Below are 144,179 nucleotides of genomic sequence, written 5' to 3' on the forward strand. Positions count from 1 at the left end.
GGCCAGTGTTTTCTTTCCAGTAAGTCTATTTGCTGGTTTGGTAACAGATGAGAGACAATTTGTGTAGCACAGGTGGAAGGAAGAGTTCTCAAACTCAGTGTACTCTTTTCCTGCAATTTATTTTTGAGGAGAGAGTAAAGGTAAAAGTAAATCATTATGTGTTTGAAAGAGCTTTCTTCAACTCAATATTGATTTCTTGTCAGCCACTGGGACACTATCCAACACGTTCCCATCATTCATATAAAACTTGTCCTCAGAAAATCAAAGCAGAAGAAATATATTTGTGTCTGTTAATTAGTTCCTGAATATCAGAATATCCTTATGGCTGCCATGGAAGAAGATCTGTTTTTGAAGCTTTTATGTACTTGCCTTAGGAATCTAACTTGAAAAATCAGTCTACAATATTTTAGAAATGCTTTAGTGATGAGTTTTAAGATTTCCAGTGGTCTTTTTTTACTGTTTAATTGAAAGTGTTCAGTGGACTTGACATGAACTTGCATTTTAAGATAATTTTCCTATTTAAAAATAAATATTGAAAATTACCAAATCGTAAATGCTGAAAAAAAATTCCATACTCTGCTGTGCTATCCATCACCAATATGTATCATCCTGCTCGCATTACTAAACAGATTAGTGGGAAAAATCCCCTTTGCTAGGTCAATCAATGAGTGAGTGATAATTAGCATGAGAGAGACAACTAAAAAGCTTGTCTAGTAGTGAAGTTATGCTGATGGTGGGCGAGAAAGCCAAGTGCACTAAAGTGAAAACAGAAGTAAAAAATAGGTTTTGTAACTCATCTTTTCTTTTTCAATTTTAAAAATGGGGCAAAAGATAAATCACAACTTTTTTTTCCCCAGTTGAATGGTCTACTCTGTGCAGCACATTTCCTCCTCACCATTCTTGAAGTGAAATGAGTCGACAAAAATCAGTTGCTGTGCAAGGGAGAGCCTTTAATTTCTCTACACTTGTGACACCAGTACAGGTACTTGCTGTGCTTCAGTTCAAATACTGGCTGGAAATAGTTGTTTCTTTGAAAACTGAGTGAAGAACAGTAAGAAATGTATGGACTTCATGCCAGCCAGAACCTTTCGTTTTAAAAAGAAATTATGGGATATTTTGCTGCCTCCATACTGTGAATACATACTTTAGAATGTATTCTTTAACAGTTATAAGTTAATGTATTTTCTTAAATCAAAACATGGAGGTTACACTGATTTATGACTTTTCATGTCAGCATGTAATTACATTATTATGTTATTAATATAATATTAATATATATTATTATATATAATATAATTATAATTATATAATATATTAATATAATAACATAATTATGTTATTAATGTAATTACATTAATAACATAAAAGACCCTTTGTTTTCTGCAAAGAATAACCAAGGGTTATGCTTTAATACATAGTTCTTATTTTGATGTAAACTATTACTACAAACAAATTTAAGTAAATATTAAATTCAGTTTAAACTAATTTTTAAAATTTAAAAAAATTAAATTAATTTAAATAATATTAAATTAAATTAAATTGCCAAAAATCAAGGCACTTCATCATCATAATACTTCTGAAGACACCTCATATCCATAAGCCAGATATTTGATGGATTGAATGAGCTATTATCTTATTTTTGAAAATCTCATAGTGTGTGTTTAGTTAGTTCTTCTTACTTAATTTCATGCATTAAAGATTTTATTTAAACTTCTTTCAAGTCTTAAGGTATTAAGAGTGAACATATAACTGAAAAAAACTGAATGTGATATAAAGGAATGAAATCAAGATGATTCAGAAGATTTTGTAGTTTTGTCACAGCTGAGGTTTTTCTGAGTCCTGGAGCATAGGATGTTATACTTCAAAATTCTAAAAATCGACTAAAATATTACAGTGAAACATCATTATTGAGCTTCGAGTTGTTTGTGTCTTATTTAAGGGTATTTGATGCAACACAGTCAATTCTCTGCCTTTACTGATCTACAGAAACCATTTCCAACTGTTGATTCACTTGGAAAAGGTTGTCAGACTGTCTGCAGAAGAGAGATTGCAGTGTATACTTTACCTTGAGGGCAAGAACAGTGAACTTATTTGTTAAACAAGGAGATGCACTAATTTGTGGGAATGAGATAAGTAGTGAATTCAAATATTTGCTGAGTATTTTGTAATTAGTTGAGAGGACAGAGCCTCAATAAACTAAACAAAGCCTACTTCAACAATCGAATATTGAGTCTGATATTATTGGTTTGGCCAGGAACTTACTGACAATAACATTAAAGGAAATGCAGCAAAAAATGTAATGTATTTCTCAATAAACACCTGATGTGTGAAATACTTTGCTTGCACTTTTTTAAGAAATCAGAGGAAGCCTGACTGTCAGAAAAATCCTAGAAATATAATGTAAAGTGTATTTGTTTTGGAAAACTGTACTCTGTGTTGTCCTCCCTGACTTTCAGGATTAGGCCTGAATGCTATTAATTCAGGACAATTGAAGTAGAAGAATTAATTCCACAGTTCTTTTACACACTATCTGTGCTCCATGCTGGTGCATGAATCTGTTTAAATGAATAGAATCACAGGCTTGATTTTGAAATATTAATAGCACTAGCCAATTAAATGTAAATATAAGTGTTTAGGGTCACCAAAGGAAAGCAAAACTCAGATTTATCTACATGTAAACCATGAGCAGAAAAAAACAAGTCTTTTTTTCTTTTTTATTTTTTTTTTATTTTTTTAATCTGTAATATTTTTCTTTCTCTGGCATAAAAAATAAAGCCAGAAGATTTTTATACCCCCCGCTTTCTTCTCACAATATATGACACCAATTCTGGCTCATTCTTAAAAATTTTACATTAAGCAATGGGTTCCTATCACGTGAGCGAGTTGTGACAGCTTTTATTGCTGACCCATATCCCCTATACAGGTCACAAATATAGTCAAGTCTTTACTAGCACCTCCTGTCTGTGAATTCCACACAGGTTTGGTACTGATTGTAGCTTCTTTTGAGCTTCACTGACAACCACACAGTGCCATCTGATGTCCTCAAAGAGCAATAAACTGTTCCTAAAATCTCTTAAATAATTTCAAAAAATCTCAAAATTAAGACTTGACCATCGCAGAGCATTGCTTCCCAAGCCTACATGGAAAAGAACCACTGTATCATTTGCTTGTGTTTTCATTACAACAATCCTAAACTCATGTATGAAATAATGGGCTCTGAGCTAATCATTACTGCTCAGGATGGAATGATTATAGAAATGAAAATTCAGTCTATTGTAAGAAAATAATTTGTGGAATGGAGGGGATAGAGGTAGTGAATAAATTCTGCTCTCAGAAAAATGGATAATTTTTCTGGAATCTCAATAAGCTTATTAAATAGTCTTATTTTTGGACAAGTATCAATTGAGCAAGAAACAAATTCGCTGTGGGAACCAACCGAATACAGACTTTGATTCCTTTATCACTTCACTGCACCATTGCAATTAATGGAATCAATCCTAAATCCTTTCCTTGTGTTTTTTGGGAGATCAACTAATGGGTGTGTCTTAGCATTATGTTGGATATTAATTGTCTCCCACAGTTGTCAACATCCATATGCAAATTTGCTAAAATTTTATTTAAGATTCCATAAGGACTTTGAAATGCTTTCTGACAAAGCAAGATCCAGTCCTTCCCCTGACCCATGAGCAGTGGCTGTCAAAATCCATGCTATGAAAATACTTGAGAGAAATTAAAAGAATAAAGCACCTTCTAGATTCCAAGACTGTTTCATCAACGTAAACATGTGCATGTGAATATTCATTTCTTGATAAAGGTAAAATGCCCGGTTCATCCGGAGAGAAAGAAATGCACAAATGGTAGGAGCAGGTGGCTGTTTTTGGGGCCAGGGATTGTTCTGCAGGCGATGAGGGTGCGGACAGCGGTGAAATACAGCCACCTACCGGCCTTTGGGTCCCTCGGCCTCCGCAAGCCAGCTCCTCTCGCACAGAAGTTCAGTTTTGCAGCATGAAAACGTGCCCCAATCCAGTGGAACTTTTACTTACGTCCCTGGGTTATCAGTTGTCAGTGATTGGCATTTATTCTGGATGTGTTCAAGCACAGAAGAGAGGACTGCGGCACGCTGGTAACAGTGTCCCAGCAGAGGCGAGCTACGCCTGAATTTCACCCCAGGATTTGAGAGGATTGCATGACTTGCAGAGGATTAGCCATGTTTCCTGCCATGCTGCAATATGTTGGCATCTGACTGGTAATGTATTCCGCATCAAAACACACGTGGAAGACACTTTAAAATACATTCACAGAGAGCATCTGTCTGTATGTCTATACAGATAGCCACATAGACAGTACTCTTTCTGATTCTTGTTTCAAAGTCGACTTTAAGGAGCTACAATAAATATATATTTAGGACAAAGCTCTCTGGAGTCAACTATGCATACATTACCTGGTGGTTTTTCTTCCCTACTGTGATTATTTGGATGTTTACTAGTTTATAGGGACCCAAAACATGCAAATTTTCAACATAATAATGACATACTTTCATAGAGTAGTAATGAAAATCTGTGTAGGGAACCAAATTTTCTTTCTTTATGACCCCCTTGGTTCTGCCAGTTTAATAGATTAGGACAGGAATGGTTCATCACTCAGGCACTGAGAACATAAATTGGTGCTTTATAGCCCTTCTCTGCAATAGGAAAACATTGTACCTTGCTAAATAAAGAAACAAATTCTGAGTTGACTATTCCTATCTTCTCTCAACTGCATTATTTCTAATCACAATTTGAAAATAGTCTAACTGGAAGCCTTATCAACAATTTCCAGAAGTACGTACTTATTTTCAACATGGCTACTTTTTACATCAATAAAACAATAAAACCCCCTCTCATCATCACATACTTAGCATTGTCAGTGTTACACCAAACGTTTTACTTTTCATCCTTCCTGCAGAGATCCCAATTTTATTAATCAAATCCTAATTTTATTATGATATCATGTACAAGATGTAATCCAAACCCACTTGGAATAGCAGTGTCCCTGTTAAGGAAGGCCAAGCTGTTATTGTGTCAAGAGTAGAATGTAAGAGTCTGGCTCAGGCACGGTCCTGGCTCATGTCAGCCACGGAGGATTGGCTCTGGAGTGCCTGTACACGATTAGCTCTCTGTGCAGGTGTCCGGAGACAGCCCTCCAGCTCAGACATCAGGACTAGGAAATCGTTCCTCCTTATATAGGAGGGAATTTCCCGGCTTGCTGACATCTTCCTCACGTCCACAGACGACAAATTCAGTCCAGGACCTGAGAAATGCTTTCTCTCAGAACACAGACGTGTACTCCCACACACACAGTCTTATGTTTTTAATAAACACGTTTTGTAGTTAGGAGAGGAGGACAAGGTTTCATGAGGATTCCATAATCGGACTGACACGCTTCTGAAGTTATTCCGAGCCTTGTGCCGGGGTTTCCCCAGCCGAGGTTTTGCCCCGACACACCGCCGCTCGCTCCGGTGGTGACACGGCCGCGCCCGCCAAGCCCGCAGCTCCTCGGGGATGCGGCAGCCCGCAGCCCGCAGCCCGCCACCGAGCCGTGTCCAGCGGGTCCGAGCACACGGACCATCACCGCCCTACAGCTCCCCGGCGCTCTCCCCCGCGCACTCCGGCTTTATAAACTTCTCCCGCCCCTTTTCCCGATCGCCTCCGCAGTCCCCAGCTCCTCCCCAGCCCTGTGTTCGGCGGCCGCGGCCGAGGCGGTGCCCGCGCTCCGCCATGAGCTGCGCCGCGCTGCTGGCGCTCCGGGGGCCGCGGCTCCTGAGGGCCGCCGCCCGCCCGCCCCGCTGCAGCCGCCGGCGCAGCGCGGCCTGCGAGCCCCCGGCGGGCGCCGCGGTGCGCATCGGCTGCGCCTCGGGCTTCTGGGGGGACACGGCGGCCGCAGGTGGGCGGTGGGGCGGCAGCGGCTGCCCGGGGGGCGGCGGGGAGAGCCGGCGGGGCGGCGGGGGTCGGGGCACGGGCACGGGGGCCGGGCGAGCCCGGCGGGCGGCGGCCCCAGCGCCACAGGCAGCCTCGTTGCGCAAGCGGCCGGGCCGGGGCTGCCGCCGCACGGGCGGGCGGGGCTGGCCGGCACCGGGGGTAGGGCCGGCACCGGGGGTGGCCCGTGCTGATGGTGCCTTATTGCCTGCCCCGCCAGTGCCGCAGCTGCTGTACGGAGGGAAGCTGGATTTCCTCGTCTTCGATTACCTGTCCGAAATCACCATGTCGCTGCTGACGGCCGCCAAGGCCCGGTCTCCCGTAAGTAAAGCCGATGTCCGGCCCCAGCGTGCCGGGCTTGGCCGCGGAGGGTGCGCTCCGGTACTTCGCGACCTGCCAAACTCTCCTTCAGCCCGGATCGTGCCCGAAACCTGTTCAAGACATACCTGCTTAGGGGGACAGGGTTTCTTAAGTAAACTTTTTATTCGCATGTATTTATTTGCATCTGTACAGTTTAATCTAGTGAAAGTGTTCGTGTCGTTTCCCATCGTATTCCCCAAACGTTTTGAGAGGTAGTTTTTCTTCCCTGTTTTCTGTGTTAACCAAGGAGGCGGATTTGGTTGACATTCTTTAAGAAATGGTTACAGCTCTTAATTATTTCAGGTTTTAGGTTACACTCCGGATTTTGTCTCCACTGCCATGGGTCCCTATATAAAAGATATTCACAGGAAAGGTATGCTACTCCTTGCATGAGTTTGTATGTTAATTCAGTACACTTGCTTATGAAGAGTTGGGGCTGTTCACTCAGAGGAAGAGAAGGCTCTGGGAAGACATTACAGCACTTGCAGTAGCTAAAAGGGGCTTGCAAGAGAGGTTGACTTTTTACAAAGATGTGTAGTGATAGAAGAAGGGGGAATGGCCATAAGCTGAAGGGAGGGTAGATTTAGATTGGAGACTAGGAGAACATTTTTTACTGTAAGGGTGGTGAGGCACTGGAACAGGTTGTTGAGAGAAGTTGTGAATGCCCCATCCCTGGAAATGGTCAGGCCAGGATGGATGGAGCCCTGAATAGTCTTGCCCATAGCAGGAGACTTGTAACTAGGTGATCTCTAAGGTCTTTTTAACCCAAACCATTCTAGGATTCTAGGAAAAATCCCATTGTAATTGATGTGGGATACAGGTCTGATGGTGAAATTGGGTTGATTGAGGATATTTGATATAATTGTAAATATATATGTATATTTCCATGCATTTCTTAATGTAGCTTTAATTTGTGAATGGCAGATTACTTTACAGATGTTTTTTAAAATATGTGATCTAGATGTTTTCAAGGTAATTTAAGTTTTTCAAAATTCCTACATAGTTATACAATATGACTTTTCACTCGTTCTTTTTTTGTTTACATTAGTAAAGTTTCATAGTGTCTACTACTGTTGCTGTTGGAGATGTTTGATGCTGTCTGCCTCTTTACGTGTGTCTTTCTGGTCACTTTCTCCTTCCATTCATAAGGGATAGATGAGAAGTAGCTATAGCAGTTATTTTTCTCTAAACAATTTTCTATTGGCTTATTCTGATCCTTTCACAGGTTAAATGTGGCTCATATTTTAATGTGGTTTTCATATTTTGCTTGATTGAATGTCTGTTACCTTGTGAAGGTGGTACCTTACTTGGGTTTCAGCAGACTTTGAAAAGTACAGGTGATTGATTATTGATGCTGCTGAGCTTTATTTGCCTTTTTTTTTTCTATTAGGTGTTCGTGTCATCAGTAATGCGGGTGGAATTAATCCACTTGCTTGTGCAGCTGCCCTTCAGGAGGTGGCAAAGAAAGCAGATGTTGATTTGAAAATAGCTGTTGTTGCTGGAGATGATCTGATGAGTGAGGTATTTCACTTTAAGCACTAGTAGCATGAGTCTGTATAGCTTGAAGGTGGCATTTACTGTTCCATAAGAATTTTCTGTGTTTTTATGCAGTAGACTTCTTCTGTCAGAAGCATTGTTCTTTATTATCTTTCAGGTTTTCTTAATGCATAAATACAATTCTTGGCACATCTGTTTTTTGGTATCTAGTGGGGGTGAATTTTATAAGCTTGTGGGTCTTCTGTTTTGCTTTTTAAAGCAAAATGTGAATTTGCTGTAACGTCTGCCTGCTCTTTAGGGGAAGCTATTACAGGCTGTTACTGCTTCTGTCTAAACTAGATAATCATGCATGCTGATTCTTCTGAATGTGGTGTAGCTACCACACATTCAAATGTTTATCCCTTCTAGGTTTTTTAGTGGTTTATAGGCATTTCCTGATGTTATTTTGTTTATAGACAGCTGGTTTTCTGGTTTGAAGTAATTAGTTTATAACAGTAAGGTAATGTTATGTGAGAAGATTGATGTTTAAATATTAAAAAAAAAAAATTGAAAGATTAAGTGATGTGATTTCTTTTTAACTTAAAGAATTACACTTTATCTATGAAATCTGGAAAAAAAAAAAAAAAAAGTTGGCCATACCTGAAAAGCTACTGGGAAAAGAGTTTATACATAATAGTAATTAAGAGAGGAGAGGTTTGCACTGTGGTTAAATCTCTGCCTGTAACTTGGAAAATTATTTATCTGCATAGGATCTGTTACTCCTTGCATGCTCTTGAATGTGGAAGATCATCAAGTAAGATTCTTTATCTGCAAGTTATGTGTGATGCTTGGACTTCCTTTTAAGAAACTTCTGCCCTACTGAAATTACTGTCTGTGGGCCAGAATTTCATTACTGGTACAAATTTGAGCTTGTTATGGACATGTCTGATCTGAAATGCACTGTTTTTCTATGCTGTTGTCAGTACATAACTTACAGGAACAAAAAAGACACAGCTTTTATGGCCTACAGACATTTATACTGTTGATACATGAAACGTGGTAAACGTTACTTGTGGTTTGGAGGATTTCAATCATTAACATAGAATACCAAATTAATTCAGAGTGGAAGTTTTGGGTTTTTTTCCCACACCACAGATCCCACTTGTAAATTAGTGTTTACATGGACATTGTGTCTATGCAGTCACAGTCCCCTCAATCCAGTGGATTGCCAAACTGCCTAATTCATGGTCAAAAACATGCACTCCCCCCAGCCACTTTTCTGGAAACAGAATTTATTCTAAGTACCATATGAAGCTACAGGATTAGCCTTGTTCTCTGGCCACGACACCATTGCAGATGTGGCAGATACATTTCTGTTTGCAGGGCTTGATTTATTTATTTGTACGGCAATTAAACACAGTTTAAAGCCTAGGAAATACACCAGGTTGTTGTATATAAATGAACCAGGTTGGTTATATATAAATGAATATATATATATATATATATATAAATGAACATTCTTTGAAGACTGACTTAATTTTCTGCATGCTGGAAAAGTTGTGGTTAAAAGTGTATCTAAGGCTTTTAGCCATTCCACTGATTGGTATTGTTAATACTGTTAATAATTATATTCAGCTTCATATGGCTGAGAGGTGCTATGAAGTGGATTTATTGTTTGATACTAATAAGAAGCTTACAGTAGAAAATTCAAAATACTCATAGCTTGGATGTTTTTCTTGTTTTCTAACAGAAAGAGAAATTAAAAGGAGCTGGTATCACCGATTTAGAGAGTGGCAAACAATTTCCAGAGAATATTCACAGCATGAATGTGTATCTTGGGTGAGTTATTTTAGCAAGTTGTATTTATTATGAACAACTGAATTTAACACATTGAGTACAGGAATTTTTTTTGCTTTGCAGTTAGAACGACTTAGTATTTGAGGTTCACTTTTAAATTATTCAGGCAACCAGAAAAAAAATTTGTTTGTAACTTGTAAATAAGTTTTAGTTATAACCTTGCAAGTTATGACTCCTTAACAATACGTCATCTGTGAATCATCAGGTTTTAGTTCAAGCCAAAACAGTGTTAGTTAAATTACAGCAATTGCAAAAATGCTTTTTCATATGCTGAGTATTCTGTTGCAGAATGGAGTAGTTTACTGTGTTGTCACTAGAGAAGTGCCAGCAAGGAATTCAAGTACTGGGATGTGGTCTGAGTGCCGTAGGAGGTTCCGTTGTGTTGCGCTGAACTCAGTGTCAGGCTTTGTACTCTTGAAATTTTGGAAACTGGTTTTTCAGGATGGTCACTTGTTTTGAAAGATCTCGCTTCCCTCCTTTATGATACTTATGATACTTAGGATTTCCATAAATCTCTGAATTCAGGTGTTCTAGCTACCTCTTTGTGAAGGCAAGTTTTCATTGTCACCATCCACTTCAGATGAATCAATGTTAATCTGGTCTAGTAAAGGAGAAGGATTGAGGAATTAGACAGTGGTCACATGCATCTCTTCCAGTTGATGATCCTGGTGATTCTGTTCTTGCACAGTGCTCTTGAATTTGGACAATATTGTGAGTTTTTAAATCACTTAGGTAATTGACCTGAAAGGTTTAAAATTGGAGGACTAAGTCACCAGGCTTTATCCATGAAGAATGTTCATCTTTATATGCTCATCTGTAAGTTAAATGGTTAATGAATCTGTGAAAAACACTCTTTTCTGCAATTGATGATTGAAGTGTCAGTCTCTGCACTTTGCTCAGGAAAGTTTCTATGGACATTAAGAGAAGTGTTTCAGTTATGTTATTTAGGTATCTGAATTTGATAGTGCCCTCATGACTGCTTTTTAAAATACTCTTGATGTACATACCTCACAACAAGTTGGTTGTTAAAGTAGATTTTATTGATTTCCTAGGCAATTTTTAAGTGATTTTTAACCTGTATGTGTCAGGGAACTGTTTTTTAAACAATACATTAAAAGATTAAAGTACTTACTACTGTGTTTTGTCATTTTTAGTGCAAGACCGATAAGCAGAGCTCTAGACCTTGGAGCTGATATTGTTGTGACGGGCAGATGCGTTGACAGTGGGATTGTATTAGGACCACTCATTCATTCTGTAAGTACAAGTTAATTTCTGAATGATAATGAATATATGTGAGCGAATATTCAGCAGTCACTGTCAGGCAGCTTGTGTTCCTTATGAAAATGTAGATACTAAATTAAAGATAATGAACATTGTATTTTTTTCTTACATCCATGAAACGTTGTCAGCTTCCACTTCTCCTAAATTGGCAGCAGGGATTTCTGTTAACTTGTATGCCATTAAGCTGGAAAGCACAAGTGTAGTTTAGGAAGTTTTGGCCTCTTTCACCAGTATTTCACTCCTACCATTTGTTTTGGGTTTTTTCCTGTTGCCTTTCTTCAAAATTTAATGTGCAAGTATATTTTTCTTTACCACCAGGTGTCGATAGTAGAGCTGACTCTGGTTGGGAGATAGCATATGAGGTGGTTTAAAACACTGGGTTTTGTTGTTCAGTGGGTAAGCAGTTTTGTTTAAAGTAGTCAAGTTTCAATGCAGCATTTCTGAAATTCCTTGGAATTCAAAAAATCTGACAAGCATGGTATGTCGTTTTCTGAAGTACTTTTAATAGGTTTTCATTAATTCTTATTTTTGTGAAGGATCACATAGTGAAAAATAGAAGCATTCTTATGGTGCATATTTCAAAAAAAATAGGAGAGTATGTGTCTAGTTAAAAACATGCTTTCTAAGACATCATATTCTTTTTACTTCATGCATGTCAAACACTGCTCAATCAATTTTCCATTTATAATTTCCATTATGACTACTTATTTTATTCCTGGTTGTTTACTTTCTCAAAATAACAACTATCAGTGTGTATTACCTACTCCAGAGAGACTTTATCTAATTTATTTAGGAAAGGTTTTAGGAAGATTTCTGCAAAGTGCTGAATTAGAAACAATTGCTGGATTGCTTGCAGGTTGAACTCAGGAAAAAGATTCTAGTTAAAATTTCCAGTCAAACAGAAAGCATATTTAGAATTTTTGACGGTGACTGGTAGTACTTCAGTAACTGATAATTTTCAAAAGTTGAAGACGCATAGTGGTTTGTTTGTCCAGATTACACAAGATAGGTACGATACTTTTAAACCTGTAGGTTGTGCAGGCTTTGAGTAATATGGATGTTGCACTTACAGGTTTTTTTAGGAGGGTATGACTTTCAGAGTTTAATTTTTTTGGGGTGTATCAATAGGAGGAAAACTGAAATGTGTCAGATGTTTCTTTGCTAATTTGCTGTATAGGAACTCAAATCCATGCCTGCCAATTATTATTTTTTAGATTTAAAATATATCCAATGCATTACTATTCAAAGCAAAGAACATACTGTGTGCAGTTTTTTGTACTGTATGAAACTTCTGTGTATTTAAAATATTTGTGTTTTTCTTCTAGTTTGGCTGGAATAGGGATGACTATGACTTGCTAGCTGCGGGAAGGTAAATGATATAAGAAGAAATGGGGTAAATCTATATTTCATATCATAATGTCAAGATACCAACTTTTTCAGCATGTACTAATTTTTATTATAATCATTGCATTTATTTATTTGTATGTTTTTGTTAGGTTTTGAGTTCTTTTTCAAGGCTCACTTACTACTCTCACGTGGAATTGAAATTATAGAAACTTCATTCTGGAACCAGCTTAAGAAAAGGAAGAAAGGGTTGAAAGATTTTATTTAATTGCTTGACTTTCTCTTGCTCTTTTTTCGTTTTGTGTCAAGAGATTAAATCTTACAGTAGAGGCCACTGATTGCCAGTATTTTCTGTTTGGCTGCCACTGTTGATAGTTGGGGTGGTTGCAGGGCTTACTCTGAAAGACACACAAAAGCAGGTTCAGTCAGAAGGCACCATCCTGGTACGGTTTTGTTGAAGCTCAGTGTCAGTGCTCCCATTTACAAATCCTTGTTGTAGTCCTAAGGTTAGGAATCTGATTCATAAAGGGGTAGAATTATGCCACCTAATTTAATGTTGTACATCATGTATCTCAATTGAAGTCCTCATAAAAGAGTGATTACTTAGCCTGAGAACACTAGTTTTCTTGAACCTTTGCTTGAGAAAAAATGTGGAGAGAAGTTAATTCAGGCTCCAATGAATTGGAGATGATAGAGGTGAAATTTTCCACATAATTCTGTTCAATATTTATGGACTATCACAATCAAAATTTGAAAATAGTAATACATAATCATAATACATTGTGTCCTTCACATTGGAGGTGAGATTTTCTCTCTTCATTTTAAAATGGTCTTTATCTGTTTAGTTACACACAGCACAGACTACAAAGATGCTGAATTTAGATCAAGATTTGAAATTACTAAGGAAACATTGTTTTAGGTGTGAGACAATCTAGGTATTCATTTTCTGTAGAAAAATTCTTCTTGTTAATGTCCTTTAAACACTCCATTAATCTTTCAGGATCCCAAGTTATGCTTAATGTATAATTCATAATTGTGTTAGATATTTGTGGAGGAAAATAGCCTATTTTGTTATTTATCTCTGTTTCCATTGTATTTTAAAACTGGATTTGTGAAAAATTATTTTGCATTATCCTTAGTTACTTTAATGCCATTTTCCCAGTCTTGCAGGTCATCTCATTGAATGTGGTGCTCAGTGTACAGGTGGAATATTCACTGATTGGCACACAGTACCAGACTGGTAGGTAAACTTGATACCAGCATGCATGTTTGTAGCAGAACTAAAGATGAGGATTTCTGCTTATATCTGTGTTGTGAAAACTGTATCCCCAAAAAGAGAAAGGTAGAAGCAAAGTGGGTCTCTTGCTATTTTGCCACCTCAACATTACTTTTCTACAAGTTCTGTTTTCTGTTTTGAAGGTTTCCTTTTTGGTCAGACAGGGTCTTTGTTTTGTTAACTTCACCAGATTCTGAAAAACGAACTAGACCTTTGATAATTTTTTTCCCCTTTTAAACTATTCTTTTCCTGTTTCCTTCAGTATCCTATGCTTCTTGAAAAGATTTATTATTCATTTTCATGTATGATTGTATTGGAAAAGACAATACTGGTAGTTCAGATGCTGTTAAAATAGTCTTCAGTTAGATCAGAGATGCTTGCTGGTCAGTCAGAAATATTTACATAATTTGCTTTGGTAGGGATGAATATATGCCATAATTCTGTCCTGCTGAATAACCTGATGAACACAAATGTGTTGGATGGTGAGTCCTTCCAAAAAGTTGTGTGTATCTTGTGTTCAGAACTATTAGAGTTACATGTAGGTGTGTCGTTCTGCCTGCTGAGGGAGCTGGCTTTTTACCAACCTTTTTTTAAGAGCAATTTAAAAGTAGTTGGGGAACACATTTTTTGTGTAGCTCTGGTGGCAGTTACTTCTGTATTTCTTGGGATGAGAAGGAGGAATCTTGTCCTATGCTCTATCATGAGAAAGGCAGCTCTTCTTTTATGTGATGGAGGAAAGGGCTGAAGAGCAGCAGGGGGTGCAGGAGAGAAAATTGCTTTAATACAGCATGTTCCTACTCCCAAGCTGACTCTGGTCCAGGTGGATGAACCAGCAGGACTGCCTTGCTGTCAGAAGAGCCATAGGGCTGCCTGGAATTTTTCTTCTTGTAGGGACTGCTTCTGATTCAGAGTGTCATCCTAAAAGATGTGTGCTGCTTTACTGAGCTCCTGAGCACTGATTGAAGGTGAATGCATGTATGGCATTGAAACAAACAGGATCAGACACTTCTCATCTACTGGAAGGTTACTGAACAAACTGCACTCACTCTTCACTGTTGTATTCTATGAGAAGTCAAAGGAGAGAGTTTATAGTAACAAGTCACTCTATCTTGTTTGTATAAACTATAAAATTTATAATTCCTGTTCTGATGTCTCTCCCCATAATTTAATTTGCTGTATCATGAAACTTTTTAAAATCTTCTATAACTGTGACTCCAGAAGACTTTGCGCTATAAAAGAATCAAAGTGAAAAAACAGAATACTCATTTTCTTATTAAAATGTTTGATAGGCCTTTATTTTTAAGGATTTTTCTATGAGGAGAGTCAACCTGGCTTTAAAAAAGAAAGGAAGCTTTAATATATTAAGTTGTAAGCTATTGGAGGGGGAATAGTTCATTTTATAGGTGAGTTTATGTACATGAATATGCATAGCTAATAGTTTTGTGTCTGTAAAATCACAGAATTCTGTCTAAAATCATAGTAGACTTGTGGCTTACAGCTGACTGGTGCTGAATTGAATTTGTGTTAAAGAACATAGAAGTTTAACACCTGATACTGCTCTATTACCTTTTCCCCATCGATATGTGTACATACCCTGAAACCATACATGACTATTTGTGCTAATGTAACAGTTACTTATTTACCTTCTGCTTAAGTCTGCTAAAGAAGTGATCATGGTGCCTTAAAACTAATCAATTTGTTTGCAAATTTTGAGTCTTAGGCATGTAATTGAAGGAGTTCTTGAAATAAAATCATATAACACATCAGCCTGTGTGATAAGCTGCTAAAACCAGTCAAATCTGGAATAATGGGTGAGCTTTTATTTTAAGTTTTGAGATGTAAAGATCTGCTTCGCTAACTGAAGTGGAATTGTGATCCAGCACATTGATTTAGGATATGGGGAGAAGGAAGTCAGGGAGAAGATAAATTGGATGAATTTTGATTTCCTGATAAATAGTAGTTTGCTATATTTAGGCCCAAAAGCATCGAGGCCAAATATTATGAAAGGTCTTGGGATGCAGAAAAATGTGTTTTCCATTTAATAGTTCAGTAGTAACCTGTTCTCTCCTTAGTTTAAAGAAACTTGGTGGCATGGGGGTTTTGTTTAGACATTCTGAATGTCTTTTCAGTGCATGCTTTCATAATAATGTGTAACATAGTACCTCAGTCTCAGTAGTGACCAAAACTCGCCAAACGTGCAGCCGCTAACACTGCTGTATTGCAAACAGATCAACAGAACTCTGACAGTGTTTGCAGAAGTTACTTGACTATGTCTATCAATGATTTTTCCCTCTTTTAGGAAAAACTACATTATAGTAGCCTTCTGAAAATAAGTGCTTAATTTAGATCACATATCCATAAACCATAAATCATTGTGTCTGTGGTACCTAATGTTAAATCCAAACCAGCTCAACTGAATCAGTAAATAGGAGGGGGAAGAAGCCAAGTCAAATCTGAGTTTATCATTAATGTGCCTTTCACATGCAAAAGTGCATTTGTGCAGCCAAGAGCAGAAAACCTATCCCTTGCACTTACTGATGTCTGCACTGGAGGGCAGCCTCTCTCCTCCTCACACCTTACTGCAGAGAGTGAGTTTGGTTAGCCCTGGGGTCGTTTTTTTGGCTGTCTTTGGGGTTTTTTTCTCCACAAGAACAGTAATCCACGTGGCTCTTCTGTCTTAGAAGGACTGATAGGTATTATTTTTTCTAAGTTGTAAACAAAACCCAAAGAATTTGCTACCTTTCAGGTTTATAAGTCTTACCTGTCTATTGTTTATGCATGAGGAAAATTAATTAACTCTGTAAACAAGAGTACTTTAATAAATCTAAGTGAAGCCAAGCAAGTTAAAGCTTACATTCTGGGCATATACTATCATGTCTCAGTGATTATTGAGGCACTCAATTGAATCTGCTTAATTCATCCAAAATAGTTTAGTTGGTGGGGTTTTGGTGGGTTTTTTTTCTTTGTGGGGGGAAGGTTGTTTGTTTGTTTGTTTTTAATTTTCTTGAAATGTTTGATGTAGATTCTTCTGAGAACTCAAGTCCACTGCAAAAGGGTGCTTTAAATCTCAGGAATATTTGTGCGGGTATATTGCGGGCATTTAATGGTTAGTTATTGAAACCTAAGCTATTTTTTCATTTTCTTTGTTGTCTCCTTGAAGTAAGTTTTTAATGTAAAACTCGTGAAGTGCATGTTCCAGCTTGTGACTCTCCAAGTTACTTTAGCTGCTAGAGGCCAAACTTACCTGCTTTCTGTGTATTGACCTAAAGCACAGGGATTTGTGCTGTGGGTATCTCCTTAATGCATTTGACTTAAAGGTGAGAATCTTGAAGCTGTAAAGTTTTGTCCAGTTTTCATGAAGACAGACAGCTGGGTAGGGGGGATAGGTGCTGTTTATTTTTCCAGTGAGAAGGTGGCTGCTCGACTCTTCTCTTGTGTGGATTCTCTGATGTTTGGCAGAGAAAGTGCAAGAAACCGTTAGTTGATAGTGTATAGAAGAGTAATGTGCATTCTTAAGTTCTGATTTTAAGTTAGTGTTACCAAAAAAGGCACTTATGCCTATTCTGTTATTTGTGTAGCAATACACATCAGCAGATGGTCAGCAGAAGTGATAATACATCACTGCGCCCTATTTAATGTTTATTGCACAGTTTCTGATGGGGAATTCATGCCATGTGTGAAAGTGAACTGTATCACCAGAACTACATTGATAATTCACAGCTCTCTGTTTTAATTTCATTTGTCCCCAGACGTTGCTCTCTTGCTATTACTTAGTGCCAGTGGGTGATTAGTACATTGTTTTGTTTTGTTTTGAAATGCAGGAGAGAATAAACTAAGGCTGATCAGTAGAGTAATCATTTTGAGGAGATGATAAACACTGACATTTTGCCCTAAGCCAAGAGTGTACAATGGTTGAGACTGCATAATCCTCTGGCCTGGGATGACCAAAAGGGTAAGTCAATAGCTGTAGTCTCTTAAGGGCTGGATCCAGATTTCTTAATTTGGGACTAGAACAAAATCCAGCATGCAAGTCCCGTTCAGCAGTGTGGAATGTTTTTTTCTCTGTAGCACCATCTATTCCAGGCAGCTGGTCTGTTTAGCCTGAAAATTGTTTGACCATTAAAAGTTGAGGTACAAGTCTGAAATGCCCTAGTCAGAGGGGATAAGTGATTCAGTCAGTAAGTCTTGCCTAAAGCAGAATTGCATGTTAGGAAAAATATTGGTACCTACATGTAAAAAGATATGCTTATACCTTTACTTTGAGTTTGTGCTGACCTTGCCTGATGTATTACCAGTTTTGAACCTGTTGTCAGAACACTGCTAGAAGTGGTAGGAGCATCTGCTTTTTGTTTAATAGCATTCTGGTTAAAATACATGTCTAAGGAATTGAGAAGCTTGGCTTAGAGCTCTCCTTGTGTGACATTCATGGAGTCACATCCCAGGAAAGTGCATTAGCTGTAAAGCTAAAAGTTCATACCACAGCTTACTTGGATCCTGGTTCACTTCCATGTCACATGCATTGCTGTGGGGTTTTATTTTCATTCTTGCAGCAACTTCCCTGCAAGTAAATGTATTACACTCACCGTCCCATCTTCTGTAGCCAGTAATCTTAATCAAGCAGTAGTGGCTAGAATGAAGTCCTTGAGAGATTTGACGCTTTTGAGGAGAGAAATACGTGTTCTGTCTCAAGTAATGCCTTTCTCCCTGAGCCAAAGTACTGGACATGGATTTTACTTTTCTTGTAATGGAAATGATGTAAGAAGTATGGCAGAACAAGAAAGAAGTTTGTCTTGATGGCTCCTCAGAGGCTTCTGAATAGTGTCCCAGAGTAGACAGGGAGGAGATCCCTGCTTAGACAGCTCTATTTATCACCTGTGACATACCCATAAACTGTAACATTTCTGAGAGCCAAAGCTGAAGAAAAAACCAACATTTTACATGGAAAAAATTAATCCGAGAGTAAGTTGTTGGCGGGCAGAGAACTTGACAGGAGGCTTAGATTCTTGATTGCTATAAGAGTAGGTTGATGAGATGGTGGCTTCAGTAGCAAAACCAGTTTTCTAACTTGTTTATTCCTGTGCTGTAAGTCTTCTTTCTGTATTAACTGTTAAGTCTCGTCTAGGCTCAGTTGGAGAGGTTTTCTGAGGTGTAGTCTTAGCTTGGTCCCATTCAGTGCTCTGGTTTATTAATATATGTATTATATATACAGTTATATGTAATGTAATATATTTTCTTGCTAAGTAGGAAAAGTGCAACCTGAAATGGACCTTCTGTTTTAAAGAATGGTAATTGTCATCTCTCCTCACAAACTGATGTGTATTACTTGATTATAATGACCCTGTGCTAGAAGAGCTGCTTAAATATTTAAAAAAATAGTACTTGATATTTATCTCTAGTACTGTATTTCATTAATTTATATAATTTAATTAGTATTAATTATATTAGTTCCCTTTTGGAATTGTTTCCATTGCTTGCTACTGCCTCATCCTGCATAGGGGTTTTGTCGCTAAACTGATGCAATTATTTTATTGTCGAAGGATGCTTAACCAAGGTACCTTTGGATACTATGACCGTGGTTGCTGCTAAATTTTATAGTTCTGTGGTTACTCCCCTGCTACACTATACAAAAGTAGACCTTGGCTATGGGTTATTGTCAGCCTAAAGTGGGCTTGTTCCCCACTGAGCAGATGTCATATGGTGTGTAGTCACTCAGCAAAACCTACAAATGAGTCAGGTGAAGAGTCACTATTTTAAAAGTGGAAGTGCTGTTCACGGTGATGGTGTGACTATACTACCTGTGGTATACCTGAGCCAGACAGCTACTGCTGCTAAAAAGCTTTTTATGCAAGCTTTAAGTAGCTGTCATTTGACTGTATCATAAGAGTGGCAGACCAGTTTATTTCCAAGGTGAAAATTAATTTTAAGTAATGTCTTCTAGCAATTGACAAAATACATTTTTGTCTTAAGTGTGTGTGTGTTAGTGTGGGTTGTTACTGCCATTTGCTACAAGGTAGTACTGGGTATTTGTATTTTCCCAGTTATCCAGTTACAATGCAGGTAGAATCTAGGGGCTTCTTACCCAGATCATTGCATATCTATGTTGTGAATTGTTAAAATGAGGGAAGCTTTCAGGGCTGGCATAACCTGGAGGAACACGCATCTTCTGCAGCTAACTGGCCATACAGAAAAGTTGGTTGGATGGTGGTGTGCTCTGCAGGGGGAACAATATTTGCTGTATTTTCACCATATCGAGGGGTGAAATTTCTCACTTTGTCTCACTGTTGTATTTGGATTTTGTTTTTTTAATGGTTTGGGGTTTTGAGAGTGGAAGTTGAGCAAAATGAAGTTGAATCAATGTTAGTAGACTCAGTGGTTCAGAGCAGGAAGTTGAGTGTCTACAGTTTACTTCTTTCAAATCAAAGATGGCTGGGGAGTACTCTTAAGAGTTGCATGTGCAACTGAGATCAGAGTGGCCCGCAGCAGGGACACTGGCTGTCAGTGCAGGGAGATGGGCTGCTCGAGGTGATCTGTCTTCATGGGAGTGGTATCTCTTCAGGGTATGTGATCTGAAAAGCTGCCTAGAGCCTGCGGTCAGGGCACTTGCTGCCGTTGCCTTAAGACAGGACAGGTAGGTGGTAGGGTCAAGCACACAAACACAGCACTGAGAGGGCAAAAACTTCTTAATTCTAGCCTTGTTTGTCACTGATCCTGCTTTGTTACACTGGCCAAATCATGGTGCTTCCTTTGTGTGTCTCCTTGCATCTGAAAACTGGGATAATTACGTGTTAGTCGGTTACCATACATTAATCTTCAAGACTAAAAATTGAGGGTGTTTTTGGGTGTTCTTTTTTTGCTAAGTCACACTTCAAAATTTTGGATATTGCATACTTTCTACTACCATCTTTTCGCTCTCCTCTTCCCCTCAGCCCCCTCCCCCCTCCCCCAACTAGAATAGCCTGTATATAAAATTGTTGATTCTATTCAATTCTTTGCATTCACTGGGGTGGGCTTTTTTGTTTCCTAGATTTTAGTGGTGTAAATAGTTTCAGAGACCAGTCAAATGAAGTATTATCTTTACTGATTTGATGTGGGTTTTTCTAGGTGTCCATCAGCTACCATATTTTCCAAGTTTGTCTGCTATAAGTGTTAAAAGTTGCTGATCTCTGGTAACAGATCTTGTGTCTTAATCCTTTTTTAAAATAATGGAGTTATGTTTGAATATTCTTGATGATAAGGAATCTGCTCAAACTCCCATGAACTTTTACAAATGTCCCCTAAGAGTTCACTGGTATTTTTGCTTACTTTCTTCCAGACTTTGTGGATTTATGTTATACAAACTTTAGCTTATATAGTGATAGTAACCATGATAGTAACCTTTGCTGATAACCAATTCAGTTGTATGTTCAGCACATTGTTACCACTACCACCCAAAAATAATTAAATTTAGGGATAGACTGGTTTTAAGTTTGTATGAAAGACCTGAAGGTCATTGGCTTTAATGAGTGTGGTGAAGTTCACCACCTTTCATTATTGGGACCTTTTTCAAACAGTTTAGCTTTTGCAAGGGACTGTATCTCCTTAACTCCTCTTTTTGTGTTCATTTCATGCCTGTGGGACACTTGTACAAATTTCAGACTTCCTGTGGGAGGGAGGGGAGCCAGGTAGCCTTTTTAGAACTTTTGCACTCTTATTTTAATTCTTAGGTACTTCCAAACAGTTTTAAGTTCTTAATTTTGCTCAAATTCTCTGTAAATTAATGAAATCTAGAAAAGCAGATGTCTGCATCTTGTCCACATAATCCTGAAAATTTTGCCCTGCTACTGTAATGACCAGTATATACCTCTTATTATGAGTTATTTTATCACTTTTTGTATATTTTGCATGTAAGAATGTGAGGAAGAAGAAGAATATTTCAATTTATGTACATGTCCATAATTTCACTTCTTTTCTTTTTGCTGTGCCTCATAATTTCCTATTAGTTCTTTCTTGTGTGCTGAAGATATTACCTTTCATATGTCTTTGTTTTCAGATTATGACTTCCCTGTGTATAATTTATTATTAACATGTGAAATTATCCTTTGTAGGTGTGATTATTCCTGTTTCCTACTTCCCTTCATCTCGGAGGTTCCCAGCACTGCCTTTTTACAAATCCAGAGTGCAAGATGTATTTAGATATCTTCACTGTCATGCTGTGTGTTCTGCTATAGCCAAATTATAGAATTAACCATTGTTTATTTTACTTTAAATTTACATCTTTAACCATAGTCTTCTAATTCTTTAATTTCTTTTTACTTGAACTGTTCCTGTTAGTGTTCTTCTCCACCCCCTTCCCTACATCCATGTTTGCAGGTGGTACCTCTTGTTATTTCTGTTTCTTTGACAGACAATAGATTACATTGTATTATTTCAGTTGAGCAGTTTGTTCAGGGCTTTTTGTTTTAGTGTATGTTTCTGTAGAAAGAACCAGATAAATCATAACTCTTGACTGTTTTTTTCTTAATTGGTCATCATTATAAAATTCTGCTGTGTTGTTAATATTTCTTTTCACTTTTCCTTTGTATTTATAGGGTTTTTTCTTAATGTTTTTCACATTCTAGGCACAACATAGGCTTTCCCATTGTAGAATGTTCCTCTGAAGGAGACTTTATTCTTTCCAAACCACCAGACACAGGGGGACTAATCTCTTTTGGCACTGTAGCTGAACAGCTGGTGTATGAATTGGGCAATCCTCAGCGCTATCTTTTACCAGATGTTACATGTGACTTTTCCCAGGTTTCCATCACTGAGGTTCCAGGTTAGTCCTCTTTCATGTAAAGATATCTGTGTCAATGAAGTGTGTTATCAAACAAAAGAAGTTACTTTAATTTCCATGTAGTCTCTGCATATTTTTATTAAATCGGTTCCTTAGAGTCATGCTGTAGTAAACTGATACTTTCAAGGACTTCTGCTAGAAATTCCTTTAGAAATGTTAAACATAGTCTTGCTGGCTGACTAATTTGTATTTTTGATCTCTATTCCTTTTATTCACTTTTTAATGCATGCCTTGCACGTCTCAAGTCCTTAAACTATGTGTTCAGTGTGAACAACATCAAGACTGCTTCACTATGATTTCATTATGTTTTTAAACTACAGCTAAATTTATTTTCTCAAAAGAATGTTTTGTACATGTGTTTACTTAGGGCATTTGAAGTACTGGTAGCAGTGAAATGCTGTGTCTTTCAAAGCACTACTTGATAATGGTGTTTTTCTTAGACATTTAGGTGCATCATAGTAAGTGGTAGAAGCATGATTAGGTAGAGGATTTCCACCAAAGAATCATTTTTTAAGAAGTCCATTTGCAGTAGTCAAAACACTTAACAGCCAGTAGACTAAAGATGGATATAATGTATGTTCAGGATTTAGCTTCAAAAGGAAAATAAAAAAAAACCCCAGGCTTAACAGATTTGAAGAGCTGTAATTTGAGTAAGACAGCCTGAAAAAAAAATTTATCTACAGTCATCTGAAGTTTGCTTTTTACTGCATCTAGATTATATTTTTTTCCTTCTAATGGAACTTACTTGTGACAGAATGCCAAGTGTCTTTCTAAAGCTTAGAACAGTCAAAATTTCAAATTCAGAACTTAATGGGATAGAACTGAAAATGTGGTAACATAAAAAATATTTTACTTGAGTAATAAAGTACCATAACATGGTATGGTGAATCTTCTGCTCATGCAACATAACCAAATGGCAGTCTGATAAGGCCAGCTTGCTGCTCTTAGCCCCTCGTCTTTTTCTTTTTAAAAAAAGAAACCCTAACCTTCCTATGAACTTTTAGCTTGCAAATGACCTGATATGACATGTTTGAACTTAAAATGAACTTTCACATGAACTTTCAGTTAGTCCTCTTAGAAATATAACAGATGGAAAATGGGCAGATTGCTTAAATATTTTAGTTAGAAGTGCTTTGACACGTACACCAGTAAAAACAGGCAAGCTATCTAATTTTTCTGTTTATGTTGCCTGTTTTATTGTCCTGCTGGATTACTTGCAGTGTTTGAGCAGAGAGGTGCTTATTTTCTTTTTGTCAGTGGATGCTATGCATTTGGTTTTGTGGTATTTTTTTTCTTTGTATTATGCTTTCACCTGGAACATAAAACTCTGCCAGATCTTCACCCTGAATGGAGGGTTGAGAGAGTTAAATTAACCTCATTAGTCAGTCTTGAGAAGGAGTGATGTTATTTGAGTGGTGTACAAAATTTTTACTGGTGACATTTTAGATATGTTCTGATCCGATCTTTTCAGAGTATTTGTGTAAAGCTTTGAACTGCTTCTTAAATATTTGCCAACACAGGTTAGGCACAGGTGAACTACACTAAAATTCTGTCTCTCAGTCATGAGGTGCTGATCCTGCACTGCTGATTTTCCAGCTCAAGCTTGAACCTGATGCCAACACAGCAATTTTCTCCATTTTCTTTTGGCTTTAATATTCCTAATACTGAACATGGTTGTTGGGCTGGAACATATATTCAGACTGTTTCTATTACTGACATGAAAGCTAAAGTTAAGTTACCCTTTGCTTATTAAACTCTCAGCCAATAGCTCCCACTGGTTTCTGATCTTCTTTTGATTCTTTACCAAGTGGACTGCAATCCACTCCAGCCAGCTGCAGTAAATTGTATGCTCTGTGTGTGTGTGTGCAATAACTGGATATTAAGAGGAAAATAACTGTTGAGTCTAATGTCCTAAGGCTGCTTTCTTTGTTAAGTATTTTTTAAGTACATGAATAAACATTTCATTTGCCCTTTTAAAAAGGCTCATGGAAGTCGTAAATTCAGTCACCAGTTTGCTGCTGTTCTTTCTAAGGCAGGAAGGACTGTTTTCTGAAAGGTTCTCTTGTCTGTGGCAGTACAGCTATCAGTGATTTGCTTTTTAATTAACTGCATCTGATTAATGTGTATCACAAAGAATGTCTTTGAAGTTGTATTGAAGAAGCTAAAACACTGATTTTTAATCACCATAGGTTTTGATGGTGGAGCAGTGAAAGTTTGTGGAGCAAAAGGATTGCCTCCTTCAACATTTTATAAGGTATTACCTCATTTTGTGGTGTGAAAGATTTATTTTGTTTTACAAAATCTTAAATTTTGGTGAAAATGCTAAAGCTTAGCACTGTCCTCATCTTCTCTACCCCAAGGGGAAAAGAAACAGATGCAAAATTTGAAAACCTTACTTGATACATAAAAATACTGTTACTTTGTTTAAAAAGTGTGTATTTGTATAATGATTGCCAGAGAGCATTTATAGTAGCCTGTCAGTACTGAATTCCATCTAACTTCATAATCCCTTTATCATTAGGTAAATGCCACTTATCTTGATGGCTTCAGAGCTACTGCTGTCTGTCCAGTGGGAGGCCCAAAGGCAGTACAAAAAGCAAAACGCACTGCAGAAGCTATTCTGCAAAGGTTGGTGTTTGAGTCTCAGAAGGGGTTCTGGCTCTCTTTTTTTTCTTTCCAGAGGTGATGAAAATACAATAGTGACACAAGATGGCAACATTACTAACCTTGTAAGAATCCTAGAAAGTTACAGTTTTCCTATTAGGATGACATTCAAGACTTAAGTAGCTTTTTCAAGAAACCTGTTTTCAGTATCTAACTGCACTTCAGTTTGACAGAGTGAGAAAAGTGCCAAATACGTTTGAAAATAGATTGCTGGAGAGAAACCCAAGTTAGTGAGGAACAAGCTGTGATTGGCATTTAAATTTTATTACATGCCAGAGATAAACCCATATGAAACTTTTCAGCAGCTTTCACAGAACTTTTTTTATGGGAAGTCTTACTGATATGAAATGTAGGAAGTTTACTGAGTTTGTGTTTAAAACACGCTTACTTTACTACCATCTTAAATGAGACCCAGTGATTGTGGGGTTTTTTGCTAGAACAGAGTTACAATTCTCACAAAAAAGAGTGATAAACTTTCGGTTGTATTGTTATGCCAGTATATTTGGGCAAGGAAGGATTCCTCTTAAATATAATTCCATATCAGGAATCTCTCCGTGCTTACTCCAGTGGCTCCAGTCTTTCTAGTTAAGAGATCTATTTCATTGTGCCATGTTTTATACAAAGCTACCTCCCCATCCTGTTGTAGACCCATGCAGAAGCTACACTTGGAAAGCCAGAAATCCAGGGTTTACTGTGAACTTGGGGTGATTGTTCACGTGCCTGTGTGCAGCACTGTGGTGAAGGAGTCGTCTGACTTTACTCGAGATACGGCAGATGAGAGCAGACTGATAAGGGCTGTGTAATTGCAAATGCTAAAAGCTTGTGTCCAAGAGCTATTGAGAAAATCAAATTATGGGAAAACCCTTCAGGAAGTGTTAAATACAAAGACTCGGGACCTCTAAAAAGCCATATTTCTGGAAGCTAGGTGATTATTTTAGGAAAAAAATAGAATGGTACATTTTCCATTTCATGTTTGGTCTTGGACATTATTTCAGACTGGAGGATATGAATCTTTGTCTGATTGAACAGATTGTGATGCTGCTGCTGTCTCTGTGACATCTAGGAGATTAATTCAGACTGTTTACTGTGCTTTCTTGAGTAGTCATCAGATGAAAGCTGATGTGAGGTAATTGAAGGCTGATTAACTGCTGTCATAAGTTGCCTCTAGCCCATTAGGCATGCCTGTGGGCAAGTTCTCTGTTTTGAAGATTACAATATACAAAAACACATTCTCCATCTCAAATGTAGTCTTAAAAGTTTAATATGTGGAATTGTTTCTTTGACGCATCAAAAGATTGGTGAATGTCAGCCCACACAGAGAATAAGAATTATTCTCTATTATTATCAAGCTGTTCTGATCCCTCTCAAAGAATGCTCTATCAGCAACTATAACTCTTTTGAAACATCAATGTCAGGTTTTTTACCAAGTTCTGTTCATAAAATCATAGAATTGTCAAGGTCGGAAGAGACCTTTAAGATCAGCAAGTCCAGCCATCAACCCAGCTCCATCACTATAATTCCTAAATGACATCACTGAGTGCCAAATCCAGACACTTCTTAAATACCTCCAGGAATGGTTACACCACCACCTCTTTAGGAAACCTATTCCAATGCCTGACAGCTTGAACAGTGAAATTTTTTTTCTGATATCTAATCTGTATCTCCTCTGTCTCATTTTAAGGCCATTTCTTCTTGTCCTGTCACTGCAGGTGTGGCTGAAGGAACTGGCCTCATCCTCAGTACACTTTCCTTTCATGTGGTTGTAAGAGAGTGATGAGGTTCCTCCTGAGCCTCATTTTTCCAGGCTGAACAACCCCAGATCCCTCAGCCATTCCTTGTAAGACATGTTTTCCAGACCTTTCATAAGCCTTACTGCCTTATTCTCTGGACATGCTCCAGCATCTCAATGCTCTTTTTTAAAGTGAAGGGGCCAGAACTGGACACAGAACTTGAACTGTGGCCTCAGCAGTGCTGAGTACAGAGAGACAGTCACTGCCCTACTCCTCTGGCCATACCATTGCTGATCCAGACTAGGATGCCATTGGCCTTCTTGGCCACCTGGGTACATCTGGCTCATGTTCATCTGTCTGTCAAACCAGCACCCGAATGTCTCTTTCTGCCAAACGGCTCTCAGGCCCAGACTCTGCCTATGGTTGCTGTGACCCAAGTGCAGGACCCAGCACTTTGCCTTGCTGAGTGAACTTCATGCAGTTGTCTTTAGGCCATTGATCCAGGTCTCTCTGTTTCAAGAGAATATTCTAAGGATATGATCTTTCAGCTACCCAGCTTCTGTTCTAGGTTAAGTTCTGTAGAGTAGTCTAGTGGCATCAAGTATAGAAAAAGGTGCACAAATTTAATATGCTTCATTTATACAGGTCAAATTGGTTGGTAACCTAAGAAACTGAGCAGCTTTGGCAGCTTAGAAGATGACTTCTTTTGCTTCTTTATTGTGTACTTCTCCTTTACTTGTTTATTCATTATTGAGAGCAAAAGCAATTTGGCAATATGTATGTGAAGAAGTCTTTTTTAAACAGTCTCTGCTATCCTTTTAATTTCAGGATTCTCTGTTGTGTTACTAACATGTGAAAGGGCTAAAAATGGCCCAGAGTATTTTTTGAACTGTAGTATCTGTAATTGTAATGTTTGTAGATAAATAATTTAAAATAATTTAATACAGACACAGTTTGCAAATTTCATTACCTTAAATGAAGTAGTCTGTCTTATTTTTGTATTTCATCAAAAATAAGGGTGGCCTCATTTGTAATGCGTGAACACTCTTCCATCTCTTTACAGCAATTAAAAAATTGTATTTTGTATTAATGTCCTGTACATTGCTTCACTATTTCAGGTGCTGTGGTTATATTTATTATGACAACAATGATACATTAGCAGTGTCTTCAAAATGTTCGACCAAAGCAAAAAATGTTGCTTGTTCCACCAAGCAGAATACATATCCTAACAGAAATCCCAATCCCAACATTTCAACTCATGAAATCTTTTATACAGCTACTTGACAGGGTTAACTTCTGTGGATTACACAGGGCTACTTCAGATAATCATTTTGAGACAGTTGACTAATAAAACAAAATCCTTTGTTGCAGGACTCGTCTTATTTTCAGTCAGCTTGGGTATGAAGATTACAGTGCAGTTAACATACAGGTTTTAGGGTCTGAAGATACATATGGACCTCATGCTAGAAGGAGTATAGATGGTGTAAGTATGCAGTGGAGTGTTCTTAAACTTTAACTGACCTCTTTTAATCTTTCCATATTGTTATCTTTTCCACAACTTTAAAGGAAGTCACTGTCATCTTGGGAATTTCACCCCTTCATACTGCAAAGAACTCACTGTCACTACTTAATGTACAAAATTAACACTGACAAGGTCTTTGCAGTATTGGGTCTTCCAGAAGCACTGATATGAAATCTTAAAGAAATATTGTTGTACTCTGTTCTGATGTTCTCCTAAAGAAATACCTTATTACAATAATTTCTGTAGCATAGACTTAAATTGCATTAGATGTAGTGCTAAAAGACCACATTATAAATATTGCAATCAGGAAATCTCAGCATTAATGTTGCCTGCACAACTTCAAAATTGTCGGTGAGTACTACCTAAGAAATAATCTTCAGCTATGTAATTCTGCACTGTGACTGCATATGTAAGGATATGAATGATGGCCATAGCCACTGCAGTATCCATGGTCTGTTTTCCTATTCTAGTGAATGAAAGTTCTTTTTAAAGTAAAAAGACCGTAAATCATGTCCTCACTTAGCCACAGTTTAAATATTTAGACAGTTCAGTTTGTTCCAAAACAGTAGCGTTTCATTCTTCTTTGTCAGTGGCTGTGTTGCAAAACTCTTAAGGTACACGTGGCAAAACTCAACTCTGGGTTTGTTCTTATGAGTGCTGACATTTAGTAACCAACAGTTTGTATCTAAAGGGAATGAGAATGTGATGTAGAGAAGGACAGTGGACTTCTTACTAGTGAAATTTAGTGTTCTTAGAAATTGGTCAAGTTATATCTGCATTTATTCATTTCAGTACTTGAGTTTCAATTTCCTTCAGCAAAGCAGCAAGAGTTGCTTCCTGAAGACTGAGCTTTATTTTGTTGTCTTTTTCATTCTAGGACCATAAAACCTGCAATTTTAAGCATCTTACTAAAAGTGCAGAATCAAAATTCTGAAACATAGGAACAGATGTTCCAGATGTTCAGCTTGTCTGTGTTCTGTTTGTGCCAACTCCTTATCGTTAAGCATTGTAATATATTCTTAAATTTAATTTTTATATAGGAAGTTTTCTGTCTCATTGTACAAAGTGAATGTAATGAGTTGAAGAAGAGCAGTTTCTCCCTCCTGATTATTCAGTTTGCCTTCCTTATAGTACATTAAAGAAATTTTTTAAATGAAAGAGAATATTTGTAGTACTTTCTGTATTTCCAGCCTCAGTTCCCAGGTCTTATATTAAAAGTAAACAGTGTTACCACCATTGTATGTGCTTCTTATACATGCTTGAAACAGGATGTGAGAGCTAAGGCTGAAATACAGGAAATCACTCTATTGCCTTCGCCCTTCATGCTTCCTCTTCTTTTAGAAGACACTAGCCAGGGGAGCTTTCATCTGGAAAGCAGCCGTGGTAGCTTGAGAAAAAGGTTGGGGAGAGGAGGTTGCTTTTCCATTTAAAATACAAAGTCATAGAATCCATTTCCATAGGAAAACATTTATCCCTTGGGGCTTCAGGTAGGGATAATGTAGTCCCTTAAACACTATTTCCTACCATGTCTTTCCATGCAAAATTAGACCTGGTTATTTGGGTTACAAATCACAGTGCTCAAAACTGGAGCCATACTATGCTAGGCAGTGTATTAACACATAAAGAAAATAGTTCCTGCTTTGAAAATTCTACTACCTAAATGTGAAACAAAGAAGCAAATACGTAAGTGAATACTGAGACAGGGTAAGTTGAACAATATTTAGAGCTCAGTGTCGATATATGATGTGGCTGGGCTAATTCCCATGCACATCTGTCAGTTTGGTGCAGTGGTTAGTTAGCTTTTGCAGCTGTGAAATCACTGTGTCTCCCAGCCTTAGGTAAGCCTGCATTCTGTAGTCTGAGCTGCTGTGTGGAGTATTGCCTGTTCCTGACAACACGAAATATCCTTGAGAAACAGCAGAGTGGCAAGCACTTCTCTTTCTCAAACTTCTATGCCTGTTGATATGGTTGCTGCCTGTCACTCTGGTAGCTTGCTTTGTCAGCAGCAGCTCAGTGGGAGCTACAAAGGGATCTGAATCAACACTGAGTAATTCTAGTGCTGTTTGATTTTAGTACCTCCAGTTATGTTGTGGAGGAAGGAGTTAGGACAGTGACACAGCATCACTGAGTTTGTGGTTTGGAAATCCAGGATGTGTTTCATGTAAAGGCTATTTATTAATGGTATATCAGGCATTAGAGTTTGCTACATAAAAGCTGTATGTGCTCTCTTAGTTTTCTGCTAACTTTTTATTAATTGATCTCCAAGACATTAAGACTTCGTTTTGCTGGGTTTTATTTTAAATTCTGATACTGTAAGATTAATGGCTTCAGCCTATATACCGGGTTCCTAGTAGGATTCAGCTTATTTTTATAGACCATTGTATCTTGCATTTGCAGACAAGGAGGTATAAATGAAACTTTAAATGGAATGTTGATTATATGGTCCAGTTTAGAAGCAGAAAGCAGATGCAAATGCACAGATATGTTTTTTTTGCAAGAATGTTTCTGGTTGATTATTATTTGTAGTAATTTAATGAATCTTGTGATAGCTTTAAGAACACTGAATGTTAAAATTGTGCATTTGTTGGGTTTGTTGTATGGCTGCATTTTTTTTGTGTATTGCTTCCAATGGTAGATCCTTCAGTGGCTGAAAATAGAATTTTTTTGAAATTTGGAGAGACAGTGCTTATCTGCAAGGACAGGTGTTTTGACTAGAGTAGGGAGCACAGTACTGATTTTGTTTACCTTTAGAGGGAGCATCTGCTCTTCTCTCTGAAAATGTGGTGGCTTTCACAAGTTCTGTTCTCACATTTATCTCCCAAGGATTAGGTTTGAACTCTTTTCTGTGTACAGATCTGCTTCCTTCTTGATGCTAAGAGAAGTGAACCTGGCTCTTTAACTTGGCCCCACAGTACTTTCAGTGCACTTAGAATAGAATAAATAAAAAGTTGGTTTGCCAGTTCTACCGACAGTGAAGCCAAGTATTTGGTATTGTTAGTTACAGTACTTGATTCTTGGAGAATGCTGGAGAAAAGGCACGGTGTCTGACTTGAAATACCCAATTGCTGATTGCATGGTATTCCAAAATAAAAACAACGAAAAGTTAACAGCAAATTATAGTGATGGTGGATAAAAAGTCACTGAATTATTTACCTTGAATGCTGAGCTACAGTTATTTTTCATTTTTGTAAATTTAACTGATGTTCTACATCTAAGCTAATCTAATTTGAACCTTTTTGAAACAGAGTCCTCGGGAAGCTGTTATTTGGCTGGCTGTACACCATAAACAAAGAGAAGCTGTAGAAATCTTCTCCAAAGAGATTGCACCAGCTGGAACTGGCATGGGTAATTATTCATACCATCTTCTAAGAATTTTAAAGTTACTTTTTATTCTCTGAGCATGACTAGCACCCAAAAATTTAAGTCATGTTAAGGTCCCTTATGTTGTTGTTAGCGAGATAATAATTTTTAAAGGTATATAAGCTTGGTGTAGAAATGCAACAGACATTAGCAGAATGATAAAATGAAAGTCCTAGAAGTTCACCTTCATATTCCATTTAGATTCTTTATTCTTCCCTTGCTGCTACTGTTCCTTCCTGGTTTTTTTCCTTTTCCTCATCCATCTGTTTTCCTACATGTGACTGCACTGATGTGCCACAGTGATTTATTTTTTTACCATGTTCCTAAATCTTAGTAAAGCTATCAGACTTTGCTGGCAATAAACACTGAGCGTTACTCAACTGGCAAAAAGACACCTCAGTGTCCACCTATAACACTGCAGTTAATGAAGAGATGCACAGTTTGAGATTTTGAAGGTTCTCTTCAGACTTCATTATCTGGTGTTACTACATAGGTACTACATGATGCTACTGTACTTTTAACTGTTTAATGTACAGCTGCTTGTGTAAGTAATTACAGCATTCAGGTATAATTTTAAAAATACTGCAGTGATGGTGCTGACAATCTTCATCTTAATTCACGGTGCTTATTACGTACCCAACTTAAATTGTCATCCTGCAGTATTAAGTCTAACCTCAAATTATTCTGTCCTTACCATTTGGTTTTGTATTTTGTATTGCAGCTATTGCAAGAGATATGTTTTAATTGATGTGTGAGGTAAAATCAAACCACTGGAATTTAATTAAGTCCATCTTAGTTTTGAGGGTATATTTTAAAGTATTTACTTAAAGGTCATTTAATGTGAAGTGATCTGTGCTTCTGTTGCTTGCCAAAAAAAAGTACATTGTTTTTTGTAAATGCTATTGGTTTCTCTAAATTTTCTAGAGGGACCTACTGTTTGATTATTTTGAGAAAATTTTTTTTCTGTTCTACTCCCAAGTCCCTTAGGTGTCACCATTGTAACTGAGTTCAAAGCTCATTGATGAGTTTTGTGTATAGGTCATGAGTACTCATCCCACTTTTATTATCCATTCTAAATTAATTTAAATTTTGAAAGCCTAATTTTAGGACTAGAGCTTAGATATTTTACAGTGGGTTCTGCGTACCTTAATGAAGATTACATCTAGGATTTATATAGATCTTCAAAATTACATTCCGTGAGCTTAACCTGAAACTCTGAAGTTCCATAGCAAATCTAAAATCCTGATTAATGGACGAAATGTTAGGTGTTGCCTTGCAATTAGGGAGCTAATTTTTTTTCCAGCAGGTTAAAAATTGTGTAGAAGTGTGCACATTCTTGCATTCTGTGTTGTGTGTTATGGTCTTAACAGTATTTGCAGAGAACAATATTTGCAGATAACAGTTTAATGCAGGTTGGGGTTCTTCTTTTTTAAAGTTGTTTTTAAAGAGACAAGATCAGCACATGGTCAGTTTTTTTTGTCCCTGCAATATAGATATGATGTAGAAATACTTGTTGATACAATATTTAAAGATTTTGCAATTCTCAAGGCTGATCAGTAGGTTGGCATTTACCATAGATGTAGGTTGCTTCTAAAGACTTGTCATTTTCCTTATGAATGTAGGATAGTATTTTCAGTTGGATCAAACTATCATTTCCGTAGCTAGTTAGGGAATCATAATTGAAGTAGTTCCTCCTTTTTCATAGGGACTTCCCCATAGCAGACTACAAAAGTAAAAATCTATTCTTACTATTTATTCTATTTATACATAGAGAATGCCCTAGAAAATATCCTTTTGAATTAAAGCTGGGTGGATTTTAAAATCACTGCTTATTTGTACGGTCCAAAACTAATGGACCTGTACGTGTCTCTCCATTCTTAATGTGTGCTTCTTTTATAAAGAAATTTCTGTGTATATAAACCACTTCTGAAGTCTTGGTTTTATGAAGGGTTCAGTTTTTTCCTTTTACCACTGATCTTTGTTGAATGAAAAAGTGAAAAATCTGCTCTACATGTTTTGGGTGGAATATATGTAGAATTGAAATTGAGTTACTGTAATGTGAACATTTGTGCCTTTGAGGTGTCTGGCAGACTTTGAGTTCTTGCTGTCTGGGCTTTCAGTAATGAAACAAATGTGTTCCTATGTGGAATTAGGTTAGGCAGTCTGTGTGGATGATGGTTGGGTTGCTGGGTTTGTTTCCTAAAGGAACCAGTTTAAGCTTTTCAGAACATCCTGTAGAAGTTTTTCTCAAAAAAACCCAAATCTGTTTCAATTCATAGAGCTGCTGGTAATGAGCAGCAATGGGAAAGAGGCTGTTTCTGGAATCATCCAAGGCATCTGGTGATAAATAGCACTTTTCCTTGCCAGGTACAGGACTGCAAAAGGGTTTTTGGCCTCCGTGACATAAATGACTGCTGTCAAAGGCTATCAGGGCTGTTTTCTGACATGTTTCCAAGTGCTTGAACAACCACATAGTCATTATTTTTTTTTTTTTCATTTGTGGAAGATACACTGGGACTGCTTCATACAGTCACTTCTTTCAGTTGCTGTTATGTGATAAATTTTTGTATTACCTGTGCCTATAAACTCTTATATAAGCAGAGGAGAGTCAGATTTGGGATCTAAATGCTTAGAAAGCTACTTGTTGATGTGGAATATGGTTAAAGCGGTGATTAAGAAGAATGTTTTTAATTTTTTTCTTCAGTGAGATTTAGAATTTTGCAACACTGCCAAACAGTAATTAGTGGTGTACTAATAACTGCATCAGCTTAATGATGCTTAGTTTCTAACAGTAGTGTAGAATTCCAGACGTTGCTGTGAAAAGCAGAACAAGGAATTCTTGATGCTTAATTGTCTGAAAATGGGCAGCTCCACAGACAAGACTTGTAGAGATGGGTAAATGATCTTGGGAGCAGAAGCCAGAACTAAGACTGTTGAGATTGTTGTTGTCCTAGGTGAATTCTCTAGTAGCAGCACCTGGTGTTCCTTTCCTTCCCCCTTTTCCTTGAGCTTTTTCCCTTCCCTTATTTCACTGTACAAATTACTACAGTTCTCCAGTGTTACAGGTTCAGTGAGAGGCAGAGCTTGCCCCCATGGCAGTGTGGTCACCCTTGTGGGAGGGTCAGAGCATCCATAGGCAGAGAACCCAGAACCTGAGCCTTGTGTGCCCCGTGTAAGTGCTCTGGGCAATGAACACCTGAGGTCCCATTCTGTACAGTGCTGCACCGCTTTTTCTCACTGGGCATTGAATAAAAATAGCTGTGGCTGCTGTCTCTTACATGGATAGAGTATGCCTATCAAATGTGGTTCTGTGCTTCGCACATGGATCTGTGTGATGTAACTGCATGTGGCTTTGTTCTGCCAAAATGGTGGCAGTTGTGGGGATACACACCAAGTGGGATTTTAATCATGAGTGGCTTTTCCTGATGAAAATCCTTCATACAATGAAGTCCTGTGTTTCAAAGATGGCCAGCTTGGTCACACCCCTCCCAGCTCTCCTGTGTTAGTTCACTTCCAGGAGGTGAGATAGTGACTGTTAGGGTCATTGCAAATAGCCCTTCTTTCTTGTTCTGCATATTCTTTTAATGAAGAGCAGAGAAAAAGCAGGAACAAATTACAAATATTTTATAATGGACACTAGGGAGGAAGGAGAAGTTGTTGACTTGCAGAGTGATGTCACCTGAACTGAAACACTTCATTCCATTATTTTTGGACATTTAAGAGTGACCTTTAAAAAACAAAGTACACTTTCAGATCTGTACTGGACAAAAAGGGGAAAAAAAAAAGGAAATATTTTCTCTTCTGCTTGAACTGTATCTAGTGCTTGAGGAGTACTGTTTTTAACTGTATTCTTCCCCTCAGTAGCAGTTTGGTGCTTGTTACTCTTAAGTGATGTGTAGGCAGTTGTACAGATAATAATCTTCATATATAGCACCTTTCATCCAGGAACCTCTAGCAAGCTGTGTGAAGATGATCACCTAAGCTTTCTAACATCTAATAGCATTGGAAAGTATTCTTCCTGCTTTACAGATGGTTTCCTGAGATAGTGAAAGAAAGCATAACCACAAAAAAATGTGAATTAAGGGTCCTTGGTTCTGCTTTCCCTGTAAGAAATGCTGAAGTGCAACTCCACCAATATTTAAGGGGACCAAACCGGCTAAAATTTAGGAGCAAGGAGTAGAGGAGAAGAAAGATTGAGAAAAGAGATTTGATGGTTCAGAATAAGAATGGAGAGTCACAAAGCTCCTGTTGCATCTTTTGTAGTGAAATCCAGAAGCACCGTCACTTCTGGTGTTCCATCAGGTGGTTTTAGCCTGCTAGTCACTACTTGTGGAGCTGTCAGCTGGAGCTGGTTGGTAGTTTTATTTTGGCAATATCATAATATGAAAATTACAAATTTTACATAAAATATGTATTAATTTCTGTAATAATCAGTACTATAAGTCTAGTTTTGGTGTTTTCCACTTAGGCTGAATTTAAATCACTTGACCCAAAATGTTTTACCTGTTTGCCTGATAAGCTTTTGAGGGAATTTTCAGTTGCAATTTTTCAGATTTAATAGGGAACAACAGTAAAATGAAAATAACTTCTTTTCCTTCTTGTGATTAAAAATCATTTCACAATAATTTTGTTGAATAGTGATCTTCATAATGCTTCACTGCAGAGACTTAAAACTTCGGATGTTAGGTCTTCAGTATCAGATGTACTTTTTAGCTAGTTTAGAGTCTTAATGTCAGTACTTAATAACTTCTAACGTACTTTGCAGCATGTGATTTTTGGATATGATAAAATTTTTGGGCATTTGTATATGTCAAGGATAATACACCTTAGGTCTCATAAGAGGAAAGCATTGTATAGGTTCTGATCAATTTGAGAGTTCTGATTCCTCCCCTCTTCCCTCCACATCTGTAGAAGGACAACCATCTAAAGGCATTGTGCCAACTTGAAATTCCCAATTTCTTATGAAATTGCATCCTCTGCATAAAAAGAAGGAATGCTGTCTATATGTTGAAATTGGCTGAAGCCTGTGTGTATTTGTGCTCTGTAGTATAAGCAAGGAATTAGACCTAGAAGAGAGAATTTTGAGATGTTGCATTTTTTAAGAAGCTTCCATAGTCAACAATGAATGAGATTTTCAGTCATTATATTATTTTCTATTTCTAGTTTTTATGATTCAGTTATATTCAGTTATAAAATAGTTATTCCTTGACTTTTTTTCCTAATTCTTTTTAAGTTTGCATTGTTTTTGTTGAAGGCCTAGGAGGACACATCAGTGTACTTCCACAGAAATTGTTTTTGAGTGTTACTTAAACTGCAGATGAGACTCTTAAGCCCAGAGAAGAATTTGAAGTTACTGTATATAGACATGCCATGTTGGAGAGCGATTTGTTGTTTATTTTCTGTTTGGAATGGAAGACATTTACTGTAAACTTCTGTTGAGTATGGTATTTAGTTCACAAGTTCAAACACTTAATCAGTGTTCATTTGGATTATGCTGTTCTGATGAATTTAAAGGGATACATACAAAAAAATAAAAAAAAAAAGGCCAAACACACTTTATCCCATCTTTTTATATTTTTTTACAATTAATACTTGAGCTTAACCTTTCAATTGATAAAACTGTTCTTTCTGTTTAGTCCTCAGTAGTCTGAAAGTTGATAAAAGCCAGGATTTTTTTAACAGCAAGCAGCAAATTTGGTTGGCTTAATGCATGTTGGTCTCCTGAAAAAAAGAGTAACTTTCAATCTGTCTGTACTGTTCAGTTCTAATAGTGGGGTCTTCACAGCTATTTTTCTGTTCTGTAAAGTGAGATTCCTATGTTTGGCAGTGGAGAATCCTGTACACATAGACTTAGATTTTTAAATATGTATTTAAATATGTGTATCCTAGTTCGGTGCAGTTCTGCAATGTTCGGTACATAGAAGTTCACCCTCACTTCATAAAAGCTGGCAAACACAGACCTGGTTTGTATTACTCAGTGAAAATGTCTTCATTATGTACAGTCCAGTCAGCCAAATGGTTAGAATTTAAGTAATTTCTGTTGAATTAATGTCTTTATGTTGTCTTTTTTAATTCAGATACTTCATTCTGAATGAAATGCAGTATAGCAGAAGCTCAAGAAGAGCCTTACTGTGGGAATCTGGCATCTATAGTTTAACAGGCGTTCAGTAGCTGAGAAATGTTTTGCTAATAGCTGAAATCATGTGCTGACCCTTATTTCACATTAAAATGACCGGAGTTTGACACTAAGATGACAGCTGGTTAATACAACTTGAGATTTTAAAGTGCTTAAGTATATGTAAATATTTTGACTGATGTCCTAAGTGTGTTGGAAGATACTTTTAGAAATGTCCTTGTTGTAGCAGTTCACTGCAGTCCCCATTTTTTTGAGAATAATACTGCAGAAGATAAACTATCTGCTGTTTTCAGAGGATATAGATAGAATAATTAAGAACATACAATTGACCCTTGTACAAAAAGGTTATATGCATTTCGTACTGGTGCTCAACCATATTGTAAGAGTATAAAACCTGAGATTTTGGATTTCTCTAGTTTGATCACTTAAAAAAGTAATGCTTGACAAGTGGACTACTTTGTCTGGTTTTATATAAAAAACGTATCATTCCTTAGAATATGCAGTAAATACATTAATAACCTATTGGCTGAGCTCATTCAATCACTGGAAATATAAGGGTCAAAAGCTGAAAGCTGTTCAGCAAGAGACATCGCTGTACCTTGAAATTCTGTGAAACTTAAAAAAAATCCCATAAGTTTTATTAAAGTGCTTAAAACTTCTTAGATTATGATTTCAAGTAGCTGGAGCATTTTCATGCTTATTTACTTCAAAACATTTTACAGAATCCTTCATGCAGTCTAGTGTCCTTTGTCTATTTCATAATGGTTTATTCTGTTGAAAAATATACAGAATTGTACAGAAGGGTTTTTTTTGACAGAAGCAGATTAAAGAATAAGTAATAATAATCCAAAATTAGGTGTGACCATTCAAGTAGGATTGGAATAGGATAGAGGGAATATTAAGGAGGCAAAGTATCACTCTTTTCCACAGTCTGTAAATCCAGTGGGGAGTAATGAGGGCTGGAAGGAATGAAACTTGTTTTGCTGGAAATTTGCATCTCATAGCTTGATTGCAAGTTCCAGCTGGAGTTCTTTCTGCTGTAGGGCATTTTACAGGGTGTGGTATATATGACATAGATTATAATGTATTAAAACACGGTAGTTCTACGTATTGAAATAGGTGTTTATTTGGGCTGATTTTTGCATGTTTTACAGGGGCTGGTTTTTGGTGGCTCCATACCCTGAATTGCCTCAACTGAGAGCAGTGTTGGTTTTCCCAAGCACTCTTTAGTTTGCCTGCTACCTCTGCTCATGAAATTTATCAGAAACTTGCTGTCTTTTCCAGCATATCATATGTGATTTTTAGAAGAATTTGTATTTGCAAGTCCATCCAGAGATGGGTTTTACAGGGTGAGAAAATAAAAAAGATCAAGAGACAGCTGGAGAGATAAAACATAAATGGGAAACCAGAAATGGTCAAGCTGTTGTTGCAAGGAGTGTATCCTGATTTGGCTCCACCTTGTATTATTTACATGAATATCTGTTCCTACATCTCTGCTCACAAGGGAGTGCCAATCATGGGGTGTTAGTGTGCTTTGGTATTCTTGAGATTCCTCTCCATCCTTCAGATTTGGGTCAAATTTGAGAGTCTGCAGGTGTGCCGGAAGAATCATGGACATGAAGAAAACCTGACAAATAATTAATTACATGTACGTGTATACACAGAGGATGATGGTTTGGTTTTTTGTAAGATACTCAGGCTGAAAATGAGTAAAATTTAAAGTAGGCTAGAGGAAGGAGTCAGAAAATGAAAAGACAAGACAAGACTTTATGAAGAATTGTGCAGATTAATCAAGGCACTTTCTAACTAATAATTTACTTATTTAATAGATTCAGTGTAGATTTACACCTTTAAACACAGAATCCAGAGGAAGATTCCCATATCAGAGCTGAGTCACGTAAAAAGGAGTGCATTTACCACTCTTAGTGCCTGAAGTTTTTCCAACCATGTCATATTTGGAATTAAATAAAAACAGTGGAATCCCAGTGGTGTAATCCCAAGTAGTCATTGGTTTAAAATGCCCAGCCACTTGGAGAATTTGTAGTTCTCAGGCTTGGTCCCCAGCCACTGTGAGGAAATGGAAGGTTTATGGATCAAACACTTGAATCAAAATAAGTGTCATTATACTCAGTCTGACACTATACAAATACTGTACCTACAGATAAACAGGATATAGATACATTGAAAGGAAGGTCTCCCATCTAAAGGTAATCACCCCATTTTGCTGTGCATCAGTTTTATGCCATTCTGAGGCACAGAAGCTGGCAGAGCATGGTGGGGAGTTCATTAGCTTGAAGCGAAGCAACTTCAAGAGGTTCAGTGGTAGAAGATGAGACAATACTTTTATCTGCCTTGAGGAGCTAAGGAATGGAGCTCTGATGACAAAAAATGGTCATGTGAAGTTTCTGGGAAATAGATCAAGAGCTTTAATTTAGCTGAGAATCTTAGTGATTTGAGACTGCAGCCTGATTAATAATTCTCTAGAAGTATGACAAATTGTTTGTGTCATTGTGATAAGATAAGCTTTCCAGAAAGGAGGGAGAGCATCTGTACAGATATTTAAGCAAGCAATGCAACGTAAGCATAAAGTACAGCATGAGGAAATACTTTTAAAAGAAGTTTTCTTAGGACAGTGGTTGATCCAAGGAAATGATAATTTAATTAGCAGAAGGTTGGTCTGGCCACAGTGACAAGTTCACTATTGCTTATATTTCTTGTTACTTATATTACTTGTTATATTGCACCTTCCATTGCCTTCTTTTGGTTTACTGGAGAAATGTAATAGGAATCTGAGCCCTGGGTTGAGGTGAAGTGTAGTGCTCTTGTGCTGTTTACAGAATTAACAACCTGGTTGTGGCTTACAATCAGTAATTTAAGATCTGTTTAGTCTTCTCTGCTTGAAGGTTTTTTCTAGATATGACTAGGAATTTCATACAGATAAAAATTAAATTGGACTTGAAATTCTTTCCATCATATTTACAGTCACATAAACAATAATCATAGCCTAGAACTTATAATCACATAAACAATAATCATAGCATAGAACTTAATAATGTTGCTACAAGGGTTATTGGTGTAGTTTTACTCTGCAGTTGCAGGGATGGCTGTAGTACCTCCAGAGACAGATCTGCTGTTACAGTAACTCGTGCTCATGAACTTCTCAAAGACCAGCAGAAGAAGGTTATCTTAGCCTCAAGGTGTGAACAATTTTTGCTCTTGGATTATTTTCTTGTCTATATTGAGAACTGTTTCGTTGTCGAAGTCAAGATCCCTTATGTGAAAGCAAGTGAATGAAGAGCTTTCTTTAAAAGCTTTCAGAAAGCTGAAATTGATGTTGGAGCAAAATCTGGTATCCTTAATGAGCAGTTCAGCTGCCTAGCAGGAAGTGGCCCATATGACAATCCACAGATAAATTAACTAGCTTTATGGACCTGTATTTTCAACATGACCTTACCATACCCACCCTCCTTCCCCAGCAATCTAGATAAACAAACTAGGCACATAATTCAATAAAATCATTGCAGCTGATTTTGTTGCTGAGTGGCAGATCTGCTTGAATGAGTGCACAGGTAAGATGAATAAGGCTGAAACCTCACTGGATTACTTAAAATTGTAATACTTATGTAAGGGATTCTTTCATATTTTATCAACCACCATGTGTTTTTTTAGCAGTATGTAGTGAGCAGGGAGGTGGTTATTTGTGATCCTGTTTCTTTGGAAGTTGTTTTTTCCTGTGTACTGTAAAACATCATAGGCTTTTTTGGGAAGTCACTTCTGATGAGCATGAATATGTGTAATCTCTGCTGCCACTGGTATGTGTCCACATTGACAAGGCACTGAATCCAAGCTAGAGCAGCCTGCTGTGGAGTAGAGCTCATCACTGTTAGCTTTAGTAGCACAACAGCACAGTTACCTGGCTTTTAACTTGCTTGGAGCACGAACTGAGGGAATTCATGCCTGCAGAAAGCATGAAGCCCTTTTTAGCCAGAATTAATTTGGCCAAATATACCATGTGGGCAGCTTTCCACAGCACTTAATTTTAAAAGGGACTGGTTAACACAGTTGTTAATTAATTCCTAGGCTGATGTAATTTACGCATTTTACTGTTTCTTTCCCCTGCAATACTATTTGGAGGTCTGATACATCATGTATTCCTACTGTCCATGCCAGATAGAAGGGTGAGAAGCTGTGCTAAGGGTGAGGAGAGCAGAACTCTTTCTTTCAGAAATACTGAGCTGAGCAGATGGTTTTAATGACAGTAGAGCTTGGCAACCTGATAATACATTGTTGACTTACCACAGATCAGGGCTCATGCAGGTGCCTTAAGCCCCTGAACTGCCTCTGTATCACAGAGAGAGAATGGGATCTGCAGTACACAGCACCTTAAAAAAATCAAATTTAGTTTAGAGGCTGGAGAGAGTGATTCAAATTAAACAGTTACTCTAAACAAACAAGATCATATTAAACAAATATTAAAAGAAACCATGGTCCATCAGAATTCTTTCTCTGCTCTCTTTGAAAGTAAATAAAACAAGAATGACAAAAAAACTGAAATGAAGTTCTTTTTCTGTCAAATGTATTACCTCACTGGCATTTGTATACAGAGTATTTGGAAGAAGATTCTAAAGATTTAGTTCACACTTTGCACATTTAAATTTTTTTTGGTTGAAATTCACAGTTACATGTTTTGCCTTTTAACTTGTATAAAATGTTCAGTTTTGTTAATTTACAAGAATGTATGTAATTTTCTAGAGATTTCCCTGCATTTATTAAAAATGGATCAATTCAAGCTATGATAAGCTGCAAGCTCCATGTTTTGAAGAGGGCTTTAACCATTCTTTTGTGAATTTAATTTCTTTTTCCAGCCCCTGGCCTCACTGGAATTGTTGGAGGGCGCCCCAGAGTGTAAGTTAACTCTTGATCATTAACTTGTTGTGATTTGTGATGATAATGTTCCTACCAGTCACCATAATAAGCTTTCTCAGCTTGGGGCAGCAACCACAGAAGCAACTAAACCGTCCTGTGTCACTCTGTGCCTAATAACTGATAACAAGATAATAGTGAGTGCTATACAATATGCATACAAGTAGTAAAATTCTTTATTGAATTAAATGTGAGTTATGTAGGTTTCTGATCAGCTCATAGCAATATCTTAATGAGCTGTAGTGAAAACTTGAAATGTGACTTCATGGCAAGGCAGTAGCTCAACCACATTAATACATGGAAATTTCTGGACCAGTTTTCTCTTGTAGCTGTTAGTTTGGAATATGGGCCCACCAAATTTACATCTGTATGAGCTCAGTTCACCTAGAAATGTAAGGTCAAATGCAAGAACATCCCACAAAAATTTATCATTAAACCATTTCATGATTGAGCTGAACATAATAATGTTGAGTATGTTTAAAAAAAAAAAGCCTGGTTTGATTCAGGTTTTTTCTAGATATGGCTAAAATCTTATGGTGATTTATATCCTCAGCTTTTCATGCTTATGCATCTAAAACTTCCTGTCATTTAGCAAATGCTGCACATGAAGATGGGAGAAGAGCTTGTGGCTGTATTTCCAGTAGCCCTGTGTAGCTGGCCTAGGTATCAATGTGAGGCTACTGACAGTGTAGTAGACTTCAATGTCAGGATGTCAAAAAAACAATGTCCTTTGTCAGAAAAATATTTTTACTGTTTTGGCTACCTCCCCTCAGTAAAATTTTCTTCAGTTTTTTAAACAAAATCTTATATTATTAATAATGGAATTTGAGGAGTTTTTACACTTTTCAGGCTTTCCTAAGTTGGTTGAAAAAACATAGCTAGTCATAGTTGAATGGATTTAATTTCCTGAGTGTTTGGTGTATGAATAGTCCAAGGGTGTATGATCTGCCAGTTTCATCTAGGTAAATGTATTTATGCTTGCTGTTTTGTGTGTCTAGGTCTCCGGTTTTGAAGCCATTTTTCTTCTATTATCCCAAAAGCAATGTTCAGGTAGGACCTGCTGCTTGAAATCTGCTTGAAGTTTCTTGGAAGTAATTTGAAAAATCCTGCTGATTCCGGCATTTTTTGGTAACTTTCAGTAATAAAACTGCGAAGTAGTCTGGTGACTTTGATTAAAAAATATTTCCTGAGAGAATAGTGTTATTCACATAGAATGTTTTGCAACAATTGAACTTGCCAACCTTCCTTTTTAATTACTGCTAATTTTGAAATATCTTACATCAAAACTGAACTTCTCTTTTCAGGTTCCTGGAATAAGTTTGAATTATTTTTACTGCATTTGCAAAGAGTGCTTAAGGAAATTTCAGGCTTTTTTTGAAGGTTAATGGAGTCTCTTTAAAGAATAGGCAGTTGGGTGTTTGAAGAGTGGAACATTAATCTTGTGAACTTGGATACATTTTCGGAGTTTTTGGGGAGTAATGTATTTAGTGTATACTACTGGGAATAAATACTAAAATCATTGAATTTCCTCAGATTCAACAGGCTTTACCTTAATAGAGAGTAGAGCTTTCTCCTTCCATATACCCTGTCTATAAAAATAGAAGTAGTAATTTCTGTTCTTGCCTGTATTACAGAAACTGTCAAATTACAAAAGCCTGTGCAACCACTGTGCTGTCATGGAGGAACCTGTGGCTCTGTGGCCCTATTCAGTTCATAGCAATATGAATTCTTTCAGTCCAAGAATTTACAATTCAGATGTCTAGGCAGCACTAGGTGAGAAATTACAGTGTAGAGATGGGAAGTTCATCTAGAGCCTACCTTTCTGTGATGCATATACCCCCGTCTAGTTTGAAGTTTTCAAGATAAACTTGAAGAAACTGGTTTTGCTGAAACCATAAAGTATTTGGATTTATAAACATTGACTCTGTTTTTCTGAGTGCCATCAGATATTGCATTTGTACTTTGGAAACTGCAGACAAAACTGCATATATGCCTTTCTTTTTCAAGTAACTTGTAACTGTTGCATCCCTCTCATGCCAAGGCGTCCTAATACTCAGTAAGAGCCTTCTCACCCATCCACGGTCAAGGAAGTGGCCAAAGGCTGGAATGTTGGTATGTGTTAGGCTGCAGGTATTGTGACAGGCTTCTGCTTAGGATGGCTCAGGGAAGCTTTGGAGCGCAGGCAGAAAGTGAAAAAGTGGGCAAGGGGGAACAAACAAAACAACTTAATCAGAAAGGGACTGTTTTGTTTTCGTTCTTTAACATTTATACAGTGCTTAGCACAACCAAGCCCTATTCTTTAAGTAGTATTCTTCATTAAAGGAAAATATTTTTCACAACTTTACAGAGCAGATACCATTTAGTTATTAAATCTAAGTTAATTACAGACTCTTTGCAGTGGAAAAGCATTTTAAAAAAACCCACCTTTCTTGTTGTCTAAAGTTGAAGTACTTTTATCATCACTTACATTTTGCCTTATACAAACAGCCAAGTTTACTATGAAATTATTATCTTTATGGAAGTTTAACCTACCACTATGTTGTTCAAATTCAGTATTAACTAGCTACATTAGCGCTGTGTTCCAGACTTGCTAAAATGCTGTTGAGATCAAACAGTAACCAAATTGAACAAGGAAAGAAAGTATCTCATTAACTCTTTTCAGTATAGAAAATCACAGTCCTTGCTCTGTGTGAGTTAGCTGATAGGGGCACTGATGTGCTGTCAGCAAAATGCAATGTGTCCTATCACTGTTGTCCTGCAGTAATACTGAGGGTAAAAACGTGTTGTGACTCAAGTTCTTGATTCAAAATTTCAGCTATGTTTTAAAAACCATTGTCCAGAAAAAGATTACAGAATGAGTAAGGTATGAATTAACTGATTTTCTAAATTAGAAGTTCAGTTATAAAGAGTCTAGTTGCTCTAGGTCAGCATTTGACCTAAAACTAAAAAAAAATAAAAATCCATAAGCAGATTATGAGTTATGTTAACATTGCCACAGTGAGTTCTTTTCTTTTGTGTTTGGTAACACTTTTCTGGGTGTCAGTTTGGATTTAATGTCATATTTGTTGTTTCCACTGCTTTTACGCAATTGTTCTGATTTTATCATAGATCATCAGTAGTTTCAGAGTTCAAATAGTAATTGTTTTCCATGTGTACTTTGGAGGTAACTACTACTACTTTTATGTAGGGAGAAATTGCAGCAAACCTACTGAAGGCAAGTCGCTATTAGTTTTTCTTTAAGGACAATCTTCAGTAAGAGTGCTGAGTAGAGTTATTTTGCATTTGCTGACAACTGAGCACTGATAACTGCTTCAGCTAAGTTTGTTTATATTGTTTGGTTCTGGAAGTTTAACCTGATTGTTTCTGAATCTTTCATACTGGGAGTCTCCCAATACAGATGAAATGGATGCCACACTTCCATCCCATTTCCTCATGTCCTGTCAGTGGTCCCACTGGTAAAATCGAAGAGTAGCCTACTGCATGTGTACTTTCTACATCCTTGCTCGTGATCAAAAGGATGCTTACTGTTAAAAGTTGAGCTACTGGTCCATATATATATGTTGGGGAGCAAGACTTTTTTTTTTCCCCATATTGTTGGAGGTGTTGAGCCACTTGATCCACGGCTGGTGCCTCTTTGTCTCTTCACATCATTGCTGCCAGTCAGTTGGGATACAGTGATGATGTTCTGCACACAAACTGCCGTCCTGTGCGTCACAGGAATTGGGCTTCCTCTCACTCTGTGGGTAGCTGCATATTAGTCAGGTCATAGTAAATCATCTCTGGCATGGCTAATTCCTGGATAGCTCCCTGCGTTGTCGTTCTCTTACCTGGGTGACATACAGCATTTTCCTTAAAGGGATACCTTTCCTTCAGATTTAAGAGGAGTCTTCTTCAGAGGTTGAGGACCTAGGCCCCTTTTTCAAATCCAGCTGTCAATGTCCCCTTCCCTAGAGAGAGTGATCATAGCTATTTGGCTTCCCTACCCTCTAATTACAGGCTACTAGCTCCATTATCCCAGCATCATAGCACCCAGATGATAATGTGCTGACCTGGAAGACAGATGAAATATTTTTGTATATCCCACTTCTGATTCAAAGATAGATTGTTTGATTCAAACAAAGATTCTTGTTCTGCCTCTTTCTCATGTTCTGATGATGACCCTGATTCATCCTCCTTTACAAGCTGAGTTTTGTGTCCATTTCTTGTGTGTAGGAGTGACTGAATTCGGAGGGGTTAGTCCTCCCTTCCGTCTGCAGTGCCTGTCACTGGGGTTGAAGTAGCTGCAGGGCTTCTGTTTTATCATCAGATCCACTTTCTTTTCCTCCTGAGAAGAATAGTGTCAAATAGAGTTGGTAGGCCTGGGCCAGCACATTTTTTGTGTCTCTCTGAATTGCCTGTATACCCCTGTATTCAGCACTGGTGAGGCCACATCTCGAGTCATGGGTCCAGTTCTGGGCCCCTCAACTTAAGAGGGACTTTGAAGTGCTGGAGCATGTCCAGAGAAGCTGGCAAAGCTAGTGAAGGGTCCAGAGCACAGGTCTCATGAGGAGCAGCTGAGGGAGCTGTGGTTGTTTAGCCTGGGGGAAAGAAGGTTCAGAGGACACCTTATCACTCACTACAGCTACCTGAGAGGAGGTGGAGTCACCATATCTGGAAGTGTTTAAAGAAAGACTGGATGTGGCACTTAGGTCTGGTTGACATGGTGGTGTTGGATCATAGGTTGGACTTGATGATCTCAGAGGTCTTTCCCAACCTAATTGATTCTGTGAAGATATAATGATAGGAACATGCTTGTTTGAGCATCTCAGGATATTAAAAATCCTCAAGACCTGTTGTAATTAGCCTGGAGGATAAGGGGAAGAGGAAAGGAAGTGTGTCCCCTTCATGGTCTGAGTTTCCAAAGCGAAAAAGTAAAAGGTATAATTAGCAAGTTTCCGATAGATGACTCCCACGTGCAGGGATGACAGCCATGCTGAGTGCAAATACCAGAATAGTTTCACAACCAGCAATTACATCGTATCGTTAGCCAGTGTTACAAAGTACAGCTTGATAACCTCAGCCCGGTTTCCGTGGGTGATAAACATCATAACAGAGAACACATACTGCAAGTAGGCCAGTACATAATTGAAGAACAAACACATCAACTTTGAGAGTAAATAAGTCATTGTGATCAGTGGCTATTAAACTAATACAATGAATGCTTGTAAATTTCTTCTAGCATATTCTAGTCAGATCTGTTGTTATCTCAACCCATTAAGCCCCATGTTGGGTGTGAACAAGGCCTGTCAGGGTTTATTCCCAGGTGGCAATTAAGTGCCACTCAGCCACTCTCTCACCTCCCCCCTCCCCAATGTATTAAGGAGAAGAGTTGGAAAAATGGGAAAAAATAAGCCACACAAGTTGAGATAAGAACAGTTTAATAATTGAAACAAAGTAGTAGTTGTTGGTATTATTAAAAGGGAGGTGACAAAAAAATAAGAGGGGAATAAAACCCAAGAAAGGCAAGTGATGCACCATAGAGTGTCCCTCCACCCACTGACCAATGCCCAGCCTGTCCCCCAGCAGTGATCAGCTGCTCCCAGCCAACTCCCCATTCTCCCCATTTATATACTGGGCATGATGCTCTGTGATGTGGAATATCCCTCTGGCCACTTCAGGTCAGCTGTCCTGGCCATGCTCCCTCCCAGCTCCCTGTGCACATGCTTGCTGGCAGAGCTCTGGGAGACTGAAAAGTCATTGACTTGAAGTCTGTTCTAAGTGTTGGTACTGAGCAACAACCAAGCCCAAAATTCCTGTATTGATGTATTTTTTTAGAAGCTTTCAGAAAATATACTTGAAGATAAACACAGAATGCATAGAGAAGTTTGTCTTTAATACAGACAGCAACATTAAGAAGAAAAAGGGGTTGCATCATAGAAAAGATGGAAACATTCAAGTTTTGGGATTCAACTGTCAAAGAGTTGTGACACAAAATTCCATACAGTGTTGCAGTATATTGAGTGAGATGGAAAGAGATTTTTCTTCCTTTAAAAACTACCAAACTGGATGGAGCATTTCTGTGGCATTTTTTATACCTTTTTTCTCCCTAAACAAAAGATTTCTTTTAGGTTTATAGTGAATTGTTACTGTATTGCGACCTTTTAAAAGGGAGCAGCAGAGCCTTATCTGTAAAGCTATTACTGGAAGTCTACTGGATCAGTACTTAATTAGGAATATGCTTTATTTATTCCCATTGCAATGGATTTCTGATTTGACTGTTTGTGTTCTTTGTACAGATCAACCTATTTTTAAATGGGCAGCATGTTGAGATATTTGAGGAGGAGCTCACATTTACATCAGATGATGTGGATTTGTTTGATCTACCCAAGACTAGCAGTGAGTTGAAAGGTATGTTCATCTTTGTACTTGTGAATGTATCATTTTCTATCTTTGTCCTGGTAAATTGTGTTAAATTTTGACTGTGAAATACGTTTTGCCTCTTTATGTGATACATTTTTATATCTGTTGCAAAACACAGGCTGTTTTCTTGGAAGGTGGTTAGTGTCATGCGGTATAACATGTATTTGAGACTCTAACAAGTATGGCAGTAAATTTTTATTAAAAACCCCTAAGCCTTAAACACGACTGAAGACCATGTAAAGCTGTCTTGAAATTGAAAATGTGGTTTCAAAGTATACTGTAATTTTACATTTTGTGGATCCTGGGAATCCTGGGAATAGTTGGGTTTGTCTTACATCAAAATAGTGTTCGGAATAAAGGACAGACAAACAGATTGATTTAAGGACTTACAGCACTTAGATAATTAAAATTCACTCCTGTTCTATATGGCAGCCTTCACAAAATTAACAAGAACGGGATCAGCCTGGAACTGGCGACTTTAAAAGAAATCATACTGGGTTAATAATCCAGCATGATAGTTCCTCTGTTGCTGCTAGACGTGTCTAACCAAATTCTCTGAGAAAGAAGAGAATCTTGAGAAGGGCCAACCAATGAGCTGAATGGAGCAGGTCAGGATGTCTGCAATGACAAGGAAGTGTTAAATCAGAGTTGCTCATACAAGCAATTATTGAAAGTGCTGGACACCTGAAAAGTTTTGTTTTTTCTACTGGCTGAACTATATACAGTATTTCTTAAAGTATAGCATGCTCCATAATTCCCTTTTGGTCCAAATAGTCTTCGTTATCTTATTTCTGCTTACCAGAGAACTGAGAGAATTAATTTAAAGCTGTGGCTAGGTATTTGAAAATCTGAATCAGGTGACTCTACCTAAAAATTACAAGTTAGAAAAATTTCTGAAAATAATACTGATAGTGAAAGAGTAATTCAGGTATTAAATTCTGTGTATACTTTAAAAATTAATGCTATTAAGGCATTTACATGTTAAGGTTTACTCTGGATTCCAGATAAAGGTGAGTCATGTTTCTCAAAACTAGTAATAGAACAGTGTAACAACTAATATGAGTTAGTAAGGGAATGTTTGTATCACATAGAGACATTTTGAAATACATACATGACTGTTTATTGCCATTTGAAAGCCACTAATAGTGGATGCCTGATTACCATGCATGTGTTCATTTTCCCCAACTATTCAAACATCTGTTCAATACAATGATTTTTGTCATGCAGAAACAAGTTAAACTCTTAACTGTGGTTTCAGCTCTTCTGTCTGTTGGAAATCTGATGTCACACCAGCATCTCTCAGCTCCCTGAGAGTTCTCGGGGGGCAGTGGGTATTTGCACCATCAGACTGGGCAAGTTAAGGAATAAGTAGTAGTCATTGTTCTGCTTAATGAAAGGGTTAGCAAAGGTCCTGGGTTTGGTTTTTTTTTTTCAAGGTGAGTACAGTGCTGAATAATGCAGAAGCAAAAAGCTATTGGACTCCTTACTGCCTATTTTACTACTGAATTCTTCAGGCCTTTTTTCAGGCAAAACCCCACTTTGAGACACAGCAGAACTTTTCTGGTTATTTTCCCTGAGAATGATCTCTAAACTTTTGCCCTTGGTTGTAAATATAAATGTTTTCTGCATGTGACTAAATAGTTACCTACTTCTGTGGCTTAGTGTAGGACAGCATGGATGAGAAAGACAAATGGGTTAGACTGTAAAAGGAATAGCTTCTGCTAAAGCATTTTCTCTCAGCATTTAGAAGAGAGGGGAAAGTATTTTTCTTAGTTTCATGGTTATCTCAAGTGTGAGGGACTGTTAGTTGTTGTTGAATAGATAAGAGAAATATGTGAAAATGGATTTAAAATATGCTGCTAGATATGCTTCTGGGAGGGTGGAATTTGAATTTACCATTTTTCCTAGCTTTGAAGGGAATTCTTTTGTAGATTTATTTAAGATGTTTGTTAAATGAAAACAATTTCCTGATAAACAGATCATGAAAGATAAATCAGTTTGGGTAATAATAAATGAGAGCACCAGAACATTGACTTGAACTGGTTTAATTTAAAGGGAGATTGTCAGAGACTGACTGTAAAATGTCTGATGGAGAATAGATTTCTACAGCTTATGCAATTTAGATATTGCCAAATTTCAGCCTTTGAAAAAACACTACATTTTGTCTTGAATTGTATATTGAATGAAATGATGAAAATTAATGTGATTTCTGTAGTGTTATGAAGTGTGGTAGTCTTGTCCAAAATGAGTTATGGGCTTTAGCTGGACTTTCAGATCCACTCTCAGTGGAGACGTTTAATCAAAAATAATATTCCCCAGTTAAATAAATACACCCTTAAATATTTTCTGGTACATTTCATGGCACATTTCTGCTTGCAAGTGAACATGGAAAAGATTGTGATCTTCAAGCTCAAAACAAACCCGTATTCCACTTTTTCACTGTATTTTAACCTCTTCAAATTCCTTGTTCCTGTGACTTTCTACCACTGAGGAGCCATTGTGCCAGACTAAAATATAATCACTCTTAATCACCCTTCACAGTGACCCAATATATATTATAAAATTTTAGGTCTTAATTAAAGCAGATCAATGCTGAAAAGTTGTTGTTTGGGTAGATTGTGGGGGAGATTTTCTGATCCAGGTATGCCAGTAGAAGAGGTTGCTGTGGTGAGCCCCTAGCTCTTTCTTACCGTTTTCCTTGTTATTGCCACTCATGTGCCAGCAGAGCTCCTCTTGTTGCTTCAACCAAAAACAGATACACTGTACAAATTATGTGTCATGTCATAGAAAAGCATCTCCCACCCCATACACAGATGGATTTGGGGGATCTGTCCAGTTGCCACTGGCCACACAGCATCAGTGAAAACTGCAGCCAGTAGGATTTGGACATAGTTTCCCTCTTACCTAGGTCAGCCTGGCTCATGTCTGTGTCAGTAATTTTCTGTGGGCAGGAAGGAGTTGAAGGTAAGGATGATTAGGCTAGGACTGGGTTTACCTGATTACCTGATGCAGTTCACAGAATACATTATCTACTCATGCCTGCATAGTAGGTGCACTGTGCTCTGAGTGATGCCCCTGGCCAGTATTTGGAGCATAAGAACTTTAATACTGGGTCTCCTACTCCCTAAAATTAAAACAAAATTTAAAAAGAAAAAAAAAAAACCCAGATAGTTTGGTATTCTCAGCAGAAGTAATAATATTACAAAAAGGACAGACTGATGTATTTTCAGATTGCATTGTGCCTTGCAACATGAAGTTAGTCCAGCATAATTGATTTACATGATCTTGTATATTCAGTTTGTTTAAATTTGGAACATTTGTGGCTTGCTTCTGGCTGCCATCAGCAGCAGCTGCACCAGAAGCTGCCACAAAGCAGGAAGGCTGTCACTTCCCTGCTCTGTGTATTCCCCCTACTGGTGTCCAAGGAGCAGAGAGAGGGGGAGAGCTCACTTCCATCCAGAAGGATGAAAAAAAAAACAAGGAAGGGGAGAGAGGAGAGAAGGAGTGAGGGATGAGAAATTTACTGTGAGTCAGGAGTGGAGGTCAGTCTGTTATTGATGGGGAGATTGAAAAGCCAAGGAGGCCAGGAGAATGATATGGCCATAGGAAAGTTGGATTGGAAGCAAAACTGACTGAAAATTACTCAATTCTCACTGCCTAAAAGCTTGGATATAGCCCATGCTTCAAGTGTCAGTGTTAAGGTGTGATCAATGAGTAACTCCAACTCAGTAGCAAAGTGGGTGCTTCATCTCTCTCTTTAGAGAACAGGAGCTAGATGTCACAGCCTACTACTCTTAGTAATCAACAATTGCAGGAGGTCTGTGCTTAAACATCAAACCTCAGGTATATACTGTGTGGATCCCACAGTATTGACTTTCTGGATTTGGGCAGGAGTGGGTTTGCGTTTTGATACATAGATAAAAATACTTCATATGAACTTCATTCAGTGAAGTGCAACAACGTCTATGTTTCTTGAACATCCAATACTCAGACATGGACAAGTTAAAAAATCAAGACTGGCTTCCTAAGCATACAGTTTCTTATATAAAACTAAGGTATTTACAAAAACAATATCTTGAAAAAGAAATCTTAGTTTTCTTCTGTACAGCTGGATAAGAAGTATAGTGCAAATGCAAGTGAGAGATGTGTTGTCTTGAAAAGGTTTTCTACTGGCATTAGCAGACTAAACAGACATTACAGAATTAACAGGACAGTAGCAACTGCAGGTATTTCCACCTGCACTGGAAGCAGAGATCTGTGTGTTAAGGGGACAAAAGTTACGGCAAGCAAGAAAAGACAAGCAGCTGCTATGCCTCCTTCAGAGGTACAGCATTGCTAAGGCCAAGATGCAGGTCATATTGAAGGGTGATGCATGATACAGCACTTGGATGTAAAAAAGTGAAAGGGATTTGGGAGATGGAACAGGAGGGGTCAACTTCCTAATTTTGTCTCACCTCTTATTCTCTAGGTGCTCCTGTGAGAAGGATTGGAAATTTCAGAGTACAATGCAAAAAACGTGCATTTAAACTGACAGTTACTCTTTCAAAATATGTGATTATTTGTAGCACCATTAAAATGAATTCATTTTTATCTTGTACAGATCTGCCAAGTGGTCCACATACTTACCGCTTAGAAGATCTTGCCTACACTAGAAGTGGAGACAAAGGCAATTCTGCAAACATAGGTATTTTTCTTTCTTTTGCTTTCTGAAGTGATGTAACACTTTCACATAAGAGTATCAAGTGCTAGTCTTAAATATCTTGACCTTTATTTTTTATAATTGTGCTGAAACAGAAGACAATACATATTGAATATGGACTTTACTAATGAAATACCTGTAGTCTTCTGATGAGCAGCTGTTGTAATCTGAGGTACTAAGAAAAAAATAATAGCATGTCATACTGAAAAGAAAGTTTTTTGTTTAGGGTTGGAAAGTTGAGCTCCCAGAAGTTAAGTAATGCCATTTTAAGGTTTCTTTTACATGTCAGTTGCTACTCCTTCATGTGTGTATGTTACATAATATAATTTCCTAGTTGTCTGATCATATAGAATATTTTCATACATTAATTTTGTAACACATCTATGGCTAAAACATTGACAGTGTTAGGAAATACTAAAGTTTTTCTCATATGTACAAGAATGTTTTTATTATATTGCTAATGCAAATGGTGTGTTTCAGTATGCAGTCTCTTTGCATCGATTGTGCTGCTTCTTGCATTGTTTAATAATTCCTTCTATTCCTTACTTCTGCATGCAACAATTGGCTCTCTTACTTGTTGGAAGATGAGAGCGTGTGGTGTTCAAAGCTCAGTATGAATTAAAGGTGCGTTTGGGATTTGATTTGCTATTAGCTGTCATGCTAAAACGGATTAATTTTGTTCATTTGTATTCAGGAATATACTTTCCTTGTCCTTGTTTGTGAAACTGGTTTTTTTGGGTTGAAGAATGAAGCAATGTTGATTTTTTTTTTCTTTTCTTTTTCCTTTTTTTTTCTTTCTCCATGATTGACCACTGTTGCAATGTAGCATTGCCAAGTCGTGAATGATGTATACATAATAGACTGCTTCAGATATAAAGACACTACTGCTTTTCTAAGGAACAACACTAACAACAACAAATTTAACCTCTATAAAGTCCAGATAGAAAGAGCCTTGTGACACAAACCTGTTTTCCTGATCCTGCTCTGGAACCTCAGCTTCAGCATAAAATTAGCTGAAGCTTATAAAGCATATATACAGCAATAAAAATGTAATTGTGATTTGTCACACATCAGAATCCTGTGCAAGAGATGGGGCAAGGACCAAACCTTTGATGACTGGTCATACCTTATTGTGGTTAATTGTGATTACTAAAATATCTAAGTCTTGCAAACCATTTAAGGGAAGAGAATTGCCTGTGGGTGGTTTGTTGTGATGTTGTTGTTCTTTAGGTGTCTTTCAGTGGCAGGGCCTGTTTGCAGCAGAAAAAAATCCAGTGATCACTTAGTGGTCACTTAGCATTCTTTGGTGTCATGCTGCACCCTACATCTCTACTGACAGAGGGAGAGCTGTCATATTGTTGTATTTTTTATTCAGGAGCTCGTTAAAGGAGATCCATATGTACAGTTTCAATTAAGCGGAGGATCTCAAATTGGTTTTGAAAGGATAAATACAAACTGGTTTTAACACTTCCTATTTGAACTAATGCCAATCAATGCCTAACAGGTGTGATAGCACGGCATCCCCTCTACTATCCATACCTAAAGAAAACTTTAACTGCTCAAGCCCTGGAGAATTACTTTCAACACCTTTTAGAGCATGAGAAACCAGAAGAAGAGCTAGTAACAAGGTGAGTAGCTTGCTGTGCATCCCACAGTTGTCTGGTAGATACATGATCGTATCAGAAGTTATCTTAAAATATGCAACATAAATATTGCAAACTTGTGTGTCTTTCCTTTGGGTTTTTTTTTTTTTTTTGTATTTCTTCCTTTGCCTTTTTAAATAACAACTTGAGCACAGTCACTGAGAAAGAACATGAACTTGGGCCTCTCTCGAAGCTGGACAAAGGCCGTGAATCCGTTTAGTGAAGGCATTTAAATTCTCAGAATTAGCTTAGTAGTGTTGGGGCTGTTCCTTTGTTTTGTTCCAGTACAGAATGTCTTTACCGACTAGAAATAGCTTCCCATGTCCTTTGAGAAATGTATCTTTCCACTGGTTTTGAACCATTTGGAAACTGCAGGAGCTTTAGTAACTGAAGCTTCCCAAGCCTCTGAGCTGAACTGAGAGTTAGAAATCTGTAAAACACTACCTGAAAAACATTCACACAGCCAGTGTAGTCTGGAGCCCAAACTTACCTGATGATCCATCAGAAATGGGCCTCATACTGTCCCTATTTCTGTAAAGCATTTTAATATTTACGAAGTTCACTCACTTTAGTGAAGCTATTCCTTCTAGTACCCCGCTCTAACCCACTTTTGTGCCTCATATACCAAGCCAGAATTTAAAGAAAAAACATGGCTAATTTCTCTTCAAATCTGAAAGAGAATATATCCTAAACAAGACACTTTAATGTGATACTCATCTACTAAAGAATATCCTCTGCCAGCAGACAACATATGTAACATTCTTATTTTTGTGGTATGGCTGATGCTCATGACCTTTCCTGGGAATGAAACACACAGTTCTCTTGTTGTAGCATGAGGTAATGAAGATTGCTCTCCTAAGGATGTCCAGTAAAACAGTCAACAGATTTTAAACCTTTTTATCTGAAAACAAGTAAAAGCTAAATACTGCCACAAACCGTCCAGTCTTCTAAAACTTGTTTTGATACAAAGTCAGTTATGCTGCACATAAGGAGATTTTGCCAAAATCCTTTCTGTATTTCCATAGGTAGTTGGATAAACTGTTAACTGTTTTTTTGTTTGCTCAAAGAGCTTGAGTCAGAAAGGTACAGGTCAAAGCTCAGAGAGAGCTTGGAGTTATTTTAACCCCTGATCTTTGAATTGTAAGTGCTGGTTTTGTCTTCATAAGCAGCTCAGTGCAGATCTCACCCACTGTTTCGTAAGTGCTAACAAATCTATGTAACTAATAAATTGTGATACTAAGAAGTGTAATTGAATTTCCTCAGAAACTGAGCAGAGAGGGTAAGAAATAAACTATGCCATGTCTCCTAATGATACTTCTAGAAATTGATTCATTGCCATTCCTTTATGTTGTTTATGTTTATGTAAAACTAGAAATTCGCTCTGTCTGGATGTAGCCAAATTAATTTGGTTAATTAGATTATCTGTTTGAGGTTTTGGCTTCCTTTAATGATGTGATAATGGAGCTCTGTGAGTGAATTGGAAAGCTACTAGGGAGAAAGAATAAAACCTTTTGTGGAAATATTTAGGATTATAAGGATTATGCTCATGTGCTTCAGATTGTGTAGTTTCTTTTTAAATTACTTGTTTATTTTTTAGTTTTAACTGTCATAAAATAGAGCTGTCTTACTGTCTAATTCATTTCCTTTTTTTAAATGCTGAGTAGTTAAAAGCTATGTATTAGTTTTGCTACCATAGACATACCAACCATGGCTCTACCTCACTACAGAACAGAGTCTGTTAACCAGTTGCCTTCCATGCTTTTTCACTTGAGACATTAAATAGGTGTACTAAACAGAGAACAGGTGGGATTATTTCGGTAGTGAACACGAAAAACTCATAAACTTCCAGATTGGCAGGTAAAATAATGGCAATAGATGATCTTTCAATCCCAAGGTGATTGCTTACCACAGTAGAGTGCTGGAGTACATTCTTAACAGGTCTGAGTATCTTAAGATACTGAATAAGGAACTTTTTGTGCAGAAGTACTAGGTCAGTCATTTAAGAAGGATGTTAAAACTATCCTGAGATTTTGCTATTTTCATCTCCTGAAATGTAGTATATGTAATGTTTTATATATAATATGTTCAATGTTCAGAAATACTAAAAAATGACAGCTTGATTTCTTCCTATGCAATGTTTTCACCATGAGCTGAAGAACAAGAAATGTGGATGCTGATGCTTCTCAATGGCTTTTTTGTACATACATTTGTTAGAGAGGAAAAATAAGTATTTTTCTACAGAACATCTCATATGCAAACAATTCTTTAAGCCTATGAACTTGGTTCCTGCTTTCCTGTGATGAAAACAATCCTGTCTTTTCTTTGATTTAAATGCATTAAATAATTTTATATCATTATTATTTCCATGCATTTTAATGGGAAATGCTCTAGGAAACCTGACTTCTCTGAATATTATGGACAGCATGTTAAAGGAAGTAGTTAAGCAGGCATTCTGTTGTGCAAAAGTGTAGGAATGCAGCTAGAAGAGTGAATATTCCTTGTATTACTGGTTTCTGTTACAGACAGAGTATTCTTTGAAGGGTTTATTTATTTTCTGTGTTTTTTAAAAGCAGTTCTTAAGACATTTAATCAAATTCTACAATTAGATAATTTTTTCCCTTTAGATCTCAGTTAATTAAGCTTTAATTGTTTAATTATGCTAAGTAAATGCCTGCCAGCATTTTGGTCAATGTGTTGTTGCTGCTTAAGACTATTATAATGGGTATAGTGGTTTTTCTTCCTTTTATTGTGCAAGTTTATTTTCTGTGTGGAAATATTTTGGATGCTCAGATGCTTCAGACAAGCCTTAAAATAATGAAGATGCTGGCCTTCATATATTATTTTGTAATCCTCATTTTAGCTAGATTATCCCACTGTAAGTATTTTCTCAGAGTAAATAATGTGCCATGTTATAGTGTTCCAAATTAAGATCTGTTGCTTGTATTACATATTTCCTCTGCCAGAATTACTGCAGAAAGTGAAATGAAATTCTTCCACGTATTTGTTTTTGCATTTATATGCTCTTCAGTTTCTCTCCTGATTTGTTTTTCCTGATTGGTTTTCATGACACTTCTTTTGAGAGATGAGGTAGTATTAGGAATCGATATTCCATCAGTCCTAGATCTTGAGGAGACATCCTCCAGTTGTGAAATTCTTTGCTGCCTGAAAATCTTTGCCAGCTTTTCAGAGTAAAATTTATAGTGTAGTGCTTTGCTCTGGCTTTCGTGGTATGTAGTGATTGGAAATTTTCATTTAGATTTTTAGAAAATTTTGTGGAGTCATCTGGTTGTGCTGTATAGTTGATTATGGTATTAAATTTAACTAACTAACTAACTGTAGAATTGCTTTATTCTTCATATTCTTGTTATCTAATAGAGCCACTGGTAGATTGGTCTACTTTCCTGCCTTCCCAGTGGATTTGCTTTTAAGCATGTTAATGTTCCCTCTCAACTAGCTTTTGAGAAAGAGCAAGAGAATGCTGACACCAATTTTTTTTCTTAATAACAACTAATAGTACTAATATTAAAGTAGAGAGTAGTAATGAAAAAGTAGAAGGAACTTAAAGGTTAATTTTTTTACCTGGGAGACAGATATGGACACTCCATGACTACTTGCTTTCTAAACCAAGAACTGAAGCGATTACCAGAGTGCTCAGCAGAATCATCTCCTTCCACAAGAGGTTTGGGTCATATGCCCAAGATAAAAGGGCAGACAGGGCTGTGAGCACCAGCAGCAGACACTGTTTTCACAGTGCTCAAAAGGAGCTGAAAGAGAAAAATCTCAAAGTGACAAAATCAGCAGCATAAGAGCACTACAAGGAATTCCACCTATATTAGGGGGAAAGATTCAAAGAATCTGTCCCAAACATATGAAATCAGGTAGGTGATTAAAGAATAGTAAGTGTAGTGTTGGAGGAATCGGGATTTAAATTGCAGCAGTCAAACATCTGGAGACAGTGGGAATTGGATATCTTTCTCTGTTAATGCCTCATGGCTTGATGATGTTCTGATTTAAATCCTTTCCTATGGAATTAAAGCAAAGCTATCAGGTACTTAGATGAAGAAATACTGGAGAAAAGCAAAACTAAAGAAAACCAGTAATGGAAGGAAGATGACAAAACACTGAAAAACTGCAAGGAGAGGCAAATGGAAATATACTGTAGACCTATTTATGGAATTTGAAACAATAGGAAACCACAGAGCCATTTGCCAGACGGCTACAGAAGTTTCCAAACTGGAACTGCACCAGTCAAAAGCAAGGATGGAAAAATGCTTACAGTGGTGATGGAACAGAAACATAGGTCTGTCACACTGAAATAAAATTTTATCTGAACAAAGTACATGGCTCCAGCAAAGCTCTGATTTGAATTTGCTATAAAGTTATCTGTTCATCCTAGGAGTTGATGTAGTGACTCATAGATGTTTCTCAGTAGTGAAGAGGGAGTCTTTCCAATTAGCTGGCAGCATTTATTAGCAAAAGTGAGTTCCAGGAATTAAGTGATTGTACTTTTCAGTATCAGAACTAGGAGTTAATAAAAATACTTTCTTTTGCCCATCATGTTGTTGGAGTTCATATTGGATCTTGAACCTCTGGCTTACAGATATGGACTTGAACTCATACAAAGAAAGAACTCTAGAAACAACCTTAATAGAAATGGATGAGTTTTGAGTAGAGGAGAATTATTACCTTATGATCCAACTTTAAAACTATTAAGGGCTGTTAATTTGGAGTAAGAGGAAGGAACAAGGAGGCAGGTGAAGCCTTGGGCTAATCTTGTTACCTTTTAGGCTTGGCTCAGCAGTGGGATGTGATCAGAAGCATGAAAATTTTGCGTGTCTGTTTTTGCTTGGTGTTCTCTACACATGTTTCTTCCAAAATCCCCTGAGAAATGATGTGCTGTTTTTATTTTACAGGTATGAGTTGCCAGGAATCCATGGATTAAATTTTGTTCTGAAGAATTCCCTTGGTGGTGGTGGTATAGCATCCCTAAGAAGTGACCCACAGGCATGTATCAAAGCAATAATTTTAATGAAGTAATTTTTATGGGTCTCTTTATAACCAACTTTTGGGCTGGAACTGTGAGGCTTGGGGTTTGAATCTAGTTCCTTTTAATTTCCTATAGATATTGTCTATTTAATTTTCTAAGGTTTGAAAACAGCATAGGAAAGTAGAAAGTTGATTTAGAATATTTGATGAAAAAGGTGTGTACTAATAAGATAGTACATCATAAAGAGCATAACTGATTTGGCTACCAGTTTTTTGATGCACCAGCAAAATTAATTTCTGAGAAAGGCTGTCACATTCTGAAAAATTATATACTAGACAATTCTGATTGTTTCCAAGGATATACTTGTGCATGTTGCAAGGAACCATGCACTGTAGGACAATTCCTCATTTAGAATATGCCTTCTATAGTTAAAATACTGATAAATCATATAAACATGAAAACCAGATGGATATGAGGGTTTTTTTTGTGTTGATGATATGTGAAAATTTTTTGCAAGTGTACAATCTGAGTATTGAAATTTAAAACATCTAAACCCAAAGATGAGATCCTGAGCAATGCTACAGCTCACGCAGCTGTGCTCATATGCTCAGAAATGCTCATGTGCAAATAATCTCAGCATAGTCAAGAAGTCTGCTCACAAAGTAAGGTGATGCTATGTATGAATAGATAGAATTGAACCCCAAATGAATTTATTTTAGCATTCGGTACCAAATAAATGGAAGAAACTGTTCAATCATTTCAGATTTGGATGCTTGAAAATTCAAGCAACTTAGACTGAATTCTCACACCGATTATAGGAAAAACACTCATATGAAACCATTGTTAAAAAAACTTGTTTTAAAAGGATGATATATTTAGATAGCGAAATAAAATGTTGGTTTGGTTCTTTTTCTTACAGGGTAAAGCACTTGGACAGATGCTGTTGGATTTCCAGATTAAAAATGTTCCTGATTTAAAATCACTGATAGAATAACAGGTGTTTAATATTTAACACTATGTGGTATAAAAACATGTTATAAACAAGAACTGGCTTCTTGAATGAATTTTGATTTTTTAAGGTTAAAGAGTAGAAAGTTGACAGTTACTTCTCAGAGGCTTAGCTATATGGCACAGATTAGCAAATATTTTGAGTAATACCAGACTAATAGCTCTGTCTGATAACATTTCCTGCTAGATAATACAATGGATGAAGAATCAATTTATTACCTGCAAAATAGAATTAATCAAATTGCAACATAACATTTAATTATGAGACAAGATAATCTTTGTTTCAAGATAGAAATTACTTCCTGTTTGGTCCATCTCTCTTTTCTTTCTCTCATCCTTTATTTGAAAATCGACTGGGCTGCTGTCCTGTCAGCTGTGTCTGTCCTGTGCAGTGAGTGAGGCTGGGTAACCTGCTCTGCACTGCTGGGAAGTCAGCACTGTCTGGTACTGGGGAACAGTTTTCCCTGCTGGGCAATAAAGAAAAGTAATAATTGGTACTGTTATACAGTGACTGGTCGTAAATGCTGACCTTTGGTGGTGATACACCAAACTTCCAGCACTTTGTCTGGTTAATGACAGACTTTGTTACTACATTTTCCAATACCTTTTACTAATTAATCCTTCAGTTGAAAGCACTGAATAGTAGTAAATTGCAGATCTTAGTGTGGTAATAAATTTGAAGATGTGGAAAGGGAGTCTGCCCTCTCACTCCTTCTTGTGGTGGTGCAATCCTGGCAGGGATGAAGCAGGCCTGGGTGGTTCCAGGGCTATTAAATCCTTGATTTGTGCAGGAGAGTCATGCCTGGATTAAGTTGTCTTTTGCATTGCCCTTCCCACAAGAAGGTTCCTTCTGCTGTGAAGGAAAACTGTGTTGAGTGCAATGTATTCTGTCTTTCTTCTGACTCCCAGTTATCACCTCTCCATCTCCCTTCCTGCACAATATGATTAGCATGTTCAAATTGGGGTACTTCTGAACTTCTTCATCTCATTAAGAAGAGACTTAAAAATCTGTATCATACTTCTGGGACAATAGCAAGGTGGAGATTCTGGTAACTGTATTTTCTCTGCAGAAGCTACAAAAATACTACTCCACACGTTCAGGCATTTTATATTCAGACTTTCTTATTTTATTTTGGGGAGATTGTATTAATTGTTTAGTGCTGACAAAACGAGGCATTACTCATACCAGAAAAAATTATGGAAATAAGTGGTTTTTTGTCACCAAACCTATCTGTTAGTTCCTAAATTTCCAGTGCTGTATATCACTGTTACTAATTTCCTAGCCACTTGCTTGCTAGTAAGGACTATGCAATGAATTGTTCCCACATTTTCTGTGGTTTTGCTTAGTCAGATTAAAGGTATCATAAATGAATGCTTTATCCATCTAAACATTTATTGCCTGAGCAAATCATAGGTACTGTCCATGTGTACAACATGACTGTCAGGTTGTAAAAAATGAGTCATTACTTCATTGCAGAAAAACGGCCAAGGTAATAACTTGAAAGGGAAAATGGCATGCAGGTTTTATTATGTTTACAGTCACTGTTTGTTAGAAAACTTCCTTCATAATTTGGACGCCTGTTGAGAGGAAGTAAAAAAGAAAAAAATTACAGACCTCAGTAGCAAACCTTCAAGGATAAAAAGGCTACAGTAAATATTTGCAGTTCACTCAATATGCTGCTTAAGTCACTCTGGAAATGTGTATGCAGTAAGTCTCTGAATAAAAGTGAACATTTATAAAAGTATAAATTTGTTTTAGTTGTTTATGTGGTTTCTTCTACTGGAAGAGAGTGATACTTAGTTCAGAGGTTCTTTGTTTGGGGCAGTTTCACTTGCCTGCAATTTCATGCATTGTCTTGCCGGTTCCCTTCTTTGTTCAGATTTTGTCTGTTCTGTCCCTAGTCTTTGTTAAATACAAAAACCAAAAAAGTAAAGGATACTGTTTGTTGGAGAGGTGGTCACTTACAGCTCATAATGGAAGCTGTAATTGCTGAAAGGAATGGTACAGTGTTCAAATTGATTGGATATGGGAATACAAAAGCATTATTTTTTTATCTCTGGAGTAACCCTTTTGGATGCTATAAAACCATCCTTCACAAACATGTTTTCTGGCCATTATTTCTTTCACCAGCTTAAACCAAATGGCTTTGCTTTTCACATATTTTTCTTGCAAATTATACCCTCCAAAAATCCCTATCCAAAGATGTCGTTCTCCTTAATGACCTTATGAATCCTTAACATGTTTTGAATTCAGGAAACTCTGCTTTAGCAGTCCCACATGATCTGAAAGTAAAGCTTGAGTAATTGAGAGAGGTTTGGTAAAATTTATACACAAAGGTGAGCATGTCTGCAGTCAGCATTGGTTTAAATTCAGTCAGTTAAAAAATTCATCTTGCCTGCTTGTTAAACCAGGTCTGTTCCTCATACAGGCAAGAACATACCCTTCCAATTCTCCGCCTTTCCTGCCTTTTCCCTACTGTGTTAGCTGTGAGAGCAGGATGGAAATAGTAATGTCTAGTGCATAAAATAAGGTTCCCTCTAATACAGGAGTTTCAGTGTAATGGAAACTGGCTTACACCTCTTAAGTTTTTGTACTTTGGCTCATCTGCTCTGCTAAACAAAGGCTGCATTCTTACCTCTCACAGCTTTCTTACTGCATCTCAGCCTAACTCTCAAAAATAAAGCATGAGGTTTATCATTAAATTATTCCACAACACATAACAGTCCAAACAAATACTTTCTCAATGTTTTTGGGTTTATATTTAATATTCCAAAGTGATTTTCCTACTAAAATTTGTGTACTAAAAGTACAAAAGCTATTATACAAAAGTCAGCCAAGAGGATGTGCCAGTGTTTGATGCACAATGTGTATTTTTAATTTTGCCATCTCCAGTAGAGATGTCTTTTCCACTAAAGTACATGCTTTCTCCCCCTTCTCAGATGAAAAAACATGTTAAGTATACTTTACATTGTACTGTGTAAGTTTGACAGTAATAGAAGTGCAGCTCCTTGGGTTTGAAAGCAGAAAATGTTGGGTTGCAGGTTGCTTCTCAAGAATTTGAATGGTTTCATTCAGTAATTACTCTGATGTGTTGTATTAAGTGCTTTGCACACAGTAATGCTCACAACTGTTGCAAGGTAGTGGCGAAGCGTTACCTGGGTGGATTCCACAGACCCGTCTGCTCTGTAATGCCTTTTGGGCTTATTCACTGGGCTTTCTGGGCTTGAGAGTGAGTGAGTGAGTGAGTGAGTGAGTGAGTGAGTGAGTGAGTGAGTGAGTGAGTGAGTGAGTGAGTGGTTGGAGGGGGAGGGAGGCAGCTCTTCAGTGCCCTAGGTATGAGGAAATTACAATGCAGAAATGTCACACCTTTCACCTTACTACTTTGAAATCCTCCCATGCAGTAAGACTTCGAGTCTCATGACAATTGCTCTTCTTCAGTTTCATTCTGGTTTCCTTTCCGGATTTACTTGAAATGGACCCCGCTGATTTTGGGATTAAAGCTAACTGGCATGAAGAAAGCAAACAAAGGATGCCTCCATGTGAAAGATCCTGTTGGGAATTGTCTGTATCTGCCAGGGAGTTCAGCTTAATTCCTCTACCTTCCTTTGGACAAGGAAGAGAAACCTGAACTGTAGGACTGAAGCATCTCTACGTAGACACCTATTTCAGCAAAGACCATTCAGACACTCCCTAGACAGCTTTAGGGAAGGGGAAAGGGGGAATCTTGAGATGGCAGCAGGCAGGAATGGTGCTTATCCACACAGGAGGGAGATGGGAACCTTTCTGTGCCAGGATTTTCTGTGGAGTCTTTGACAAGCTTCTGTGGCTGCAGCTCTGGACCAGCTGCTTTGACCATCATCAAATGGGTGAGACCCTTTATGAGGATGAGGTGTTTTAATTTTTTTTCCCCTCATCCATTAAAAAAATGCACTAGCAAAAAATGAGAAGTTCCTCCTCTCTCCCCCATTTTTATTTATGAAGAGAAAGAGCTTCAGGCTTTCCAAATATGTTTTTTAAAATACGGATTTGAAAATACACTCAATTATATAATCATGTGTGGCTGGTGGCTAATCCACAGGGTTCCTGTACCAGCATCATAAGCTACATCTAAAAGGTATTTTCTCTTTTATAAGTGATGTGATTTGAAGCAGGGGGCTTGAGAGGGGTAAGCCTCTGTTGCATAAAAATTTGGCTAAGACTCCAGAGAAAATCCCCAAGGCCTGATCACTGTTGGTAGTGCTGGGGCTCTGGCCTGTAATCAGTAAGTGAACAAGAGGTTATGTGGGGCCTCTTTGCAGACTAAGCAAGGTGAGGAGAGTCTTTGCTTCCCAGGAAGCTGCTCTCTGCTCCAAGCAGGAGGAAACAGAAGGGAACCAGCCACTGTTTTTTGTTAACAAGTAGTGAGGTTACCCCTTACCCTGCAATATTTTCTTTACTGAGGAAGTGGGAAAACTTGCTTTTGGTTCATCAATAAGCTTTCATGTTTACAAGATCCTGAACCTGGCTTCGGAATCTGTGATGGTAGAAGGCTCTCACCTTCTGTGTCCTTTCCATCCCATTTGCCTTCCGAAACATACCAAAGTTGTTTGGTAATGGAAATAAAAGGGATAGCGAACATTTTCACTTTTTTTGCTGGTGTGACCAATGGGATTCTACAACTCTGGGGTGGTCTAGAGATCTCATTCGTGTTCCAGAGTTTAAAGTGACTGAGGAGAGAAAAATAACCTACTGTTTTAACGCGGTTTGCCTGTGGAGAGCTGCCAAGCTGTTACACACCAGCGCTACTCTTCCCGCTTCCCCGTTTCTTATTTGGCATCCTAGGGTTGCAGCGTTTGCCCGAGTTTAAAGGAAGATGCTCCACCAAACTTCTCCAGCATTCTTAGGCGCATATCCCTTCCACCTTCCCCCTCCCTCTGCCCGTTCGGTGTTTCTCGGAGGGGAAGGCTCCCCCCTGCAGCCGGAGCGCCAGCGCCGGGCAGGAGCGGCTGCGGCACGAACAAAGATGCATAGCAGCGGGCTGGGGCGCGGTTGCGGCGGCGGGGACTCGGTGAAAGGCTGCAGCCACGGCCACCTCCCCTGCCACTCTCCGCGCCCTGCCATCTTCCAGGTAAGATGAATGTGTGTCCCATCCATCATCCCGCCATCCCCGAGGGGGCGGGAACCTGCTTGGTTACTGAAACTTCCGAGCCTCCGTCGGGGCGGCATTGTTGACCTGTCAGGGCTGCTCTTTTGTGGGCTCCGTTGCCAGGATTTAGCCATTTGCATAATGGATTAGCATGAAACTGAACGCACGGGAATGCCGCTCCGCCGTTTCCCACTCTTTCTTAGCTGGCGGACCTTTGGGGCGAATTAATTTATAAATGTGACTTCCCGCTCTCCCTCGGAGACCTGTTTTCTTTGAGGGAAGACAGACGCTCCCTTCCCAGTCCCGCCGCCGTGCGAGCACCCTTGGCAGCCCGCCCGGCCCGCCCCGATCCTGTCGCCGCTTGTCCCCCGCGACTGCCGGGTTGGGCATCCGGAGCCCTTCAGGTTCCACCGGCGGGGGAAGGTGCACGAAGCGGCCGTGGCCCCGGGAGCCCCTCGCTGCTCTCCCCACGGCGGGTGAAGGGCTTTATCCGCACTTCTCCGTGCACTTCTACCTGGGCAGCGCGGGCGGTAGACGGGGCGGAGCTGCGAGTGGCTCCAGGCTGCGGGCACCGCGCAATCCCGGGGGCCGAGCCGCCGCCGCGGCCGGACCGAGGGACGCCGGGCCGGCTGAGGGTGCCCGCCGCGCCCCCCAGTAAAGCCCGGCGGTCCTCGGGGCGGGCGCTCCCCGCACGCCCCTCACCCGGTGGGCCGGCCCGGGTGCCCGCCCCGCCCCGCCGGTAGCCTAGAAAAGCGGTGCCGGGGGCCAGGAGCGCTGCTCGGAGGCACCGAGGGTTTCCCCAGCTGACCATGAAGAACCCGGTGCCACAGGCGGCCTCGCTGCTGCTGGAGAAGCTGATGCTCCTCGTCCACATCCGGTCATTGCCCGCGGGCTCCGGCGAGGAAACGCCACCGCCTGCACCCGGGTACTACGACACCAGCTGCTTCAAGAGAGGAGACCTGCTGGAGGTGCCCCGCACCCTCTTCATCCACTTCGGCATTTACCTGGGCGAGAACCGCGTCGCCCACTTGATGCCCGACATCCTGCCCTCCATCACCAGCGACCGTCGGCAGATCCAGCAGGTGGTGACCAACAAGCGGCTCATCCTGGGCGTCATCGCCAGGACGGCCAGCGTCCGGGTGGACACGGTGGAGGACTTCGCCTACGGCGGCAGCATCCTGGTCAACCACATGGACCGGCTCTTCGAGGACCAGGTGTTGGGCAGCGAGGAGGCGGCCCGCCGGGCGGAGAAGCTGGTGGGCACCACGGCCTACAGCCTGCTCTGGAACAACTGCGAGCACTTCGTCACCTACTGCCGATACGGAGCCTCCGTCAGCTTCCAGACCGACAAGGTACGGGCCCGGCCAGCGGCGGCGCCGCCCTTCCCCCGGCGACCCCGCTCCCCGGAGCTGGGCCGGCCGCCGCGGGCCCCGGGCGGGGCTGCCGGTACCGCCCGCCGGCCCGGCCGCCGCTGACGCCGCTCTTCCCGCAGCGGGCAGTGCCGCCAGCGCGGAGCTGCTCGGGACGGCGGCGAGCCTGGCCTCGGCTGGCTTCAAGCGGCGAGGAAAGCGAAGCTGAATTAGTAGAACAATTAAAACGCTTCTAAAATGCTCTGAAGCTACAGGTTCTAGCCGCAGCCACGGGCAGTACCGGGGGTGATGCGGTGCCAGCCCAGCTCTTCCCTCTTCCCCTCCCTCCGGCGAGCCCGTGTGAGAGCTGTCCCGAGAGTGGCATCGCCAGCTCTCCAGACAAGCTTTCCTCTTTAAATCTCATCTTTTGCACTTGTTTTGTTTTTGTTTGTTTTTTTTTCCAGTTCTGTGAGACTGTGAAGATGATTATTCGGGACCAGAGGAGCGTGCTCGCGTCGGTGCTTGTGGGACTAGCGTCAATTGTCTGCCTAGGTGTGGCACCCTCCACCACGCTCCCCACCATCTTCATTCCATTCTTCCTGTGGATGGCTGGCTAACAGTCTTTCTGGAGGCTTCCATTCCGTGTCTGTATATAGGATGTATACTGCTGTATTTATGAAAGCACACATTACTCACTGGCATCGTGTAAAGTTTCTTAACTTTGTGCACCATTTTAAAATACAACTTTGTCTAGAACACAGTGCACAAGGCGTAGCTTACTGTGTAAGCCAAATAACAGATTTCCTGAAAATCTTGGTATATTTTAACACACTTTTAAATCATGGAAAAAGTAGGGTTGCGATGCAGTTCTGCTCCTTGCCTTTAGCCAAAAATTATTCTAATGACATCCTTCATGTTCTTCAGTTAATATCTGGGTGCCATAACTATTAATAAAAATGGATGATGGAGTTCCACAAATGGACGGAAATGGAGAACAAACTGCTTACCTCTTCCGTTTATAGTTACAGTGTACATTCAGAAATTACTGTCTTCATTCCTAAAATACTCCTTATTGGAAATGCAAGTAAATTGACTCTTTTTTGAGAGCAAAGAAGAAAAAACAACCCTGAGCTGGGTGCTGCAGGAGCACATCTGGCCAGACCAGTTAAAGTCATTTCCCTTTTGGGAAATGTTCAGAAATCTGTCTTTGTATTAATTGTGCAAACACTTTTTACCTTATTGGACAACTTTTTAATTGGGTTAGTGATAAGAAAGATAGCAATTCCTCACCTATTTCCTTGCCAGTGATAGTGTCTAATATGGCTAATATAAATGGTTACAGAGGGATTTAGGAGCTGTAGAAGAAATTTGCTCACTTTATGTCAACTAGTGATGTACAGATGTTGGGACATTTCCAGCATTCCAGGGCACATTGCAGGGAGGAGGAGGGCAGGCACCAATTTAGTTCCTACCATTCCTCAGCTGTGGAACTTGTGTAGGTGTTGTAAAGTATCAGGGACCATTGGAGCAGTTTCTGTGGTGGCTATATTGTGACTTCGGATATTGCCTTAGAACATTTTCTCAGTGAAAGAGAACATGTCTTCCTGTACTCATCTCTTGTAAGCATTCACTTTCAAGCCAGTAGCTGGTGCTAGAAATGTTTTATCTTCAAATGCTGAGGCCTTTCATTTTATCAAGAATGTGTAAAGTTGGATTTGAAATCAAGTTTATGTAGGCAATTCTTTAAATGCTAAAAACCTTTGCTATTTTTTCTTCTTAGCAAGCTCTTTTATGTATGAAGAGAAATTTTTCAGCTCCTGGAACTCTGTGTGTGCATACATGTGCTTACTTGTTCGCATGCTGTGCCTGCTTTCCTTTCTAGTTGAAGGCCAGTATGATGGTGTCTTCACCAAGGACTCAGCCTCAGATTTATTCTGTTAATGCTGTGCAGTGTCCTGCCACCAGCTCTGTTGCTGATATGGCCACTTGCCCATTTTTAGAAGGACTCCTTTAAACTGTGCTATAAACTCCCTCCTCCTTCCCCTAGACCTTAGAGATGCTTGAAGGCTGGATTTTTCAAACTGAGAGTCTACTTGGCTACTCTCTAATCATCGTATTCTGGCTGTTCCATCAAAACCGACGAAGAATGTAAAGACTGGGATGAAATTCCAGCTCAGAGGAAAGAGCAGCATGACTTCTGCTGCCATCAAATTAGAGGGGATTTCAGCCCAGCTTTCACTACATGTTCAATCGGTAGCACAGCTCCAAGCAGCTGGATATCAATTACTGCTGGATCCTTGTAAACAACTTCTATTCTGCTTTGAAAGACTGCAATGCTCAGTGTAACTGTTTCTGGTAAACTTTTGAAATTAAGGTGTTTTTTAATTTACATGAGTCACTTTTTCATAGTGTATGCATTAGTAATATTTACATAAACTCCAGTGTGGTTTTTTTACTTGCTGTGAATAAGGCATGAGCTGTAGTCATAACTCTAATTATATAAATAGATTTTATTCATTTAAAAATGTCTACTGACCTCTTGAAATTGGGTATAATGCTGTAGCATTACTCTAAGATATCCCAGTAGGGCTCTGAACAGGCCATTAACATGCAGTTACATGGTGTCTGATTACAGGTGGGCTTTTCTTTTACCCTTTATTTAATTGGGATTTATAAGAATTCCAGTAATTCTTACAATCCACATATACAATAAACAACGGGGTCATGACCAGTAACTGAATCACACGTGGGACTCTTAGAAGGCAGAGAAAATGTTCCTGCTCTAGCTTCAGTATCAAAGGACCAGAGCTCCTGCACTGCTGACACTTGAGCAAAAAGCGTCCAGATTGACTAAACTGGGATTTTCATGAGGTGTCTACAAATGAAATGGAAGCCGTTCTTTGCAGGCTTTCAGATGTATTAGTAGAAAATTTTTCTTCACCTTATAAAGTTTTAAACTTATGAAATGGTCTAGAATGTCTTGCTGTATCCTTTCATCAAAGTCAAGTGATAATGTGGGCATAGGAGCAGAAATTCTGCTGCATGTTCAGGCATTTTTCCTACCAACTATAGTTCTCGCAAAGATCTGGAAATTTTGTTCAAGTCAGGCATGAGTCAAATCAGTCATACTCTGAGGAGAGAAACAAGACTAGCAGGCATGAATTTTCATGTTCAGCTCAGCGGGTGGTGTTTGTGCTCTGAAATATTTTGGTAAATGTCAGTGTCAACTTTTTTTTCTGTAATTACTTGAGTAAAAATAAGCACTAGCTGGAGCATTGCATTTCAGACTTGAGCTCAACTGTGATGCCATTGAAATGAAGGAGTTAGTTATAATAAGAAAAACACAGAAAACTGTGGAGCAGTTCAGCTGTTGGGGAAATGAGTGTGCTTAGAAGTGAAATTGTTCATCGGTAACTGTTAAGTGATGGTGATGGGGAGTGTAAATCCAGAGGCACAGCTCATTTTAGTGGGGTCTGTTTTGAAAAGCTGTGTGGTTAAACCAGAATATGTAATGAAGGAGAAGGAGTATAACCATCACCTCATGCCACTGGAAAAGGCAAGTAGTGAGGACATCAAGTTTAAAGGATAGATGTTTCACTTCAGGCTTTCCAAGGAAAACAAAAATAAAATGAGTAAGGTCCAAAATGCCTTTAGAAAACCCGTGTTTAAAAGAAATTAACAAAAAAGGTAAGTTACTAAATGAAGACGTTAGAACAGTGTGCTTTCTGGTTTTCTGTTTGCATTTGTTTTAGCTTGGAACATAAATGATTACCCATTCTGCAGTGAACAGTCATCTGCTGCTTGATTTCACTCTGCATTCTCCTGTGCTGAAGGAGAATGCTACGTATAAATACTCTTGAGGCTTTTAATGAAAATAAAATCATAGTAATACTTGTTAAAGTCTGAGGGGGTAGGGAAGAGGGAATTAAACTTGTGTGTGACTTGACATCGTCCAGACAGGTTTTAAAATGCAAACTGCAGCAACAAGAGACATTAGAACTGTGATCTCTAGAAATTATATGGTGCTGTATTATTTGTTGCATGTTCTCACATTAAATAAAGCATCACACACCACTGGATGATACAGAACCGTGTTAGACAGTCATTAGTTAGCATCTCCTTTATCCATTGAAATGAAAGTTCTCAGGTGACTCGGGGATTTCCTCATTATGCTTTGTAATAAATTTGGACTTGATTCATCTGAGCATTTAACTGTCATGAATGAGCTTTCCGATGGGAAGTGAAGATAGAAGAGCTTAGTAGTTTTGAAGCTCTTTGCTGTAGTGCATTCCAGTCTCTTGTCAGTCTTACAAAAATCTTTCAGAGCATTGTGCTGGTAGAATAAATGATCTCCTCTGCTGTAGGAATGGAACACTAAAAGTATTCAAAGGCTTTTTTTGGCATAATTTCTTAAAATAAATTTATTCTGTTGTGTTCTGTGATGTAGCTTCAGTTCAGAAGTCAAGAGAGCATTTAGGATATGGTCCTGAGTTCTCAGAGACTGTGGGAGAAGGGGGACAAGTGGGGAGACCTTTAGGAGCTTAAGTCAGAATTCCATTGAATGCAGTACCACAGTTCCGTCTGTGACAAAACTGGGGGTTTGGAGTTACTGTTTCTGTGTCTCACAGGGTAGAAAACTTCCTATAAGACTTTTGGTAGCTTTTTTATGTTTCCCCTGTTTGAAGGAGAACTTTGTTTAACCGTGTAGCTTTGTTTCAGAAGTTACCTCTTCTTTATTTTGTATCTGTATACCACAAAACTATCCTTGGCTGCTCCGTGATGATGTGATCTGGAGCAAATCAGCTGCACAGTCCCCTACAACTACGTCACAACACCTACAACTTGGTGCTTGGTCTGAACAAAGCAATGAGAATGTGACAGGCAGATAATGCAGGTTTATTTTGCTTGCAAGGGCAAGGCATATTAAGTGTGGTGAAGGACTAGTCAGTGAATGCAGAAGTGTGTGCCTGGAGACTCAGATGCTACTTAGTTGGGTAGGCAGGGCACGGTGTTGTGTCTGCCTTCCTGTGCCCAACTGGAGTTTAGGAGGCTTGCAGTGAGGGTTGCATGTTAGCACAGAGATTAAAAGGATTAACTTGCCTTCCCTTAAATTGAAGTATGCCATCAATGTCACAGGCTGTAAGCTAACTTAGTGAATGAGCTGGGTGGGGGTCCATTTCCTGTCTACGTGGTGGTTCACTGTGTGTAGCTGAACTACCCCACTGTTTCACCTCTAATGAGTAGCACCCCCTGGCCTGCCTTGACCCAGACATCCTCCAAGAGAGCGCCAGTTGCCAGGTGCTGCAACTGGAATAATGCAAACATGGATGGCCATGTACAAATATGCAAACCTATTTTGCGACCTTGTTTAGCTGATAACCCTGGCCAGAATTTTAAGATAGACATCCCCATTTGTTACCCAAAACCTTGAGCCCTTTCCTGACTGAGCAGAACTTTGAATGGAAACAGCAATACCAATTTACAAAGAGTGGAAAAAAAATGTGATGGTTACATAATTTCTGGGCATTTGGGAGACCTGTACCTAGGACCTTCTCAGTCCATCCTGCAGGGGTTCACAAGACTTTGGATAAGGCTTTGGGGTGGCTACCTTTTCTATTTTTAGTCTCATGTTTAGGACAGTGATTGATTTCTTTGGTTTTTTTAATCAAGTCAGACGATACCTGTGACTTTGAGTTAGAAGGGCAAATGGCTCTCTGTCCACTCTGTTGGAACAAGCTCTGTTGGGGATCTCCAAAGGCAGGTGTCACTTTTCATGGGCTATTGGTCTCAGTGATATTCAGAATGGGAAACAGATCTCTAGATGCAGTCAGAAACTGCTAAGATTGGGACATTTCTGGAAGTCATTCATAAAATTTTCAGGTAGAAATAAGGGAGAGACTATTTGGTTTGATCAGAGGTCTGCTTTTTTACTGCACTGTTGATTTCATTGTAACAACTCCTTTTAGTTAAAGCAGATAACCTGCTGTACCTTCCAAAGTATTGGCTAGAGTGTCTCCTTTTTAACTCTTTCCCATTTCTATAACCAGGACAATAATAATCTCTCTGATTTCCGGCTACCTCCAGGACTTGATTAATATTTGCATAAGGTTGTAGGTTTTTTGCATTGGACATGCCCAACAAATAAAATGCACGGACCCTCCCCAGAAGGCATTTTCTCTTCCTGTGAAATCAGAGTTCTGTGAGGCTAAGAAGGCATACTAGAGTATGTAATTAAGAATACATTTAAATGAAAGGTTATGCTTTGCTAAACTTGCCAAGCCACCTTATCTTCTGTTTGTGCACAGGCTGAGACCTAACTCAGATTTTCACTCATGTTCTTTGCAATTTTGCAGAAAGTAGCTGCATGTTTCCATTTAACATAAACATAAACAGAGGGAGGGGTGGGTCTGCTACTCCTGCACAGTAGGAAAAAGTTAGTAATTAGTTCTAATCAAAAGAAGGAATGTGGGTGTGAAGATAATGAAGAGTTTCCCGCACTCCTGCTGGAAATAGTAGAGTTAGATATTAAACAGAGTAACTTCTGCCATTTCTATTTTCAGACTGGATTGTAGGTAGCTCCAAGTGAATATTCAGGAGAAGGGAGGCACCTGATTTCAACCACTTCATTTAGTGTCTAAATGACGTGATAATGCATTGTGCATGTAGCCTGGAGCAAAGGATGACTTGGTCACCTCCAGAACCAGAAACAGCATGGCTGTGAAAAATGGGGCAGCGCCTTTAGCCCTAGGGGGTGACGGCTGTTCAGTTCAGCACCGTCTATCCCAGCTCTTTCTCTTTTGGAGCCTGAACAGATAACATTGTGTGACCCTGTCCTGTACTGCAGTCATACCTGCTCACTTGAAGCAAGAGATCTGAATCATGCAGATACACTCCAGACTGTTTCAATTCCATCCCAAGCCTCCTTTTATTCATGGTGAGTTATACAGGTTGCAGTTCTGATAGTATCTCAGGAGTCCCTTCCAAAGTATTTCAAATTTTGGAAGAGGAGCCTGAAGGTCTCACTTAGGGCTGGCTGCAAATCATCTCAGACTGTCAAGTGTGTAAGGTTGCAATACCCTGAAGTATAGATGAAGATGTAGCCTGTGATATCCACAGTCATGTAACCACATCCCATTACTCATCTTTTCATCAACCTTGGGATGTAGACAAACCTCAGCTGCTCTGGAAATCCAAATGTGTAATAAACTAGGACATGACCTTGGCAAATAGGTAAAAAAAAAAAAAATTCTTCATCCAGTACATCAGCCATTTATCACAGATGATTGCGTGGTAAAGACAGTTGTTTGTATTTTTTTAGTTACTACTCCAAATTTCCGGCAGTAAGGAGGTTTGGTCGCACTGTATTGCAAGAAAGAACCACTCCACTGTACAAGTAACTATTTTAGAATGACAACTTCATCCATGTATTGACAGACAGGGTGTAGGCTGGGAATAATGTCTTTTCAAAAACTTGCCTGGAGAAAGCAGTAATTCTGCTTGGCTGATGAGCTGAAATTCCAGCAAGGAACAGAGGGTTTCTATTTCTGATGTCTTTGAGCAGTTCCAGTAACTAATATTGTTAAACCATTGGGAACTGCACAGGCAGTAGAGCTGATGCATAGTCATGAAATGTGTTTCAAAATTCTAATGAGGTTTTTATTACTTGCAAAGAGATTTTTACTAGCAAGCTGAAAATATCCACCCAAACCAGTTATAGAAGTTACTTTCCCTCAGTAACTTTCTAGTTTGCATTTTTCATTTTGGGGAATCTTTGCATTAAAAGCTCTCTAACAGACAGTACTACATGCTGCAATTAAATACAAATCTGTGCTTGCAACAACAGTCTGTTCTTATGGGAAAGACAGTGGTTTTGTGACATTAATTGTGTCAGTGTATAACTGAGCAGGAGGGGAACATGGGGTGCGAGCAAAGTATCTATCTATACAAAAAACATTTGATCCTAATTAAAAAAATATTAAGAGAAATTCCTTTTAAAAAAAAGCTGCATAATTAGGACTGCACAGTTAAAAGTTATACCATTACATCTATAATTATGTAGTACTCCAAGCTTATTTGTTACAGCAGCATCACTGGGTTGTGTTTCTTCCAGCTAAAACAAACAGAAGCTTTGTTACTGTCTTCATAGAGAGAAAAATTAAATATGAAATATTGCCTCCAATTCCCTGACTTCTCCAAAATCTTGTACCTGTGAAAATTTAATAATGATGTTCAGAAATGAAGCCCCAGTAATAATGAACTTTACACAGAATTATGATTTGAAGAATCCTACGCATCAAAAACCGCAGCTTATTTTTTTTCTTTGTAGTTTTTCAGATCTTCTCAGGCAGTTGTCTACAGATGGTTTTGCACTGTCACCATTGTTTCTACCAACGTTTTTGTTGGTCTAGGCAATGCACCCTTCAGGTGGCTTCTGAGATTTTTTTTCTGTGAATGAAGCTACTCCCATTATTATTTAGGAAAAATGGACACTCAATCCAGAGCTGCAGCAAGACAACCAGACACTATTAACAACTTTACTACCTTTAAGCACCTTGAGCTTATAAATGAGGGCCAAATTTTTACCATCAGAGGAAATAGGGAATGACCTTGGCAATGTCTGAAAGTCGGTTTAGCAAAGTATCATTCTCCACCAATGATCAACAGTGAACATTTGAGGACAGAGTACAGGTACAGAGAGATTCTTGATATGTTCTCTGAAGTTTACAATTTGCAAACTTTCAGCTTTAGGGCCTGCATTCATTTCATTATGTTTAATACTCTTACCCTGTGTGAACTTATCTTAATCCATTTTTAGTTTATCAGCCTGACCTTTGAAAGGCTGTATGGCAAGATAACTTATAATATATGAAAAAGCACTTTTAAAAAATTTGTTTTTCTTACATTAGCTGTCCCTCCCCTTCTTGTACTACAGGGAACAATGAATAATCATTTGCATTACTTTTTTTCCACTTACAGTCTCACAGCTCAGATATTCCTGATGTGAAAATCAGAGTTTTTGCTGTTTCCACAAAGTTGTACTTTACTCATCTGTGCTAAAAATGCCTTTTATTGTATTCTCAGTTTAGGACTAATGTGAGGCTCTGTTCCTTTAAAAAAAGAACTAGCTTACTTTGAAAACTGCTCTATCACTTTTGTGTTGAATATTGCTACAACAATATTTTTTTTCCCCTATAGCCTAATTCCTCAAAAGAGCTTTTCTTTATCACCTTCCAGTTCTCTCTCTGGCAAATGCTTGGCTTTTAATATATTTTAACAACGTCTTTTTTTTTTTTTTAATCATTATTATTAGCTTTTATGTTAGCAAGGTGATCCTCTAAGTCTATTTTCACTTGTATCCCTGGGGCGTTCTATATAATTATCTGGTGTTCCATGTCTGGATATGAGATAGACTTTTTGAAGGCTGGCACTTGTAGTATTACTAGAGAGCGTCCCAAGAAGGGTCAGGAAGATGGCGAAGGGTCTGGAGGGGAAGTCATATGGGGAGTAGCTGAGGTCACTTAGTTTGGCCTAGAGAAGAGACTGAGGGGAGATCTCAGTGTGATCTACAGCTTCATTGTGAGTGGACAAGGAGGGGCACTGATCTCTCCTCTGTGGTGACCAGTGTCAGGACCTGATGGAATGGCATGAAGCTGGGTCAGGGCAGGTTTAGGTTGGATATTAGGGAAAAGGTTCTTCACCCAGAGGGTGGTTGGGCACTGGAACAGGCTCCCCAGGGAAGCAGTCAGCACAAATCCTGGCAGAGTTCAAGAAGTGTTTGGACAATACTGTCAAGCACAGGGTGTGACTCTAGTGCTGTTCTGTGCAGGACCAGAAGATGGAATCAATGATCCTCGAGGGTCCTTTCCAAGTCAGGATACTCTATGATTCTATGAACTCTTTAGCTTTGCTTGTTCCAGCTCACATCCTCCTGGGCCAAAGGTGCAGCGAGGCAGGCAGCGTCTCCCCAGCGTCCAGTGTCCAGACTAGAGTGGAAAAACCCCAATCACCACCAACTCGACGTGGTGTGAAGAGTTGCAGCATCTCCCGGCTGCCAGGAAAAGAGGAGTGGAACTCCTCCAAAATGAGAACTGCCGTGGCTGACCAAGAGCTTTTTTAGATAGCATACTCCCACCTAGTGGCTCTCTTAGAGTCAGGAAAATGCACAGTCTCCAGCAAATTCTGAAGTTATCTATGGAACTCTCATTTAAAGAACAAGTCAGATATTTACTAAGTCGATATAACTGCTCAGGAAGTCTAGAAATGTTGATTTTGAATTCCTGTTTAACTGCTATAACATCTAACCAGAAATCAGGAAGGAACAGTGAAGCTGCATAACATTGATTCTATGTTTTGTAGTATAGTTATTACTATAGTATATAGTTGCCCACAATGTAGTTAGTGATTCTCCGTTTACTTTTTCTCCACAGTTTTGGTTGTGTCACTAGGGTTCATAAGGAAAGACAATAGCTACATACAGAAAAGCATTTAAAAACCATTCTGTTAGGTGTACTTAATACCGTACAAAGAGAAGTTGTGGGATTCAATGCATGCATAAGAGATAAAGATATAAAAATGTGTGTAGATACATGAATGAAAGAAACAACCAAAATTACAGGTAACATTTCTTCAGGCTTTCTCAATTGTGTCTCCAAGCAGAGCACTACATCCCTAATAAAGAAAATTACACAGAAGAACTCTTAAGTTGTTCAACTAGAATTGGTATTGACAGTCCAGAGTTTCCTGACTTAAGAGCTAGCTAGCAGCTCACAGCGGCTGGATTGCAAATTAAAAGGATGTGAACTGGATACATCCATGCCTTTTAGGATTCTTAGTATTAACAGGAATTCAAAGCCAAGTATGAGCATCCTAAAGAAAGACTGAACTCTTTCCACTTTTCAAATCACTCAAAAGGTTTTTTTGTAAATATTTAAATTTACGAAAAGTTTAATGACATCTTGTTGTCCACTGTTGCATTCAATGTAATTTATTTCCAGAATTATTTAACATTCAAAAGCTAATGTGATATAAAAGTCTTCAGACTCCCCAATGAACTTCCACTTAATGTCTAGTTCAGATCTGGTATGACCAGACTTTATAGTTTAACACATATTTGGTTTCAATGCTGAGATATGCTCTAAGATTTTCACAAAAACTACCATAAATTCAAGTATTTTTTGGCAATATTTGCAGAGAAATAAAAAACTGAGCAGAGGCTGTGTCTGATCTTCCCAAGCTCTTCGGTGAGGACTGACACACCAGTGGTGTGAGGGAGGAAGCCTGCTTTGTAGTTCTTTGTGTTTCACATTTTTCTGTGAAGAAAACCCTGGTTTCAAGCCTGTTGTGGCAGTAGCCATTTTCTTGCCAATCCTCTCCAATTCCTCCTCCTCAGAGGTGAAGAGGGTATATTTCTGTTTCAGAATGATTTTGAAACATCTGCCTAAAAGGCAGACTGGAAAGCATTCTGTGGTGGTGGAACATCAAAAGACCACAGTGCTGTAGGACAGAATTCTCTGTGTCTCCCTTGGCCTTTTCCTCCTTCCTGTCCTTTCCTCACTTCTCTTTCCTAACATTCACCACTTCTTCCACCAACCCTTAGTGGTATTACTTTTTCAGAAGTTCCCTTCTGCTCCTTCCCTCTCAAGCTTAACTGTATTGCCAGGAAACTGCCATTTTGCTCAGTGATAAAAGGCATGGCTTTGTCATGAAGGGCCTGGGTTTTTAGAGAGAGCAGACAGCAATAGTTCTGGACGTAATGAAGGGAAAACAAGAAGAGAGATTTTGTACACTTTATTAATGCACATTTTACATCACTCTACACTCAGAAATATTGGCTTAATGTTGATTCAATTCAATTTACATCAGTGCAATTGCTGACATTTGTACTCATCAAAGTGAAGACAGAATTTGCTCCAGGAACCATTTTTTCATCTTCATTTTATATCTTTTAACATTGCATGTTAAAATCACTTGTATTGAAGTGGTTTACCAAAAAAGAAACTCTGTATTATGTTTTTTCTACAATTAAAATTCTGTTCCCCCAAATGCTCATTTCAGCAATATTAGATCTTATAAACTTATAATTAAAAAGATTCTAACTTTTTAAGGCAGAAAGCTGAACAAGAACAAACTATGCTTTTTAAGCAAAAAGACTTTTAGGCACTAGGATGCCTTGTTAGGAGGATCTTAATAAACAAGCATTGCAGTGCTTGATAAACCCAAAATAAAACGGACTGATCGACTGAAATGAAGTCTTTCCAGACAGTTTACTATATTTAGATTTACAGCCATGTTATGTCTAGGTTTTCTACAGAGACCTTTGTCTAAACTTCAAAGGATGTCTGCTTCCTTTTAAGGTATTTCTACTACCTACATATCAAACGTGTCAGAGTGCAGAGAAATACTACATTACCCTCTTTTCCTGCTCCAGGCCATAGTAAAATTTACACTGACAGAAAAAAAGCTAATGCTTCTATTAAAGTATATTACAACTGCAGTAATAGCCCACTCCAGGAATATGTATGGCGGGACTTGCTAGCATTCCAATAAAACAGAAGTTAAATATCAAGGGCTTCTGTGTTAGAGCTACCTAAAATAACTTAGAAGGAAAAGCACTGTCTGGTGCAGTGTTATAAAATAAAATGTGTAAGAAAAAGACCTCTTTCACATTTTCAAATCTAGCCAAAAGAATCTATGTCATAATCTTGGCAAGACTGCCCTCATTCCTCATCCATCAGATTCTTGAGTGCTGCAACTAGACACTAGTGAGGAAACTAACTCAGTGTTAATAGGAACTGTATAAAGCTTTGGGGAAAATTGTATGTTATTTGCAATTTAAGGTAATTTTCTAACCAAAATTGGCGCCGAATGCTTTTTGGTAAATTGTGCTGTAATTCTCGTAAAATAATGCTAAAACAAATTTCTCTTTATCAGGTTTGAAACTTATGTCCTAAGGTACTAATTCAATAGAGCAATAAAAAAAGAAATGTTGGGATAAACACCAAAATATGTTTTGGGCCTGGTTCTTTTTTCCCATTCTTTCATAAAAGTGCATGAAAACCAACTGAATAAAACTTTCAGGTGTGTAAAATCTCTTCTGAAGACTTGAAGTTACCTGATATAGTTCTTGATTTAATAAAAAATATTACATTTCTCTGTAAGTTATGTCTTATTAGGAAAAATAATGAAGTTATTTAAAATTTATTTTTATTTTAAAAACTCAGATTATGAGTCACAGCAAAATCCAAGAAAAATACATGTTATAAACTGTTGTTCTTAGTAAAGCCTAATTATAGTGAATAGTCAGATCGTAAAAGAAAAGCAGCTTGCACCTGTGGGTTAGGGTGAACTTAGAACTCTGATCCCCAATTAACACATGGGGAACAAAGGAAGAAAAGGATGATTAATTTCTTTTAGAAAGGAAGGGGTCTTTAGTTCCTATGTTCACCTTTGATGTTTAATAAGAGATTATAAAGATTGAATACTTTTCAGTTTTTTTAATATTCTCTTTTATACCTGCCATAAAGTGAAAAACCTGATTGCAAATTTGTATGTTTTCCTTGAGACATTCTGCTGTACTCCAGAAATGGCTGTACATGGCAGTCTATCCAGTAAGGTGTCACATGACATACAAAGAAAATGCTGAGGAATTGTGGGTTTGGGTGGGTTTGGGTTGTTTTTTTTTTTCATCTAAAAGAGATTGCTTGCATTCCTTCAGTATTTCCCAGCACCGATAACAACTGAGACACGTGGAGTTTTTGGCCAGGATGTGACCAGTCTCTACGGTAACAGGGACACATAGCTAGAGTCAAAATGTTACAAACTTTATTTGACTTAATATACCCCAAACTGATTCCTATGAGAGACTTGGTGACTGATTTAGATGGGGGGGGGGGGGGGGGGGGGGATAACCAAACAAAAACCAAATGAAAAGGTGCTGAAACTTAATCTTGAAGGCAATAGCTTTGGTATGCTGGCCATTCAAAACTTTTAAATGGAGACATACCATTGGTGAATTACACAATGAGTGTAACATGCCATTATTAATAAAAGCACAACATGCATTCTCTTTGAAAAACGAGCATTCTCGAATGACTAAATGTCAAATATGACAATGTGGCAATTCTGTGGCAGTACAGATTCTAAGTGAGATTGCTAAAAGCTCTGGAATATATTCTTAATAAAGATGAATTGCATGTCCTGAAGGTAAAATTTCAGGGATTCTCTGCCTTAGTGCAGCTCTGCCAAGTGCAGTTGAGCATATAAACCTTAGGAAAAGGGAAGGGGAGAAGGTTTTGGTGAACATGTATTGGTTTGAAAGCCTTTAATTTGCTAGATGGGGGAAACAGGCCACAACATTATAACAACTAAAAGAATTTGCAAGCTAATCCCACTCCGTGTATTAACCCTGGTACATTTGATGTGTGCCTTGCCACGTGAGCCCTAAGGAGCTGTGTCAGTTTAGGAGCAGTGCCAGAAGCACAGGGCCTCCAACCTAACTGGCTTGGCAAGTGGCTGCAGTTGTGAAGCTCATGGGGTTCATTTCTAAGAGACTAAAATATTAACTGAGCCAACAGGGTTTGAAACCAGCCGTATCTCCTCCCAGGCAACCAGTGACAGGACAAGAGGACGAAGCCTTGCGCTGCTCCCACGGGAGGTTTAGGACATTAGGAAGGATCACTCCCCATGACAGAAGGGGGTGATCAAATATTGGAATGGGCTGTCCAGGGAAATGATCAAGTCACCATCCCTGTGTAAGACAGGAGGCAGCACTTAGTGCCACGGTCTAGTGGACACGATGGTGTTGGGTCATAGGCTGGATTTGACTTTTTCAGAGGTCTTTTCGAACCTCACTGATTCAGTGGTACTTCAATTTGGTGTTACTGGTCAACACGGACCTGAACAAGCCTTAACACTCCCTAAAGCACGAGTGCATGCCAGAGCACATCCTCAAGGCCCAAATACGCCATTTCGGATCAGATAAAAGCCTAAGGATACAAAGACATATAGCGGCCAGGTTCTGGAAACAGTAAGGGTGATCTCGGGAGCTGGTACCCGTTTGGATCGGAGCGGGAAGGGAATGCCGGGGCGCTGATGCGGCGGCGCCGCGCGCCCTCCTGAGGGCGGGAGCAGCGCGCGGCGCCCCAACGGCTCCAGCGGCGGCTGCGGCGCGCGCGGGCCGGACACGTCCCCCCCGCCCAACCGTCGCCCGCTTTAAAGAGCGCTCGCGTGCCGGGCACGTTTACCCCGCTGCGATTGGCTGGCGAGGCCTGTCAATTGTGTCCGTGCCCGCCCTCCGCGCCCTCTGATTGGCCGGGCGGGTTGAGAGCGAGGGAAAGCTGTGGCCGCGGGGCCGGGCGCATGAGGCGCTGATAGCGCTGGGGGCCGCGCAGCGCTCGGTGGCGTTCGGCTCCCGACGGGACAGCGGGGAGTCATGTCGTGGCCTCGTCTGCCTGGGGACAGTGGTGGGTCCGGGTCCTTGCCGTGCTGTGGGGAAAGGCTGAGGCAGCGCGATGAGGGATGAAGCGGTGTAGAGAAGGGGCCTAGATGTGCGAGTCGGCGGGAATCGCGCAGGGAGATTCCCGGGGGTGTTGAGTTGATTCTCTTCCCTTACTGTCCCACGTGCCTGCTCGCGTCCGTGGCGTTTGTGACCGGCGCGTACCCGAGGTTGGCCTGCTTCCTGCGTGGGCCTCTTGTCTCTCCTCAGGGCCTTCTCTCCTCCTTTGAGCTCCCGCGGTGCCCGTCAGGTGCCCTCTTGCTGCCCTTACAGATAACGATGTTCTGGGCCGGGTGTTGGGACTCGCCGAGACAAAGGGGAAATCATTTTGCCTCTCCCTCGCTCCAGTTTCGTTGTCATCTCCATACCTTGTTAGGCCTGAAGCTGCCAAAAGATTTCTTAATTACGGAATCTCTGTGCAGCTCGAAGGCTGTGAAACACAGTGTAATTCACTTGCTGAAAGGAGATGGGGCACCATTTCTAGCAGCTGGGAGCCATCCTCTTTCTAGTCGTCTCGGTCGGGGTTTTTTTTTTTGGGGTTTTTTTTGGTGTTTTTTTTTTTTTTTTTTTTTTTTGGTGCTCTGCCCTGCTGCTTTTCTGGAATCTCCGTTTGATGAAGCCTGGATTTTTGTTAAAATTTGGCTTTTTAGTGCCATGTGGCAGATACAATTAAAACTTCTTGAGAACAGTTAACACTGTTCTCATTAAAGGATTTATGGAGTCTGTTAGAATGTCATGTGAAGGCTATTGTGAAAAAAGTGCACTTAGAAATAGTATTTACATTGATTCAAAGCACATTTTGACGAAGCTGGGGCAGGAGTGGAGGAATAAGCTGCAGCCCCACCTCTGGATAGTAATATAATTGCATAACATCCGTAAATGTAGTAAGGGAAACAGGAACTTCACTCCATAAATTTGGTTTATAATATATTTTAAAACTTTAGTTTTGTTCAGCAGATAATAGTGGGTTGTTAGGAAATGTTTGTGTGAACTTTAAGCTGTTTTTAAATGTTTTTCTTATAAAAAGTAAACTGCTGATGTCTCAGGACATTGTCTTTTGGAGCTTGTGCCTGAAGACAAAGTTGAAAATATAAGGGGCACTGAAGAATAAACAATGGTACCTTTATTTTTCTGGTGATGATTTTTTGGGTGGCATTTCTTGAGAAGAAGTGGCATAGCACTTCAAAATGTTCTTTGAACAAAGGATTGAAGTGATGAAAAATATTGCTTGCCTAAGCAGACTTTAGGGCAGAAAATCTTGAGAAAAGTGTAAATAAATTGAAGAAGGAAAAAGAGGCAGTGAAAGAAACCTCTGACTTGAGATTTTTTTTAGTGGGTTGACTAGTAAAATTGATAATTGCTAAAATTGGTAATTTGTCACCTGAGTGACAAAAACCTAAGGCTGTTGAGTGAGATCTTGGCATGCCAGAGAAATAGAAGGGCTGCAGCAACTATATTAATAAGGTTTAATTTTTGAAATTGTGAAAATGGATAAAGCCATAAAAATAGGGATCCCAGAAGTGGGATTATTTCAAACCCTTAGTTTTGCCAGACAGTTCTGCCTAATTTTATTTTATATTGGTATTAATTAAATTATTTATGTTCGTGCATTCTTTGAGTTCTTTATAGTAACTGGGCATGAACTTCAGATGTTTCCTCCAGTATTTTAGTACTAAAATACAATTTTGAAATAATTGGTATTCTTATAAGATGCAGTAATAAGAAAATGGAACTTGTCACCTTGAGTAGCTTATTGGTCCCTTACACAACTGAGATGACATGGTTTATGAAAGAATGCATTCTACTTGAAGGGTAGCATTCTTAAAAACAGTTGTGCTACTTTTATTGTGATAGCACTTAAGAGAGTTTGAATATAGATTATGTAGTTGCTGGGTGAAGTTCCAGATTATCCCAGCTACAAAACAATGGTCTGAAAGCAAGTACATAGGTGATAGTGGTTGGATGTAGGATCGAAGCTTCATGCTAAACAAAGTTGTGGTAAACAGGCAAGTGTAGCTTGAGTGGTTTTTCTGTATTTTGGTAGCTTCTATATGCACATAACAACTTAGAATTTGCTGAATTGTAATATTTGTGATATTCTGTTGAAGCTGTTGCAGATATGCATGATGAGAATAAAGCTGCAGCAAATGGATGCGGCAAAATCCAAAGGGGTGCTCAAAATGGGGCTGCTTTACTTGCCCTAATGGAGAAGACTGGATACAGCATGGTTCAGCAAAATGGGCAAAGAAAATTTGGTGGTCCTCCACCAGGTAAGCATTTCCTTTGAGATTTCTGGACTGAAAGTTGGTGTAGTCTCATTTGTATCTTGACGGTGACCACTAGTAGAAGCTTAATGAAGAAGTGTAAGAAACACAACACTTATGGGGAGGTTCCTGATGTGTTTTACAGTTTATAGCAGTTTAAGATCTCTTGAGCTAGACTGTGTTGAACATTTGCATTTGGTGGACTTAAAAAATCACAGCTTTAAAACCAGCTAAAATTGTCAGGTAGCAGAACAAACATGGAGCTCACAAAGTCAAGTGTGTTCCATATGACTGAGAACATGCTTCAGAACATTTAGGAACGCAGAAGGGAAGAACGGTGATACAGGCATAACCTACTTAGTGTCTTCTCTTACTCCTTACCCCTTGCATTGGCCAAAGCATTTTTTTAAATGAACTTTGGTTCTCTGAGAGGGCAGCAGTGAAGATTAACTCATTTTGTTTTCAGAATTGATGATAAAGTATTTCTTTGATTTTGAATTATTTTTCCAGTGTTGTTGACATCAGCAGTGTACAAGAATTTTGCTACTAAGCCTGGTTGTATGACATGGAATAGAGTAACTCTTCTTTCTGAATCAGATTATGCACTTAGACAAGCAGAAAAAAGGAAGATTCTCTGTGCTGCCTTTTCAGTTCATTCTCACTTGTGGCATGTGATCCCATTTTTTATATTATGATCTATATAGATATATAGATACATACCTAGATATCTATTATATCTATAAATATAAATATATATATATTTTTATATTATGATCTTTATAAGTTATGCTCATAAGCACAAACTTTATTTACTCATTGCTATATGTAGTTTAAGTTAGAGCTGCATCAAAATTATTTCTCTGGAAATATTTCTGTCTGAAATTTTGTCCATACTTTTACTAAGCCCATGTAAAATAGCAAAAGGAAGCCCTGTGAAGCTATTTTGAAAATGACGCTGGAAAAAGAACTGCAGGGCATCACTAACTTCAGCCATCTCTTAAATTATTATACGTCTTTTACATAATAATGTCTTTTTATTAGAACATTAGATGTTAAGTCTGTTTGTTTAGCAAAGCTAGTTTTATTAGTATATTCTGAAACTAGATGGATTTTACAAGGTCTCTCTTCCATCAATCTGTTCATTGACATTAGGTATATATCTTTCCTTCAAATCTTCATGTATTTTCATAGGACATTGAAAATACATTTTGTTTTTTTAGGTTGGAAACTTTAGGTGAGACTTAAATTTTTGAGATGGCTTGTAGGAAATTACAATATCTTTATAAATGAAGTGTTTCACTATGAATTTTGCTTAAGATGTGATTTTTATAAGCTTGTGTTGCTTTCAAAGGATAGTCATACTGTCAGCTCTGTTCTCAGCAGATGTGGCTGAAAATTGCCCTAAAAAATTACAGGTTTTTACCTGGTACCGTTCTTGTTTAGTGTATACCACTTGTGAAAAATGTATCTGTACAGTGTTTAAAAAGAAAAAGAGAAATTTCATAGTTTTATGTCTGCTGCCATCTAAGCAGTGGACGCAGTGATGTCACTAGGCATGTGAGTCAATAGAATTACATGGAAGTTTAAGATGGCAGGGACACCAACAATGGGGGGATTATGACTGATGTTGATTGAACTGCTGCAAGAATAGGAGTCCCATTTTCTATCATCCAGCAATGACTCAAGTACCCAGTCAAGGGAACTCTCTGGTCAGCTACTTGTGGAGTGCTGTTGACTAACTTCCCATGTTTGCTCTGCTAAGTACATGTCACTCTTTGGCAAGTGTGGCACAGACCAGTTTTCTGTAAGTCAGGAGTCAGAGGCTCATTCCAGTTGGCAGTAATGTGGTGTACTGCTGAGGTAGTATGCAGCTTTAAAATTAGAAGGGGGAAATTTTGTGTGGTAAATCACTTTTACTTACTGGAAATCAGTGTTCAGTCAGGTACTGGGCTGAGAAGGATTGTAGAAGTTTGTCTAGTTAATAAATAAAGATTGTTATGTAATTCCGTGACTCCTGCACAATTTTTTCTTGACTGAGGTGGGCAGTTGTCTTTGTCTTTGTAGCTCCTAAATGGTGTACGATTGGTTTATTGTTTTTATGTGGGAAGGGACTGGCAGGATGTGAGTGATGGCAGTACTAGCCTGCAAATGGTGTTAGCTGCCATGTCCAGTCAGACCTCAGCTGAAGGGGTCAGAGATGTTTATAGAGGTGAAGATGATAAAAATATGAAATGCTGTGTGGAACAGATCCAAACTTTTTCCTAGGTAAGTCATAGCAGTGTGACTCCAAATGCATATAAATTCTGATGCCTTGGTAGCTTCCCTGTGTGCTATGTAATTCTCTCTATACAGTTAGTATACACTTTATAGATGAAAAATAATTCTGTGAGAAGGCAAAAATCTCTCAATTCTGGTAATTTTTTTCACAAGTAAATTACAAGCTCTCTGACTCTACATTTAGGAAAAAGTGTTAATTACAAAGTCATCTGAATGTAATTTATTCTGAACTTCAACATACATTATTTAATTGCATTTTAAAATGTCTTAACTTGTCAAGAGTAATTATTTTTTCACCTTGCCTCCTTATGCTTTTTCGTTTCATACAGGTATTTACTAAATTTTGTGTTAGTTTTTCCTACCATCTTTGTACTCCTTGCTTTTTCTCCTATAGAAAATCTTTGTCAAAAACTTTAGAAAAAGCTTTTAGTTATGATTTGAGTGCCTGCCTTTGAACCTTCTACCTCAGTTTTTTGTCTAATTTAAAAAAAAAAGCAAAGCCAAACAAACTTTTTATTTTTTAAAATTATTATTTTGGGAGAATGGAATACTGTATTTGAAAACCATAACTCCATAATATTAAATACATAAATACACCTTTACATTATCTGTTGAGCAGATCTTTCAGTATATATGGCAGAGATACAAAAGAATGTTTCAATGTCCTTGGCTTAAGGAGAGAAGCATAGATGTGCTGCAGCTTTCAGATGTCAACCAAAGACTGACTTGTTCTGTGGATTTTTTTTTTACTTCTTTTTTTTCTCTGCCATCCACTACTGCCTGTGAAAACTGCAGTCTGTTTTTAGAGTAAAAGCATTCCATCATTTTGGCTGTTGCAGAAAGTTTGGCTTTGTATCCTACATTCCTTAGGAAGTCCTATTTTATTGGATGAATGAAAGTGGAAGCAGAATGTTTCAACTTACTGAATAATGTCAAGGCAGAAAAAAAAGTGCTGCACTGGGGACCCTTACCAAAAGTTATAAAAGCATGGGCAAGATGTGTAGAGAAACATTTTGTAACTGTAAAGCATTGTAGTAGAAAATAAAACTGAAGTTCTTCCCTAGGTATCTTTCTTAGGTATATCAGTTTTGTTAATAACTGAAATAAAATTGTAAGGAGTATAAAATGATTGAGATAGAGACTCTTGGTAAACATGTTAGTGTTTTTGAGAAACAGGTTCGGTGTGTTGTCATACAGATTTTATTGGAAAAAAGCCTAGAAGGTGGAATTGAAAGAAATGCAAACTTTGGATTTCTGGATTTTTTTTCTTATTTTTTATTTAAACATAAAAGAAATAAGACATAATAGAAGAGAATGTGTTGGTTTTCAGTTGGGACCAAAAATAAATAACTCCCACATTTGAACTGGATGTGGGGGAAATGTGAATTTGTACTAAGATTGTTGTTGGACAATTTATTTTAAGGTTGGGAAGGTCCTCCACCACCTCGTGGATGTGAAGTTTTTGTGGGTAAGATTCCTCGTGATATGTATGAAGATGAACTAGTTCCTGTTTTCGAGAGAGCTGGGAAGATCTATGAGCTCAGGCTGATGATGGAATTCAGTGGTGAGAACCGAGGCTATGCTTTTGTGATGTACACCACTAAAGAGGAAGCCCAGCTGGCCATCAAGATTCTTAATAATTATGAAATTCGTCCAGGGAAGTTTATTGGTGTCTGCGTAAGCTTGGACAACTGCAGACTGTTTATTGGAGCAATTCCTAAAGATAAGAAGAAAGAAGAAATACTGAATGAAATGAAAAAGGTTACAGAAGGAGTGGTAGATGTCATTGTTTATCCAAATGCCACTGACAAAACTAAGAATCGTGGCTTTGCCTTTGTAGAATATGAATCTCACAGGGCAGCTGCAATGGCTAGAAGACGACTAATCCCAGGTAAAACTGTTTGTAATTAAAGTGAGTTTTTAGGCAGAGTATCTATTTCCATACTGTGGGGGGATGAGCTGGTGGAGCTGTTTTCCATTCTTCAGGTGTTTTGAGAGTTAACAAAAGTGCGGTATGGCTTTTTGGCTAAGGATGATTTTATTTTTTATGTTTCGTTGTTGTGTTTATTTTTTTAACTTACATTTTAAGAAGCTATAATTTAAATAGTTCTGACAATTAAAAAATAGACATCAGTTTTATGTGATTTAGCTATTTATGTTAATATGTATTTGCATGGGCATTCATTTTTCCTTTACATGCATGAGGCTCTGCACTCAAATTCTCTTAAAAGTGAGCTTAGAAAGGATAATGTCTTGAATGTTCACATATTTTCTCTGGGTTGTCATGAGTGATGTTATTTTCATCACTATGAAATATATGAATGTTTCATATTTAAAAATACCAAAAAGTAGATCTTTAATATTTTACCAGAAAATAATTTTGAAAGAAATAAAATAAATTTGCAAAAGTGTATACAATATACAAAATGCAAAATATCAAATACATAATATAATAAATTTCAGTATAATACTGGTAATATGTAATCTATTCAACATATAATTGGTACATTTTGCATATATATGTATGTATGTATATGTGTATATATATAAATATTTGTATGTAAGTATATGTATGTGTATATAGCATATATGCAAAGTGTTGGGAGAAATATCCAAATCACTGAATGGAAAATAGAGCTATACGATATGCAAAATGATGGGTTGACATGAGTAACAAAGCAGGTTTGGTTTTGTTTCTTTTAGTTTTGGTTCTAGCATCTGCTGCAACATAGAGTAAGGCTTGTGCTAGAGATACACATTTAGATTACTATTTCCAGGTATTGCCCATGCTTTTAAAGTGGTAATATTATTGAAGAAGCTGTGTTTAATAGCTAGTTAAATACATTACTTTTGGTCTCCTTTTTGTGTGTGTGTATGTGCATGTCACAAAGTCTTTGTTTCGACAGCTTAAGGTGCTTAATGACCCCAAAGGTAACAGAACACTTGTCATTTTTGCAGAGTCTCGTTTACTTTAACAATTTCAAGTAACTTAAGTAGATGTAGGCAGCAAAACCCATTTCTTGTGGTATGCATCATGTTAGCTTTTTGTAGAGATAGATGATAAGAATGATTCTGCTTTCCTTTGCATGTTTCTTATTTATATAATGCTTCTTTGCTGTAGGAACATTCCAGCCCTGGGGTCATACTATTCAAGTGGACTGGGCAGATCCTGAGAAAGTAGTTGATGAAGAAACTATGCAGAGAGTTAAAGTATTGTATGTGAGAAATTTAATGATATCTACTACAGAGGACAAAATTAAAGCTGAATTCAACAAGTTCAAACCAGGAGTAGTTGAACGTGTAAAGAAGTTGAGAGACTATGCTTTTGTTCATTTTTTCCACCGTGAAGATGCAGTTGCTGCTATGTCCGTAATGAACGGAAAGTGCATTGATGGAGCCAGTATTGAGGTAACACTGGCAAAGCCTGTTAACAAAGAAAGCTCTTGGAAGCAACATTTTAATGGTCAGATAAGTCCCAATTCTGAAAATCTCTTAGGGTTTCCCAACAAAGAAGATGGTACTCAAAAATCCTTGGGGAAACCAGCAAGTCTTTCAATTCGTCTTAATGGTCAGCACAGTCCAGGCCCCCCTGAAGTTGAAAGAAGTACCTACCCACTTTTTCCAGGAATAAAGCTTACTCCAATTAGCATGTATTCTTTAAAGCTGAATCACTTCAGTTCTGCAGTAATGCATCTGGATTATTTTTGCCATAAAAATAGCTGGGCACCACCAGAATATTGCTTGTATTCAACCACAAGTCAGGATGGGAAAATACTCTTGGTGTACAAGGTGCTTATTTCTAGTATTGCAGATGATTCCCAGACTTATTTCATGCCAGAAAAACTCTGTACAACGGTAGAAGATGCAAAGGAATTGGCAGCACAGTTCACACTTTTACATCTAGGTAAGCATAAACATTTTTGAATATATATGAAGAACTGAAGCTAGAAAATTTACTTTTAAATTGTTCTTTATATTAATATCTTGGTGCACATGTGCATTTTATGTAAAGTATAAAGAAGTCTACAGAAGATTTGGTTCTTGTGTCAGTTGAGTCTGGACCATTAGATGAGAGCACTGAGAAGACACTGTAAATATCTAAACAGTCCAATGCCAGGGTTGTTTTTGCTTACATTTATCTGGAAGTGATATACATATAAAGACTGGAATGATGTATAAGGAAGAATTAGATGACATACAAGTAACTTAGGTTTAAGGTCATCTGTGACATGATTATGGTGCTGAATATTTAGTTGAAAGTCTGTGTTCTAGCATCTTTATTTATGTGTGTTGCATTTTTTAAAACCAGAATGCAACTACTAGAAGAGGAAAGTTTTTATATTATAAAATTATGGGGATGGGGTGTTGGGATTTTTTTTTTGTTTGGTTGGGTTTTTTTCCCTCAGTTATTCTAATTTTGGCGAATTGGAGAAGTGATTGCAGTACACTGTTAAAATAGTGTTGCCATTCTTCTCTTCCTAATACTGCTACTTAGCACTTGTTCTGCAAGTCTCTTGAGATGTAGGCAGGCTGTGGTGAGATTTTTTCCTCTGGATGGGTTCATAGCAGACTTACTTCAGGCTTGACTATGATGCCTTTTTTTTTTGCATCGCATGTCTAAAATGTAAAGCTTTTTCTTCTTGGGTTTGGATTTGGCGTGGCCAGAAGGTCTTAGAGGGAAAAGAACCTCTGAAGTACAAAGCCTTATACATTGTCTCCACTTCAGCAGTGGTGTGCTTGTTTTACCTTAGTGGGCCACCTCCAGAAGGTGATGCTTTCAGATTTTGAATAATAAATGGCTAAGTATCTGTGCCTGGTTTTGTATGCACAGCATTTGACTAGTTGAGTGTCTGTTTCCATTTTTTCTAGCTAGGAAAATTAGGGCTACACCTTTATAACCCATGTAAATCCTGAACACAAAACATAAAAAGGGTACTAAAGTCAAAATAGTAATGTGGGGCTCTCCTTAAGAGAAGAATGAAGACAGGTATATACTACTTGCCAGGTATACCTCCCCAGTTTGCTTCTTTCAGGACCTATTTTCTCTCTCGTACTTCTCTGGGAAAGAATCAAGGGAACAATTAAAGTTAGATTAAGAGCGATTATTCACAGCTGTGGGCAAATCCTGACTGCAGACTATTTAACAAAAAATGAAGAAAGTATTGTTGAGATTTTTATCTCCTCAGTTATAATTACAAGTGCTATAGGGAAAAGGTTTTAAAGTGGATTTAAAATAATAGTATTCTAAAGCTTTTTGCCACACAATCACAGTTAAAATGTGAATTGGTATTTAGCAGAATTCTCAAATACCAGGTTTTTTTTTTGACAGCTGTCTACCTAATGGCCTATTGCTAGTAATGCTGTCATTTTATCTTTGAATAACACTTTTTTTTTCTTTTGATGGCCTCTGTGCATTCTGCTTTGTGAGGATTTGGGCCTGCAAAGAACATAGAAAGCCCTGATTTGAAGCAAACAGACATGGCTGACTTTTGAAAGATATGCATCTTTCATATTGATTAAAAGCCCCTTTTTTGATGTTGGCATTCTTATGATGCATACCCCTAAGGAGTCTAAAAGTACAATTTCTTTTCCCTATCTAATGTAAAGAAGTTGTTTCTGTTCCAGTTTAATGTATATTCTGTGTTGAAAGGAATACCTGCAACTAAAGGAGAGTTTCTAGATGTGACAGAATCCTTCCTTCTCATGGAAGTGATGTGTGGTTTGACATGTTGGATGATCCTGATGCTGCTGATGGATGTACAGGTTGTGATTTCTCTTTAGGGTTTGGGGTTTTTGTCTGTTTGGAGTATTTTGATAACTAGCAGTGATTTGAGAAAAGTCTGAGTGTGCTTCTTGGAAGCAGCTTCTTATAAACATGAGTGTACAAAGATGGCATAGGGACTCATTCCTTCTGGTAAGTAACTTCTCTTACAGGAACCTCATTTTTTGGCCATTTAATTTTTGATGATGTGTACCGTTTGGGTTTTGCTGGGTTTTTTTTCTTTTTAAAGCATATATCTCCTCTTAGGTAAGTAAATGAGAAAGGGCTGCTTTGATTAATAATCTCAAGGCATTCTGGCTTCTTTTTTTTTAATATCTATTTCTGTATTTACTTTCACACATTACAGAATACTTGGTTTTTACACAAATCTATATAGTAGTGCTACACACCAGTCCTGAGCAGACAGCAATACAACAACAAACCACTTGGTGTCACCTGAATATTTTGAAAATGATGGTTCGTAGAAAACAGAAAACTGCTGTCATGGAAAGATTAATAAACTATATTTTAACGTTACTAGATAAATCAGCAACAGATCAAGGGAATGAAAACACTCAGGCTTGGCTATATGTGTGAAAATCACATGGGTGTCCATTTGTGAGAAGGGGAGCAGAGCTACATGTTGAAATTTCAGGTGAACGTTGTTGGGGGATGTGGAACAGAATAGGGAAACACCTGAATGTCCTGTGGAAGAATTAATACCTCTACCATTAATTTGAGTCACATTTCTGGACAAATAAGTCTGTTCCATCAGAAGTTGTATACAACACCTTAATGTCAGTTGCAGAATGGTGCTAGGCTGTTAAATGTGGCATCCAGTTAGAAAAACATGTAAGGCTTTCTACTCTTGTCTGTGCTGGAGGCTGGCTAAATGTGAGGAGCTCCAGTTCAGAGACTGTATAGTTGTATGATTAGTACACACTTGATAATTCCACCTATGATCCAGAAGCAGTCCTAGTGCAGTGTCAATCCTGAAATAGGAGGTGTGGTTATCATTGAGATCCTTTGTATTGGTAATGTAGGTTTGTAGCTTATGGAATCAAACTGACTCGTCCACATGTCTTCAAAGTACAGGCAGAGGAAAATGTGAAATTGCATAGATATGCTCTGAATTGTTGGGGAACTCCCACGTCCCTTTAGTAAGAGCAAACATCTGAAGCCTGGAAAAGCAGTGCCTTCTTCTGAAAACTTATTTTTTGGTTGGTTGGTTTGTTTTCACTTGCTGCTGGTGGAATTCCACTGGTTTAAGGAAATACCAGAACATGTCAGAACCTATTTCTGGTCCTTAAGATAACACTCTCTATAGCAAAAGCTGAGTCCTGGGAGATTCTCTCCCTACTGAGTTTAACTTAAGGGTGATGGGGAAAAATTGGAGAAGTTTCAGTAAAGTTTCCGGTTTCAGATATCTGCCAGGTTTTAAATGGGTATTCCACTCTAGGGTGTTCTTTGCACTTTCACACATGGTATTTCATGTTACATCTCCCTGAGACAAAATTTATGAAATTATTTTTCTAGGTAGAAGAGAGTATTTTAAAATATTTATAAGAAAAATATACAGATAAATCTTCAAGAAAAAGCCTTTTATTAACTAACTATAGCACATAAATAATAGCTTCCTTCCAGTTCCCTGCGTATGAGTTTTATAGTAAATGGTACTTAAATAGGTGGAACATGCATTGTATCTTATTACTGTGAATTCACTTGTTTAAACACCTTAAATACTGCATGCAGTAGCAATTTACAAGTCACATATAAAACTTTTGTAACCTTGTTCAAGAGTCTGTATTTAGCATCTGTATCTCAGAACAAATGTATCTGCAGATTGCTTTTCTAGATTTTGGACATCAAACCTAAAGGTTGAGTGAGATGGATTTCATGTTTTGTTGTAGGAATTATCTTTACTTAAGCATTGCCTTTTAGTTTGCTTTATCAAAATTAATTATATTGCTCTTGGAGCAATCAACAGCCACAAATTCTAAGACGTTTGAAAAAAATACAGAAGTTGCTGGCTTTGTTTGGCAAATACAGGTGATAAGTGATAACTCATGGTTTGGGGTTTGGGTGTTTTTAGTGAGCTTTGGAAAGGCTCAGAGTGTAGTATAAGGAGTTTTTTAACAAGTATGAATTTAGAAGTCTGGAATATTTATCAGATGAGTTACACATCGTGTTTTTTCTTACAGCCCCTGAGCAAGCATATATAACATTGCTGTCCCTGAATGCAGCATGGTGGGATAGTAAAGGTGAGTAGGCCTCTCAGGATTGTTCACTGTGGTTTTTTGCCCTCTCAAAGACTGTATTAGCTGCACTGTTAGAGAAGTTGTACATTACTCACAGACACAGCTCGAAGGAGGCTTGTAGAGATTTTCTGTGCTTTTTTCCAAAGCAGACCATACCTCTACTGCCCTGTACCTGCTGATGGATCACACAGTCTCATGTTCTTGTTGGTTGTGCAGCACAGAGGAAGGTTATGGTTTTTACTCCTAAAATGACTCTGAGTCATTTTTCAGTCATTTCTTAATTACTTGCCTTTCCATCTTGGGTTTCAATTCATGTACAGAAGTGGGAGCTCTTACTACTCTGGACACTTGACTATTGTTTTGGCTAGTCAGTTTCACGTAAAAGAGATTATTTTCTCCTCTGACTTTCTTTTGAATATGCTGTTGTGGGTGAATTTAAGTATGTATACCTGTCACTTCTGAGGCCTCCCTCTTTTTTTTCTTTTTGAATGGCATGAGAATGGTTTTTGAAAGCTTACAAGGTAGTTTGAAAATGGCATTAAATCCATGCTCTGTGTTAACTTTACTGCTAGAAGCTTCTAATTTTGGGCACACAGAATATTTCCCAAAGATTCAGTTAGTTTTTGGCTGCTGCTAATGGGCAGGGAATACAAATCTGTAAATCTTGGCCAATGTAAGAAACTTGGAGAAGAATAAGTAAGACAGATACAACAATGTTGGCCTATATTTATCTGTGAAATAACTTATCTGCCTTCCATAGAGTAAAAACAGGGTGTAATTGACATGTTTTTTCTACTCCACTGATGATCACAGAGAAGTTGGGTTTTGCTTATGTAGTGTATATCAAGCAGAACTTGCTGCTTACTTGACTCTAGACTCATGTTGAGTGTAGAGTGATCTAAAGTGTTAAATATGCACTATGACTGCTGCTAGGATATGTATATGTAGCTAATACAGTTTGGAGCATTGACCTAATATGCACTTGAGAGTTGTCTGCATTAATACTTTGCATTCAGTGAAAGTGAAAAAAAGGGTTATTATGAAATTCAGTTAAAAGTATGAGATTATATATAGGATGAGAAAATGTATTCAGTGCTGAAGAATGGGGCCTCTTAAAACTGTAAGGCTCTTAGGAAAAAACCCTTTGAGCAGTTGACTAAACAGTTTCTTAATTAAAGTTAGTGTTAGTGCTGCAGAAGACAGGGAAGAATGCAGCATTGGCATGAGATGGTGAATGCTTTTGTTGCAGCATTATCTTAAGTTCTTAACAGTTGAGTCTATATTGAAATGTATAATGCAGTATGTTTGCTGAAATCAAAATCTCTTTCCTCCCCCTCCTCGTCTCTTTCTACAGTCAACTGCACACCCTACTTGGTTTGAATTTTCCTGAAGAGGAGAAGTTTGGAATTTATTGCTTTGGATCTTGTTGTGAAAGGAAAGAGAACACCCCACTGATACATAATTACTGGAAATTCACATTCCATGTTTATTGATGAATAATTCTTCAAAGCGTGTGTATTAAGCATTTCAATTTAAAGATTAGTGAAATTGAATGTTAAATTGTTTCGGTTAGTTTGATTAAATTTGTTTTAAAAGACAATTTGTTTAAAAGATTTTTCTTACCTGCAATAGTCTATACAGCAGTAATTTATATATAGTGTTGAAACAATTTGCCACAATTCCTGCTCTTGTATTTTCACACAGAATTTTTACAGCTTCTGTTGTATGTCATAAATCTTAAAAGTTAAAAAAAAATAAATCCCACCAACAAAACAATAAACACCATTATGGCACCCTTGCCTTTTCATACATAAACATGCATAATACAAACTTAAATACCATCCTCAAGTTTGCTTCCATTAACTTAATACAAAATTTTATAGGAAGAACATGTCCAGTAAGATCTTTGCTTCAGATACAGCAGTACACGAATGGAAAACTGGCATTTTGAAGGACTTTACATCAATGTACCACTAGGCTACATTGCTGTAGTCATAACACTGAGGTTCAATACCTTAGTTAATTCTTGGAGACAAAAACAGGCAAAGAAAAAATAAATCTTGATACAGATTACATGTATTATTATGTACAGCTCCCTAGGTTGTATTTCCTCTTGTTAGCACCTCTCTGTTGGGACACGTGTGCTTTCATATTCATAGAGGCCTTACTTTTATCCAGGCTCTCCCTTGAAACCAGCACCTGTGCTTGCCTGTGGTAGCCATGTGGAGCAGCAGCTTGCTCACTTTGTAATCAGGCCATGTTCTTCTTAGAAAAACATTGTTTAGCATTAAACTGAGAATACTTTTTGATTTTTAAAATCAGATATATGTAATTCATTTTGAGTGAGCCATCTTTATATTTATTGTGACTATTTGGCATTTCTCAGTCAAGTGCTTTATTTATTCAATGACAAAACAATAACAACCTTTTTTTAACCTTTTTAACAATCTGAAACTAATACTGTAGGCCATTCTGATTTTTGGAATTTTCTACAAAGTTTCAGTTCATTGACAAGGAATGATCCTGGTGGTTAAAATATCTAAAGACCTCACCTATGCAAATATTGTTTGTAAGCTGTTGTATCTGGAAATTGTTTGTCAGAAAGGAATATTATGTAGACAGAAAACAATGCAATGGAAAGATTTCAAGTTGAATAATTTTTCTTAAAAACAATCAACAGTTGTGGTCCACTATGTATTTTGGTTCAGTGTATTTCATCACCATATTAAATTGTCCTTTTTGCTGTTAATTTAGTTGCAGTTATAGCAGTTTCATTTTATTTGATATTAGCTACATAATAACTCTTACATGTTGCAATTTCTAATGTTGAAATAATGTGTTTGACTTCTGTACATGAATTAGCATTTATATTAAATTTATGCTGTTCATATTTGGTGTGTGTAAAAGAAAAATAAATAATTATTTTAGACATTGTACCTTCACAAACTTACTTTGCAGGATTCACTTTGCTTTCTTCAATAATAAGCTTTGGCCAGAGGCTCCAGTGCTTTGCTGAACAAAAGGAAGGGTGATTAAGTAAAGGCTGAGTGAAGTCTAAAAAAGAAAAGTAATTCTGGAAAAGCAAGTTAGTTGATTAGCTTTTATTGCATGTGAAAGTTGTTAAAAGGTAAGGATTTCCTAGAAAACACATGAGGAAAGGGAACAGGGAATTTGTTTAATCATGTTAAAACCAAGTGGTTCCCAAGGCCAAGACAAAAATCAGTGTTTGAGTTTGTATATGATACAGTATTATGCTGGTAAGACACAGGGTTGGTAATTTAAAAGTATTTTCCTGGCAGCCTGAAACTTCTAGTCTACAGACTACTACTACTGCTGAAATTGGCTTCATTTTATTTTTCAAGTGTCTTGGTGAAGATTTAGGTTTTTGCATTTCTAATGGAAATCTGAACCAAGGAAACCTAGGAAAAATTGATGTTGTTAGCTAATTGTGGGTGCTATGGGCCAAGGTGCACAAAGGTTGCATAATATTACAGTTAATACCAGAAGAGCTGCAAATGAAAGTACCTCAGTGAGCTAAAGGAGGTACGGCCCAGTACTGTAGAAAGCCAGGGGATTGCATTTTTCAGGTGTGTAACATCCTTCTTGATCAGATTTCTAAGGCAAAAAAAGATTTCTGAGGCAAAAAATAACAAACACTTTTGCTACAGACTAGCAAATCCCATCATTATTAATACAAGTGTGTATTTTGACAATTATTTTTAATATTCCAGACATCTATGACAGTACTAAACCATTATCAAGCATTTGGGTGTAATGAGTACTAGGTTGATGCCAGCCAAATACAACCCTCAGGCAGATTTTGTCTTTGTTCTACAGCTAAGAACAGTGGTGTAAGGAATAAGCAGCTGGGACGGCAGTAGCACACAGTTGCTGTAATTCAGGCTTTTTGAAGTTTATGTAGAATACATCATTAGAAATCTCTTATCAGTGTGCAAAATTGCAAACATTTTTCATGCTTACAAAAATCACACTGGAGCTTATTAACTTTTGGACAATAAACCACCATGTATTTCTTCTAAAAAGGTTGTGACAGAACACGGTGTTGCTTTTTTTTTTTTTTTTTTTTTAAACATTACTTTTGTATAATGTAAAAAGTAAATTAGTGTATGACCCTGTTCTGTAACTGGTGTAGAAAGTAAAAGTCCCTCTGAAGGTAGAGGTCACTGACTTAGGTGAAGCAAAGTTCAGTTACTTTGAGCTACACCCACTGCATCAAAAACTTGTCATAAATAAGAAAAGGAAGTCCTTATTCTTACAGTTACCATTTTATCTATTTGCCTTTTTTTTTTTTTTTTCCTCCTCCCTCTGTTATTACTACTGTGTTTTTTCATGGGAAAGAAGCAGTAAATTGGGATGGGGGAACAAGGACTACTTGTCACCCAAAGTTAGCATCCTATATAAAAACAAACAAGAGTTAGTAAATTCATGGAAATTTCTATTAAATATGAAACAACATTAAAGAGCAAGTCACCTGGAAGATACTGGGTTAACGCATACTCTTGAGGTAAAAGCAATCCCCAAGAAGTCAGTTGTTCTAAGTCCTCTCTTCCAGCAAATTTCTTGACAGCAGTTGCCACATATAACAAAGAATGATCAGTTTATCATCTTGTCACACTGTTTAGTGTCCAACTTAGTGGACAACCAGAGGAAAGAAAACAGGTGATTATCTAGCAGTCTTAAATACAGCTTTCCTGCAGCTAGAGCCTGGGCAAGCCCCAGACAGCCAGGAAAGGGGAAGGCTTATAGCAGTTCTTGAGAACTCATTTCTTCACCACCCACTTGTTCACCATACTTACAAGGAGCCCCCATGGCTGGAAATTGTTCCAAGTTATCTGTGGCTAAACTTCAAGGGACAGAAAGAGTAAAATGGCTTAGTCACAGACTGCATCAGTAACACCCTCCTCAGGAGCCAGGCTCATGCTGCCATGAAAACAGTGCTCAAGCCACCAGGATGGTACCTGCTATCAGGAATGGCAGCAGGCATGTGGGACCCAGATGGGACAGGCATTTTCCAAAAATATAGATGCTGCACAACTACCATGGAGAAACATTTAACAATGCAACCACTGTCAAACAAGGTCAAATTTCTAGAATTCCAGAATGCAAATAGCTGATCATGGGAATGGAAAAAAATCTTTTGTACTGCTTGAAGGTGGGTAAAATTGTAAGAATATAAGAACACAAGTATCTTCCATAAGATCCCACTTTGGGCTTTAAGCATTTTTTTCTATACTGCCAGAGGCTGTGGCTGCTACCAGCTTAAAGTTTCCTGCAGAGGGAAGTATTTATCCACTAGTATATGAAAACAAAATTAATGCAAATAGCGGTCCCTGCAGCAGCCGGGCCTTTCTGTCTCTGCTCTAGAGATAGGACAGAAAGGGAGGGGAAGAGACAATTCTTCCCATTTCCCAATACCTTTTCACAAGCAGAATTTATTATCTGCAGCACATTCCTAGGGAAGATGAGTAGGAGGTTGGATTCAGACACACGAAGGACAGATACCTTTGACTCTTCCCTACTCGCACCTTTTTTTTGTTTTTCTTACATGATAAGGATCACTATGTTGTTTGTAGGCACTTAATTTAACATTGGCAACTTCAGCATAATTCAGCATAATTAAGAAGGAAAAGCATCTCTTGGGAAAGTGTATCTGGGCTGAGGGCAGGAAGCTATCACAATCGATCTTCTAGGAATTAAGTACTGACTGTGGAGGAGATGCTTCAGAAACTTCAATAGTGAAGAAGAGCTTGGTGCAAGCAAAAAACAGCAAACCATATCAGGATCCCTACAGGATGACAGCAGATTTGGAGTACCATACAAAAAGGTCTAAGTGCCAAATTCCAGTTACCTCTTCTTGAAGAAAACTAAAGGTCATATTGTTCATGGAATCCAAAATGTTTGGTTTTTAATGTGCTGTTTTTATGCCAGAGATAGAGGTAGGACAGAAAATGGTTAACAGCTGATTTGTAGCACCAGATTTGTAAGGAGCGGTGGTGAGCAGCTTTCAAAGTCTTAGGGTGCTGAAAATAATGATCATAAGAACAGTGATTGAAAGGGTTTGTTATTTTTCTTTAAACTAGACAAAAACGTAAAAAAGGCAACCCCAAAGCTTACTTCTGCTATCTAAAGCAACATTCATGAGAGAAAACTACCTGAACATTCTTTAAGGGCATGTATTTTCATGAGACTTTCACTACATATTATTCCTTTAAAAAAAATACAGTTTTCAGCTACCATGAAATCATATTTACATTTTCCATTCCTCCTAGTAAAGAATTTAAGCTATGGAAGCAGTAGATTAAGGCCAGAGCAAACAGTCACATCACCAGTTTGTCCAGCAGTCCAGACACATCATCCCATTTCACATACAGCCTGGGAGCAAGCCCATTAACAGCCGATGAAAGCACATCTTCCAGAAAGGCATCAAAGTCCACAAGGAATTGAATCTTGCAACATAAATTGGATCAGGGTGTCCTAGCTTTAAACAGGCACAGTACTTTACTGCTGAATACTTGATTTCTCCAGCATTCAGAGGGTATTTCCTAAGCTCTTGATAACCACTCTGTCTTTGAGCTTAAGAAATTTTCCAAGCCACTTCTTAGTACCAGTAGCTCTACATACTGGTAATAGCTATCAGCTGTATTTTCCTGCTTTGTTTTTCACTGCCACATGTGGCACTTAAATATCAGATAACTAACTAGTGAATAACACTACGGAGGGACTCCAGCAAGCCATGGAGCAGATAGGAGTTCAACTCCATTTGCCTCTGGTGAACTGTGCTACAGAGTTCACAAGGTGATCCTGGTGAGAGCTTGGTGTTAGCAGAGCTTGCTCCCCTGATTTTGATTTCTCTTACCTGAAGGAGGGATGTGGCCTCAAATTTACAGGACTTCAGGGGTTGAGCTGCTGGTGGAAACACTGATTTCAGGTTTCTGAGAGGAATGAAGCCAGGTGCTCTCACTGGAGAGTTCAGGATAAATGTGGATACAGGTATTCATAGGACAATATATCTGGCTGTCTGAGAAAGTTGTCTGGACAAATATGTGTATTAAAAAAATCTAAGGACATGAAATATTTTCATCCTAATGCAGAAGAGGAATTCTTTAAGAGATCAGATATTGTCATTTGTGTGAACAATCCTTATTTAGGGTCTTCTAATGCTATGGGGTAAGGGAGGTGTAGTGCATGCTGTACCAGTTAGGGCAGGCATTTAGTGAACCCTCAAATGCTTCTGTACACAGCTGGCCAGTGGGTTAATGCTGCAGTCTTTGGGAAGCTCAGCTTCCAGTTTTCTTCACCCATATTACAAACCCTGATAAAATCAAGCAGGCTAGGCTGTTTTTTAGGGCTGGTGTAAGGCTAGCAGAAGATTCCTGCTGCAGTAGAAAGTCTGCTGAATTTTGCTGTCCTACCCTAGAATTCTTTGCCAGAAAAGTATGTTGTTCCATTTCATGCTGAATTTGTGCTTGTTAAATCCATTTCAACTGCGTGATATACCAGTATTTCGTAATGAAAAGAAGTTACTCTCCTATATGAGGCATGATTTCATTTTTTCTAAGCTATTCTCTAAGTTTTCAGGAACCCACTGAGATAGGTAGGTGTCAGACAGTTCTGGATAGTGAAAGCATTCAGAGCAGAGGACAGCCTAATCAGACACACCCACAAGGTTTTAACAGCCTCATCATTTCATTATTACAAGCCAACCAGCAGTAATTTAAAACTTTCTTTTTTTTTGTCAGCCAGAGTGAAAATATTTCTTTTTTATGTGTTCACATCCCAGTGTACTATGTCAAACGGGAGTCAGAAGAGATAAGAGAGGCATCTAATCAAGGAAAAATACACGTAACTAGCAGCCTGAAGAGGACAACCAACATAACTCAAGGAAACTTGATGTCAGTATGGTGTTCAAAACTTTATGAATGATTTTTGAAAAACATTTTTAAAATACCACTTTAATTGAAGTTTACTCATATTCTTGGTAGTTTTAACAGTTAATTAAAAAAAAAAAAGCGGTCTAATTACTGTTGCATGGGGGGGAGTTGCAGAGAATATGGAAAGAGTAGGGATAAACATCTAGAGTGCCAGCAGGCATTTTTAATTGCATTACACAGATAACTATTTTATAACATTTGAAAACCTGTTGGGTTATTAGGATTCACAATGCTAGGATAAGCAGATGTTTCACTATAAATGAGAATATCCTACCCAAACAATCTAAGTCAGTGTAGATAAGACTTGGATGTATTACAGCTTCTGAAATTGAACTATGATCAGCTTTTTCACTATATTGCACGTTTTCTCTTTTTGGCCTGATTTCCAAGACAGTTCATCAGACTGAATCTCAAACTGCATTTCTCATTAACTTTCTCTAAATTCTCCTCTGCTCATTCCTATTCATAATTTTGTGGCCCTTTATTGGCATTTCTTCCCCCTCAGATATTTTTCTGTGTCTTAGATTCATTGAATACTTTGTGTCAGAAGGGACCTTTCAAAGGTCATCTAGTCCACCCTGCCCTGCAATGAGTAGGAACATCTTCAATTATATCAGGTTGCTCAGCGCCCCATTGAGCCTGACCTTGATCCTTAATTATTCTTTCAACATAGACTTCAGTCTACTACTTTATTTAAGTGAAAACTATCTGATAGTTTTTCCTTGTCAACTGACATTGTTTTTTTCAATATAAAGAAAACCAAACCATGGCAAAGTCCTCAAGCATATTTATTCTGATTCTTAAACTTAAATCAGTGCCAGCTTCTCTTAGTTACATTGTTTCATATCAAAATATTCTCTCATGTGTTTCCAGACTAATTCAAACAGACTATGTCCATCTTTAAGAGTGCTTTTGAGATAAAGTACCAGAACATCACTTTTAATATGAATTCAGCATCACTAGCACATGGGCTCCTGCCAGTTCTGTTGTGCCTGTCACTTGTTACGTTTTCTCATATTCTTGAGAGCCTGCAACAGAATGCTGTTGGAAGCTTACATTACAAATTTCTGCAAAATATCAGATGTAATCTAGTTCTTTTCATGGTGAGTAATCTTACAGATGTTGTTTTACAAATAGAGAGTTTAATGCATCCACCACTTCTCTTAGTTTTGGCAAGTGGAAGAGTGGTCCCAGATGATCTTTGCATATATTTTTTATTAATGTATGTTATAAACAGGTACTGGGGTTATATAGTGTCTGCAGAATGATTTAAATGTGCAAACACAATTGATTAAGCACCTGATGAACTTTCAGTGTTCATTACCTTGTATGTGCAGTTTTGGAAGATACAAGGAGTGGATGGAAGAATGTATAGAACAAACCCAGGTCAAAGGCAGCCAAAGTCTCTGCTGAAAGTGAAGTAGAGGATGGCAAGAAGTTAGAATCAAATTATAGAGGAAGTAGATGAAAGTTCATCATTAAACTGGTCTCCAGGTGACAGAGGTATATTGGGTAAAAATCCCCATAGTGAAGAGCAGCTTTCTGAAGTGAGATTTCAAGCAGAAAGACACAGACCATGTAAAACCATCCAGTTAACTGCTAACAGTCCCAGGCTGCATTCCCAGTTTTCTACAATGTTCAGGTTAGCTGCTCTCACTAAAAAGCTCTTGCTGCACAACAGAAATCCCTTCTCCAGAGAACCAGCTTGATGAAGGACTGTCAAACTTTAAAGAATTTGTAACAGAAAGAAATGGCCATTTAGTTTTATATTCTGAACTTTGCTCCTGTATAATCAGCCTGTAAGTGGTAGTCAATTGAAGTTTTTCAAAAGCAGATGCAGTACTAGGACAGTAGGGCAAAATCTTTCCTGGTTATGAAAGAGGGGAAGCTTAGTGGTGATTTCCTTTCCTTCACTGCAGATTCACTTCCATCCTGCAGAGCTACACCTGCCTGAGCTGTCTCCACCACAGTGTAAAGGTCTTAGCCCGGGCAAGAGCAGCAATGTTCTCAATCTCCATTCTATTTCACATCCATTCCTGCATTATGTCCAATTAGTCAGAGTTGGATTTTATTTCTAATGTACAAATTGAGAATTCAATACACATTGAAACATGCTTCTTTTTGCCTCTACATTTTCATTCCTTTTTAGCTTCCAGTCTTCTTGGACATGCCTGATGCTTCCTGATTCCCAGAGGCATTAGACTACACAGATCTGGTTAAGCACAGTCCTTGATGCACCATGGAGTTCAGAGAAAGGGGGAAGAGAGGTTTGAAATATCTGACTGCAGGAAAGACAGGGTGTCGAGGATTTGGGATAATTCCAGATCCCCTGCTGAAAGAGATAACAGAAGGCCTGCAAATCCCTTGCCAGCCCTCAAGGTAGATCAGCCACTGTAACTGTTCTGCTAAGCAGTGGAGAACCAAAAGGGTTGTAAACAAGCAAGATTTAAAGCAGGCACCAGCCCAAAACAGAAATAAATATTTAGTACTTTTTTTTTTGTAACACACATCTAAAATCTTGACTTAAATGAGCAAATAAATACATTATTAGGGCTACCAAGTATTCTTAACCTGGAAATTTTCCAGTCTTCAATGAGAAAAATTTAAGGTTGCAGGAAAGACAGTAACGTGATGCCTTGGTGTGAAGATAGGAAAATGTTATCTCTGAGGAAAAAATAATCCAAAACAAAGACATTCATATATAACTGGGAATCAAAGGGGTGGTAGTTCTAGAGGAACTAGAGAAAAGATTATGAAAGCTAAGCATGAATATTTGCCTAAGCACTAGGTCTTACTAGTTCAGTAGGAGATAGAGTGTTCTACAACTATTTTTTCCAGTAGATACACACCAAAATTTTGGAAAGCAAAACAAAGACAGATTTCTTACATATCCCATCAAAACATGAAAGCCAGTTCTTAGGTCCCATCTGAATCAGATCTTGAAGTCTTGAGCAATTATTCTGTAACATGGGAACAAAACCTCAAAAAAAAACCAGGCTTGCTCGTGACTTCTGTGTTAGATTTTCCAGAAATTTCTACTGGGTATTTTTTTTGGAACTAGAGCTTTCACACCACGTGCTGGCTTGTGCTGAAAGAGCACATCAGACCTCAGCTGGGAAGGAAATGAGTACAAGCCCGACAGGGGAAAGCCCATCTTCTAGTGTTTTCAATCAGTATAGCCTTCAAAACCTTGTTACCATTAAACTGAATTTCTGATATGACCATGCTATTCCTATCAAAAAAATCCTGATAGAAATCATGGGAAAAAATCCCTAGCTCAAGCTAGGCTTTCAAGGTAGCTGAGCTCAGTGACAGGACTAAAAGCAGCAGTTATGTGAGAGATGAAACATGGTATTGTAGTGAATCCTTGTACGTGCAAGGTAGCAGACTGAGCAATATGTAACAATCATTACTCATATTAGCCAATGATGAGAGGCAAATGGTAATTTAAATTAGAGAGACAATGAAAGCTCTGATTATTCAAATAACATACAGCTTTTTAAAATGATATATATATATATATTTAATGTTGGCTACTTCTATCTCCAGCTTTGCAATACCTGATACTAGGTGATGAATTTCAGAGGCTTTCAAGAAACAGACTCTCATGTGAATATGAGTTTTGTTTTTTTTTTTTATTTCAAAGTACTTATACTATCATAATCAAAGACACTGACTGCGCTAACATTTCAGAACAGATTTTCACTGGACAAAGCCTCTGTTCGGCAGCGAATTCATCAGTCCTAGTAAGTGAATGCCTATCATTCACTGACCCTAAAGGATGACAAAATCAGTCTCAACTCTGCCATGGCTTTGTTCATCTCTGATGGACCAGAGCCTGCATGCATTAGAACACCTCCAGAGCCAAAACTCAATGTCAAATGTCTAAAATAGCATCTGGTTTTGAAAAAATGTGCACACCTAATAAACCTCAGATGTATGCTTATATTTCCATACTCTGAAATATCCAGGCAAAGGGCAAAGAAGCATGGCTTGGCTTGAAGATTTTTTATTTATTTTTTTTTTTTTTCTGTTGAAGACAAGTTTAGTGGAGGAAGCCAAGGGACAGAATGGTGCCAGCAGCATCCTGACCTACACAGGTGAAACCCAGGGCACAGAGAGGGATGCTGCCCTCCCAGGCAGGGTCTAGGGATGCTGCCATTGCCAGGTGTCCAAGGCAGCTCCATGGAAATACCTGCCTTAATGCAAACCCCAGAGACAATAAATATGCAAAACCTCACAACTGCACAATGAATGCTCAAAAGGTAGGGATTTGGTTAACTTCTAGTTTTAAAAGAAATGAAGACTGTCTTTCAAGGCACTAAGGCAGCCAGATTTTGTCACTTCTCACTACATTTTGAATAACTCCACTGGCTTCTCTCCAGCAGGAACAACTTATTACACTGCTGTTGCTTTGAACCAAGGTCTCAACACACAGGCACAGAAAATGAACTTTTAAAAGATTAATGTGAAAAGTACTGATTCTAACTCTTTGGCTAAGAGATTCATCTGACCAAGAAAACAAAAAAAAATCCCATTCTAAATATAAGACTTAATTGGCTCAGACAGATGAACTATAATTTTGAAGTAGGCTGGGATGTGAAAAATGAGGCACACCCTGGTGCTGGGCAGGACACCATTGTGCTCAAAGTGCCAGCTTATTCTAGTCAGGGGCAGGAAGCGACTCCCAAGGGAGACCCCTACAGCACCAGCACCATCTCCTGTGTCTCTTGCCCCTCAGATTTCATCAGGAAATCAGATTTACCCAAGCCAAAAGGGTTTGATTGATTGGTTTTAGCACAGATATTGTAAATTTAAATGTAAGTCATCTTAGTGAGCCATAGCTCTGTGCCCATAATAATTTACATCCCCTTCTACATGTGTCATCTGCTGTAAATAGGATACCAAAGATTTATCCAAGCTGTTGTACTCTGAGGGACAAAGCCTACTGCTGCCTTTTTTCCTTTCCCCAGTCTTCAGGCTGCGCTCCTCAGGCTTAAGTCCATACAGTTGTGGAAGAAGACAGCCACTGCTACAGCATGGAGCTTACTCATGAAATAATGCAAGCCACAAGGAAAGAGGAGTAAGACTGCTTCCTGTGGCAAAACCATCCTGCAGTATTTCTCTACCTCCAGACACTCCCCTCAAACTTAAGGGAATTGGAAAAGATCCTGCCAGTCTGATGGAACCAGTGGTGACAGCCATGTTTACTAGTGGAAGCATCATATAGTCTAAAATTGTCACTGTGGAGGTGTTTCTCTGATGCCACACTTGCATAATCTTAGATCATTTATGCAATTGAAATAGGCAAAAAAATGGGGTCAAAAAAGGAGAGAAGACGTTATTCTGTCTCAGGGAAAGATTTCACTGGATTAAACTTAATTCCCCACAGGCAACATACTCACATTTCTGATTAATTCAACCTTCTTCCTTTAGTGGAAAAGGAGTGTAAAATAGCTCAGCAAGAAAATTGCTGCCATTGACTTCAGTGAGAAGATATTTCAATGTTGAAATTTAAAAATATTTTTTAAAGAGGCATTGGGTTAGAAATATGCTCTTCAGTGTTTTTTTGCCCCCTCCACCATCAAAAAGGAAAGAACGAACTCTTTTAAACTTCCCATGGAAAAAAAAATTAGGAGAAGCTTATTGGAGAGTATGTAAAAGTAGTGTTATTTTTGTCAGTAGTCACTCAAAACTCAGAACTAAATAGTAAAACAAAAAAAATATAAATAGTATGCATCTTCAGCAATAACTCGTCAAATGTTTTCTTTCAAAAATTTCCTACATGAGGAAAGACATTAAGTCACAGCCTTTTGATCTACTGAGGGAACATCATCAAGCCAGAGTATACAAGAATGGTAGGTCAAATGCATATTATTTACACATAGAAGGCCAACAAGAAGATGGAGGAGCTCACTCATCCCAAATTACGCCAGCATCACTCTGAAATATTTCTCTACTGTCAAGTGTCATCCTCAGCAAGGTGCAGGCGCTGATCTTGCCTACACAGCAGTGTAGGGCATGACTGAGGAAAATGCAGGTCATGCACAAAGGGATTTAGCACATGGGGGAAAGGATTCCACATAGAGCAGGACACCAGCTGTCCTGTGGGTAGCTGGGCATGCTGTCTGTGCATGCAGAGGAGAGAGAGAGCTCAGTGGGGAGCTACCATGATGGTTGAGTGGCACGAGGAGCCAGAGGGAGGGCTGAGCGTGCTCAGCCTGAGGCAGGACCTGAGGGATGGCTGCCACCAGCACTAGGATGGGGAGAGCTGGATGGAAGACAGGCAGGTCTTTCTCAGAGGTGCACAGTGAAAGCAAAAGAAGTAATGGTCGTGAGTAGGAGTAAGGGAAATTCCAACTACTCTTTCTTTCCCCTCCCCTCCCAGGAAGCTAGTTAAGGATGTAAGAAGATGCCTGTGGAGCATGTCGAATCTTTCCTTGAAGATACATACTCAAAACTCCCCTGGACAAGATCCTGAGCACCTGATTTGACTTGGTCATGTTGGAGCAAGAGTTGGACTACAGATCTCCAGGGGTCCCCTCTAACTTGAATGAGGACACACAGACCAAAAAACAAACACAGAAGAAAAATTAAATAAAATCCATTGGTTATACAGATGGAAGATGGCAATGGCTGGCCATGACCAGCATCCAGCATTTCCAGAAGGTAACACAGTTTGGAAATAGAACATTTGTGAAAGGTGTGAGATTGAAGGATATCCTTGCATCCTTCAGTTCAAGCCATGAATTACAGGGAAGGGAAATTATCAGGCACCCCTTTGCTCCCCATTTGAGATGCCTCCCAGGGTTGCTTCTCAAGGACAAAGGATGTTCAGTACAGCATGAGTCCTGGCAACACATGTGGAGTAAGTCTGCTTTTCACTGGGCTGTGGGAAGAGAAACCTTTAAAGTTTGTCTCAGGTGACATCTTCTCTGCATGCAGTTTCCTTTCCTTTGTGTCCTGCATCTTCAGAAACTCCTGTAAACTGTATGAGTTCCATAAGTAAAATATTTTTTTGCTTTAACCTTAATCCGACTTGAATGGAAATGAGTCTCACAATGTTTAAAATCAAGACACCGTGTAAAATTGCATTTGTGTACTCCTCCTAATGTATCTGAAAAGGTATAAATTGCATTCCTGACTAAGTGCTCCAGGAGTTGCAGAGTTGGCAACACGGTAGTGCTGCTGTTTGTGTGGAATTTTCCAGTGCAAGACATAATGTAAAGAGCTGCAAGGGTGTCCCTGCAGTAGGCTGGCATGCCAGCAAGCAGTACATCTCAACCCTGAAGGCTCAAAGACCTGCACCATTTTTTGTAATAACTTGTTATAGCTTGGTGACAGCTTGGGGTGAGGAGAAATCAGCTTGTATTTTTCATTTTAGTGTGTCCAGCACACACATTAGCTTTTCAGAGCAGTACATTTGTGAGAGCAATCATATGTGCTGTAGACTGGGAAAGGTCACTTCTGAGACACATCACAATATTAATTGCATTTACTACACTATAATTTGTAGCAAGTGATTGTACAAGTCTTCACTTAGAGAGCATAGCTGAAATCCAGTTTCTTTTTTCACAAGCTATACCAAGAAATATTTGTTTGATATGACCAGAAAAAAGAAATCTGTGACATATTTAATGATTTAAACACAGAAGAACAGCAGAGCCACAAGCTAGAGTGAAACAAGTTAAAATTATTTTTCTTCTGTCTTTTTTATGTCTCCTGATATCATGCCTGATCAGCATCCCAGAGTGATCTGGGACATGCTAACAAAAGACTCAGTCTAACAAACATAATTGTGTCTTTTATTAGATCCATAGTTAAGTACTGTGTAGATCATTATGTGTTTGTATCTCAAAAAAACTTTCAGTCTCTTACTATGGAGATAAAACGAGACAGCTGAAATATTTTGGCCTTGATTTAGCAGTTCTTTGCTCTTTTCAAACAAGCACCACCAGGGAGCTGCCACAATAGAGGCTCCTCTTTATAGGAAGGCCACAAAACCTCTAAGGATGCTAATGAAAGGAATGGAGCACCCAATTCTGTTCCCTCCATGAGCCAAGTCTTCTCTGTCTTGCTGACCACCACTACTCAGTTACTACTACAAGGGTTTGTCCCAGCTTAGCTTTTCTGAGTTAGAACTTTCTCATTTTCCAAACAAGGTTTAATTATGGCTCATTTTACTCCTCTGTGCTCTTCCTGAGACAGTTTACAGAGCTGTCTATTCACTGAAGTTCACAGGCAGTAATCTTGCCCCCATCCTCCTTTACTAAAAGAAAGGGCAAACCTTTTTTATTTTTTTTTTCTCCTAATACATACATAATTGATTCAAACCCCAACACCACTAGCTTTTATCAATATGTTGAAACTTTTTGTCATGGGGTTTGCTTTGAGCTTTGGCTGGTGGTGCTAAAGAAACCCCTCCCCCTCTCTAATCAATTAAGGAATGTTTTCCTACTGAACTAGTTACAAAGGAAACTTGTAAATACCTCAGGGGAACTCTGGCATCTCAAAAAGCAGAATAGAAATAAAATTTTATCAAGCATGTTGTATACTCTTTTAGTGCAATTTGAGGTGTCTCTGAAGTTTGTAATATTGCAGTAAGTGCATGGTTTGATAAACACAGGACCCTCTGGGTATTTTTCATCCATTTAGTTTTCCTCCCACCTTGCCAAGACTGTTTCTATTTGTCTTTACAAGTTGTCTGAGCAGAGCCATCTGTCAAATGTAGCAGCAGAGACACACAAACACAGGCAAGTTCCCAGGCTCAACCTGCCCCAGTCAGCAAGGGCACTATTCTGACTTAGCAAACCTATGACTCCGTTCAGTCTGTCCCAACAAAGAGCAGTTGGCCACCACCTGACCTTTCCCAGCAATGCTGTCCATCCCATCTCAAGCAATGGCTCCCACTGTCTTAAGGAAAATCTTGAGGGGAGGCTCGTGGTAATGGTATCTCACGTGAGCTGTTCTCAGTGAAAACAATTTCCACCTGTTTTCTTCCTTCATGAATTCCTCAGTTCCCCCATTCCATGAGGATGATCCCTTATGTTTTTTACAGTCAGAAGCCTCCAGGGTATCCTGCTGCTCCAAAGGTGCCACATGTGGCTCACAGCCTATTTCTGGCAGGCCTAGGAAAACTGGCGAGCTATCCTGGATAATTGCTGAGGCACTTGGTTCCAGGAGGCCAGCTATCAATCTCATTTATTGACATAGTGCTGCACTGTAGTGTTGTAAAAACCACTAAAAGGAAAACTGCTTGGATGGAGTTACCTGAAATATGGTTTACAGCTTGTTTCTGTCTCCTGTTCACTGAAGGAAAGTATCACAGAGGCAGCAGTAGCAATTTCATGCCATCACTGTCCCATTTGCACTGGGTGCCTCTAATATATTGTCCCCTTCCTCTGCTTCCCATTTCAAGTCTCACCTCATAGTGGCATTTTTTAGTAATAATTTGCAATCCCCTGACTATGACACATGCTAAAGCAGAGTTCTCACCATTTTCACCAACATTCTATATTAGCACATGGTGGGGGCTGGTGACACCTCGAGTGGACAAATTTTTGCTGTAGTTAAATTGCATGACTCAGTACTGGTGTTGAGATCCCAGATTTTTCTGTGCATGTGATTGTTCTCTCCTCCCCACCCATGACTGCCAGCAGGACACAAACTCCTGCAATTTTTATCTCACTTCATGTTATATAATGCCTCCTGAAACACAGAATTAGTTGCACACATGTAAGGCCCAAGTGAATATACAAAGCAGAAACCTAAGTACAGGTGTGCCCTCACAGGCTTGATGCCCTGTGAAATCTGCTGTGGCTACGGCATCTTTTTCCAGCATGAACATCAAAAGAACTGCAATGTGCTGGAGGCCAGCTTGGCAGAAACACTGACTGCTTGGAAGAAACACTGGTTATATTTGCATATAACCAAAGCCAGGACAAGAGAGGGCAGAAGAGCTCTGGCTAAAGCAGGTGGCTCAGAAAACAGGAACCATGCCGGAGCAGGACATCAGTGGTGACCCCCATGGGCCCAGACACTCAGCATCTCTTGGGATTAGGTGCACAGTGAGCCTGACATAATTCAAATGAGTATTTATACTTTATTAGTAAAGCTGATTTAATGGGTTGAGCTTTGGAAGATCCCACCTAATCCTCTTTGCAAATGAGTTTTTTTAAGATGTAAGACTTGTATATGATTTCTAATATTCAGAATTAAAGACAGTTATTTCTGATTAAGTTTTATTACTACATTCAAAATGAACTTACTCATGATGAATTTTTTTGGTACTAAAAAAGGCATAAAAATGCAAATCCAGGGATCTTCTTCAGCTTCTTAGTATTAATGTCCAACTATGAATTGAACTGAGCTAAAATTGAGTTAAAGGTCACTCTTTTAGGAAAAAGAATCCACAGTTTTGGGAAGATGTGTCTATTTTTCTGTAGTGCAAAACCTGTTATAATTATCTGTTTTTTCAGATGTAAAACTCTTATCTCAACAGTCATCTTCAAAGGGAGAAAGGCTTCACATGAAAACAACTAAAAGAAACTTAACTTTAGAAATATATATTTATTGAAGTTTGTTTATTTTGGTTAAACTAATAATGATTATGTCTGTCACTAAGAGTTTAAATGGCAAGGTTAATGTTAACTTTTACATTTTTACACTGGCCAGCACCTGCTATAGAACAAAGGTACTGGGATTCAAACCTGCAGCAAAAATCCCTGTTTGGGGTTTATGTCTTCTCACACATCACCCAGCAGCAGTGAGTCTGAGGTGACACCAGAGAGAAGTACAAAATACTGCAGCTTGCTCACACACAGTCCATCTTGTGACATTATCAGAGACAACAGTAAATGGCATTAATTTTCAAGTTTGCTTTCAAGAAAAAAAAAAATTCTCCACCTTTCCTTGATGTTGACTGGTCTTCTAGGGTTTTTAAACGTTTACTGAGCAATGAGTTACAAATGAAGATTTGCTAATTTTAGCAGAGGTGAGTCATAGAGATCTGCAGGAACCAGCCAAATTCAGCATTTGACTGTATTCTTTGCTCTTATTGCAGGCTGTAAAGAAAGGTGATGGCCATTCACATGGTTATTAAAAAAAAAGTTTCTAGTTTCTGTTGTGTGACTGAGCTGAGGACCCCATATTTGCTCCCGTTCCCTGCCTATTCTGTTACATCAGTTTGAGCAACTGTATAAATAAATGCTTGACACACACATTCACACAAGCTCTTTTATTGCAGAAAATTCTTAAATGAAAACTTAAACTCAGGAGGGTTGCTGAAAAACTTCCACCATCGGACTAGTTTTGTGTCGTAGTCATCAAAGGTCTTTAGGTATTAAAAATTTTGTACAAAACCTGAATGCAAAGCATTCACCATCACCTCTTTGATAAGAGTTTCACAAAACTATTAAAAACCACTGACCTCCTTCCTTGCTTGAGAAGAAACTTCACATCCACCAACAAATTAAATATTTGGCTGTTACTAAACACAAGTCTTCCCATTTTGGAAGACCTGTGTTTAGTAATAGCCAGATAAATTTTCACTTATAAACTGAAACGAATGCCCAAACAATGCCACTTTTAATCATGAAAAGTGCCATGCAGAAGCTAATGAAGAAAGCCAGACACTGGCCTACCATAAATGAGTCCCCTGGCCCAAAACACAATTCCAAACACTACAAAGTTCAGCCTCATTTTTGACAGACCATTTCCAAATAAAGCAGAAGAGACATGCAAACACATCTTGCTATAAATCTTTCTCTCTAGCAGTTTCCAGAAACTGTAATTCAAACAGGGACCAGATCTAGCAGACCAGATTGAGGCAAAATACGATTTTCATTTAAATCAGCAAAAGCTACTGGTGACTAGCATGCAGCATTAAACCACGTGTACTTATTAGCGTCCTAAGAGAAACATGAATTTTAAAACAGATGGTAGAATTTGAAAGAAATTGAATCACAAAATAAGATCATTAACATAAATGCTTCCTCTTCTAATCAGCTACCACTGTGGTACTATCAACTGGAGTGTTGGGGAATATCATTCATTTCCTCATCCCAGAATGTAAATATATGAATTGTTTCACTCCCTACTTTCCCCGCGCCCCCACACACCCTTTGCACAGGCACTTTCTTTTCCCTCAGTGTTTCCCTCAGTTAGAAAAAAAATTAGGGCAGACCATTTTCCCTCCTTCCCAACAGTGAATTTTTCTGCACCTGCTGAAAAAACCCTAGATGTTGACAGAGAGGGATATTCTGGGATGACATTTCAGACTTAGCCCTCCCACACTAGAGTACAACCTGTCAGGTGTAAGCATAATAGCTTGGCAAAGCAGTTAAAAAGTACAACCATGGAAGAAAAAACCAGAGCCTGGGAATTCATATTTCTCAGTTTACATAGCAAGTAAACAACCAGTACTTTGTGCTCAAATCATTCAGCTACAAATAAGTTGTTTTTTTCACCTTTTCCAACAGGATTTCTGCAGCCAGAATTTAACCCTGAGTTTAACCACATCATGGACCAGAGCATTGGTTATAGTGCTCTTCGCTGGCAATGGCTTTGAGAACTGACTTGCTGGGTCACAAGTCAGTTACAAGTAGGAACTACAGCACCAGTAAAAGCCAGTCATCACAAGAACCGAGGATGCTTGAAGTATACTAGCATTCTACAAGGCACGTCAAAGGTACCTCAGATAAAAGTCATGTGAAAATGGCATTCCTTTACCTGACAAAGCTTTCAAAAATGCACATCCATCATAAATCCCCAAGTGCAATAAGAAAATGTGCCTCAGTGGCTTCTTTTCCTTGAGGAACACAGCAGTGCTCAGTGCAGGGTCCTGCCTGCCCCCTCACTCAGCTGTAAACTCTTAGTCCCGTCAGATCCCTGCTCAGGTCCTGACCTGCCCAAGCCCCAGCTGACAGCAATAATGAGTAGTTTGCCCTATAGGACCCCCAGGGAACTTAATTTTTTTTGGTGCTGAGGGCCTGGCATAGTGCTTTTTTTCTCAGAAAAAGAAGTAGCACACTCCTGAGATTATCACCAAGTTCCCAAAAGGGCTCTATGCAAGGGGGCTACTGGGCCTGGGCTGTAGGAGCACTAGGTGCATAATTTTGTTTTAAGTATGCTTAGCCTGACCCAAAACTCTGTGAGACTCTTACAGGCATCACCCTAAATTTTTGGGCAAGGAAATCACAGGTTTTGCTCATTTCCAGTGTAATTCACAGTGGCTACATCTTTTGATCTGCAGTAATTTAAACAGACTGTAACAGGCCATGGGATTTAAGCCCCAAGCTTTTGTTTCTATCTAACTTTAGGTACTGAAAACCTTGCGGAAATCTAGAAATAAATTTTCAGCTAAAAATGCTCACTGTAGTAATTTCTGTGCTCTTCTGGGCTGAAGGAGTAAGGCTGAATATACAAATGAGGCCAAAAGATTTAAGCATACTAGGATGCAGGTACAGGGCTGAATTTCAAAATCATTTCCACCCTCCCCTACATCAAGTTATCCTCAATTATTTATACACAGAAAGGAAATTGCTACTATTTTGTGTAGAAATATCCATGTATTTGTTCCCCCATGAATAAAGGCACAAAACTTCTACCTATTATTTTCCCAGCTGAAAGCTAATCCACACTAAATTTTGCTGCAGTGCTGAAGATTTTCGAAAAGCTTCACAGATGGTTGAATTACAGCTTCAATACACAGGATCTCTCAGTAGGCAAAAGAGTATACTCCTCTGTTTGTCATCAGCCTTTTTAAAGCAGGAAGAAGATCAAGAAAAGAATAGAAGGACCTGTTGAGAGGTTATTACAGCATTCTTTTCCCCAGCAGTGTTAATAACTACCCTACAATTTTGTGTGGTTATTTCAAGGCCTTAAGAGTTGGGGAGTGGCTTAAATTCAGCGGTGCTGTGCTGCAAATGCAAGTGAAATCAAGTATTTCCATTCGCCCTGCAAGTCTGTGTGGAACTGTTGGTCTCTCCGTGCAGCTGTTTCCACTGGCACCTGATGTTCAAGGTGGGCTAACAAATTTTCACTGTTGCAGGACCTACAAGGCAGCTGCCTGCTTAATAAGGACCTGAACTAATTGTTTGGGAAAGCTCTTGTTAGGCTTAGAGTGGGTATAAACTGAGTCTGGAATGGATTTGTTTGGGTTTTTTTTTCTGAGGCTTTCTAGCACAGTTTTGAGCCATTTGTCCCACTAGAGTACTGATTAAACAGACCAGAATGAGATGTTTACAACCTAATTTTATGATCTTCTTTTTTATTTTCAAATTCACCTGAACTTCTGAACTGTTATCTTTTTTTTTCAGTTAGCTTAAATGACTGTTTCATGGCACAATGATTTGGAAAATGCTCTTTTTATAAAAGCTTACATTTCAGTCATCTTTCAGCTCACAGAGACAATTATAACACTGAATGTTATAAAGCTAAGGCTGTCAACATACAGATGGCAAAAATTGTTGGTGCAGCAGGAAAGGAATGGCAAGTGTTTAATCCCACCAGCTGCTTTGAATCCTGTGCAGGGGCAAGAAAACACACTGAAACCTTCTCCTTGCACAAGACTAGCTGTGAGCTCCTGATTGTAGGAAGTTCAGCAAATGTCCTTCAAGCTGCCTTGCTGAGAATCCAGTCTCTCCTGTAATCTCTCTCAATGCCTCCTGGTGAGGGATTCCCATCTTTTAGGACAGCAGTTTGAAGCTTACTCTAACACTGGAAAGCTGAAGGAAACAATGGCAGGATGATTTTGTGCTCCATGGGGAGAGCTGCCATCTCCCCAGGGCAGATGTTCTCACTGCCTGGGAGTTTTGCTGTGCTCGCCTTTGCCAGCACACGTTGAGCTCTTAAACATTTTCTGGAAGTCAATAGCCCTCAAAACCAAACATCCAAGCAAAAAAAATCTTAAAAATCTGACTCCTGCTTTCTATAAAGTCATACAAGGAACAGGATGAAACATTTGCTTACTGATCAAAACTGATTTGAGCCATGATTAATTGGTTTTAAAATCCAAAATGGCAGGATCATTCCTGGCTAACCAGAAAAAGCACAGCAGTTGTCTCTCGACTCCCAAACAATTCTGATTGTAAGCTGGACATGATATCCCATTTCTAAATGTTTTGCTTTCCCAATGTCCTGAGCTGACACAGTAAGAATAACTTGCACTGCAGAGGAAATATTGCTGGAATCTTCCTGAATCCTGTGTAGCTCAGGTCAGAAGTCTTCACTTTCCCCAAGCGCCTTCCTCCAACTGAGATTACCTGAAGTACCACTGCAGTTCAGACCTTAGGGTAAGACACTAAGGAGAAACGAAGCATCTAAAATTGGGAGAACAGATTTATTGCATTATGCATTTTCCCAGTGAATTGCTTTATATTGCTTCATTACTTAATACTCTCAGTTTTCTGAGCTTATGAAATGTGACTGTCACTTAGCAGCACCTTGTTGTCCAGAGGGATTTATTGCAGTAAGATTGGCAGCCTTTGTGAAAAAAAAATATGGGTCCTTATTCATTTTCACAGGACATTTCAGACAGGGACCATTCAGGGCTATTTTTGTGACAGAGGGATGCTTGGAATCAAGGTTGGTCTGAAAATCTTCCTGCATTGCAAAATGTCACTGCACACCTCATTGCCATTATTATAATTGCTGCAGTTATTAGATTGATTCTTCCCATGAAATACAGAGCTGTAAACTGTGTATGGTTTCACGGTGCAGCCACGGCTATTGCTCTTCTCTTTTCTGCTGCAAACCAAGCTGTGTGTACCACAGGCTGCCACTTCCTTTGTGAGGAAAAGGTTATCAAGACAAAACAAATGAATAAACCCCTTCCTTCTGGTGAGACAGAGCCAAGAAGGCTGTCAAGAGCATTGTGGAAAATTATAGTAATAGGATAATGGAAAAATTACAATTTGTGGAGAATGAAGTATATTACTTCTACATTTAAGAGTCCTGTGGAGAATAGAAACAGCTTTTCTGCAGAAACATTTGATGTAGTGCCAAAAATTCGAATTGACACCTTAAAATAACCTGCCAAAGTAAGGGAAAAAATAACCTTTCTTCTTGAAATCCTGTATCAGAGTTAACTCAAGTTAGTATATTTTAGTACTGCTGCCAAGAGTAATGGGTTGGGGAAAGACTAATTATTAACTGTGGATTTTGGTCCATGTTCATGGAAAAACTGGAGAGTTACTTAGTAAGGATAGCTGTTCTTGGTAGTTTGTTTGAAAATTCTGTAGTACTGACTAAAAACACTCCTGAACAACTGCTCACATGGGGGAATTTTACTTTCTTCAGATAGATAAATTCAATCTGATTATTCTGGATGAGAACTTTTCAGGAAATCCTGGAGGGCCACTCATTATTTTGCATTTGTTAAGGCCGGGTTTTTAAGTCGTATTTCTGAAAAGTAAAGACAAAACAATGCATCAGTTTCTGAATACCTGAACTAGTTCTACACATTTTGATGTTTAGCCCTGAAGTACACCATCAATATATTCATGTTTTATTTTTTTCCCATAGAGATTCATATGTATGTTTTTAAGAATGATGACAACACTGAACATGTATATTTATTCATATTACAATTAAAAATAGTAATTGCAATTACACAGGTTGCCTTTGCATTCCGTTCTATTTCTTCAGTTTGAAAAAAAGTCTGTGGAAGAAGTATAAGAAGAAAAATGAAGCTTGTAAGATGTATCAATATGTTGTTTCAAAAACCCATAAAATTCTGTAAAATGGTACCACCCAGGTCTGATGAAGACTCAGCAGGTAAGTGGACCTGTAGTCTTTGAATAAGGAAAAACTAAAGATCTTTTGCTGCTGCAGTGTGCAGAGGTGCTGAACAGTGTGCAGGAGGTGTGAAACCTCTGCTCCAGGAGATCACCTCTGAGGCAGAGCCAAGCTGCACTCTGGTACCATCAGAAGCAGGAGATATCTGAAACTATCTGTGAGTGGCCAGCAAGGTTTACTTCTGTAGTGGTTTCTTACTTTCAGATGAAATCAAATTTTTGGACAAGCCATGAGTGGCACTGGGTATAAACACAAGTCAGTCATAAAGTGTTGTGAATTTTCACTGAAAAAAGTTTTGAACAATATTCCCTTTTTCTATTTTTTAGGACAGAGCTTCTGTTTCCTTGCTGTGAGTTGATCACACATCCACATCACATATCACAAATCAGTCAGACTAATATTGGAGAACAGAGTGGCTCAAGAATGGATCCTGGACTTTCAAAAGATGCTTCATCTCCTCAGACCTGGCCTGGGACCCACCACAAAGTCTCTTCAGCACTTCAGAAAATGCACCACTTGTAATAAAATGTGCAACAGCCAAACATCTTTATTGCTGTCTCTTGGTTACAATTAGAAAGTCTTTGCTAGTTGTTATCACTTAGTAAAACTTTTAATAGATACAAAATCTAATATTTTGGTCAGAAATTAAGATGACTAATTATATTTTGTTATTTGCATTTTCCCTGAGGTATCACTATTTCCTGCTTCCTTACCAAACCGTAATATAAAACCACTTCTACTAGTTATGTAATTTGTTATTAATTTAAATAATACACAAACTATATTTTGGTTTCTCTGGGGGAGAAAGCATCAACATCCTCTCTGACATAGTGGAAAAAAACAAAACTTCAAAAATTTAAATTTTAAATGTGTTCAGAGAAAATCAGCATTAGTGTACAAGTTAGGCTAGTTTTTACAAGTTTGGTGAAAATGTTTCAAAGGGAAAGTTTCTTTATCTGTGTGGTGTTTGTGACAAGGTTTTGGCTGCTGCTGGGGGCTAAAGAGCTGACTTCTGTGAGGAGGTGGAAGATGCTGCCCTGATGTCCAATACAGCAGCCAACTCCAAGACAGACCCACCACTGGCCAAGGCCAAGCCAATCAGTGGTGGTAGCACTTCTGAGATAAGGTGTTTAAGAAGGGGGAAACATACACCAAAATATTGAAGAGGGAAACACTGGGATTGACCCCAAATGCAATTTTTTCTGCTTCCCGCTTGCCCCAGGAGCCCAAAATCAATCCCCCAGGCGAGGGCACTGCTGAGGAATTGCAGCATTGTGCATCACAGTAAGGTGCCCAACTTCAGCCCTCCTCTGGACTGCACTTCTATACTTTGTGCACACAGGTAAAATTACACAGGAGGTTTTGCTGTTCTGGCATGTCCTCTGAAAAACCTGCTGAGGGGTTTAAGATTACAAAAAGCTTTGGCAGCTCAGTTGTTATTAAGTGGAAGGGACTTGCTGATGTCCAAGGAGACAGTTCATCACTTGAGAGCCTCAACTGAGGCAAATTCACCTCAACAGCAGACCTGACCCCAAAATTTCAGTGACCAGAGAAGTTGCTTGTAGGTTTTGGCTTTTTATTGCTAGAACTGCTTAGCTGAGCTAAAACGCAAGGTCCTAAAGTCAGATGAGATGAAACCTTCAACAGAGGTTGCATTTGGTGAACATCTTCAGCCACAGCTTAGGCTGATGTAACATACATTTTTGTCTGTTATCTGTCTGCTTAATGTGTGTAATGTCGTCCATTGTTAAGGGAGACCTAAGGACCATCTAAGGCTGAGTTACTCTGTAACAAAAGGTTTGATTTCTTTCAAAGTCCTGTGCTCTTGGAATGAGATACTGATAAATGTGGGAGATCATAAAGCCTTGTTACACCATGAATATTTATATTCAGATATCTGGAAGTGACTTATTTGGAGTATATAATATATAATGAATGATTAATTTTCACGGATTTGCTGCTGTGGCCATGTGTGGAGCTGTGTCTGTGCTCACACAGTGTTTATAGCCACGACCCATGCTGTGTTCTTTGCCATACTACACCATGCACTTACTGCATCACTAGCATGGGAAGGGCAGTGAACTCTTGTGTTTGTAGCATTTGGAAGATTGTCCGCAATTTATTAATTCAGGAACTGGAGGGAGGAAATACAGAGGAAGCACACATCTATTTCCTGTAGTCTCCAGATTTTCATCTAATTAAAAAGCCAAGAGTATCTTGCAGCCTGTGGGAAGGCTGGCTCCTTTCAGGTCTGAGTCCCTGTTGACCATTTTGGCACAGCACAGGGTTGCCTTTCCAGGGGTACTGTAAGTTCTTTTCGTTCTGTTACAGAATCTAGAAGTGCTACAATTTTTAAAAGGCACTATACAAATAATATAAATACTATATAAATATGAAAATGTAGTGTTATCATTCATCACTCTGCAACCATTTAGTTCAGACTGCCAAGTCAAATTACTTTTGTGTGTTACCTTCCTGCTAAGCTCCATCAGAGGTCCTAAGAAAATGCATTTCACTGTGACAAACCAAACAATCAGTTGCCAAGAAACACAGAGAGCTCTTTTAATAAGTCTTTTTCTATCTTTATAGAGTTTAGACAAGAATAACTTAAATATTTGATTGAAACAGGTCATTAATCAAGAGTTGCGTTGAAAAGTGGTCTCCATCTTTGGTAAAAGGATTTTATTTCTAGCATCTTTTAATTCCACAGAAGTTAACTCTTACAAATTTCTTGTTTTGTCTCGTCAGCCCTTTTGATATGATATTCTGTAAGTAAGCAAAGGGCTTTGAATTCTTAGTCCAAGGTACAGGCAAAGCCCAAGTCCCTTTATTTGCCAACCACAACTGCAAATAATTTTATTTGTTTTAGCAACAGGTCTTGTGTGAGCACTAATCATTATCCAAGCTAAAACATGGATCTACAGTGCTCTTATGGTTCCTTGGTAGCTGTTTGAGTGTGCTCTTAACCCAGCAGCATGTGCAAGGCATGCAACTTGCTCCTCACTCTTTTCCTCTCCCTCTTCTGAATGGATGAATTCCCAGAGTCAGTGCTGCTGGTCATAAGTGGTTGTGTGGGTCATGTTCTTTGCCCTCCAGGTTATATCACTCCCTGACATTTAGTTTTCCTGAGCCCTTCCTGTCAGTGGGTTTGTGACAGGAGAGCAGTGAAAAGGCTAACTCACTCTTGCAGGGATGGATGGATGGATGGATGGATGGATGGATGGATGGATGGATGGATGGATGATTTGGCACTGGATTGCAGGAAGGGACTGCATGGTAACTCATGTTTTACTTTACTTGTAATGGGAAATATGTAACAAAGGGGCATGGTTTTCATTGCAGCTCAGAAATACTAAGGTTTTGTGTCTCATACCAAGTAATGATTAAATAAAGATATGGCTTAAAATTACTAATGTTTAAGAATATAAATATAAATATAAATATAAATATAAATATAAATATAAATATAAATATAAATATAAATATAAATATAAATATATGCTTTAACTAAAAATAACACTGTATTAAATATACTAAATACTAAGGTTTTGTGCCTATCACAGATGGCTGTATCTGAGGACAGCTTGTTTTCTGCTTTCATGCTCTTTCTACTGGAATTTCTTTCTCCTCTAAAGTGCATCTATTTTGGTGTCTCGTCAGAAGAAGAGGTGGTAGGTAGCTATAATAAGTCTGAGTAGCTGATTTAATAGATCTTAACTTTCAAAGTAAGATAAAGTGATCACACAAAAAGCCATGTCAAAAACTTGGAGTGCTGCTGAAGAAAACTTGGGTTCAGTTGCCAGTCCCAGGAAATGCTAGTATATAGCATCCTATAAAGGACAGCTGAAATGGTATTTATAATAACAGATTCTGCAAATGAACTTCTTCAAACAGTTTCTTCCATGATTTTTCCAACATTTCTGTGAAAAAGAATTATCAACACAAAATAATCATGTTTTTGGTACAAAGAAAGCCATTGTCATTGAATCATACAATGGTTTGGGTCAGAACAGACCTCAAAGATTGTCTATCTCCAGCCCTCTGGCCGTAGGCAATGACACTTTTCACTAGGCCAGGTTGCTCAGAGCCCAATGTAACCTGGCCTTGAACACTGCCAGGAATGAGGCATCCACAACTTCTCTCTCTGGGCAATCTGTTCCAATGTCTTACCACCATCACAGGAAAGATTTCCCAATTTCTAATCTAAACTGTTTCAGTTTAAAGCCATTCCCCCTTGTCCTGTCCCTACAGGCCCTTGTAAATAGTCTCTCTTAATCTTTCTTCTAGGCTCCCTTCAGGTGCTGGAAGGCTGCAATTAGATCACTCCAAGCCTCCTCTTTTCCAGGCGGAGCAGCCCCAATTCTCTCAGCCTTTCCTGGTAGGAGAAGTTCTCCATACCTCTAATCAACTTGGTGGCCTCCTGTGGACTTGCTCTGACAGGTCCCTGTCCTTCCTGTGCTGGGGACCCTTAGAGCTGGATGTAGCACTGCAGCTGGGATGCCGCCAGGGTGGAGTTATGTCCTTTGTACGAACACAGTCACTTCTCAAAACATTCCCTTAAAACATTTAGAACTCCCATACAAAGTTTGAAACTTTCTTTCCACTATTCATATTTTAATTCTTTGAAATCGATACTGCTTCTAGAAAGCCAGTGGTGTAACTGTGAACTCAGGAACAAACTTACCTCAAGATAACACAGATTTGATGTGCAAGATTGTTGTTCAAGACAACACAGATTTGATGTAATATTCTCTTTGTTAAATGCCTTAGTCTATAGGGTTGCCTCAGGCTTTTTTTGCTGTTAATAAGTGATGTGGACTTAGGCACTAAATGTCAGTTAGATAAACTAAAAAGTGCTCATACTGCCAGCTCAAAATAAAAGATTTTAAAGCATTCTGCAATTTGGTTTGGGAATAAACAAAAAAGAAAAAAAATAATTAAAAATGTCCTCCATATTCCTGGGATGCAGAAAAGTGCTTGCATACCCAACATCCTAGTGGCAGTCCTTCTTTCTCCACAATCTTTCTGAAATGTTAAGCATGTGGTAGCGGTGTACACACTTTACTCAAAGACACAGGACTCCAGCAGAGCTTCTGTGCAAAAAGCAAGTAACTCTTAGTGGTGTTTTTCAGCCTGTCCCCTGTGGAGTTTACAGTCCTTTTTAGCAGCAGTCAGGGAAGGCACTATTGCAATGGAGCAAAAGAAATATTTTAGTGAAATAATCTTAATGCACTAATTGTGTTTCCCTTGCAAATTACTGCTAGGCTGAATTTTTCCTGCTGCCTCGAATGTTTTGAAGCTGTGTCTAGAGCCAGAAAGGAAAGGTGGGAGCTAGGGCATTTCATTGTATCAGTCCTGGTTGCTCCATTGCCCACCCCTGCCTTTCCTCTTCTCTTGGAGAGATATCCCACTGCCTCCAGTACTGTCCTTTACTGAATAAGAGGACAAAGAGTTTCAGTGCGGACTTAAGGGATATAGAAAACTTGGAGTAAAATTTCACTTTGGTCAGTAACTTGTCTTGTTGCTTCTGGACTGAATCCAGCCTTCACATCAGGAGGTTTTGAGGGAAGTCCAGGAGTGTATGTGAATTGAACAGCTGGAGAGGAAGCAGACACGATTATGCTAAATTGTGTTTTTGGAAGGGATGGGAGCTGCTAGAATTTTTTGAGTGGTTTGAGACTTGTAGTGCTGTTTATGGCTGGTCCCATGGATTAGGGACATGGGTGCATGCGTAAGGTGGAGTGCTGAGTATCAAATTACTCTTATCTAATACTATCCCAGGGTGATATTCTGTATCTGTACAAAGATAAAAGCACCAGAAATTTGGATGATGTATCTGTATTTGTTCATATATCTATATATTCATGAAAAAAACTGTCAATATCTCTAATCATTATTGAGAGCAGTGCTGAGGTATTTTGAGAGAGGCTTTGGGCAAATCCTACTAGTAACATCCCAATTAAGAGTTGGCCTGGTCCCATGATAAGAAGTCTTCAGGAAAGTGTATCATACATGGCTCTGAGCACTGCTCTTTGTCCAGGGCACAGAAAGTGAATCAATATTGAGCCCAAGGCTAGAACATCCCAGAAATTATTTTGTAAATCACACAGTCCTAGCAGCTACAGTTCTATTTCATCTGGATGTGGCTAGCTGCTCTCAGAAGCCTAACACATCTTGAGCATTTAATGGATCTCTTGGAAATATCTTTAGGACATTTTTACCATTTTAGCACCATGTGTTTTTTCCTCTTATGTTTAGACCTCCTTGAGATATACCCTGGGTGACCAGGCCTGGTATCATGTTTCCACTGGAGATACAGGGACAGGTGATATTCCTGAGGTTCAGGTGTTTGATGGCATGTAAATGTCACAAATGTTGTTATATCCTCCCAGCTGTCACACCTGGAGTTCAGTGTGGTAGTGCTTTTCATGGAGGGTCAGTTATCTGCATTGACAGTGCACTAAGCAGAGATCAAATACTCTAGAGGCAATATTTTCCTCAAAATTTCTCCTGTGGGACTTTCCACAGCTGGAAAGTCTTTTTTGGTGTATGACCGTAATTGCTCTGCTTACAGAACAAAACAGAATGGAAAAAGGGCAGGGAAAAATGTTTTTGCTCCTTTTCCCACACTGAGCATAAAGTGTACTGTTTGGCCTTGAACCAAGGCCAAGAAATAACCCATTACCATGTAACATGTTCAGCTGGAGAAAGTGCTTTGACATTTAAAAGAGATGTTTTAAAATCATCTCCTGCAGAACTCTGCAGGGATGCAGCAAGAGCTGGGCTCCTCCCCAGGTGAAATCAAACTGGGAGGTGAGGGCAGCAATATGGTCAAGGTAGGGCAGGCAGGGCCAGGCATTACCACCATGGCAGAACTTGGTCCCATGGCACCAGAAGCAGCCAAGAGCCCTGAAAAATCCTTTCTAAATGCCTGTACCAGATTTTTAAGCATCCAGATAGATCCCCAGGCTATGTATTGAGTAGTCTGTTATTAGATCTTTTGCTGAGCTTCATATGGTGGTAATCAATAAATTCACTGGCTGCCAGTAAAAGTCCTAAGGGAGAAATTGTCTGCCACTGGGGCCTGTAATGCCTTTCTCCACCAGGAGAAACATGAGAGTATTGTAAGCATTTTATTTTCCTCTTCTCACACCTGACATTTTTTTTTAACTGGGAAGATGGATTTCAGCAGCAAGCTCTCACTGAGGTTAGTGTTGGAAATCTTATTCTTGATGTAAAATGCACAAAAGAAGATCTAGCAAGGATTGATACTGTCAGTGTTGTTATTCCTGACATTAATCCAAAGTTGATATAATTAAGCTGCTTCTAGAAAACACAGTGTTCAGCCAGTTGTTGCTGTCTTCTTGTTTGTTTCTTTTTCTTAGGGGAGTGTTGATACTTATGAAATATTTCAAAGGATTGACTTTTGCTCTGGCTTGTCTGACTTCTTACAAGACCACATTAGGGGTAGTTTATGTCACTGGTTTGTCAGCATTGATCATTTTGAGGTCCTTAATTTGGACAGTAGTTGACCTGTCTTTTGTTTACCATGTTTATTTTGAGTGACTGTTTATATGATGTGGAACTGATGTTTGTTTCCTTTGTGTGAGCCGTCACTGTAGGCTGTTAATTGGAGCACTTCTAATCAATTAATTGTTACATGTAAAAATACATACATACATATACACACACGGTTTAGTAATTGTTTAAAATACAATGAGGGCCTAGGTAAAAACACTGAGAAAAAAAAATCAATGAGTTAATTTAATCAATGCAGTATTGTAATTAAAAGCTGAGTAGTCTTAGTGTTTACTAATACACGATGTTGATTCTTACTTAGACAAACACTTTTTCAATAAAAATATCATTATGTGAGAATTAGTAGTATTAAGATAAATGTCTTCAAAGCAATAAAAAGGGTAGTGTGATTACTGTGTAATTGTGAAGGAAATTAGCAGTACCTGTGAGGTATTTCTGGCTTCCAAAGGCTCTCTTTCTTTTGTCTCTTGAAAATCATACACACATGTTCAGGTATTATTAGCAGTACTACCAGGTCAGCATAAATCATTTTACTGCCCTTGCTGCATTCCTCTCCTGTGTTAGATCCAGGTGCTGAGCCCATGAGGAGAAATCAGAGTCTGGGCAGCCTCTTGTGCCAGCCTTGTGAGAAGCTTTTGAGGTGAGGTACAGGGATGGCTACAAGGCTTTCAGAGTGGAGTGGTATTGACTCAGCACAGGACCATTTCTGCTTAGGTTTTGCTCTAATTACTACCCATGTTTTCTGACGGTGCAGCCTGAGACTTCACAGTAGGAGGAAGCAGGCAAAATTCTTCAGTCTGAAGGCAGCTGGTATGTCAGAAGGCACTTCTGCTGTAGAGATGATTTGCTTCCACTTTGCTACAGTCTGGGAAAGTGCTTATTCCACCAGTCAAGGCTGGCTTCCCTCAGGAGCTGCTGCCACTCCAACACTCTAACAGGTAGGCAGTGAAATCACGTGAAAGCAAGAGAAAACAACAGGAAAAAATTTGGCCCTTTCATAGCCTTAGAACATTTAACGAATATCCCTGCATAAGCACATAATCAGCATTCACGGAAAGAGAGGTCCCTGTAGGTGCTTTCCACAGCAGTCCCTAATTTATACTGTATCTTTTGTGTCTATACATATCTCTGGCTGCATCCAGGATTTCTCTGTGCTCAAGTCACTGCTGTGATACTCTGATGCTGATCTCTTGTGTTAAGGCTTTTGTTGGAGGCACAAGAATGCAAGGAGGATCTGCTTCCATGGCTCAGCTAGGACAGGGCTTGGTCTAGTTACCGGTGAAGACAAGGAAAGACTGAATTAAACCTCTGGGATCCCTCTTTTGTCCAGGATTATTTTTGAAATGAGCCCGACTCTCTGACCCCTCCATGAAAATGAAAGAGTAGAAAAGCATTTCAGGTTAATCTTTAAAGTAAGATCATTCTTCCCCTAGGTAAAGTATCATGTTTTATTTGAATACCCTGAATTCTCACTCATAAAGCTAACAATCAAATAAAACCACCAGAATCCACTGATCATGCAAAGAAAAATAAACTTCTGGACATGGAAATTCTTCTATTAGCTTTGAAAAGGTGTTCTAGGGTGAATGGATTAACTCCAAATGATATGGCGTTATTTAATCATGGAAGCATCACACCACTTTTTTTGTTTCAATTTCACTGCTTCTTCCAATTATTTTGTATATTGTTGCAAATATAAATTGTTAGCAAGGCCATTCCTCTGAATGAGCAGCGATTGAAATGAGGATGTTACTGCTGCTCATTCTTACCATGAGGTGTGGATCATAGCAAGACAGGAGAGGATTTGAAGAAGCAGATCCTTTGAAACACCCTGGTACCTCCACTGGCTATCCTGAGTTAGCAGTATCTGAGCTTCAGCCTTCCTTTATTTCCTTGTACAAGTCAGAGGTGATAATCCACAGGTCTGAAAACACTGCATGGTTCTTGGAGAGTGTAATTGAACAAGTTGGGGGTGTGTGTCAGTCCTCTTGGGGGCCAAGCTGAGAGCAGCTGGGTATCCTAATGTTGATGTGTGTGAGGTAGCAAGCCAACAGTTTGGGGAAGAACACAGACAAGATGTTCCAGCACATTTCAAACTGATGGTGGAGCTGGTACATGTTTGTCATCCTTTGCTAGGAAATGTCAGAGCCAGAACCCGTCTCCTCAGCTCCTGGCATAGACAGAGGTGCAACAATGCCCAGGGTCCTTCCAGAGCATTCCAACAAATTATGGATAATTAATATCAGATAAGGAGGGGACCTGAATTTTGTTCTCAAACACTGAAGTTTCAGAAAATTGGAGTGGAGAAAAAGTTGAGTATAAATCTCAAACTGGGACTTCATAAAGCATGTTTCAGTCCTAAGTCACAAAGCTGAAGAATTTATTATTCTACCCAAACCACCGTTTTCTGCTGACATAAAAGTATTATTATTTCTGCAACAGAGTCTGGGGAAGCTGGTGGGCACAGTTCATTGCTTCCTTCGTGCGTACTGCTAGTGCATGTAAGCACTCAGCCAGGGGCTGTGCGTGCTCTTCACATCCACACAGATCCCATGAAGCACAGGAGAATTGAGAGAAAAGAGTTCACAGAAGAAAAAAAAAAAAAAAGCCAGTGAATCCATTATAATTAAAAGTAAAGTAAAAATTAGTTAGCAGAAGTGGTTCCTTTGTAAACCCTCAGAATAATGATGACTTTCACATTTTTGAGAGCTTTATTGCTGAACTTTTCATTTGTAAATGTACTTACTGGTTACAAGAACTACTCTTCAGTTAATTTTTAGTTGGCTGAAAAGAGATGGTAATATTTGACAGTAAATAACAAGATATTCCAAGTAACAGATAAGGGAGACAATGAACTGATCCAAGGAGGCATTGCTTCTGTTGAGGCTTTGTTACCATCTTTATAGTAGCAGCACTCAGCTGTGAAAGGTTTTAGAATTAGTTGTTCCTTTTCTGATAAAGCTGTGCTTACTGGAATTTTTCATTTTTTTACTGTAAGTGGGTTCTGTCATAATAAGGATGGTGGTTTCATGCTGCACTGAGCATACACTGGTGAGGATTTGACCTTAAATCATTTCACACTCGGTGCAGTTGGAGAAGCTGGAGGGGGAGATGTCTATAAATGTGATTCTGACTTTTACATCTCTCTTTTTAGAGTTATCTCTTCAGAAGCTAAGTTTTATGATTCACTGTGCCAGACTGGGTTTGTTGCTTCATAGCTGTAAGATTGGTAGGGGAGTTTCACCCAATGGTTCATTAACAGAAATGATTTAAGGTTGAGATTTGTAGGAAATCTGTTGGGACCAAATAGGAAAATATGTGCACACACTGAAACAACGATCTTAAACATTGTCTGCCTCCTTGATCTTTATGAAAATTGCCAGTCTGGGTACTTGACAAAAATGGGAAGTAGATGTCACTTGGATTAGTTATTTTCACAGTTTGTAGTGAATATATGTTTGCAAGGTACTTGCCAATGGAGATAACGGTTTATCTCTTACAGCTCTGAAGAATTCCTAAAAGGCACTCTGAATAGCAAATAAAAACCATTTTTTAGAAAAAGTTGGTGGCATTTTGGGTTTTAACCTTCCCTGTGCTAGAAATTCAAATATCTGTGCTATATTTTCGTTTAAACTGCCAATTTAAACTCATAAATTCTTATGCATTACATTTCTCCCTCTGCCACAGAAGAAGCCTTTTCATTTTCGTAAGATTGCTGCTGCATCTTATTCTCATTTAGAAGTGTGATATTTTGAAAATCTCATTTTAGAAGGTCAGTGTGGGAACTGGAATACACAGACAGACACATTTTCCTCATATTTTACTGGACACAAATACTTTCAAGGACAGACATTGCTCAGCTGCAAGGACTTTCATTCAATAGATTAAAATGGACTCCCTCATCCAAGCCATCTACCACTTTTCATTTTCCCACCATCTTCACCTGCCACCCACCCCTGGCACAGATGGGTCATGTACCTCCACATCTTCTTACATGTTTGTTGGTTGTTATTGTTTTCATTTTGGTTATTTGGGGGTTTTGGTTCTGGTTTCGGGGGGGGAATGTGCATGAAGGAATGAAAGGGAATGAGCTTGGATTGCTTGGGGTTTTTTTCCCCTTCCTTTAAATGCTGAATACATTACAATTTGGTTGTTACAAAAATTTGTTTTCAACTGACTCACATTCAGTGTAATGGACAGTGCAATGAATACCTTTTAGACATCACACTATGAAACAAAGTGGACAGCAAGGACTCCACCTAGGGAAAAACTGGCAGTCCCTGCAGCAGCTTCCCAAGGGGTATTGTATATGATATGTAGCCTCGGAAGAAAACCTGCCCACTCTTGAAAGAATGAAAGTCCTCTAGAAATCTGAGCAGGTGCTACACACTGCATGCTGCTACTCTGCCTCCAGTGCTCTCACAAGGAAAGAAAGCAGAATCTCAGCCAGTGTGAGCAAGGAGTCTGTGGCTGTGGAAAATATTTATCACTGAAAGGGTTACTAATGTGCGCTGAGTTTGAGAAGAACAAATCTAACACAGAGGATTGTGATGTTTTGATGTAGACTTTAACTATTGAATAAAAAAAGCTGTACAACAAGAAATGCTTGTATTATTTAGCACAACTGTTTTTTGGTAATTGAACAGCAACTCACCTCACAGCAAGAGGTTTCATCTGTGAAGTTTCACAAAGACCATCATACAAAAGACGCAATCAAGAAACACAATGCACTGCAATCTGAAGCCTAAGTATGAAAGAGAAAAAAGGTGTTATTTCTGATAATATAGAAAATATATTCCCTATTAACAACCTAAAACCTCTTTCAAATGAAGGGTTAGGTTATTCAGTCACATGCAAGAATAAACCACCCACCAGCACGCATTTTCTGAGTTAACGGAGAAGCAGGCAAAATAAAATTGCTTTGAACACTAAGAACTAGAACTAGAATACTAGACTAGAACACTTTCCATCTGCTAAAATAAATAGATAATTGATATGGTCCTTTTCCTCCAGGAACCAGTATTGGCATCAGGCAAGACATGACGCTGAGCATATTTGTCCTCATGCAACTGGCTGTGCCTGGAACAGTGGTGGCAGACCCAAGGACAGACGTTGGATCATTGCAATGGAATCGCTGCTCAGCCTCCAATTTTTGGATCCAAGTCTGGAAAGAGCCTTGTTAATGCTGTGTTAAGTAGAGAGCAGCCAGTGTTAATGCATCTTGTATACCACATGAGTAAACTGGAGCATAGTAGCGAGGAAAATTCATGTACATTGACAAAGTAGCATGTGTCTGTCAGACCGATGTATGAAGACTTCTGACAGGAGTACCAATTATTTGGAGTGTGGGTGTGAGATGCCCCCCAGGGAGGCAAAGATCTAGTTTCAGATAAGCATAGTTAAAATGAGAGACGTGGCTGTAAAGCCTGGCTAGAGTGAATTCTAAAACCTCTGCCTCAGGGTATGTGCCCTGTGAGCTCTGGAAGAGTTGCCCCACCCCAAACCCTCAAGGGATGGCAGCCCAGGGGTTCTGATTGGGTTTGAGCCCCTGGGGTTTTTCCTTTGCTGCGTTCCTAGTGGTCCCCGACCTTGAACCCCACCCTGGTTCTGTCCCTCAAAACCCATCACCCTGCCTCTGTTCGGGGCTCTCTGTCTCTGGATCTGAGTTTGTTCCTGTGCTGAATAAATGGTTTCATAAGCAGAAGCCCGTCTTGTTGGTGTCCCATGACACTCATTGGTAACTGTAGCTTCTCTGGACTTGATCCTGTGGCTGAAGAATGCGACATGTGGGAATGTATGAATGCATTGTACCTAAATGCAATGACTGTTTTCAATGAGGTCCAGCATCTCTTTTCCATGTCAAAAGGTTCAGCAAGTTTCTGCCATAGAAAGTATGAAGCATTAATTTAGAGATAATCCTTTGATGTAAATCCACTGTGCAAGGTCAAGAAGTTGTGGCTGATGCTAACAGGAATTGTGACCTTTGATGGATGACTGGATCAGCAGTTCCCAAGGCTATCTCATAGCATGAGAAATACAGCCAATTACTCCTGTCTGCGTTGTGGGTCTTAGGGGTTTTGTGGACTAAAGAGCTGCAAAGAGTAGGGGAAACCATATAAACAATGGTGGTTCCAATAAATGCGATTACGATACGCATTCATTGTTTTATTAGACTAGCATTTCTTTGGAGAGAAGTGAAGGAAACCTTTTTTTTAGAGAAGTAATAAACTGGAAAGAGAGAGTATGGTCAGCACATGCAATGTAAGAGAGGGACATAAGCAGGATTTAAACCTTGGTAGTAAATGTTCTGTGGAAAGGGTTAAACCACCCAGCCTGAGTTAAAGCAGGATTCTTGACGCTGAAGAGAGCACTTGGATGTGTGTGTGTATGGAACAGGATTTCATCCACAGAGATAAAATCTAATGCAGTGGATGAAAGAAAGACAGTAAAAGGTTTTGAAGAGGACCCTGAGACTTTTAAGACAGCTGAAAAGGTATTTAATTTGGTTTAGGATACTAGGTTTAAACAAGGACAACTTTTAATAAATCCTTCTTCAAAATAAAAAACTCAAAAAGCTCTTTTTTTTCAGAATAGTTTCATCATCCTTTGGTTGGAGCAAAAGGTACTGAATTACCTTTGGTGATGAGAAACTCTCCTGGTACATTTCCTGATATATTCCAGATTAAGGAAAGCCTTTGAAAGTTTATCATCCCAGTTGTGTTATATATTTTAATTTTGATATATTCAAAGAAATTCCAATAATATAGGAAGCTGGCTGGTGGTATCTACATAATATATATACATAATGAATTTATTTGAAAATGTTAATTAATGACAATATTAATATCATTATTTTTTTTTTAAATTATTATCTATAATAAAATTTCAGTGTAAATTGCCTTATTTGCCCTACTCAATTATACATAAAAGTTGAATGTTAAAAACTTTAAAGGTATTTTTACATTTATTTTCCAGTCTACCAAAGGATAGGCTTAAGAATATTTTTCAATTTATTTTCCTGAGGACAAGAGTCCTAATTAAATGCTAGAACTGCAGAATATTGCACATATGCCTGTGATAAATTAGGTTCACTCTGAATCACCAGTTTTCCTTTTATTTCCTCCATGCAGCTTTTCCAGTTTAAGTTCCCTTATTTTGCCAGTTGTAGGCAAGATTATAATTCATGCTTTGCACTTTATTTTTAATTTTAATTTATGATGTCATAATTGATTAGTATAAGTCAAAATGTCTGCGTCATATTTATCAAAACAAGCACAGAAAAGTGTAAAGCACACAGAAACGATGCAGGACTAATGGCTTTTGTGTGAGTCCTCTTTAATGCTTCTACACTTTCCTAAACTTGATTCTTGCAGTGAAGGAGGGTCTGCTCTACCTTGGAGGAGAGAAAAGTGCTTGGAGTTACCAGCTGTGCTAGGTGTTTGTTTCTGCTGTTTGCTAGGACAGGCAAGAGACCACTGGAACAGATCACTGAGCTAAAGCCTTCTGTTCCCTTTCCCAGGGTAAGTGGGATGGTGCACTGTAAGAGACACTTCGGGGTGGACGGTCCGAGACACGGCAGAGACCTCTATAGTCGAGTTAGATGTCAGTAGTTTATTTCAGGGTGTGGGAGAGAGAGAGAGAGAGCTCTGCTAGGAGCCAGCAGGTAGAGCTCAAAGCAGGCTCGGGGAGAACAATACAAAAGGGGGTAAAATATGAATACATGAGTTCAAGACTTAAGATTACTAAGAAAGAGAGTAACAGAACAGAAGTGAGAGAGCCGGGGGAAAAAGGATAAAGAAGCGCAGGAGAGCAGGAAAAAGAGAGCAGCAGGAGTGTAGAAAGCATGAGGCAAGAAGGCTGAGACCAAGAGGGCTAAGAGAAAGAACTCTCTTTTATAATTACTTATATAACCTATACATTTAATATTCTATTCTTTCACTAACCAATCTTTCTAAGTATACTAATACAGTAACATTTGTGTGCGACCTATAGAAATCGCTGCTTTTGCATATTTTTAGTTATCTCAGGGTCCTTCAGACCTTTCATTATAAGGCTGGGAAGAGGGGTCTCAGCTTGGTTTTATCGGGGGAAAGAATGTGTTCTGGCATACCAGACCGGTTTCTTTGAATTATTCAAACCATCCTTTCATTTGTATTTCTTCCTTAGCCTTTCTGGCTAAAGAGTCATATTTATAATTTCTTTCTAATTCTACCTTCCCAACAGTGCACGCTGTGCAGCAGGGAGTTTCTCTCTCCAGGAAGACCTGTTCTAGTCCTGAGTGAGGACAGCTCAGCCATTCACTTCAAACAAACAAACAAAAAAATTACCTAAATAAGGTATCTTCTTCCCACCCCTGTCTTTGGCTTGTTGTAAGACTAAAAATTGACCTTAATTTGATACTAAACCTCCTGGATGAAAGCACTGCCACAGAGAGAAGTTGGGTGAAAAGCAACAGCCAGAATATTCATTAACAACTAAATTCAAGTATGTGAAAATTCTGCAAGATTTCAAGGTGCACAAAACCTTTGGAGTGGATACCACATCTGCAAGGCTGCTTCTGTGTTAATTAGAGACATGGCCTTATACATAAAAAGAATGGCTGGCACTAAACCTAGATGTTTGTAATAATTATAGTAAAGCAGGTATTTTAATTTCTAATGTTGTACTGAAGGATTTATGAGTTTCTTGCTATTCAGTTGCTGGACTTAGTCCTTTGAATAAATTGCTTTTTGTTCTTTCTGGTGGTGCTTGATTTCCAGCAGTGGCATTTAGCTTTGTGTTTAAACCTCTCCTTTTCCCATCTGTTACTTTCTATAATGTTAGTTTAATTTTCAATTTGGCATTTTTAGTTTCGGCTAAGGCTGCTCTGAATTTTAAATGAATTAATGAAAGCCAACATAAAACAGTTCTTCAGAACCTGGCTTAAATATCTGGATAAATGTTTATATCTTTGATTAAATGTTGTTTCTGCAATATATGATTTGTTTCTGCTTAGTTATTACTAAGAAAAGTTGTTTTATGCTGACCTTGGACCCTATGAATGGAATGAATTATTTTAGCAGAAAACACTCAAAATCTATCCAACTGGAAGGAGATTGACTCTTAATTCTGCTCATACCACAGACTTGATTAGATTCTGAATTAGTATAAATTCATGCTGATGAATTAAAAAAAAATCTTTCTGACTGTTTAATTTCTTTTTATATAACATTTTCCATTTCACTGTTTACATACTTCTTCATGGAAGGTGAAGAAATTTATTTGGCAGCATTATAACTCCTGCTTCTCTGAAGAGAAAGTGCAGTCCTGAGGAATGTAACAGTGTAGTTATCTTGAAATACAGTGGAATATTTGACTTAGCTTTAATTAATGGTGGCAATTCAGTTTTAATTTTAATTATTAGCAAACAACTGAAAGCCATGACTTTTCTTTCTGCAAAACCAGTGATTAACCTTCTGCAAAAGCAATGATTAAAGCACCCCTTTAGCATCTGCTCTTGAGATATTTACTGGATGTGGGAAGAGCCTAACTTTTGCATAGCTTTTATGTGGCTTACCCAATATATTAATAATGAGATACAAAATAATGAGATTCTGCTGCATACAAAAGCAATCTAGTATCTTGTGAAGTAAAAAATAAACTATATTTCTGTGCTCATTGAAGGACTCTGGGCAGTTCCTTTTCGTGCCAGATGTTTTGTTTTAGATTCCTTAGGCAAGATGCTGGGACAAGGATACATAAGAACTTACAAAATGTGGTGTCAAAGTAGTAAAACACTAAAATGGAGGATTATTTAAGAGAGGGTGAAATTTTGTGAGTAGATATCACCACAAGAATTGATTTCTAGCCTACATTACAACTGAGACACCTGCAGTTTCACTAGCATGCACAGCTTTCTACCTTGCAACCAGAGCCACCATGTCTTTCCAGGCTGGGTGGCATGGGGTAAAAACCCCTAAGGAGTTTCAGCTTTCACACACCACTCTCTCCCTAGTGTAAATCTGGCAGTCTTAAGACCTGTCATGTAAAAAAAAGCAAAAATGTGGAGAAAGATGACAAGTGACTATGTAAAGTTACATTCTAAAGCTAAACAGGGTATACTATCTTTTCATATAAAAAGCAATAAAGGCCAGAAATAAAAAGTTAATAATAGCATTATTTTGGACTTGATCGGACAAAAAAAACCCTTCAGGTGGATTATAGTGGATACCAATTATTTGAATATCTTGTATTTTATAAGTTCAAGTGGTAATCCTAATCAGGCATACATTTTCAACTAATCAAGTATACATTTTCTCAACTAAATGCGTAATAGTTTTAATGTCTCAGTGACTAGAGTACCATCGCTTTCTCTCGGAAATAAAACTTTATGCATAATTTATGGAAGAAAACGAAATAATTAATTGCATTATTATATGGCTTTTATCACTGCATAACTTGTATCAGATATGCTGAAAACTCATTAATAGAGTGGAACAAAGTTTTTCTTTCAATTTTTTTAGTCAGCCTGATAAGTGTGTAATTGCTGGGGATAAACAAAGTTGTTGCAGACAACATCTGAAGCACCTTGAAATGAATGGGCTCTGAAAGACACTTTTGCAACTGTCAGAGACACAGCAAAGGTGAAGACAACAAAAATAATTTTTCTCTTCTGATTCCTTGCAAGCCCAGTGTTGAGTGCAGCTCAGCTGAATTAAGGAATTTCATACAGGAATTGTTAAATTTTAAAATAATTATCATTTAAGAATATAGCGGGTTTTATTTGTACAGCGGTATGCAGAAATCCTCCAGCATTTAGAAATAAAAATAAGATTGTGCCAGACTGAAATATGTGGGAAGTTCCTTTGTGATACTATCAAAACTTTAAGGAAAGCAGCACAGATTTTCTGCACTAGTTTGTATCTCTGTAGTGTAGTCCCTTTGTCCTGTGGTGCTGTAATTCTGCATAAGAAATGATTGATAAAAATAACAGTTTCAAATCTAGGTTGCTTATTAACTCTTTTACTTGTGAAGTTGTAAATACTCTAGATAAGTATGTGACCCAAGTGCTTATCCACCGTACCTGTAGGTGGGAAGCTCACTTGGCTATGTTTGATTTGACAATTTAGTACTGCTTTTGAGATTCTCACATCCTGTGTTTTCCTTTGCTGAGTCACTGTGAGATAAATTCATTATTCATTTATCAATCAAGCTTGAAGATATTTTCCTTCCAAAGATGATGAAAAAAAGGAAAGTATACTTTCTACAATTAGAGTTACTAGTTTTATTTGCTCATGAAAATGAAAATTGGAGTTTAATGTTCATCATAAAATCTTGAGTGGTTGGAAACAAAGTGTGAAGCAGTCACATTTAATCTTTATCAAGTGAATATGTTTCATTAAATCAGGCTGAATTTCTTCTTTTCCCTGTACACAAATAAAATAACTGAACAAAACTGTTCATAATTTGCTCCCAAACTTTTCAAGGTCTAGCAATTCATTTGAACCTGGAGCACTTTTTCACTTGGTCCAACTTTATGGAAAAATAACATTTATAATTAAAAATGTTGCTATAGGGTGAAGCATACAGTGGTTGGGTTGATATTATAAGAAAAAAAAGTTTCATTCTATTTTCTGGAAGGCTAAAACCCCCAGACCTTATCTCAGACTTTGCTGTTACAGTTCAGAGAACTCTGCTGACCCAAAATTCATGGCCATAATTAGTTTCAGGCTTATGATCTATAAAAATGAATTTGAATAATTTCCTCTGAAATACAGTTGTTCAGAACATGCCAGATATTGAGTTATGTTTATCAGTTGTGGTCTGTATCTAGGTTACTGTTCCCATGAAGCAGGCAAGACATAATTAAATTCCCATAAATTCCCATAACACAGAAATATTTGGTACTCTGACAAGTCTCCCTCACAGTGTTGTTGCGTGGGTTAAATATTGATAAGTTTACCTTCTCTTGTACCTCAACAACATCTCTTATCATCATCTTAACATTTCTTATCCTGAGAAATAGTAACCTGAAAGGAGAAGGAGATCTGCTAATTTCATTGCTACTGTGAAGCAAATAATTATTTCAATATTAGGTGTGTTTTTAACTTTTCTCCAAATAGAATAATTTGTATTTTAGTAATAAAGGAGAGTGGGCTACCACTAGAGGCCTGACTGTGCTAGGAACAGAACAAAACCTAAAGAAAATAGGACTTTAAAAACTGGCTTATGCTTGAAATTACAACAGCAGACAATGCATTATGTGCTTGAGGGAAATAGAGGATGGAAGAAAGGGGAAAATTAGATAAGTAAAAGTGTTATCAGCTCAGTCATCCTGACAGCCACCAGCATCCTTGTAGCATAACTGTGGCTAATTGCTTTGTTAGCTTCTAGACAAAGAAAAATCTTAAATAGGGAGTTAAAGGGAAGAATGGCATAACTGTGTCTGTGGCCTTCCTGAAGTGAGAAGCAGCATGGGGAAAGGTGTGAAAATGCTTTTTTGAAGTGTAAGAGGAGATGCTGGAGATGGGATCATGCCAGGGGTTGCTCAGATGTAGCAGCCAGCAGCCCAGCACCAAATGAGGGATGTGAGGTTGGATGGGAACAAGATCAGAAAGGTTTTGTGAGGGTAAAAGAGATAATATTGTGAAGTTTTACAGGGAGATACTTGGACACAGGGTTAAAGGGCTGGAATGAGACACCAGGAAACTGCATGTAAGGTCTTGTGCTTTCCTCTCCTGGTGAGCTGCGCTGTGTTGGACTGAGAGGGTGACAAGACTCTTGGAAACCAGGAAAAGCAGCGTGCTTAGCAATTGCCTGCTGGCTGCACCTGCAGAGTATGCCACCTCTGGACAATCCATTTTAGAAAACCTCTAAACAGACCCATGAGGTTAGACATCTCCAGCTTCAGGTGCATGAGCTTCACTACAAACAGAGCTCTCCTTCAGGAGCTACTTTGGCTCCACTGACAGGGCCTGTGCTTCCTGCTGGAAGATGCCCTGGCTGTGTGCAGCTGAACACCTGCACAGACCAGCGACTGCATGCCAGGAGCTCTGGCCATCCCTGAAGGATGTCTGTCACTTTGTCTGTGTAGAAAGGCTGGCAGAAATCACTTGAGGTTTGTGTTGTTGGAGGAGAGCTGCAGCTAAGGACTGAGACACAGCTTACCCTCACTGGTACTTATAGGCCAGGCACGGTGCCAAGGTCTCCAAAGACACAGCTCCATCTTAAGCCCTCAGAATTTGTTTTAGCGGCTGAGTCCTGTCATGCTGTGAGCAAGATGGTGGCTGGCCTATTAACTCTCTGTTAGGCCAGCATCAGGTGCTCTCTTTGCCCTTAGCTGCATGGCAGCACTTAACAGAAGTCCTCTTCTCCCAGAAGCACATGCTTTCTGCCCATTTCCAGCCCTGTACTTTGGAAATGGTTGCTGGAAGGAAACGCTCTCCAATATTGCACAAATGGCTGCATGTAAGCCATTTATCCTCATTTTACACTGCCACTCTCCCTAGCAGCTCTGCCTGCTACGAGCGGTCAGAGGGTTACAGTAGAGATGGCGAGCTTGGCAAGGTGGAAAATGAGCTTTGGAAGAACAGACACTTGCTAATTTTTCTTCCTTTTCATTAGAAGAATAGGATTTCTTTTCTAGGTGCATACTAGAGGTTGTTTTTTCTTTTTTTATTACTGTTTTTTTAGGCTATGGGATGAATTTCCCAACCTACTAAGTTCCTTTTTTTCAAAAGAATCAGTTTTCCTTCCTTTCAGAAAGGTAACAGATGATGAAGTGGAAGATAATTGAACTCTGTTGACAAAGATACAACTCAGATTTTAAAGCAAATTATTAAAGATTATTATTAATAACTAAAAGTATTGTGCACATATGAAAGATCCAATAAAATATGCTCAAACTATGCATTCTAATTTCTTCAGTTACAGAAATCTGAAAATATTAAAAATGGAATCTTACAAATGTTTACATGATTTTCTCATAATATCAGTTTGTATATGGTTTATTACACTACAAATCTTCATGTGTGCTTAGTCTCCCTATTTAATAAATATAGCATTAGCTGTTCTTCTTCAGAGGCAATTATCTTTTAAGCAGGTCAATTATCTTTTTTTCATAAGCAGGTCAATTATCTTTGCTATTATTAATTTTATCAGAAAAACAAAACTTACATGCTAATTTAATTGTTTTGATCTCCAATTATTTGTAATTTTGCAGTTAAAAAATTTAAACAGCGATGTCCTCAAGGCAACTGATAAGTGTTCAGTACAAAGTATTGGAGATAATTTTCCTTGGAGCTTGAGTGGCTGTAATAACACCAGGAAATGTTTTATAAGCTCTCCCATCACTATTCATGTCTTGATCCCACGTGGATAGGCTGCTCATCCTCTTTCTAATAATGATGTAAGAATTTTTTTTACTATTATTATTATTACTATTGCTACCACTACTATTATTATGTATCTAATAGAAGAATCAGATGGACACAAGAAAGAAAATGTATATTTAAATGACAATACTGTCCACAATATGGTCTTATATGCCCAGAGCTGCTGCAACATAACAATATGCAAAACCTTGTAACACAGACCTTTAATAATTTTTCTTCCTCATCTAGAAAGTACTTAGGAGTTTTTCTTCTTTCTTTAGTGGATTAAGAAGACACCTTAAAGCTTTAGCATCTCAATTTTCTGAGTAGTGCTAGATTGAAATTGTTCTTCAAATGCACCCTCCGTGATTAACTGGAGAGGAAGCCTTGGTAATTAAAGAACATTAAAGACACTCACTGATGTAACTGGGAAGAAAGCAGACCCATTAAGCTGCTAACTTATATTCTCCTTACCATCTCAGCAACTGTGACCTTACAGCTTCACCCTGAGGCCTGTTGCACTGAATTTCGTGAGACCCATGGAAACTCATTTATCCTTGGTGGTCTGGCCATTGACTTTATTTTAACTACAGACAGATTTAATCACAAGCTACGTGTTTTTGCACACATGGCCATGTGCCTTTGGGTGTCTGGGCCTGTCTGTGGGCTGTAGCTTGCAACACCCACCCACTGGCACAAGCAGACCCAGAGAGCTGGCACAGAGCAGAGTTGAGGCAGATGGATGCCTGGCAGCCAAGGTTTATAGAGGGCAGACTGCCAGCTTGCTCCTGACTGCGCCAATGAGTCCAGGAAGCCTGTCCTGAGCTGGATCTCTTCTGGAAATTCAAATTCTATTCTCTTGTATTTCCTAAAGTTATCAAGGATTTCACTGTCTCAGACTCTGCACAGCTCAACCCTGAAAATGTTGCAGTTGAACACATTTTTTGAACTTCAGTGTGCCAAATTTTTGGTAATGCTCAAACTGAATTAGAGGGCTTTATGCCTCTTGGTAAGGCCTACAAGAAAGTGTGATGCTAATGATGGGCAAAAGTTTTAGTAGAAGAGATGATTCATAAGGAATTTTTACAGAGTATAAATTCAGTATTTTTACAGCTATTGTATATTTATGGAACACTATGACAGCAGTCAGGGGTCTTAGAATTATTTACTTTATTCCCAGTGCTGCTGTCACTGCTCAGATAAACAACTCTTCATCTTCTGACTTTAGTCCTAGGATTACTTATCATTTCTGCAAGCATCAAAAGAAAACATCCCTTTCTGAAATACGATTAATTAATTGACTGCTCAAGAATTTTTTCTATCAGCCACTGAAGTTCTTCCAGAAACTACTACTAAGTTTCTAATTTAATTTTTTTAAAGTCTGTTTTCAGCTTTTTATTCCTATAGGTACCTGAAGTGAATGAAAAAATAGGCATAGATTCTAGGAACAGACCTAGACACTTTTTGCTGAGATGACCCTAGGATTACACTAAAGTAACAAAGGCAAAAAAGTAAACATCAACAGAAAATTTTGCAAGCAATTTAAAATTTCCATCGCAGAGTCAATGGGGAATTTATTTG

At 38.6% G+C, this 144,179-nt stretch overlaps 3 protein-coding genes across 4 annotated transcripts; all 3 read left to right on the forward strand.

Moving 5' to 3' along the window:
• The first annotated feature begins 5,016 nt into the window (after window positions 1-5,016).
• LOC131578911 (uncharacterized) lies at window positions 5,017-63,180 on the forward strand. 2 transcript variants are annotated; one of them, XM_058838210.1, is made up of 20 exons: window positions 5,022-5,922; window positions 6,175-6,275; window positions 6,618-6,687; window positions 7,705-7,835; window positions 9,541-9,629; window positions 10,802-10,901; window positions 12,254-12,297; window positions 13,435-13,512; window positions 22,146-22,342; window positions 24,550-24,614; window positions 24,882-24,988; window positions 28,126-28,237; window positions 31,522-31,621; window positions 42,638-42,677; window positions 43,694-43,745; window positions 48,971-49,082; window positions 53,695-53,778; window positions 55,298-55,421; window positions 60,350-60,440; window positions 61,343-63,180. In XM_058838210.1, exons 1-20 carry the CDS (start codon window positions 5,541-5,543, stop codon window positions 61,415-61,417), a joined length of 2,154 nt encoding a protein of 717 aa, XP_058694193.1. In that variant the 5' UTR covers window positions 5,022-5,540; the 3' UTR covers window positions 61,418-63,180. The 2 variants fall into 2 exon arrangements, with proteins under 2 accessions (XP_058694194.1, XP_058694193.1); XM_058838211.1 differs by lacking the exons at window positions 60,350-60,440; window positions 61,343-63,180 and adding an exon at window positions 54,378-54,417 and having other exon boundaries at window positions 5,017-5,922.
• A 3,793-nt stretch (window positions 63,181-66,973) lies between these two features.
• LRAT (lecithin retinol acyltransferase) lies at window positions 66,974-72,439 on the forward strand. Its single transcript, XM_058838959.1, has 2 exons — window positions 66,974-67,909; window positions 68,371-72,439. The coding sequence occupies exons 1-2, from the start codon at window positions 67,367-67,369 to the stop codon at window positions 68,521-68,523; spliced, it is 696 nt and encodes a 231-aa protein (XP_058694942.1). The 5' UTR covers window positions 66,974-67,366; the 3' UTR covers window positions 68,524-72,439.
• Window positions 72,440-85,515: 13,076 nt separating this feature from the next.
• On the forward strand, window positions 85,516-97,408 carry RBM46 (RNA binding motif protein 46). The gene is made up of 5 exons (XM_058838326.1): window positions 85,516-85,669; window positions 89,364-89,831; window positions 91,062-91,844; window positions 95,903-95,962; window positions 97,314-97,408. The coding sequence occupies exons 1-5, from the start codon at window positions 85,519-85,521 to the stop codon at window positions 97,337-97,339; spliced, it is 1,488 nt and encodes a 495-aa protein (XP_058694309.1). The 5' UTR covers window positions 85,516-85,518; the 3' UTR covers window positions 97,340-97,408.
• Window positions 97,409-144,179: the final 46,771 nt, after the last annotated feature.

Source organism: Poecile atricapillus, chromosome 4 (assembly GCF_030490865.1).
Source record: "Poecile atricapillus isolate bPoeAtr1 chromosome 4, bPoeAtr1.hap1, whole genome shotgun sequence".
In the NCBI taxonomy this organism is placed as follows: Eukaryota; Metazoa; Chordata; class Aves; order Passeriformes; family Paridae; genus Poecile; species Poecile atricapillus.

Bases quoted from the DNA above. Each gene is read 5' to 3' on its own strand.
- LOC131578911 (XM_058838210.1), top strand. From the start codon at position 5,541: ATGCGGCAGCCCGCAGCCCGCAGCCCGCCACCGAGCCGTGTCCAGCGG. The intron at 10,902-12,253 runs GTAAGTACAAGT...TTTTTCTTCTAG, and splicing joins TAGGACCACTCATTCATTCT to TTTGGCTGGAATAGGGATGA. The intron at 53,779-55,297 runs GTATTTTTCTTT...AATGCCTAACAG, and splicing joins AGGCAATTCTGCAAACATAG to GTGTGATAGCACGGCATCCC.
- LRAT (XM_058838959.1), top strand. From the start codon at position 67,367: ATGAAGAACCCGGTGCCACAGGCGGCCTCGCTGCTGCTGGAGAAGCTG. The intron at 67,910-68,370 runs GTACGGGCCCGG...TTTTTTTTCCAG, and splicing joins TCAGCTTCCAGACCGACAAG to TTCTGTGAGACTGTGAAGAT.
- RBM46 (XM_058838326.1), top strand. From the start codon at position 85,519: ATGCATGATGAGAATAAAGCTGCAGCAAATGGATGCGGCAAAATCCAA. The intron at 89,832-91,061 runs GTAAAACTGTTT...TCTTTGCTGTAG, and splicing joins TAGAAGACGACTAATCCCAG to GAACATTCCAGCCCTGGGGT. The intron at 95,963-97,313 runs GTGAGTAGGCCT...CTCTTTCTACAG, and splicing joins AGCATGGTGGGATAGTAAAG to TCAACTGCACACCCTACTTG.